Below are 126853 nucleotides of genomic sequence, written 5' to 3'. Positions count from 1 at the left end.
ATAAGAAGATATTTCAACACAGGTGATTGCAATCATAACTTAAGGGGGAAGTCCAGGTAGAGAGCATTTTATCCCTTCTGAAACAGGTCATGTTGGGTGGTATGGATTGTGTATATAAAATTTAAACCAATGGTGTATATTAGTTTTAAACTAATAGTTTAATAATGCCTGAGGCTGTTTATTGTGCCACCTAATTGAAAGACAACTATTTTATCAAATTTTCTTGTAGTGGAACTAAGACAGCTTAACCTTAAGATACACATATCATAATAAAATCTATAATTTATCTTGTCACATGCAAGAATAGCAGCAGCCTTACACACTGGGACAGGACTCAGGGGGACTGTGTGTGTGTGTGTGTGTGTGTGTGTGTGTGTGTCTCTCTCTCTCTCTCTAAACCCTCCTTAGATAACAGGACTCCAGGTGGAGGGGAGGAGTGGCTGGGATCCCTGTGCCACTTACAGCTCTGTCCACCCCCCTATCTGTCCTCTAGTCGGAATGCTCCGTCGGTAGCTCATGAAACATGATACTCCTGTGTATCTGCCAGCACTGCATACTGTACATACTGTCCTGCTAGCATTCTGGCTGCTGCCGCATAAAAGGGAGAGCTAGTGATGTCAGTGTGCTCTGGCTGGGGGACCCCCTGACAAAGGGGGGCCTGGGGTACAGTATGCCCTGCATCACCCCCTTAATCTGGCTATGAGCTAATTCTGAGTTGGGAGCAAAGTAAAAACAAGCAAGTAACTGTGTAGTGGAGAAAATTCATGCTGCACTGTAGGTGGGGCAGATGTAACGTGTGCAGAGCAGTGACATACAGTCAGGGTATGCAGCAGAGGCAGATCCTCCGCTGTCATACTCCAGTATACTCCAGAATTTTGATTATAAAATGATTAGAATAATACAAAGATATTTATAACATATAAATATATTTGTATTATTCTAATCATTTTTATAGTCAAAATGTACACAAATGCAGTGCTCTGCTGGCAAAACATGGACTGTCTGGAAAGGACCAGAGGTGAGGTAGCTATAAGCTCATCTTCCCTCCTATAACAACTGCCTGTAGCTAGGGAGTGGGGTGGAGGAGGAGCACAATGGGGCCAATAATACTGCAACATAAAGCACACGTGGAGGCAGTTATCAGATCTGAGTCAATGAAGCGGGCGTGGCTTGAAGCAGTGTCAGGTGACCTATCCAGCAAGTATCACAGCACCCAACCAGGAGCAGCCAACATGAAGGAGAAGCTGATGATCAAGAAGCCTCAAATGCAGGGGAAAGTGCTGGTGAGTGGCTGCTAGTGTTGGGTAAGGGGAGCACTGGGCTGCCCACTCCACTCCTGTGGGCAACATGACCTCACTGCATGTCACTGGTGCAGAGATTTCAAACTGAGAGAGCAGTATCCAAGCTCAAATCTAAATTTCAGTGTTAAAAAAAAAAAAAAGAAGCTGTCCAGCATTTGTGGACTGAAAGCAAAAGCAGACAGTAATTACCCTAAATGTCATTATAATTAATGCATCTGCACCCCTTGCATTGCAGCATGGTTTTCCCAGGTGCACAGGTTGCATTTTCTTCTTTAAGTTGGGCATACACACTACACAGATATATCGTTCCTTCAAGTGATGAATGCTATATCTGTAGCGGGTCAGTGGGTGTGTACACCCGATATGTCTGTAGCACACCCAATACCGATATATCTTGCAGATATATCTTCATGTCTGGCTGTATATGCGAGCGACCTGCCAACAACCCATACACTGGCTGCAGGGACTGACATCAAAACTGGTTGGACAAATTAAAACAGCCTGCCCAGTTGTGATGAGTGGCCCGACATATCGAGCGACCCATTGGTAAGTGCGTATGCTTACCTAATCAGCCGCTCTGTCAATGTGATGGCAGATTTGGTGCTTTGTCTCCCAGGTGTGCACCGTTCCTTACTCAGAATCAGGCCCTATATGTGCATTGTGGTTAGTTGCTAGTGTAATGGTCAGTGTTTTATCAGTATATCACAACCCAGTGGGGTGTGGGTGATGTTATGGTATTGTGTGATATACTGGAGGAAAGAGAAGGGAGCATAATGGGAGTGCGTCAGTGGCATCATAATGGGGGTGCAGGCCGCACTTGGGTGTCACCTGCCGAGGGCTAACACCAAAATGGTGGCTCCTGCTCAGTGACAGGAGGTGGGTGCTGCTCTTTAACTGTACGTGCAGCACCTGGCTCCTGTCACTTTGTAGGAGCCAGCACTGCTCTCCCTTGGGAAAGCCTGCACCTCCTGAACCCCCTGAAATGGCGAAAATGGGGGTTCGGACCATGAGGCCACACCCCGTCTGCTAAGCCATGCCCCTCCCATGAGGCCACCCCCCGTTTCGCAGCCACATGCACGGGGTGTCCTAATGGGCAGTGACGCCCCCTGGAGTGCGTATTAAGTGTGGTGGAGATCTAAATGTAGTGTGATACAATGAGATACAACATACAGTTTGATTTCAAACAATATCAATATACTCTATGCTTGCTCGAGTGCGGCATGTTGCATTGATGGAGTATATCACTAGATTGCGTCATAACAGCAATAACAACATCTACAAATGTCACTTTGTCTGGGTACCCCTTCCATAATCCCCCTCTCCCTGGTACTTCTTAATGCTGTAGGTTCTATTTGCTCTATTTATCCATGTGTCCTGTTTGGCAGGTCACTTGAGCCTGGAGAACATCACCTCCCTCAGGTGACCTTTCCCACCCTCACCTTCTTTTAAACATAATAAAAAAAATAACAACACAGTTCCCTACAGTCTTCTCACATATTATTGTTCTCCTATGTTATTGTTGTGCATTTTGTTGATTATTTTTCATAGATAGATAGATAGATAGATAGATAGATAGATAGATAGATAGATAGATAGATAGATAGATAGATAGATCTGCATTGACCATTGACTGTATTGATTGTACACCGGTGATTAGTTATTTCTTTGATGTATGCTCTTTCTTTAGTTTTGTATCTCTGATAGAGATATTACAAAAATGTATATATTGATGCCAATTTTGATATTATCCATGAACACATGACAATATATAACATTTAAGGATGTTTAATTAGCCTATTCTTGGCTAGTCAATGACCTATAGAAATCATGGTGCAGGAATTAGTAAGTTTATTGCTAACATGCCAGATATGATAAATGTCATTAATTCATGGCTAACTTTAAAATACAGGAAATACAAGAAATATTCATATACTGTCAAGTGATACACAGCCCAGTGGTACCCAAACTTTTCTGAATCGAGGCACCCTAGATTATAATTTTTTTCTTGGCACCCTAAGGCCAGAATTTTATTATTGAAAATTTCAGAATAATTATTAAATTAAGTAACTTGTGCTTACCTGTCATCCTTAAGTTAAGGTATGTGCTGGTGGACAGGGTTGTGCTTTGCTTCTGTTTGCCCACATATTTTATGATTGGCAGCCACCAGCGCTGGTTTTGCCTATCATATTGACCATAAACAATTTTATTTTGTCCTGGACCACCAACCTCTGGCATCACTGCAAATGCTCTGTGGCAACCTTACATGTGCCCCATGGTGTCCAGTTTGGAAACCGCTGGTCTAGCCCATGCCTAAAATTCAGTAATTTGTTACTATTACATATAGGACATTTTAAATAAAAGGATACACAATTAAATTGCACAGCTTGCTGTAAGTCTGTAAGTACATTAGTTATTAATTAAATGGTTTTCAGATTATTTATTTAATGCCATTTTCAATACCCAGATGGTAACGAATGAATGATACTCATTTTCTTCCCTTATGAAAACGTATAATTAGGTTTACCTTTTGAAATGGAGACATGGAAGTTACAAATACTGCATTTGAAAGCAGTTCCAAAACCAAGAGAACTGCCTGTTTAACGAGATGGAAAGGAATGTAACATCCTACCACGTATTTCCATATAGATAATTTGAATAGTTTCTGTAATGTTAGATACAACTGGTAATTTCATATGAGTCTGTTTGGCTTTGAGTTTAAAGATAGGCCTCAGGTGTGTTGGAACTTGTATATAAAAGGCGATCTTGATAGATCACATTTCTGCTACTCAGGGAGATTGGATCAGGAAAACTGCCACTTTGCATTTTCATTCACTGATTTTTTTTCTCTGAAGAGTACTTAACTCTTCAATCTTAAAGAATGTATGTATACCTGAGCTATTTTTTATTTCCTAATATTAGAGAGCAACGGCGTAGCTACTATAGTTGCAGAGAGTGCAGCTGCTAAGGGGCCCAGAGCTGAGAGGGGCCCACCTTCCCTGTCAAAGTTATATGTTTTACTAAATTTTTCACCATTGGGTGGTACATAGGGGCCCTTACAAACTTTTGCCTTTGGTTCTGCAGTATATCTGCTTATGCTATAAAATTAGCTGGAAAGTACTGTATTATAATGTGGCATAATATGAACTGGGGACACTGTATATCATAATGTGTATATCATAATGTGAATTGGGGGCACTGTGTTACATAATGTGTACTGGCAGCCCTACAATGTGACATAACGTGAACTAGGGCACTACTATGGTTCTGAAAATAAACTAGGGTACTACTATGGGGCATAACATTAACTAAGGCACTACTATAGCTCAGAAAATGAGCTAGGGCTCTATTATGGAACATAAAATTAACAACTTCGGAGAGGTGTCTCTGTAGAATAATTGGGACAGGGGCCCCTTCAAATGTTGCTATGGGGACCACAAAGTTCTGGCTACGCCCCTGTTAGAGAGTGATACTTGCATACACAAAGTGATGGTAGCTATTTTGTTACCTGAATCAATGTTCATGGATAGGCTTGCCATACTAACCCTTTAATCGGGGACAAATATGATTATTACTGTGGCTGATTAAAAGCAAGTGAAATGCAGGCTTGAAATTAGCCAGCCACAGAGCCTGTGTAAATCATAGGAGAAATGATGTCAAGCCTAATTATGAAAATGCAGTCTGTCAATCAACTAGAAACCATTACCATAATATTTGTCATGAAATGCATTGTTATTCATTTTGTATCATGAATATTGGTCTCTTCATAATGACAATGTACCATTTCTATTTTGCTGTGTGTAACTAGCAAGTGCTCTTATACAATATTGGAAGGGTATATTATTTCTGTTGAAATACACCCAATGTAGTGTATACACCAAAAGTGAGCAAACCATATTATAAATCCAATATTGATAGTGTCATTTCAATCCTTTTTGAGGGGTTGAATTTGTAATGCAAATAAATTCCTGATTAGCAGCGCTAACTAACAAAAATAAAGATTCATATCATAGTTCACACTCTTTTGTATTGTGGTTATAGAATGCATTGAAGCTGACTCAAATGACTAGCAATAAATGTTATTTCTATAGATGGCGCATGGAGAAGCTAGTCTTGATGTCTGTGGAAACAGGTTTGATGACGGTTGCCAAGGTCATAATGAATAGCAATAAATAATTGAAATCTTCTCTCCACAAGCCCTCTCCAGTGAACCTGACACTGACCATTTTTATTATAGAAGGCTGACTGAGCGCTAGGTCCTAAATCAATAACCAGTTGGTCCATCGGTAAGGATTCCCATTTGCACTATCAGGGTCTCATCCATTGGTACACTTACTGCAGAACAGAAATATAAACCTTATTGATGTGTGAGGATTTCATTTATTTTATTTGCTTGATTGATGGTCAGAAAAATGTTATGGCATAAATAACTCCTTACAACAGTTCTTCATTCTCTGCATGTTCAGTTGTATGGATACTGCATGAGTACTTATTGGGTACTGATTTAGTATTGGAACTGAGTCTGACATTTGTTATTGGACTGTTCACACTTTTGAAAATGATCCCAAACATAGTGGAAAGAATCAAAACCCGAAGGAGATTTATCTGAATTAGCAAACGGTTTAATTACTTAGCTCACTTTTAGTAAATAGCACCTCAAACAGAAAGAAACCAAAATATGTGCCGTGGAAGAGCATGGCGACTCTGCCACAAAGGAATTGTTTTTAGAAAGATTGATTATTGGGGAGTGAAATAAATTCATCCTCTTTTACAGAAACATGAATAGAAATAAAAGCAAGGATTTGGCATACTATATGCTGACAAGTGGCCACATATTATATGTAACTATAATCTTATAAGGCCCTGCATTCAAATTCAGATTGGCATATTTGACCAACTACAGTATTCAGTTGCTTTAGGGATAGATGCTGAATTTAGTGTTTGTGTGATGACGTAGGTTAATGACGTTTCATGTAACAACCTTTTCCTGTTGAACTTTATGTATAAGTGCATTCTAATTGCAAAAAAGTGGTATAGTTTGTGTACAAATGTCTTTATCATAATTCCTGTGTAATTAAATGTATTGTAACTTGAGAAACACATATCAGCAGATTACCAATTATGTCTTATCCTGGACATGATTTTGCTTTGTCTGTCATAGTTTTACTTCCTTCCTCCGTAGTTATAAGAGGAATTCAATTTGGACACAATGGACAGTTCCAGAATTGCATATCGCATCCACAGACATTGCAAGTTTTCCCGCACAGCCAATAGAGGCAGTGCTCGGAGGCACATCATCAGCAATTAAATTCCCCCTAAATAATATACTATGGGGATCCCTTCTGTGGCAGAGATTGTTATGCGCTTAGTCCAAACAAAAGAGCAAAATTGTTTTCTTTCTTCAACATCTTAATTATCTGATTAGTGTAGAAATGAAAATGACAGTTCTTCTGTCATTCTACTAGGAACCTTTGCCTAATTTGAGGATATAAAATACCTCTGGAGCAATAAACCTGCCCGATGGTGAGGGGAGCTAGCTGATTCTGGTTCAACCGGCTTTTTCAAACACTGAAAGCAAAAATGGGGCTTCTCTTTGCATGCTCCGACCCTATGTGTGCTTAGAAAGACAGAATGGTGACCTCCCTAATTAAAGGCCAGAGCAAATGGTATCTTTCTAGATTGTTTTGGGGAGGTCTGGCAATTGAGTGTTAAACCCCTGCTCAATATGAAAGGTACAGTAATACTAAAGAGTATTGGACACAAAGTAGTCCCATTCCGTAAGGGGAGTGTGTAGTCCTGTGACAGTAATAACTGATTGCTGCTGTTGATAGAGATTTTCACAGAATTCTAAAAAGAGAGGGATCACTTGTTTGAGACTATATCCCGTTTTGGATTACCAAAAAATTTTATAGCCTTACTAAAAACTTTATATGAAAAACCTCAAACTCAAGTCTCCAGTAATGGATATATATCTTCTCCTTTCATGGTTCAGAAAGTCACACGACAATGTTGTCCATTGTCACCATTATTATTCGCCTTGGCATTTGCCATACGTAAACATGTAGGTATTAGTGGTATTCAGGTAGGAACATTAACACCAAAAATTAGTCTTTTTGCTGATGATATGCTACCATATATCTCGGATCTTGACAATTCAATCGTAACAGATCTGGAGGGTCTGGACCACAGATACAGCGCTCAATAAAGCGCTATCATCCCACTCCAACACACTATGGGCCCTCTGTTTTAGACTTACCTTATCCAACTGTGGAATGGTTATATCTACCCACTAAAGGTTGTTGTATCTGTATAAGCAATTTCTTTATTTTATATTTATTAAAAAGCCCATTTTTATCTACAAACGTTTTTCTGCCCTTTTGGAATTCTACTACATATGCGGGGAGGAAAAGAAATCATTATAGGAATTTACAATGCATGCCTCAAGTAAGCATACATGTAAGATTTGATCACCTGATGATAATATGTCAGAAAGTGTTTAAAAGATACCTTTATGAGCACGGACTTCCTATTTGAATGTAAGCTTGAAAATGAGCATCGTTCTGTGGTCATTGTGAACTTTAGGTGACCACATACTACGACCTTTGATGTCACACAGAGGAGGATTTAATTACCTTCTTTAACACTAACCCTTAACTTTTATCGATTAAGATAGTACTACACAATGGAGCGAATTTATGTTTTCTTTCTTACATGTACATTGCTTTGGAGGAGCGCATACAGATTTTTGCCAGATGGCAATATGCTAGAGAGTATTTAAAAATAAAATAAAAATACCTTTATGAGCATGGACTTCATATATTAATGTAAGCTTGAAAGTGAGCATCATCTTTCTTGGTCGTTGTGCACTCTGGGTTATCCCATACTACGTTCTTTGATGTCACCAAGTGGAGGATCTACTTACCTTCTTTAACCACTTGCCTGGCATGGTCGCATCAGATGCGACCATGCCTGCAAGTGCTCTATCTGACCTGGTCACACAGGATGTGACCAGTCATATAGAAAGTGTTAGCAGTGGCAGGGAAGAGAAACTTCCCTCCGCTGCTGCTGTCTGAGGGCCATCTGCCTCCCTGCACTCTCCCCCTGTGTCTGCCGCGCTGCCGATCATTGCTGATTGGTCAGCACGGCAGGATCCCCCCCTCCAGCAGCTGCAGACAATGGCAGCCGCTGGGGAGAGTAACTGAACCCTTCCAAGCCACTCCCTGACCCCCCCTGCATACCTGCAGGCTGTCCCGGCTTTCAAAATGAAAGCCGCGATGGTCACAATGTTCCCGATGTTCCAATGGTCGCAATGTTCCTGCTCGATGTTTCGATGTTTGGGGGGAAAAACTTTTTTTTTTTTAAACCAAAAATATAATTTGGGATAGGGTTAAAGTCATGTTTCTCACCTAATTCACTCATGTAAAAAAAAAAAAAACATTTCGTAGCGGTTTTCAGCTAAATAAATTGTCAGTTATGTGGTTAATTCCCATACCCTTTGACTTTTTTGACCAAGACAGTACTACACATTGGATCAAATTTGTGTTTTCTCTCTTACATGTACATTCGTTTGGAGGAGCTCGCATATCTTTGCAGATTAAGGGAATAGAGACTACAATTGTGAACTCGGTATATTTGTCACTAGATCTTCTTCGAATGTATGATCTGTTACCCTTCATTATTTAGCGCATGTGGATATCACTTTTTTACATTGCATTATTGTCTATTACTGTTTGATAACACTGGAAGATATCTATTTTGCTGCTTTACATTTCCAGCGCAGGGTTGTACATTTGTTTGCTTCACTCCTGATAAATTGCATTCCATACTTCAGTTGTGTGGTACTCAACCTTATAAAATAAGATATTTATACACAGATTTGTTACCTTCTACTCCTGAGAAATTGTGGTCTAAATGTGTATGGAAATGGATAGAAGATATACCTCAAATTACATCATCTTCTATTCTTCTTAAATATACAGAAAAAAACAAAAACATATTATATTCAACCTTGTTACAAGAGGTACATTTACGAACACTACATAGGTCATATATTTCTCAGAGCCAGATAAAACACATTATCCCGGGAATATCGGGTAACTGTTTAAAATGTAAAGGTTGACAAGCGTCTTTTTATCATTATATGTGGGAAGATTAGGAAGTTCTGGGATAAAATAATAATATTTATTAATAAGATATGTAAGATTTCTCTGGTAAAAGACCCTTTGGCGATACTTTGCGCAAATTTTGATAACTGGGATTTACAAGGTCGAAAAAAGGAACTTCAGCCCTTGATTACTATAATCGTAACGGTAGCCAAAAAGACTATACTATGTAATTGTTCTGTCTCCTCTCCTACCTTCCTACAATAATTTAAATCTATGTTGCCACAGTTACTATATTTTGATAGAAGAGCCACTATTCCTGTCATTGAGAAAGGAATAATTAAATACTATGAAAAATGGAGTGTGTATATATATATATATATATATATATATATATATATAAAATCTCTGGATCCACCCACTCAATCTCATGTATTAAAATTATTTGAAACTACTGACCGGAATATATATATCGAAACATGATCTAAGGATTATCATTTGTATTTTTCCTTATTATTTAAGAGTATTTATCCAGCTGTATCGGGAAACTGGGTGGGGGGTGGAATGGGAGGTATTTAATTTGTCTGATCCCCTGTTAAATGTATGTATTCATATTTTTTCTTACATGATGTTACATTTTATTACATCTCTATAGTACATAATGTAAATTACTACTATGTTTTACAACATTTGAAAATTTATGCTATATTAAGTCAGATTATTATACTGTCACAAATCTGTTCTAAAGCATCTTTAATAAAATGTTTTAAACACTAAAAAGAGAGTCTGTATGTGACCCAAATCATCTTTAACTCAAAGCCAATCACATATACTGTATCCATTTTAGAATATTATCTAAGCAAACGTCCTAGTCAAACATCTGTTAACATTTGATAATGTCATAGTACATATGATGAAAATATGCTGCTTCTTTTTATCTGTAATGCCTTAAACCATGGAGTAAATAATACTACACAATTCTAGTGAAAATATCTTAGCTCTTGATGCTATACCTCTCCCAAATTGAAAACCTTTGTAAAATGTATTCACTGTTAAAGCAATCAGTGTGCAATAAAGTTACTGTACTTCAAGTTCTTCTCTATCTCCAAGGTCAAATCAAACCGCTATACTCCGCTCCATTGAGAAAAAATACTCACTACTGTAGGCATTTGCTACAAATGTAGCAATTTGACACAGATGCCTGAAATACATATTCATATGTTTTCTAATAACCCCAATGCCTGTTATGAGTAGTTGGTGAGCATGCCAAGTTTATTTCCCTATAGAAAGTTGTGCACTACAACATTTTATATCCATGTACTATTTCAGAGGAACTTGGAATTAGTTTGTGGCAGACATCTCACAGAAATGCTCTATGCATTATACAAAGATTTTATCCATTGGAACATCTGTTATTATGTGATCCGTGTTGTTGATATTGTGTGGTTCATGAAAATACATAGACATCCATTTCTCTGTAACCATTCCCCCCTTGTCCATGTAATGCTTTCTGAGATTTAGAGAACCAGCTGTGATAGAGAATTAACCTTATCTACTAAGCAGAAAAACATATTATCTTGCATGGAAATAACTGTGTCTCTTGGAGATGGAATTATTGATATCTATAATACATTTTGTATTTATGTGATTACTAAGCTATTAATCATTATCCACTTATTTGATGCAGATCACCAGCCAGAACTGCACTAAAGATTAGAAATGTAATTTACTTCTTTTGAAAATATCACTTCTGTTCCCTTAAAAATTAGGTATTTTAAAAGATAAATCAGCAATTTAACAATAAATAATAAGTTCACTCCCTATTCAACAGTTGAATTGCTACAAAATGCCACCCAATATGAGATGTTGTCATAGGTGGTAATTTGGGAGAACTAAGGGGGCCATTCCGTCCAATTCGCATGCAGCGGTTCTTTGCTGCGATGCAAATGGGTCAGAACTGCACATGTGCAGCAGACACAATGCGCACGTGCGTCATTGCTCGACGATGGCTGTCGCCGGGCAGCGGCCAGAACAAAGAAGAAAGTGATCGCAAGAAGATTGACAGCGAGGAGGCGTTCCGGGGTGTCTACTCACCATTTTCTGGGCGTGGAGATCCGAACACAGGCGTGTCCAGGCATTTGGAGGGCGGATGTCTGATGTCAATCTCGGGAACTTCGTCGCTGGATCCGTCGCACAGGGTAAGTAGGTCTGACCCTGGTCTTGTTTTGCAGGAAACATTTTTAGCTTAGCAGGGCTGCACAAGCGATCACAGCCTTACTATGCTAAAATACACTCCCCCATAGGCGGTGACAAGTTGATCGCACGAGCAGCAAAAAGTTGCTACGTGCGATCAACTCGGAATGACCCCCTAAGACAATAGGGCAGATGTATTAAGCTTGGAGAAGTGATAAGGGAATGATAAGTGGAAGGTGATAACGCATCAGCCAGTCATTACAGGTTTGAAAAATGACAGGAGCTGATTGGCTGGTGCGTTATCACCTTCCATTTATCACTTCTCCAGACTTAATTCATCTTTTTTTCAACAATATTTTATTGGAGAAATGAACACAAAAGTACAAAAATACTGTAGCATAGCATGATGAATAAAAAACAGGTTGAGAAAGCACATTGTATCAGCAGCACATTAAACAATTAAGGAAACATGCGAAACACATATCCAGATGTCTAATAAGCAGGAAACATACAGACGCTAGTAATTCAAGCAGTATACAAAAAAGTGCAGAGGAAGAGACACAATATAATCTGAATAGTCAGAATGGAGGATGACCTGCTGTAAGTATTGCTAGGTTATACCACGAGGTTAGAGACACCGCTTTCCGCAGGGAATCCCGAAGAGGGGGTGACAAAGATTTAACATGAGGTAACCATATATCAAAAAAAGATTCTGCCCATTTTTCAGTGTTAAGGGACATCTCTACCCAATCCATTTGGAACAGATAGGAAACTCTAGGTAAAAATGAAGGTAAGGCCAACGTGTCAGAGGAGATCCATTGAGATAAAATGGTTTTCCTAACTGCTACCGGTAATTTAGCTAACAATGGGGTCATTCCGACCCGTTCACGCGCAACGATTATTCGCTAGAGTGCAAACGGGTCTGGAATGCACATACGTGGCGGGCGCATTGCGCATCATTGCCCGGTGACAGAGGGATGCTGACAGAGAAGAAAGCGATCGCAGCGGCGACTGCAAGAAGATGGGCAGCAAGAGGGCATTCCGGGGCATCAACTTACCGTTTGCTGCCGTTTTCGGGGAGTGGTAAGTAAAACGCAGGCGTGTCCAGGCGAATGGAGGGTGGAGGTATGACATCAAAGCCAGCCCCATCATCGCTGGGTCCGTCGCACAGGGTAAGTATGTCCAGGGCTGGTCTTGTTTTGCAGGAAACTTTTTTAGCATAGCAGGGCTGCCCGAGCGAACGCAGCCCTGCTATGCTAAAATACACTCCATAGGCGGAGATTAGTTGATCGCACCAGCAGCAAAAAGTTGCTTGGTGCGATCAACTCGGAATGAGGGCCAATATTCGTTGGCCACCTTGGGGTCTGGCCTGTACCGGGGTCAAGTATATGTCCCAAAGGGCCCATTCCAGTGTGAGAGTGACAGGAATATTATAAGTGTCTTTTATGTACAGACACACAGTTGTACAATATATTTACCTCTGGGCAGCTCCACAGACAATGGAGTAAGTCTGCATCCGGGGCAGCACACTTAAAACACTGTGAGTCAGAGGAAGTGCCCACTAGCATCCGCAATTTCAGGGTGTAATAATCTCTCTCTATGTAATAACTTGTACTGCATCTCCACGTAGGAGGCAGACACTAGTATTTTATTGGGCCGGGTGAATGTAGTTAGAAGTGAAGTGAGGGAAACATTAGGTAAATCTGTGCTCCATTTTTCCATTCCCGTTTGTAAAGTATCTAAATCAAGTCATTTTCTAAGACAGGAATACAATAATGAGGTAGAGCACATCCTACCACCCAAATTTCTTACCAAGGGGTCCAATTCATTAAGAACATCGGTATTAACCAAATGAGAGATTGCGCTAGAAACATAACTCCTTAGTTGGTAATATGTAAATAACGGTATAGTAAGTTCAGGGTATTTTTCTTGCAACTGTGAAAAGGATAACATTTTGGAACAATCCTCAGTAAGAGTATGAGAAATCAGCCGAGGACCTCCCCTAAGCCACATAGTGTAGTCGGAGGAGTTCTGGGACAAGAAAAGAGGGGTGCGGGAAGAATGATAAAGAGGGAGAAAGACAGAGTAATATGCAGAAATACCCAACTGTGAACGAGAGAGCTGCCAGGCTGTGCAGGTAGTAGTTATTAGTAAATTATTAGAGACAATGGGGGGAGGTCAGAGGGTTTCATATGCAATAAACCAGGTAAGGCTACACATCTGTATGTTTTATTAGCGAGACAAACTGTTTATCATAAACATTGTCAGGTGCATGATGTCAGTGTAACCAAGGGATGAGATTTCTGGTTTGGCATTGCAGCTTTTATTTTAGTATTTCAAAGTACTAAATGGTGCAGTTGTAGTTTTCCCCAGACTAACAATGGTGCAGCTGGAACAACTGTACATCTTTAGGCCTCCACATAAAAATAGTCCCACCGTCATGACAACATGATGACAATCATCTGCCTAACTGACTACACAGTCGGACTTAAAACATGTATAAAAATAGTTTTTATCGTTTCTCACAAAATTATGCTATTTTTCTATTTTTCTATATTTGAGGAGACATTGGGCTGAGTGCAAGGGGTATACACATCCATGTTGCTCCAGTCACATCCACACAGCACTGGTCACAGCTTCTCTTATAATAGGCTCTTGAACATTTTCAGCCCCAGGGCCATTTTCTCTTTAAACCATCCCCGGTTTTTCCTGAGACAAATACTAAATAGTCCTAGGTAGGTTAACATAGTAACTATAGTTTTTTTTGCTAGCAATATCTAGATGAATCTCTCGTGCAGGACTTTGCTGTGACACTACCCTTCAATTACAGAACTGCATGCACATGCAGAATCATCAAGTAATAGAACTTTATGGAATTATGTGGATTTTCTCTTCTCTGCCTTCAGCTACAATAAACAAGTGCCTATAACCCCAAAGCTCTGTTTTCCAGTATATGATATTTAGTTGATCAGGAACATATATGTAAAACAATGGGGTTTATATACTAAGTGGAGAAAAGGGTGAAAAATATTAAATGCAGAGAGAATCCATGTACATATCGCTTCTTAGTACATATAGGTTCCCTTGAGTACGGATTTGTCTTTAAGGAAAAGAAAAAAGTCACACGATACTTGATCTGGTGAGCAGGGCCGGCGCTACACGCTAAGCAAAGGTATACAAAGCAAGGAGGTGCCAGGCTGGAGAGGTGCTCTCCCCGCTCTACTACCTTGCTAATGTCCCCTGCTGAAGCCGGCAGCCATTGTACCTGTGAAAAGTGTGAAGAGCGGCAGCGTGAAGAGTGGCTCCTGCTCTCTGCCTCCTCCATCCTTGCTAATGTGTGTTACCTGTTGCTGTCGGTTGACACATATTAGGGTTATTCTCCTTCAGTCCACCCACTGATCATGTCAGATTCCACCCCTTTCCTCCCTACCCGTCCCCGCAATATCTGTCAAACTGTATGACAGGCATCTATGCCACACCCCATCCCTTCCCTCCCCTGTCACTGATGACACTGAAGTTTTCAGTATTGCACCCCTCTCTTACCTCCCCTTCCCTCTCCTCCCTCTCTTCCCCTCCCCTCCCTTCTCCTGAAGAGGAGCCTGAGTGTGTAATGCCAAGTGCGAAGAGCTGTCAGACAGTGGTGGGTGCAGGAGCGGGGCTTCAGGTAAGTACAGTGCTGTGTGTGTGTGGCATAATGTGTAAGCGTTATTACTGTTGGCATTATGTATAAGCTGCACTACTACTGTGGGCATTATGTGTAAGGGGCACTACTACTACTGTGGGCACTGTATAGGGACACATACTGTCGGCATTATGTGTATAAGGGGCACTTAAACTGTGGGCATTATGTGTAAGGGGCACTACTGTTGGCACTGTGTATAGGGGGCACTACTACTATGGGCATTAAGTGTAAGCGACACTACTACTGTGGGCATTATGTGTATAAGCAGCACTATTACTCTGGGCATCATGTGTAAGGGGCACTACTACAGTGGGCACTGTGTATAGGGGACGCGTCTACTGTGGGCATTGTGTATAGATGAACTACTATGCAGTGTAATGTGAATAAGGGACATAATATGTGGTGCAATTTGAACGAGGGGCACAATGTGTGGTGTAATGTGAATAAGGTTGTGCTACTGTATGGAATAATTTTAAATGTGGGTACTAATGTGTGGCCATGCCCCATCCGTGAGGCCACACACCCTTTTATGGTGCATGCTGTCCCTTTGTATATTATTGAAGAGAGTGCTCAAGTTTATAGTTTGCAGGGGGGCGCTGAATACCCTAGCACTGGCCCTTGTCAAAGTCAGAAAAATATCTCTATGCACACTGCCATATTTGCACCTCACACAGGTCTGCGCTGCGCATGCGTGCGCTCTCCCGTGCGTGCGCATACTCGCTGTTGCGGGCACCCGCGGGCGCGCGGTATGTGCATTTACGGTAGAGTTCATGTGTTCGTAGCGTGCGACTCTTTCGTTACATATTTCCACTATATAATGTATTTTGTAGATCATGGTCCCTTTGATAGATTCTGAAAGTTTGGTTAATATAGAATGTTCATGAACAGAGAAATCCCCCTTTGTTTGATACGAAGGGTCAGACAGGAGTAATACAGTGGTGTTTAGTACCCATCGGAAGAGTATTTAATTAGCAATATTCCGGTGTTGGTTTGAAGCGGATTAATCGCTTGTGCGAATAGTTATGGACATAAGAAGTTTATGAACATTTACTGTATTTGCACTTACTTATCCATGCGGCGGGAAACCCAGTTTCCCTCCCACCTGAGCTGTTGGAAATAGTCACAGCCCACCTGTATGAATCAACCTATGACCTTTTGTTATAATGCGAGGAGGAATTCCTGTGTCCAATGAACAATGAGATTGTAGGGACCATTGAAGTGTATTGTGTGTGGGGCATAAATAGACAAGCCGATCACATCCAGCTCTCACTCTTCAACGGTTATCATTGCTGAAAATCGGGAGCTGGATGTCCACATGCGCATGCGATCGTTTCCTTTGTGCGTAAGTTTTCTCCGCAATCATATTGTCTTTCTTGATGTTATGGGCCATATCTCTCTCTCTCTCTCTTCTTCTCTTTCTCTCGTACTCTCTTAAACGTAATAGTATTGTATTGTATTTCCTGTGTAGTTATCTGGTTAGGTAGTCTATGTTATATTGTAGTGTATGACTTGTATTGTATTAATTCTTTTGCAAGTATAACATTCATAATATATATATTAGGCGTTGGACCCTAAGCACGGTATCTGTGTAATTCTTATAGTGTTAAGTATTCACAGAGCGTCGGTGACGCTCAAACAGCTTTTAAGTTAATAAGGTTACACTGTGTTGCATCTACACCCTATCTCTACACTAAGGTTTTACAGCATATTACATTGTTTTTGGTTTAGATTTAAAGGTTTAACATTGTGAGCGTCAGCGCCGCTGGTGATCTCCTCGTGGTCCCGAGCGTCCGCTACGCTATAGCGAATCATTACGTTAGCCGGCAGCCAATAGCGTGCCTGCCTGTGATCTCTCGGCCGTGAGCGAACGTGACGCTTGAGCGTCTCGACCACGGCTAAGCGATCGTTACGCAACGAGCGTACCCTTACGGTACTCCATACGTCAATAGCGTACAGTGTTCTTAGACCTCATAAAGGGTTTTATATAAGATAAATATTTAGCTTTATCAATTGGCGGCTCGTCCTGTCCTTCACATATCTCTGCTAGGTAATTTCAGCAGACATTATCCAGCAGCAAAGGGCGGGAGGTCATATTCCTCGTAGTGCTGTTTGGATAAGCGTCTGCTTCGCTTAGTAAAGGGTGCTGAAGGAATCCGGAACCGGAGGTAAGAACAACACGCTAGTGTCTTTTAAAACTGTTTATTTCTGTCTTGCGTACACACGCACATATCTGCATTTCTTTTTCATTCGTGTATTTTCATATATCACTCTCCTGTTTGCCATTTTATAATTGATAAAACGTGCTAAGAGAGATTTGTCGCTATTTCATAGTTAAAGTGTAAAACCCACATGCAACTCTACCTAAGGTAAAAGGAGAGATTGGTGTGTTGCGCGGTAGACGATCGAGGATCATCTACATTGATAAAAGTGTTAGTTGTGTTGCGGTGGACATTGGTTTTGTGTACACGTGTCTCTAACAAAGGGCTGAGACTCGCGTACGCCAAGGCCGACGCACACAGCGTAAATTACGCAACGGAGCGTCTGGGTACGCCCACGTAACTCAAGTCACACGACAGTTGATTTTTAAGTAGCGCAACAGGCGATAAGTAGCGCATCAGGCGATAAATAGCGCAAAATCTATTTTTAGTGTCCGAAATTTAGATTAACAGATCCTTCTCCAAATTCACAACATATCTGGTCTAAAGAAAATTTCTGCGCAGAAATAGAAATAGAAGCAAAAGTGTACGTGTGGTGAGTGAGTGTTTTGTATATATAAGTTTATACAATTTTACAGGTTGAACCACAAGAAGTCGAGTTCTCGCAGAGGTACATACATGTAAGTGACGTGCATGGTGGCTAGGGAGGCATCTCTGGTTAAACATAAAATTTGAGCAGTAGAGAATAGTAGACCAGGAGGTCATACTACAGACCGGGAGGTCCAGGTACAGCAGACTAAGAAGTCTGCCATAAAAGAGAAAAGGGCACAACCCAGGGGGTTGGTGCAAAAAAAACCCATATAGGCCAATAAAGCTCTGGCTGAAGGAATTCGCAGCCGAAATTTTCGATTCCACTGGTCGCTCAGTACATAAGATTAGTTGCTTATGTGCTGAACGATTGTACCGCACGTAATTGTGTACATTAGTTAATCTGACCAGTACCATTTGTGTACAAACCCGGTCGTAAAACTATTTGTACACTCTGATGTGATTTGTGTAATTTTTTATTTTCTGAAGGGAAGTTCGCTGGTCACTCAGGAATTGTCCAACAACCAATAGTTACTGGAAAGAGTAAGTGTTCTGCGGATATCCCTCGCATGTTCCAGTAAATAGAGGTTCATAGGGGCCCTGGGTCGAGTACGCCAGCACTAAGGCAGTGTGTGGGTCGTATTGGTCGGCGTGGGCGAGTGAGTGGGGTACTCGGTAAACCGCCACCGTCAGCCTATCGTGAACATTTTGGTTTTTGTAAGGGTTCGCTGAAGACCCTGAAATAAGGTCAGAGGTGGTGAAAGCAACGCCTGCAAGTTATGGGGGCCAATTGTTCAGGAAGGGGGCGATCAACCTCGGTTCGGGTTGATTCAGTAAACCGACCAGTCGGGTCGGCAAGGTACGTAATGTGTGAAAAATATGGCTCACATACAGAGGTTTTATGTGATGAATGGGAGAGAATGACAGTGCATGACTGGGAGAAATTCCCAAGAGTAGGTAGCTTTAGATCAGAAGTGTTGCAAAATTTAAGGAGGAGGATATGTCTCATTAAATCAACAAAGAGACGAATCCAACATTATGATTATTTGCAGTTATGGCAACAGGAGGGTGAAATACAGAGAGGATTGGCTCTGGCGGCAGGATCTAATCCTATCAAGAAATTGATAGCGACAGCCCCGCCGCCACCATACATATCGGGAGAGAAATTGGTTGCGGAGAATGACGCATTAGGGTGTAACAAACAAACACTTAGCAACTGTGTAAATGTTAATAAGTTAACTAATGCAAGTATTAACCCGTGCAAGTTGTACCCTGTTTTGAACTTTCCCCAGGAGTGTGATCAAGAAGACGAATCGGCAACAATATCGGCGCTCTCTCTAGCAGCCACCATAACAGAGACAACAGTAGGCACGGCTCCACCCACGAGATTAGTAACAAAAGCCCCTAGCGGAGGGATAGGTGAGGTCGTATCTACAGGTAAGTACGGCACCATACACTACGCTGAAACCATTTCACCACAGGCTGTAGAACCTACACAGAGTGATGTTAGTAAACTTAATCCTGTTAGGGTAATAGCAGTGCCAAATGGGAAAACTGACACAACAGGAATCACACCTGTTAGGAACATTGCCATGTACAGCCCATTTTCCCGAATGGAATTAAGAACCATAGTGTCTGAGTTCCCTGACCCTAGAAAAGACTTAGTTGCCAGCCAGAAATACATCAGAGACCTAGGGAACACTTTAGAGCCCAATAACAAAGACTGGCAGGTATTGCTGAGGGCATGTTTACCCTCAAATGTCGACGCAGCTCAATTTTTGGCTGACTGTGGATTAGATCAGGATGTACCTCTTACAGATGTGTACAACAAAGATAACGTAAAAAGAATAAGTTTACAGTTAAAAGAGTATTTCCCAGCGGTAGTTAAGTGGAACAAGATTTTCTCCATTAAACAGAAAGAGTCAGAAACTGCTGCAGAATATTTTCACAGGGCATTACTAGAAATGGCAAAGTACACAGGTATAGAGGACATTAAAACAAACATAAACCATCGAGAAGTAGCAGTATCTGTACTAATGGATGGGTTAAAAGAGACATTAAAGACAAGAGTACAGACCACGCAACCATGTTGGCGAGGTCTGTCGGTGGCTACTTTGAGAGAGGCTGCTATTGATCACGACCGGAATATCACCCGACACAGGGAGTCGCAAGGTGATAAGTTAATGGCCGTAAGTATACAGGCCCTGACCACAAGGCAGCCTTTGTATAAATCACCAAACCCTGTGGGTAAGTCAAATGTGGTAACTTGTTTTTCTTGTCATAAACAGGGACACATGGCACGAGACTGTAGAGTGAAAAATTCACAAAACTCATATCAACCCCCTAGACAACGACACGACACACGACATTGGGAGCAGGGTCCGCAAAGACGGAGTTATGAGCCACATACAGGGGAAACAAAAAGATACCCCCCGAACAGAGACTGGCAAGCCACTGGTAGTTCCCATTTAACCCCTTCACAAGCAGTTGCTGCCAGCGGGATTCAGGGAGGTCACCATACCCAATAGGGGTGTGGCCATACCTGTAATCTGCAGCCAGTAAAATTGATTGCAAATCTTGGAAGTGAACCAGAAATTGCAATCAATGTAGCTGGTAAATCATTAAACTTTCTTGTAGATACAGGGGCGGCCAAATCAGTGATAAATTCGACAGTGGGCATGAGAACCACTGGTAAGACAATTCCAGCCATAGGGGTAACGGGAGTAGTCCAGCACTACCCTGTTAGCAAACCAGCCGAGATTACAGTAGGGCCGTTACATACCAAGCATTCCTTTTTGCTAGCTGCATCGGCACCGACTAATCTCCTGGGAAGAGACTTAATGTGCAAAATGGGGTGCGTCATTTATTGTACTCCTGAAGGTGTATTCTTGGACATACCTGAGAATCACGCTCAGGAAGTGCAAGACATGTTAGACTCCCCATCAAAATTAATGTCACATACCATTATGACAAATAGGACTCCATCCCAAGTAGAAGAAATGACATCCCAGATACCAGAGTCACTTTGGACTAAAGATGGACAGGACACTGGATTAATGGCAAACGTAGCTCCGGTAGTTGTACAAGTAAAAGATGGTAGGATAGCTCCAAAAATCCCACAGTACCCTCTGAAGCCAGAGGTGGAGTTAGGAGTATACCCCGTAATAGAGCGCTTGCTACAACAGGGCATTCTGGTAAGAACGTCCAGCACTGCCAATAGTCCCATCTTCCCTGTGAAAAAGAGTGGGGGGAGGGGTTACCGGCTAGTGCAGGATCTAAGGGGGATTAACAAAATAGTTGAGAGTCAGTTCCCCGTAGTGCCAAATCCAGCTGTCATCCTTATGCAAATCCCTCCCACTGCGAAATTTTTCACTGTTATTGACCTCTGCTCCGCTTTCTTTTCGGTACCTCTGCACCCTGACAGCCAATATTTGTTTGCATTCACATACAGAGGAGTCCAATACACATGGACTCGATTACCACAAGGTTTCATAGACAGTCCAAGTATCTTTTCCCAGGCTTTGCATGATTGTTTACAGTCTTTCCAACCAGAGAGTGGATCAGTATTAATACAGTACGTGGATGATCTACTACTGTGTTCTGATTCATTGGAAGCATCCCTGAAGGATACGAAACAGCTCCTGTTTCATCTTTCAGACACAGGACACAAGGTTTCCAAAGACAAGTTGCAATTATGCCAAACTAAGGTAAAGTATTTGGGACACTGTCTAACACAAGGACTGAGACACCTGACCGCTGATAGAATTCAAGCAATTAGAGACATGACTCTGCCACAAACCCAGCAACAGATCAGAACATTTTTAGGAATGTGTGGGTATTGCCGTAACTGGATCCCAGGGTTTTCCATTCTAGCGTTACCTTTGCAGGAGATGGTCTCCTCAAACAAACCCGAGCGGATTTTGCATACAGACGAGTCCGAGATGGCATTTGAGAGACTTAAACAGTGCCTAACGCAAGCACCAGCATTAGGTATGCCAGACTATGGGAAACCCTTTGAGCTGTACGGAACAGAAAGTGCTGGTTGCGCGGCAGGCGTCTTAACCCAAAAGCACGGTGATGCCAGCAGGCCGGTAGCATACTACAGCGCTCAGCTAGACACGGTAGCGCAATCCCTCCCCACATGCTTGCGAAGCGTTGCTGCGATAGCAGTGCTAGTAACGAAAAGCGAAGATGTAGTGCTGGGTCACAATCTCACAATTCATACACCACATGCAGTGTCAGCCTTGCTAAATTCTGCCCAAACCAGGCACGTCTCATCAGCGCGGTTACAAAATGGGAATTGGCACTAATGGCCCCCGTAAACATCACCATAAGGAGATGCAGTGCATTAAATCCTGCAACATATCTCCCAGGTGTGCCTGGACAGGCACAAAGGGTGGAGGATGAGAGTGGTGGGGAAGGAGAATTTAACACAAAGGAAGACACACATGATTGTATGGAATATTTGACCCAAAATTTTACCGCAAGGCCTGACATCAGTGACAATCCACTGGAAGATGTAGATCTAACTTTCTACACGGATGGTAGTTGTCACAGACAGTCAGACTCGGGAGACTTGTGTACTGGATACGCAGTCGTAGATGACCAAGGCACCATAGAAGCGGAACCACTAGGCCCACCTCACTCAGCCCAGGTTGCTGAACTGGTCGCCCTAACCAGAGCATGTGAATTGGCTAAGGGCAAATCAGCCAATATCTACACCGACTCTAGATACGCATTCGGGGTAGTCCATGATTTCGGAGCCCTATGGCGCCTCAGAAATTTCATGACGGCAGCTGGTACACCGGTAGCGCATGCAGCTCACATCAAAAGGCTTCTAACAGCGATACAGGAACCCGACAGAGTGGCTGTTATCAAGTGTAAAGCACACACATATAGCCAAGACCCAGTATCACTTGGTAACAGCCGAGCAGACGAAGCAGCTAAGTTAGCAGCTGGTATCCCCAGACAGACAGACACCACGCAACTGATGGTATTTAATACCATCAACACACAGAAGTTGTGTGAAATGCAAAATTTGTGTTCCACACAGGAAAAGGCAGTCTGGAAGGCAAAAGGATATGGCCAGGAGTCCTCAGGACTCTGGACGGATGGACAAGGTAAACCGGTGGCCCCCAGAGCATATCTCCCATGTTTAGCTGAGGCAGCTCACGGGCTGACTCATCTGGGCAGGGAAGGAATGTGCAAGTTGGTAAGAGCATATTGGTGCGCCCCAGGATTTTCATCTCATGCAAGTAAGAGACCAATGTCATGCCTTACCTGTTTGAGAAAGAACATCGGAAAAGCAATACCAACAGAACCATCTCATATCCCACCTGCAGGCGGCCCTTTCCAGGTAATACAGATTGACTTCATTCAATTACCCCCTTGTCGAAATTTGAAATATGTACTTGTTTGTATAGATGTTTTCTCAAATTGGGTCGAAGCATTTCCTGCGGCCACAAATACCGCTATGTTTACTGCTAAGAAAATTGTGCAGGAATTTGTATGTAGATATGGTATCCCTAGAATAATTGAAAGTGATAGGGGTACCCATTTTACAGGTGATGTCTTTCAAGGAATGTGTAAGTTGATGGGAATTGATAGCAAGCTGCACACTCCATACCGTCCACAGGCGAGTGCGAAGGTAGAAAGAGTGAACAGCACTATTAAAAATAAACTGAGCAAAGTTATGGCAGAGACAGGATTGACATGGCCAGAAGCTCTACCCATTGTACTGTACAGCATCAGAACCACTCCCAGGTCCCCTCTTAATCTGTCCCCTTTTGAAATCTTGTTTGGTCGACAACCGCATGTTATGATTAACCCTCAGGATGATTTGAAGTGTAACAATGAAGTGACTGTAAAGTACCTGGTTAATATGAGTAAACAGCTAAGGAATCAAAATGATAATTTGAAGTTAGTGATTCCTGATTTACCAGATAGTAATTGTCATGACATTGAACCTGGGGATTATGTAATGATACGGAATTTTCTACGCTCAGGTTGCCTTATTGACAGATGGGAAGGACCATACCAAGTCTTATTGACTAGCACTACAGCATTGAAAGTTGCCGAGAGAGAGACTTGGGTTCATTCGTCCCATTGTAAGAATGTTGCTGATCCAGAGAGGTCCCGTGATAAGGAACAGACGGTAGAGGACGTTGTATCACTGGAGTGTCTGTTCCAGGAGGACTGAGGCGGCACCTGAGCATCGAGAATCACAAGATCAAAAGCAGTTGTCGATCCCCGTTTCCCTTTTATTGTTTTTCTCCACTTCCCATCCCCTCTCCCTCAAATTATTTTTTCCCCCTTCTCATTCTTCTTCGTTTCCTCCTAAGATGGACTTGCCTCAAGAGACTGTGATCCGGAGTTTCCTGTTGACCATGATGTTGACCAGAGCAGTCTGTTCCGGCGAGAGTACCATGGAGGTCGAGAGAGGTTCTGGAATGGGTTCTGATGACAGAGATGGAGGCGTAGTTTCCCAAGAACAACATAATCAACAAGCAAAGGCGAGTATCAGAAAACGATCCGATAGCATTGACCATAGAAGGAATTGTGAAGGATTGTTAGCTAAAGAAAACTGTATCTGTAGGCTCTGTGACAACGTAGTTGAGGATGGGTGCATTAAGAAATGCCAATCCAGTTTTAATATCCACATGGACCGGCATCCCTTGAGTGACTATCACTCTTTAGTGGGTAGTGTGTTAAATCAAACAGATTGTTGGGTATGCTCTCAAGTACCTCAAGGTCATAGCAAATCAGGACTAGTACCATTTCCTTTAACGATAGGGGAGGTACTTGAGCTAAGTGGTGGGAGGCCGGTGGACAGGAGGTTTAATATCTCCAGTCCTCCTAGTTTGAAGCTCCACCAATATCATGTGGATAGATCCCTCATATGTTTTAACATTTCCAATCCCCGAAAGCCGGGAAATTGGGAAGTGTCATGGAGTAACCAAACCATGACCTTTTCATATAGAGCAGATAGAATGCCGACAGATACAGAGCTTGTACGCCACATAGCCAGTAGAGGAAAATCTTTCCGATATAGGTATACCCTAGGAAATAGGATTACGAGAGTTGGAGAGGTATCACCAGGATACTGTGCACATATCGTACAAACTGATACGTGTACTAGACAGATGGGAGAATTAGGGTTAGGAGATTTCACATGGAAGATGTGTAATATGGTTATGTCCTACTCCGTCCCATATGTTCTCCCCGATGATGCATATTTCATATGCGGGAGGAAGGCGTATAAGTGGCTTGCCCCAAACTCTGAAGGATTGTGTTATATTGGAAAAGTACTGCCTGAAGTAATGACTGTATCACATGCCAAAATGAAGGATATACACCGTGTTGCCCAAGCTCCTTATACTCACACCCATTACGAGCACGTAGTTAAACGGCACCTGATAGAAAGAACAGAGCATCCGGCCTCTGACATGATCCATGAATCCACCGGGATTCAGGTTCTAATCGCGTTAGATTTCACTCGCACCGCCAGAGGAGTGTTGAATTATAAATACATATCTGCGCTCGCAAATTTGTTAGACAATATCACAGAAATGTATGATGACACGTTTAGGTATACTGGAAGAGAACTTCAAGCTTATAAAACAGAACTGGTTCAGCATAGAATGATTCTCAATTATCTCACGGCAGTAACAGGTGGATATTGTGTCACACTGGCAACGCAGTACGGCGTGAAATGTTGCACATATATTACAAATAGTACCGAGGACCCGGTCGAGGTCATAGACCAAAAGATGGACGATATTCTCCAACTGAAGTGTGAATTTCGCAGGAGACACAATCTCACCCTTGCTGCTGTGAGTAATGAGCTGACTGGTTGGGTGTCATAGTTGAACCCGCGAAATTGGTTCTCCGGTTTAGGAGAATGGGCTCAAGGAGTCATAATGGATGTTGGGAAGTTTCTCCTATGTATCTTAGGTGTTATCATAACGATTGGCTTGATATTTAGATGCGGTCAGGCTTTAACGAAGTGCAAACGAAGTACCAGGGTGATGAGTTTAAGGAGTGAGGAAACTGTAATTCCAATGGATTTGATTTATGACCCAAATGTAGAAACAATGATGTGATGAAAATGCGATTTCTACGGTCCGTTTCTTTCACCTGTTTTTCCGTTTTCCTCCAAGGTAAAAAGACCCACTTGGACGAGGAATTTGATGAGCCGATATACAGACAACAGATGGATTAAAGAAGAAGTTTTGACAACCTGATACGCAGATTTTTGATGAACTTTGCCATAGATCCCCAGTTTCCCTAGAAATTTAAAAATTACGCTAGCCCAACACTTTTGTAAATCTATGGACATTGACAAAGCTTTTGCTCGCACCTTATGGGCAAAAGCACAAAGAAGACTGCATTCAACAGACACCGAACAAGACTTCAACCGACAAATGTTCATTTACCTGACATAGAATACCACTGCATTTACCGTAATTATGTCTTCTCTTCATCTCTACAACCTTCAGGTAATTACACACATAGTATAAGGAATACAGGCACAGATATCAGCAATCACATATTCCCCCATTCATGTATCATCAACTAAAATGTGCTCCCCATTTTGTTCAAAATCCGAAAAGAGCTCGGTAAAGTTTGACAGCCCATCCACAGACCCGTACCACGGGATAAGAAGGAATTCAAATGTATACTTCGCAATACCTCGAAGCTTGATTTAAAACACGTACGGCACGATGATACATGACCCCCAAGCACGGATTCATACACACATGCTTCTGCTATCACACTAGGTCATACCCTTTTCCTACCTTCTCCTCTCCTCCCCTACCCAACCATGTAAATGTATTAACCCCTGACATATATTTTTCTCTTTTTGAAATGTTTTAGGAAGTGGCAGTTATTGTTGACTGCCAAAGGGTGGACTGTCAAAGTCAGAAAAATATCTCTATGCACACTGCCATATTTGCACCTCACACAGGTCTGCGCTGCGCATGCATGCGCTCTCCCGTGCGTGCGCATACTCGCTGTTGCGGGCACCCGCGGGCGCGCGGTATGTGCATTTACGGTAGAGTTCATGTGTTCGTAGCGTGCGACTCTTTCGTTACATATTTCCACTATATAATGTATTTTGTAGATCATGGTCCCTTTGATAGATTCTGAAAGTTTGGTTAATATAGAATGTTCATGAACAGAGAAATCCCCCTTTGTTTGATACGAAGGGTTAGACAGGAGTAATACAGTGGTGTTTAGTACCCATCGGAAGAGTATTTAATTAGCAATATTCCGGTGTTGGTTTGAAGCGGATTAATCGCTCGTGCGAATAGTTATGGACATAAGAAGTTTATGAACATTTACTGTATTTGCACTTACTTATCCATGCGGCGGGAAACCCAGTTTCCCTCCCACCTGAGCTGTTGGAAATAGTCACAGCCCACCTGTATGAATCAACCTATGACCTTTTGTTATAATGCGAGGAGGAATTCCTGTGTCCAATGAACAATGAGATTGTAGGGACCATTGAATTGTATTGTGTGTGGGGCATAAATAGACAAGCCGATCACATCCAGCTCTCACTCTTCAACGGTTATCATTGCTGAAAATCGGGAGCTGGATGTCCAGAGGCGCATGCGATCGTTTCCTTTGTGCGTAAGTTTTCTCCGCAATCATATTGTCTTTCTTGATGTTATGGGCCATATCTCTCTCTCTCTCTCTTCTTCTCTTTCTCTCGTACTCTCTTAAACGTAATAGTATTGTATTGTATTTCCTGTGTAGTTATCTGGTTAGGTAGTCTATGTTATATTGTAGTGTATGACTTGTATTGTATTAATTCTTTTGCAAGTATAACATTCATAATATATATATTAGGCGTTGGACCCTAAGCACGGTATCTGTGTAATTCTTATAGTGTTAAGTATTCACAGAGCGTCGGTGACGCTCAAACAGCTTTTAAGTTAATAAGGTTACACTGTGTTGCATCTACACCCTATCTCTACACTAAGGTTTTACAGCATATTACATTGTTTTTGGTTTAGATTTAAAGGTTTAACATTGTGAGCGTCAGCGCCGCTGGTGATCTCCTCGTGGTCCCGAGCGTCCGCTACGCTATAGCGAATCATTACGTTAGCCGGCAGCCAATAGCGTGCCTGCCTGTGATCTCTCGGCCGTGAGCGAACGTGACGCTTGAGCGTCTCGACCACGGCTAAGCGATCGTTACGCAACGAGCGTACCCTTACGGTACTCCATACGTAAATAGCGTACAGTGTTCTTAGACCTCATAAAGGGTTTTATATAAGATAAATATTTAGCTTTATCACCCTGCTGGTGGGTATGGAGGGTATTCTAGCAGTGCAACCTGTTTCAAAGCCAAAAACTGCTTCACAGAGAAAGCTGGGTGGGCTGGTGTGTTGTCCTAATAGAGGATAAAACCATTTTTCCACAACTCTGGCCTCTTTCTTCTGATTCTTTCCTGCAAAGTTTCTAGAACATTTTTGTAGTAATGCTGATTCACCATTACACCTTCTGTTATCCAGTCTGTTGAAGTAACACCCTTGATATCAAAGAAAACAATTAACATGGCTTTGAATTTGCTTTGACGTTCTTTCTTCATTCTTGGTGATGATGGTGTTTTTTCAGTGCATGGACTGGAGCTTTGTCTCAGGATCGTACTGACAGATCCATGTCTCATCACAGTTACTAACATTATCTAAAAAAATGCAAATCTGCTTGAATTTCTTCCAAAATGTCTGTACAAATTTGCTTGCAAGTGAGAAGCCTTGGAACTATGTTAGCACAAACCTTTGTAATATTAAGATCTTGATGCAAAACTTGGCTAACAACAGTTTCTTTGTCAATGTTAAATTTTTTGCTGTCATTTGGATGCTGAGTTGACGGCCAATTCAAACAACTTTCTCCATTTTTTTCCAAATTTCCATTTGTTTTTGATGTGTAAGGCCTCCAGGACATTCATCATCTTCATCATCCTCATGACCGTCACTAAATCTTATGCGCAACTGAAATACACGTGCATGCTACATACAATCTGCCCAGTAAGCCTCGGTAAGCATACTGAAAGCTTCAGTGGGAGTTTTGTAATTTAACAAAAAAATGTACATTAGCACGATGCTCTACTTTTGAACGAAGCATTTTTATGACGCACAGGTAAAACACAACCTCTCCTAACGCTGTGTGACAGCAAACTATCTGTGCGGGAGGGGTGAAACTTGCAAAACTGTTTTGGGAGAGTCCAAGGTCAATGTTCCCCCACTCCCTTTGATCTCACGCAGTATGGTTTATTTTTATACAAGTACAGTATGGTTATTTAACAGTCACACCATACAGTACCAGGGACAGTTATATAATACAGTTCTGTATGGAGACCACAGCTAGCTGCATTCTGTCAGGCCAACCTTAAACTAATACAAGCCAAATATATTTAATTTAAATTAGGATGATAATTCATGAAGTCTTCATTCTGTATCTCACTTAGATATACTGTATATGAACATTTATTTGCCTTTTTCTTAATGGCCTCACAACCAGGGCCGTCTTTTTTTATGGGCTCAGTGGGCAGTTGCCCAAGGGCCCTAGGAGTATAAGGGCCCAAGGCTGATAGCTGAGGGTGCCCTTTTTTGCCAGGAGTACCACATTTTTTTAAACTGGAACTACTGTACATCTTCAGGCCGGGTATGGGTCGTTGGATAGACACAACTTAGGTAGACAGTCATTAGGTCGACCATGGAAGGTCGACATGCATTAGGTCGACAGGGACAATAGGTCAACATTGTCATTAGGTCGACATGTACTAGGCCTGACAGCTGCATTCTGTCAGGCCTACCTTAAACCAAGACAAGCCAAATATATTTAATTTAAATTGACTTGTACAGGATGATAATTCATGAAGTCTTCACTCTGCCTCTTTCTTAATGGCCTCACAACCAGGGCCCTCTTTTTGTATGGGCTCAGTGGGCAGTTGCCCAAGGGCCCCTGGAGTATAAGGGCCCAAGGCTGATAGCTGAGCGTCCCCCTTTTTTTCCAAGGGTACCAAATTTATTTAAACTGGCCCTGGGGAACCGGAGATATCCGACTTCAAAGCAGTGGTCTCCATCCAAGCCTGTTAATTGCTCTTCCTAGCCAGATATCTCAGGTTCTGTCTCCCCTTTCGGTAGACACTGGCAGTTTGTCTCTATTATGCCCAGAACCAGAGATATCAGCCTTCCAGTCCCTGCTTCAGCTCCACACACCTGGTATACAGTTTTACATTTTCATTAGTGGATTGCTCTGGCTCCTGAACTCTGATCCCCAAGTCCCCTGTACTTCACATCAAAAGCTAAGAAATCTATTTCCAGGAACTAGAGATATCTGCAGTCAAGCAAGCTGCCCTCCCACCAGAAAATTATGAATATTAAGCCCACTCCACTATCCACCCCTCCCCAGTGCATTAAACACCCCCTACCACCCTGGAAGTCTTGTACCGGCACTCCTATATTCAGCCCATTGCCCCCTTCTACAGTTTAGGGTTCTCCCTCCAGCCCCATCTCCCACCATCTATGCAGAAAGGAGCAATTAGCAGAAATTACTGCTCCAGGTCCTACTTGTTGAGCGGAAGATAGAACACCCCCTACTGCCCGCGGGACATCAAAGCTGCCACTGATAGCAACCCCGACCCCTACCGCTGGAGGATGGGTAGGGGCCCCAGTGCATTGCTTTGCCTGGGGGCCTACACTGCTGTTAAGATGGCCCTGCTCACAACTGTACAGTATTCTTTATACCTCATAGATGCGGTAAACAATGTAACTTATAAAGCCACCTGCGCTGGTTTCATCTCTTAGCATTTCTTGACATCACTATCTCTGGCTTTTATTTCTCTTTATTTCTTTCTCTCTGATATATTGTTTTAACTTCTACACTTTTCTCCCTAAATCAATCTTAGCTTCCCTGTGGCGAGTGGTCACAAGGATTTTCCACAGCACCTCAGCGCTGCAAGGCCAGCATCACACACACATTATTGACTGTAACTGTATCCACAGACACTACATGACACCCCTATACAGGCATAGTATATAATAAAAAAAATATTTTCAATAATCCTACTTCTTTTTAAGAACAAGAACTGCTTTACAGCTCTTACCCAATAGCATTGTGCACAGTAGGACTCATTAAGAGTAGATACATATTCACCAGGAACATATGCAGGAAAGGATGCATGGACGAAAAGGAGTATCTACGTACACTTGGGCAGTGGAACATACATCAGGATGCATACATGTCACACACAGTACTATATACTAGGCAGGTGTAAATCAAACTCTAAATTCTCCCCAGTATGCCAAGCACCCACTACTTTTAGCGATGTGACTTAGGGGGTCATTCTGACCCAATCGCAGCGTGCTTTTGTTCGCACAGCTGCGACCGGGTCACTACTGCGCATGTGCGGGCCGTAACTGCCCGGCGACAGACGTCTCTGGGTGACGATGAAGGGAAAGAAGAAAGCGATTGCTTAAAGATTGACTGGTGGTGGGCGTTCTCGGGCGGCAACACAGCGTCCGGAGCCATTTTCAGGGAGTGGTAAGAAAAATGCAGGCGTGTTCGAAGAAACGCAGGCGTGTCCAGGGCGGGTGTTTGACGTCAGAGCCAGGACCGAACAGGCTGAAAACATCGCAGCTGGTAAGTATGTCTAGCCCTACTTACAAACTGCACAAATGTATTCCCCATAGCAGGGCTGCACAAGCGAACGCAGCCTTGCTATGGGAAAAAACCCACCCCCATAGTCGGAGTATAGTTGATCGCACGGGTTGCGAAAAGCAGCTTTGTGCGATCAACTCGGAATGAGGGCCCTAGTCAATACAATTGTGACTTGGTACAAAGGTTATCCTACCTACCGGCATTCAAGTCTTCAAATCAGGAATCGACCACACAACACCCTCTCCCATAATATGTAAGAGGTATAGTTGAAATCGCAATGGGTATGGCTACAACTCCTGCTTCTGAAGCACTGGACCACCCTTAACACCCCTCCCAGGAAACATCACATCATTATGCCGGAAACTGCAGGCATCCATCCAGAGAGGTGGAGAGTGGGTAAAGCTCCAGCATTTCCAGCAAATGGGACAAATGTTTCGTACTGCCAGGACAACAGGACAGTCCGCCAGGTTTGGAGGTATGTGTGATTAATACGGCATAAACATAACAGAGATAAGTCAGTTTGTTCCCAAACACAAACCTTCCCGTGTATGTTTACTGTTCCCGTCAATTGTATTACTCTATTAACCAACTGGCTGGCTGCTTGATCATACATAGCTAGTGGTTAGATGCAATCTCTACCTGCCTACTAAGCACAATAATTCTTTTGTAATTGATCAACTTCTGAATTAACAATACAAACAATGATAAGAACTTTTGATTATTTCAAAGAAATGTAAGTTCTTTCTTTTGTAAATAGAATTAATTTATTACATTTTAAGAAGACGATAGATCAGACACTCGTACTCAAACATACTGTACACCAATTCCCCTAAACCACAAATCTTAATAACAGTAACTGGGCAGCTTATGGAGCCATATATGAGTTTATAGACTTGTGGCCTAATCTCACCCCGGAGTAGTAAATTTTTGTACGTAGCCCTTTGGGCTGCAAACAAAAATCAGTGAATCTATAGGTACAGTGAGGCATATAGCCCTTATGCTGCGAGCAGACTTTTGGCTAGTAGGATCTACCCCTTAAAGAGAAATTAGTCCAAAATTGATATTAAACTGTTGATAGGGATTCTAGCAGAACAGGGGTATTCAGCTGCTGATGTCTTCGCACTAGAATTGCTGCAGCACAGGGGTATTCAGCTGCTGTGGTCTTCACACTAGAATTGCTGCAACACGGGTATTCAGCTGCTGTGGTCTTCACACTAGAATTGCTGCAACACAGGTATTCAGCTGCTGATGTCTTCACACTAGAATTGCTGCAGCACAGGGGTATTCAGCTGCTGATGTCTTCACACTAGAATTGCTGCAGCACAGGGGTATTCAGCTGCTGTGATCTTCACACTAGAATTGCTGCAGCACAGGGGTATACAGCTGCTCTGGTTTTCCCACTATAATTGCTGTAGCACAGGGGTATTCAGCTTCTGTGGTCTTCCCACTAGAATTACTGTAGCGCAGGGGTATGAAGCTGCTGTGGTCCTCACACCTGAATTGCTGCAGCACAGGGGTATTTAGCTGCTGTGGTCTTCACACTAGAATTGCTGCAGCACAGGGGTATACAGCTGCTCTGGTTTTCCCACTATAATTGCTGTAGCACAGGGGTATTCAGCTTCTGTGGTCTTCCCACTGGAATTGCTGTAGCACACGGGTATTTATTCAGCTGCTGTGGCCTTCACATCCAAGCAAGCTCTGCCAAAGTTTATTTTAGTATTCCATAATAGCAAAACTGTGGCAGGGCAGGCTGGGATGTATAGTTCCACAGCTCCTGGTAGGCTGCATGTTGAATACCTGCAACTGTAGCATATCACCCATCTCCAGAAATATTGTATTGATATTTCTAAACTGATGATCAAACCTCGGTATGAAATTATCAATACAGGTTGACTATTTGATATCCAAATATTCAGAAATACGGAATATTCCAAAACACGTAATTGTTTGAGTGAGACTGAGATAGTGAAACCTTTGTTTTCTGATGGCTTAATGTACACAAACTTTGTTTAATGCACAAAGTTATTAAAAATATTGGCTAAAGTTACCTTAAGGCTGTGTGTACAGGGCTGTGTGTACAATAATTGCATACCATCTCATTATGGTATGCAATTATTCCAATATATACGGAAAAATCCGATATCCAAAATACTTCTGGTCCCAAGCATTTTGGATATGGGACACTCAACCTGTATGACACTAATCCTCTCTCTATATTAATCTATCACAAGCCCTAATTAGTAGTAGCAGAAGTAGCAGCAGCAGTAGTAGTAGTAGTAGTAGTAGTAGTAGTAGTAGTAGCAGCAGTAGTAGTAGAATTATTTATTTTTTATTTTAGGGAGATCCATAACTGAATACTTATTCTGGTCATACACGCTACAATTATCTGGCCGATCCGCCCAATATCAGCGGATCAGCCAGATAATTGCAGCATGCATGTGGCCGACCAATCTTAAAATATCGATCGGTTGGGCATGCCGGATCGTCCAGTGTGTCTCTCCGATGCATTATTTTTTAAGTGTTTGGTCGGCAGCATTGGGCAGTGTATGCCCTGTCATGGCCGACCAGCAGACATTCCCTTGTTCCTTCACATGGGAAGGAGTGGGGAAATGTCTCCTGCTAAGGGGTGGCGCACCAATATCATATGACCTACAGGGCTGTCTTAACAGCAGTGTAGGCCCCTGGGCATAGCAATGCACTGGGCCCCCTACCCATCCTCCAGCGGTAGGGGTGGGGGGTGCTATCAGCGGGAGCCTTGATGTCCCGCGGGCAGTAGGGGGTGCTCTATCTTCCACTCAGCATGTATGACCTGGAGCAGTAATTTCTGCTAATTACTCCTTTACTGCACAGATGGGGCTAAACTGTAGAAGGGGGATTGGGCTAAATGAAGAAGCCATGGTACATGACTTCCAGGGTGGTAGGGAAGGGGTGGATAGTGGAGTGGGCTTAATATTTATCATTTTCCAGTGGGAGCCCAGCTTGCTTGACTGCAGACATCTCCAGTTCCTGAAAATATATTTCTTAGCTTTGAATGTGACAAAACAACTATAGAGTCCCACCTTTCAGAAGTTTCTGGGGACTTGGGGATCAGAGTTTAGGAGCCAGAGCAATACACCAACGAAATTCTAATACTGCATATTAAGCGTGTGGTGCTGGAGCAGGGACCAGCTACTTGAAGGCTGATATCGCTGGTTCTGGGCATAGTAGATACAAGCTGCCTATGTCCACCAAAAGGGGAGAGTCACATCTTTAGTATTATATCCTCTGAAAAACTCTAAGTTAGACAGAACCCGAGATATCTGGCTTGGAAGAGCAATTAAAAGGCTTGGATGGGGACCACTGCTTTCAAGACATATATCTCCGGTTCCCCTGGGCCGATTTTCAAAAATCTGGTACCCCTGGAAAGAGGGGACCCTCAGCTATCAGCCTAGGGCCTTTATAGTCCTGGGCCCCTTGGGCAAGAGCCCATTGAGCCCATACGAAAAGACGGCCCTGGTGACCTACACTGTCAGAGATCTCACAATGTATGTTCCGGATATCGGCAGTGTATGCCCGACATTAGCTGTGAAAAAATAAATAAAAAGATCTTTGTGTAAATTAGGATGATTGTTCAAATACATTTTTTAAATTGTATATATTTTTTAATAGACTGTTACAAAGGGTGAAAGAAACATACATCCATTGTACAGTGCTTTGGAATATATTGGTACATCATAAATAACTGTCAATAACACATCCAGGTGTGTGAAAGTATGTTGCTTCTTTTGCATTTGTCACTACATCAGGTAAGAAATAGTGACATCTACTGGTTAATGTTATAAACATTTATTTATTAATATTTATATAGTGCACACATACACAGAGTTTAAAACGAGTATTTCAGCATTCACAGTAAGCTCTGCCCCAGTGGAATTACAATATATATTCCCTGTCACAGGGAGACACACATGCATATTAGGATTAAATTAATTGGCAGCAGACAACTAATTTACTAATATGTTTTTGGATTGTGGGAGGAAACCCACTCAAGCACAGGGAGAACTAACAACACACAGTTATGGCACTGGTTGGAATGGAGCCAATGATCTCAGAGCTGTGAGTTGGCAAAGCTAACCACTGCACCACTGCAGGGCCGTAATTAGGGGTTTGTGAGTTGTGCCATCGCACAGACTGCTGGGCTCTGGTGCTGGCAACAGCGCCCCCTCTGCACACCACCATAACATCATGCGCTCAGGTAGCGGGGTTGGCACAGGACGCCCTGCCACCCTGTTACGTCATACTGCCCTACATTAATTATGTGTGCAGATATGCAAATCAATAAACTGCAGAGAAGACAGAGAGAGATCATGGATGTAAATTTTCACGTTAAATATTCAAATCCAAAATCTTTCACCTGCCAATGTCATGGCAGAATTACCCAACTATATCATCTGCAAGGCCATCTACCACTGGGTGTATGTTATAGCCTAGTACCACAGGATTGGTGCACTGTATATTATTACAGTTATTTTTAGTTTATTAGCTGTGTCCAATCATCTGAATCATAATAATAATAATAATTATTATTATTATTATTATTATTATTATTATTATACTTTATAGTTTATACTGTTAACAGTTTTTTCCAGTAGGAATGCTATGTAAATTAAACAATAATTATCAACAATGGAAATGTACTGTATTCAGATTTTTTTTTTTACTTTATATGATAATAAAAATTTTCTCTAGATGCTATGCCCTTGTATACCTTTACATACAATATATTGTCAGCAATAAAATTACACAATATATGTTAAATAATGTAATATAAATTATTTTAAAAAAAGGTCAAGAAGGTAAAATATCATGTTTGAACCTTTAAAATATGATCATTATAATAACATAATAGCCTAGCCATTGTTATTTCCTTTTGGACACTTACGATACTTATGGTAGCTCTGTTCATGTAAAACACATTTTGCATACTTATGTCATGTTTGATACCAGCTTATAAAACGGTGGGCATTGGAGGGGTTAAACAGGGCAGGGCTTCGGATCCAGAGAGTGGATCCAATGCTCGGAGAAGCAGGCAGCTGAAACAGTAAAGTACGCTCTAATTATTTTTCATGCCGATGGAATTGCATTAAATCCTTCCTCTGTCTTTTCAAGGATTAATCTGTGGTGTGACAGAATTCTGCTCCATGACAGCACATGACTGAAACTGACAGAGAAGGGAGCTCCTGATGAACATGATCCTGTGGGCTCAATTTCTAATTGTACTCATTAATGCCTTTTCCTTCAACTCTGGTGAGTAGATTGTAAGCATTGCACTTCTGTTCCTTGTTTTAAATGAACGTTCAATTATCTTGCTCATCACTAGTGGATTTGTGGCTTTTTAACAGTAACTTTAATTGTGTGTAGCTGAAATTGCATATTGATTACCAGACCAAAGTACAATTTATGTCTGAAAAGTGTTAAAGTGAGGAAAAGATACTGCCCATGAATGACTACAACATGTAGTAACATGAAGATAGGAAAAAAGAGAATAATAGACAGACACAACTGGAGTATCATGGGCTACGTAACAATTTCCAGCGATAACAAATAAAATACATCCTGATCTTGCTGTACACTTTACTTGAAAGCATGCGAAGGTTTCATTAAATGATTTATCATTATAGCTCTGAAGGGTTACTTAGCATATATAAAATATTACAAAGTGACTAATATATAGTAGATGTATGCACACAGTAAATAATACTGTCCGTAAAATATATGTTAGATCTATTAATCACGGCTAAAAGATGAATGTCTTGGTGGCATGTGTGTGCCGGAATAGTGGCTATAGAGCAACACACCAGTTCTGCAGCTGAAGGTGTCGCACCTGGCTCTGTCCTATCTCAGTGCAGCAGCACTGCCTTTTTTAAGCAGTCCCAAATTGTGTGCCAATGTTCTAAGACCCCATAATAACAAGTGATGTCAATACAATGCATTATCTGTTATCAGCAGTACTAAAAATAGGTTCCATACCGATTACTGGCTTATGTATCATTATTACCATCTTGCGTATCATTAAAATTGAGCATTGTGCTTATTGAAAATGATTTATTGTGTGTATGTTCTTTATAACCTTGTTTTATTTTCCATTTATCAGTGTATTTAAAAATTTACATTGGCTATTCATTCATTTTTCGTAACTGAAATGTGAGAAGGTAATACACTTCTTATTAATTCTAAATTAGAGTTTCACTGAGCAAGCCGTCTTGCGCCTTTACACAATTACTGAGCTGGTGACTTCTAATATGCCTATAATGTATTGTAGGGATGCAGTATTCTCTATCATTTGTTTCTTATTGGAAAAACTCTAAACTGTATTTCTGAACAAATATATAGGGAACCATCTATGTACACTTCTGAGCTGCACATGTGAATATGTATATGTCCAGTCAATCATATGCTGAGTATAGTAAGGACATGCTTAAATAATAGTGTCACAATTAGATATGGATGCTTCCTCAGATACACCTAGCTGCTGCCAGTATGTTGACTGCACATTAACACTTCCAGCTGATAGTACTTAAATCTGTGTCTTAAGACCCCATACATCAGCAATCAATTGGGGCAAGATGGCGTTTTGCAGATGATTGTGCAAATAAATCTGCAATGTATGGGGTTTCACAGATCACAGATTCACTGGGATTGTTAAATCAGGTTTTCAAGCATACTGGATTTCACAGATCAATTGGGGCTGTAGATTGCTAGTGTATGGTAACAATCAGCAGATTTGCAGACAATTTCTACTAAACTGATGAGCCTTTCAAGATTGGCAGAGCTGTATTTGCTGAGAATGATCTGCAAATCACTGTAAAATATCTGTAATGTATGGGCGCAGATTGGTGGATTGGAAAATCTTCAGATCCGGGAAAAAATCTCGGAATGAGTAAATAGTTTTTTTGTGTGTGATTGCTTATTAGGAGTTAAAGTGGGCCGGAATGAGGCGGAACTGCGTTCCGTCACTTATAATTCAGTTCCGCTGGCATGGTAGGGCAACAGAGAGCTGGTTCTTACCATTGTAACTGCTGAATGTTTCCCCACCATATTGGTTATTATGCATTGGGAGTGCGGTGCTGGCCTATGATGCTCACTCTCCCAAGAAAAGAAGAGGAGAGGTGCAACAGTGTCTGAGGGTCTAGGACTAGGTCCTAGGATGTCATTCAGATTTGGTCGCTGCTCTGCGTTTTCGCACAGCGGGCGATCTGATCTGAACTGCGCCTGCGTATGCACCGCACTGCACCCGCGCAACAGACGGCTGCAACGGGGATCGCCGGTCAGCGACGGGATGGTGCGAAGAATATATTCGCATCGGCATTTGCAAGGAGATTGTCAGGAAGAGGCCATTTGTGGGTGGCAACTGATCGTTTTCGGGGAGTGTCTTGAAAAACGCAGGGGGGCTCAGGCAGAGGGTGTCTGATGTCAGCTCCGGTCCCGATCATGCTGTTCTCATCGCACCGAAAGAGTAAGTCCTGGGCTGCGCAGAGACTGCACAAAATCAGTATGTGCAGCTCTGCTACACATGCGATGGCAAACTTGCACGGTGAAAATACACTCCCCCTGCAGGTGGCGTCTATCTGATCGCAGGGCAGCAAAAATCGCTGCCAAGTGAATGACCCCCTCTAGTGTGTTCAGAGCTGACCCTTTAAACCTAATATTTACAGGCCTTGGTAGCTGACTTTTTTTTGTAGTCCTTTGTCTCAATTCTGCCATGAAATTCACTTCACTGCATTTTACAGTGCAGTCGGAGCTAGATTGCGCGATTTGCATTGAATCGCATCAATGATGGCACCAAGGCATTATTTCCTTCCTGGAGAGTGGAAATGTACTGTATGCCTTAGTGCCAAAAAAAAAAAAGTAACATATACTAGAGTAAATCAGGAAATGCACTGACATTCACAAATAATTGTAAAGCGCAACGGAATATGCTGCGCTATATAAGAAACTGTTAGTAAATAAATAAATTAAATTATGATTTACTGATTTATCACACTAAAGTCAGGATTTACTTAGCATGAACAGGGCCGCTGACAGTTCTGACGGGCCCTGGTACAAGGAGGAGGTGTGACCAAATGGAGGCGGCATGACCAGACACCCTCCATGAAAAAAAACTATCCATATCGTGCGGCTGCTAAGTGGGCACGCGCATCACAAAGGGGGTCACCAGGGTCCAGGGCGGCAGGGAGTGGTATGCGATCTGTCGCTCCTACACCCACGCAGTGAGAGAGAGGGAGGACAGGCTGCCACTGCATCTGCCTCTCTCCCCAGCTCAGCACACAGTATTGAGCAGCCGCTCAGTTCTCCCTCTCCCTGCCAGCTCTCTGCATCAGGGAACGGGGGGCAGCGGAACCCAGGCCCCTCGAACAGGCATGGGTTCTGCATACGCAGAAGGACTCCAGGGTCCGTAACACAGAAGTTCTTCTATTTGTTAAATTAATTTAGCATTATTTTGGAGGGGTATCCGCAAAATTAGAGGTTCACTACATCACAGCATATTTATGAGCTACAAATTTTGATACTATGGGCGGTGATCAATTGTTTGAAAAGTCAGTTGTGTGTCTTGTTTTTTCCTATCTAACAGACAGGAAAAAACAGACACACAACCAACTTTTCAAACAATTGAATATCTCCCTATATTAGAAAATTATATTATCTGATTGTATGCTGTGACTTTAGCACATTTGTAGCACAGTTACTTGTACACCAGTTTTGTTTTCCATAAATGGCCTCCAATGAGTGCAGTGCTATAATATGGTATCTATATGTTTTCTATAATCAGTGCTGCACTATACACATAGCTCCACTCTGGCTTAGAGCACTAGTGACATTATACATAAAATCAATTAGATTAGCTTGACGTGACCTTCTACCAGTAATCCCACATTTCCCTCAGGGTGAGCTTAACTAACCTATAAAATTAGTTTTTCCTTTACTATTATTTATAGGAAATGGTACATTATTGCAATAACAATCTCCGATCATCAGGACAATTCATGTCAAGAGAGATTGGTTACATAAGATGTCAAACTACGTCATTTGTTTAGTACTTTAGAATGAATATAGAAGATGTTTGCTTACTGTCTGTTTCTAAAGTAATTGCGACCATTCACAAAGCAATTCCAGCAGCAAAAATAGTTTTACACCTAAATACCCCCAAAAATAACAGTGTTACTGGGGCTGAAATGGCTGCCAAGCCGATATCAGTTATTATTCAGGACTGGCTGAAAATGAAGACTGTACAGTGCAGTACAGTCTGCTGCCATCATCCAACCACACTTAAGGGGTCTATTCATGAAGCAGTGAAAAGAGTGGAGAAGTGAGCCAGTGGAGAAGTTGCCCATGGCAACCAATCAGCTGCTCTGTATAATTTTATTGTATGCAAATTATAAATGTTACCTCAATGCTGATTGGTTGCCATGGGCAACTTCTTCACTGGCTCACTTCTCCTCTCTTTTTGCACCTACTTGAATAGACCCCTAACTTTGCCTTGAAGCTTATGGACATTCAGTCTGAGTGTTGAACAACAAGAACACTGAGCTCTATTGCTATGGGTGCGGCCAATTTTAGAACCCTCACAAATTTGCCTCAATAAAACTATTGTTGCAATAGGAAATTATTTTTGGGGGAATTTATGGAGAATCTCTTGTAAGGACAAAGAAGGTCATTCCGACCTGCTCGCTCGCTGCAGTTTGTTGCAGCGCAGCGATCGGGTCGGAACTGCGCATGCGCCGGTGTCGCAGTGCGCCGGCGCATGGCAACCGTCGTTACCTAGCGATCACTTCTGAGACAGAGGCGGTCGCTAGTCGGGTGGGGGCTGAACGGCGGCATTAAGCCGCCGTTTAGGGGGAACGGTCCGGCCAATGCAAGCATGGCCAGACCGTTCGGGGGGCGGGCCGCGGCGGCTGCGTGACGTGTCACGCAGCCGCTGCGGCCAGCAGGAGCGACGAGTAACTCCCGGCCAGCCGCAGAAGCTGCGCTGGCTGGGAGTTACTCCTCAAATACAAAGGCATCACCTCTGTGCAATACTTTTGTATTTGTGCTGGGGGGGCCAGCACTGACATGCGGGGCGGACTAGCCCTGTGCTGGGCGTCCCCCCCGCATGTCTGAGTTTATGATCGTAGCTGTGCTAAATTTAGCACAGCTACGATCAACTCGGAATGACCCCCAAAGGCACAGATAAAAGCCTATCCAAGCACAGAGTAAATAGTAGAGACAGCTTACTCTATCACTTCACTGATTATTTTATCACCTGCTTGCCTAGTGCGCCTGTGTTATTAATATTATTATTTTTTTATTAATTATGCGCCTCATGCAGCTCAGTAAATGGTTAAGATAAAAACTAATAACATTAAATACAATAAACAACCGTGAACCATCGCAAAAGTATAAGCATAAATAAGAACTTTGTAGAAAAACCACAGGCAATTTAAACATCCTTGAGATAGATAAGGGTATCCTTACAAAGATCTAAAGTTGGGTACACACTACACCATGTGTGTCCCAGCCGAGGTGCGACACAGTGTAACGAAACATCGAGAGCGCTGTACATGCAGCACAACCCTGTGTACGACGGTGCACTGTATAATTACACCATTCATGTAACTACATGCTGTCGTTCATTACATCCTCCCATCTGACATGTATCACATCAAATGGGACGATGCACTGAATGACTGATGTGTACACACGAGGGGTAAACACTATACGATCCGTACGATATAGCATTATAATCTGCATTGGAACTATATAATGCACAATATTACTTAGGGCAGTGGTCGGGAACAGGGGTAAATTACCCCAAATTAAATTCCTGGGGGTAATGGACGGTCGCGCTGCCGAGACACAGCTCCGTCCAGCTTGTGATGTGATGTGCTGATGTCACACCGCGCTCCCTCCTGTCCGCCCTGCGCTGTGCTCCTGGCCGCCCTGTGCTGTGTTCCTGGCTGCGGTGTGACGTGGTGACGTCACACCGCGCTCCCTCACGCCCGCCCGTTCTGCGCTGTCCTGTCCTCCCACCAGCGGCCCGCCAACCCACACACAGAACTTGAAGTGTTCTGTGGCTGACGGAGTTCCGCAGGATCACACAGTGGCCCACATAACAGTGGAAAATTCCCACTGACATTACTGAGGTGAGGATGTGACCACCTATCTCATAGCAACATAGTAACATAGTATCTAAGGTTGAAAAAAGACAATTTGTCCATCGAGTTCAACCTATTTGTGATCTCCTATGCAGGATTATTTGGTATAAAATTTTGACTGATGCTGATGTCTTCCGTTACGTTTTATCCCTCTTTTTTATAATAACTATAGTGTGTGACTATGCACCATAACCCTGGATATCTTTATCCATTAGGAATTTATCTAATCCATTCTTAAAGGTGTTGACTGAGTCAGCCATTACAACTCCCTCAGGCAGGGAATTCCAAACACGTATCGTCCTTACCATGAAAAAGCCTTTACGGCGTATTGTGCGGAATCTCCTCTCCTCTAACCTGAGCGAGTGTCCACGAGTTCTCTGTGTTGATCTAACCAAAAACAGGTCCTGCGCAAGATCTGTGTATTGTCCCCTTATATATTTGTAGATGTTGATCATGTCCCCTCTTAGTCTCCTCTTTTCCAATGTAAACATGCCTAGCTTTGCAAGCCTTTCCTTGTATTCCAGCGTCTCCATGCCCTTAATTAGTTTGGTCGCCCGCCTCTGAACCTTTTCTAGCTCCAGGATATCCTTTTTGTAGTATGGTGCCCAGAATTGTACACAGTATTCAAGGTGTGGCCTCACTAGTGATTTATACAACGGGAGTATAACACTCTCGTCCCTAGCATCAATTCCCCGTTTTATGCATGCTAATATCTTATTAGCCTTCTTTGCTGCAATCCTACTTTGGGTACTACTGCTTAGTTTGCTATCTATGAGGACACCTAAGTCCTTTTCCAGTACAGAATCCCCTAATTTTACCCCATTTAATATGTAGGTGTTATTTTTGTTCTTGTTACCACAGTGCATTACCTTACACTTGTCTGTATTGAAGCGCATTCTCCATTTCGCTGCCCATGCTTCTAATTTAACTAAGTCGTTCTGAAGCGACTCAGCATCCCCCTCCATATTTATAACTCTACACAATTTGGTATCATCTGCAAAAATTGACACCATGCTCTCTAGACCTTCTGTTAGGTCGTTAATGAAAATATTGAACAATAGCGGTCCTAATACTGAGCCTTGTGGCACACCACTTAACACTTCAGTCCAATTTGAAAAGGATCCATTAACCCCAACGCGCTGCTCCCTATTATCTAACCAATTTTTGATCCAAGTGCATTTTGTGCTTCCTAGCCCTATCTCTTGTAGCTTGTAGATAAGTCTCATGTGTGGTACAGTATCGAAAGCTTTCGCAAAGTCTAAAAAGATTACATCCACCTCTTTACCCTGATCTAAGTTTGCACTTACTGTTTCATAAAAGCAAGTTGGTTTGACAAGATCTGTCCTTCACAAATCCATGTTGATTCCTTTTAATGACCTTATTGACTTCAAGGAACTTCTGAATACTATCTCTTAGAATACCTTCCAATACTTTCCCCACTACAGATGACTAACTGGTCTATAATTACCTGGTTCAGCTTTACTTCCCTTTTTGAATATAGGCACTACTTCCGCTATACGCCAGTCTTTGGGAACCATACCTGATATTACTGAATCCTTAAAGATCAAAAATAGCGGTTTTGCAAGTTCAGAGTGAAGCTCCATTAGAACCCTTGGGTGAATTCCATCGGGACCCGGTGACTTATTAATCTTTAAATGTTTTAATCGGTCACAGACTACCTCCTCGCTTAAATAAGTACCTATCATTATTATTATTCCTTTTTTTGTTGCTCATAGGAATAAATTTGAGCGTATTTTTAGAGTATTTTTCTATCTTTCTTACATTCATTCTGGTGTTTTGGGGAGAAAGTGTTAATTAACCCATTCATTGTCAAAAAATAATTGGCGAAAATAACAAATAAATAAATAAAAATCATTTTTATATATATATATATATATATATAAAGTCCAGAAATGGATCGCACACACTTGAGGAAGCTCCAGGGGTGCCGTGTCAATTCATTAAGATACACTCAAATCCCTGTGTTTACCAGAATGGTCAGACATAAGGAGACCAGCCCACCACCATATAGCAAATATGAAAAACGTTTAATGTGATAGCAGCATTATTAGGCCTTTAGAAAACAAATCCAATACTCATCAGAGATATGTGGAAGAAGTCCACAGATGAGAGTTTTGGTGGCATCTGATGTGAGGAAGGGACGTATCCTGGAGTCTGGAGATATTATGGACATGGAAGCTGCAGGACTGACAGATGGCCTGAATGTGAGGAGTGAAGGGAAGAGTAGTATAGAGGATGTCACAGAGGCTGCAGACATGGAGCACAGAAGAGAGGGTGCTGTAATCAATGTAGGAGAGATGAGAGAAAGGTAGTTTATAGGCTGTAGATACAGATATCTCCAGTGCTATTTTTCAGCAGGAACCAGTAGGAATTAATTTCTTGAACCTCTCATTAAATATAATATAGGGGGTAATTCCAAGTTGATCGCAGCAGGAATTCTGTTAGCAGTTGGGCAAAACCATGTGCACTGCAGGGGAGTCAGATATAACATGTGCAGAGAGAGTTAGATTTGGGTGTGGCGAGTTCAATCTGCAATCTAAATTGCAGTGTAAAAATAAAGCAGCCAGTATTTACCCTGCACAGAAACAAAATAACCCACCCAAATCTAACTCTCTGCAAATGTTATATCTGCCCTCCCTGCAGTGCACATGGTTTTGCCCAACTGCTAAAAATTTTCCTGCTGCGATCAACTTGGAATTACCCCCATAATCAGGAACTGGGCTCCTGAACCTCTCCAGGGCTAAAATTTAATTTCCATACGATAAATTTTATTTTAAAGTCCATTTTGAGTGCCTTATCTTCTAAAAACCATCTATCGAGATAGATGTACTAAGCTCTGCCACCGCGCTAATTGCTGTCTCAGCGCTCCCTTGACATCTCCCCAGTAATGCTTTCTGGTATGAACTTACATAAGCAACGCCTCTTCTACGCCACGGCCATTCAGGACTCAGGAGGAGAGTCCCACACACCAATGTGCATCCCACACACCAGTGTGCACCCCACACACCAGTGTGAGCATCACGGGATGCTAAGGCATGTACGCACGTGCAGGAGGATTTCATGTTGAGCACAGCATCCACAATGCTGAGCCCTGGCCACGGCGGCGAAGAGGCGGTGCTTATGTAAGTTCATACTGCCAGCGATTGCAAGAGAAAACAACGGAAGCAAATAGCTATAACTTTTTTTAATAGCTCCACCCCCAGATCCATAGTTCCTGAACCTATTTTTCCAGAAAAATAGTACTGGATATCGCTGATATAAGTTGCGGTACTCCCTTGTTTAATAGCCCCCATGCTTAACATTGCAAAATCCTCTGAAAACTTCAGTTATCCAGTGCTTAGAGCTGCAGCACATGTTGGCTCTTGGATTCCGAGTTCCTGGCGTGGAGGACTAGGGAAACGGTGGCCAATCAATGGATATTTAGCCACATGTGGCTCTTTCCTTCATCTGATGTGGCTCCCGCACTCGCTGCCAGCACTGCTTCCTGCCTCCCAGTGTTAGCTTGCCTCCTCTGACAGTCGCACAACTGTTCAGAGGAGGCTTGAGAGGTGCCAGCACCTCTCCGCTCCGTGTGTCATGACGTCACATCGCATAATAAGGTGGAGCCGCTGCCATGAGGAGAGCCTGGAGACTAGAACAGAACGCGGTCGCTGAACTCGCGCCGCAGTAAGTGCTGCATAGGGGGAGGGGAGACTGAGATCTGGTGTGGGGGGACTGCCTGGGATTTGAATCTGAAAGAATGTGTACCCCTGGAATAGTGAGCCAGGCGCACCCACTGACCACCACTGAGGGAAAGGAGTAGTCAGAGGCACAGAGTGCAGGGGGAGCAGGCTGAGAGGCACAGAGTGCAGGGGGAGCAGGCTCAGAGGCACAGAGTGCAGGGGGAGCAGGCTGAGAGGCACAGAGTGAGGGGGGAGCAGGCTGAGAGGCACAGAGTGAGGGGGGAGCAGGCTGAGAGGCACAGAGTGAGGGGGAGCAGGCTGAGAGGCACAGAGTGAGAGGGAGCAGGCTGAGAGGCACAGAGTGATGGGGAAGCAGGCTGAGAGGCACAGAGTGAGGGGGGAGCAGGCTGAGAGGCACAGAGTGAGGGGGGAGCAGGCTAAGAGGCACAGAGTGAGGGGGGAAGCAGGATGAGAGGCTCAGAGTGAAGGGAGGGCAGGATGAGAGGTACAGAGTGAAGGGAGGGCAGGATGAGAGGTACAGAGTGAGGGGGGAGCAGGCTGAGAGGCACAGAGTGAGGGGGGAGCAGGCTGAGAGGCACAGAGTGAGGGGGAGCAGGCTGAGAGGCACGGAGTGAGGGGGAGCAGGCTGAGAGGCACAGAGTGAGGGGGGAGCAGGCTAAGAGGCACAGAGTGAGGGGGGAGCAGGCTGAGAGGCTCAGAGTGAAGGGAGGGCAGGATGAGAGGTACAGAGTGAAGGGAGGGCAGGATGAGAGGTACAGAGTGAGGGGGGAAGCAGGCTGAGAGGTACAGAGTGAAGGGAGGGCAGGCTGAGAGGTACAGAGTGAGGGGGGATGCAGGCTGAGAGGTACAGAGTGAAGGGAGGGCAGGCTGAGAGGTACATAGTGAAGGGAGGGCAGGGTGAGAGTCACAGAGTGAAGGGGGGAGAAGGCTGAGAGGTACAGAGTGAAAGGAGGGCAGGCTGAGAGGTACAGAGTGAAAGGAGGGCAGGCTGAGAGGTACAGAGTGAAGGAGGGCAGGGTGAGAGGTACAGAGTGAAGGAGGGCAGGCTGAGAGGTACAGAGTGAAAGGAGGGCAGGCTGAGAGGTACAGAGTGAAGGGAGGGCAGGCTGAGAGGTACATAGTGAAGGGAGGGCAGGCTGAGAGGTACAGAGTGAAGGGGGGAGAAGGCTGAGAGGTACAGAGTGAAGGGAGGGCAGGCTGAGAGGTACAGAGTGAAGGAGGGCAGGCTGAGAGGTACAGAGTGAAAGGAGGGCAGGCTGAGAGGTACAGAGTGAAGGAGGGCAGGGTGAGAGGTACAGAGTGAAGGAGGGCAGGCTGAGAGGTACAGAGTGAAGGAGGGCAGGCTGAGAGACACAGAATGAAGGGGGGATGCTGGCTTGTTTCAGTATATTTTATGTGGTTCTGGATTGTTTCAGTGTTTCTCGCCCCCAGTGTAACAAAAAATGGGAGTGTGACACATGGTCATGCTCCTACGAACATCATACTGAAGGCGGACGGACAAAAATGGGGTGTGGCATTGTGCCAGTTAGTCCACGCACTATTTTTTTTCCACGCACATATTCGGCGCGTGCATGATACCGGCTCTTTAACTTGACAGCAGATAATTTTGGTCTCTTTGCCTCTGACTGGTTGGCCACCCCTGGACGGGTATGGGTCGTTGGGTCGACCCAACTTAGGTCGACACTCATTAGGTCGACCACTGAAGGTCGACATTGCCATTAGGTCAAAATACATTAGGTCGACATGGACGTTAGGTCGACATATACTAGGGCGACTGGTTAAAAGGTCGACATGAGATTTTTGGTGTCGTTCTCTCTGTAAAGTGACGGGGAACCCCAATTAGTGCACCGGGTCCCCACGCATGGCTCGCTTCACTAGCCATGCTTCGGGCAAGGTGCCTCGCTTCGCTCGCCACAGATTACCTTTCCAATTGTAGTCCACGTGGATCGTTAAGTATTAAAAAATCCAAAATACGGGAAAAAAATTGAAAAACTCATGTCGACTTTTGACCTGTCGACCTAGTACATGTCGACCTAACTGCCATGTTGACCTAATGCATGTCGACCTAATGGCATTGTCGACCTTCAGGGGTCGATCTAATGAGTGTCGACCTAAATTATGGCGACCTAACGACCGTAACCCCCCTGGATTATTCATGAAGCAGTGAAAAGTGTGGAGAGGTGAGCCAGTGGAGAAGTTGCCCATGGCAACCAATCAGTGTTGTGGTAACATTTATAAAGTTCAGTCTATAAAATTATACGTAGCAGCTGATTTGTTGCCATGGGCAACTTCTCCGCTGGCTCACTTCTCCACACTTTTTTCACTGCTTTATGAACAGATCTATAGATTTCTTCAGAACAAATGCATCTGATGTTTCTATCAGAGCACTGCAAGTAACAGGATATACAGGTTGAGTATGCCATATCCAAATATTCCGAAATACGGACTTTTTTGAGTGAGAGTGAGATAGTGAAACCTTTGTTTTCTGATGTACACAAACTTTGTTTAATACACAAAGTTATTAAAAATATTGTATTAAATGACCTTCAGGCTGTGTGTAGAAGGTGTATATGAAACATAAATGAATTGTGTGAATGTAGACACACTTTGTTTAATGCACAAAGTTATAAAAAAAAAATTGTATTAAATGCTTAGACTTACCGTATATACTCGAGTATAAAGCCGACTTTTTCAGCACTTTTTTTTATGCTGAAAAAGCCCCCTCGGCTTATACTCGAGTCAGTGCCTGGGAAGGAGGGACACGGAGGGCACAGCGCGCGCCTCTCCTGTGTCCCTCCTGCGTCTCCGGCGGCAGCGGCGGGTCTATTAAATGAAGTACCCGTTCATGAGCTCTGATTGGCTCATGAACCGGCACTTCATTTAACAGACCCGCCGCCGGAGGGACACAGGAGAGGCGCGCGCTGTGCCCTCGGTGTCCCTCCTTCACAAAACAGCAGGGGGAGCAGGGAGGGTAAGTTGTACCTGGCACTGGGGGAGCATATTTGGCACGGGGAGGGGGGGCATATGTGGCACTGAGGGGGCATATCTGGCACTGTGGGGGCATATCTGGCACCGTGGGGGAATATCTGGCACTATGAGGGCATATCTGGCACTGTGGGGGAATATCTGGCAGTATGAGGGCATATCTGGCAGTATGGGGACATATCTGGCACTGTGGGGGCATATCTGGCAGTCTGAGGGCATATCTGCCACTGTGGGGGCATATCTGGCACTGTCAGGGCATATCTGGCACTGTGAGGGCATATCTGGCAGTATGAGGGCTGTGTACGGCTAGAGCTGCATTTCCCACCCTAGGCTTATACTCGAGTCAATAAGTTTTCCCAGGTTTTTGTGGTAAAATTAGGTGCCTCGGCTTATTTTCGGGTCGACTTATACTCGAGTATATACGGTAGGTCCCATCGCCATGATATATCATTATGGTATGCAATTATTCCAAAATATGGAAAAATCCGATATCCAAAATACCTCTGGTCCCAAGCATTTTGGATAAGGGATACTCAACCTGTACTGTATATTCCCCTTTGCACTTAGGTTTGCATTTAAAATACGATGAAAATTATGAAAAAGTGTAAGAAACTACTTCCCATAAGACAAACTAGTAAGTGTATGAAATAGTGTGACCCAGTAATCCAAATTGAATTTCATAGCGAGAATGTCTGACAGCACTTCATGTTTCATCTGTTACTAAACACTATGAATAAATAATAGAAAAAAGCTACTTTCTGTAATGCTGTAGTGTGCAGAACAAAAGCACTTTGCTTGCTGTATGCTGTTATATGGCCTAAAGAGGAAAAAAACCAAAATAAGATCAACAGAGAGACAGACATATTCACAAACAAAAGGGTACATGGTATTTACTTGCAAAATCTATTGAAATCTTCAACAAAACTAAGACTTAATATACTCAGATTATTTTATACTAAGAACTAATATTCTTACATTATTTTATACTAAGAACTAATATACTTACATTATTTTATACTAAAAACTAATATACGTAAAAAAAAATTATACTAGAACTAATATTCTTACGTTATTTAATACGAAGACCTAATATACTTTATTTTAAACTAAGAACATTATTTTGCAATGAGAATGTAGCATGCAAAGATTCAGCCCACATCCATTAAAGACATCATCGCCTGGGGTGTGTCAAATTGCTACTCTCCAAAGATGTCCAGGAGACTCCTGAATGTTAGTGGAGTGACTTCCCGAAGAGTAGGTAATGCTCCAACATCCTGTCCATTGCCTTGTGAACAGGGCAGAACATGGCGTATAATGCAGCAAATGAGGGTTCAGTTGGAGAAGGGGAACCAACATGGCACATTGTTACACGCTAGACTGGGTACATTACCGTTGCCGGTGCTTACAGTTTATGGCTTTACCTGTGCCTCCCAAGTTGCCTGGATTTGTCCCACTCTGTGTTACTGCAAAAATTGATCTGTCTTCAAGTGAAACCCACCAGCGCTGGGACATAAGCGCCGCTATCTTGCCTTTAGTCAGTTGATTGCGTCTCAGCCAATCCTGATTGCTGCAGATGACTCCAATGGCCTAACAGCAGCCAGGGAGCCCTATATAAATCTCTTCCTGACCATTGCTCCTGGCCAGAACAGCTTCCTGAGTGTTGTTGTTTCAGAGTTGGCTCCACAGTTCCAGTGTGCTCCTACTACTGCTGTGTTACTTTCAGCACAAGTCACCATTGCTGGCACTCGCCACAGTTTCCAGTGTGCTACTTGTGATACTCTCAGAGCCAGTTCTCATTTCTGAGCGCACTTCATAGTTTCCAGTGTGTACACCTGGGTTAGTCTCAGCATCAGTCATCATTGCTGGGTGCTCTCTATAGTTTCCAGTGTGCTTCTGTGTTACCCTCAGCGCCAGTCACTATTGCTGGATGCTGTCCACACTTTCCAGTGTGCTACTCTGTTACTCCCAGCGCCAGTGACCATTGTTGGGTGCTCTCCACAGTTTCCAGTGTGTTCCTGTGTTACTGTCAGTACCAGGCACCATTACTGGGTACTCTTCACAGATTCCAGAGTACTCCTGTCCCAACAGAGACTCTCTGTACTAGTCCTGTACTGGACACTCTCCACAGTCCATTTTCCTAATTATATATTCATCAGCCTCTACTGGTAATCAGTGACTGTAATATTGTGCATTCCAAGATCTTTACCTATATCCATGTTAGCATCTATTATAGATCTACTACACCTTTGAGGAGAAACCCCATTAAACCTCCAAATCTCTTATACTCGGCCTCCAACCATACACAACCCTCGGATCTTGCACTGAGTCCGGACAACACACTGATTCTGACACACATTTCTATGAGAATTGATCATTTTGGCCTTGTCCCTTGTTCACAGACCCGCAATACATTGTATTGACGCAAAGCTCCCTTCCCCGCCCACAAGGGTGTAACCAGAACTTTGTTGGCCCCATACCAACATATTGAAGGGGTCCCTGTCCCAGTGCTTCTTGAGAGACACCTATCTCTGCAGCAGTTATTCATTTTATGCCCCATAGTGGTGCCTTAGTTTATTTTATGAACCATCGTAGTTACCAAGTTTTCATGATGTCACATTGTAGGACTTCCATTACACATTATACCACACAGTATCCCCAGGTCACATTATGACATACAGTGTCCCTAGCAGGGCTGTATTTACCCATGGCCAGGCCTCTAGGCTTTCAGGTATTTTGGGCCCCTTCCGGCACTTCAATCTTTCCCCGCACTACAGCTATTCAGATGGACACCGATACCAACTTGAAATAAAATCTGCTGACCTCTTTTCTCACAGCACAATCATTCTCTCTTTTTATTTTCTCTTTTGAAATAGCGCTAGAGCCCTTTTGGTCCACTGTGTCTTCCTCCTAATGTCTTAAAACAAACCTCAGCTCACTATGAGTGTACTTTGCTACGGTGAAAAGTGCCTTTAACCATTGGAGCCCTAGGGTGCAGGTAATAGAGCACCATAAAAAAAATGACTGCCTCTAGTTCCTGCGGGGTCCCTAGGCTTCAGCCTAATCAGCCTAATGGATAATACGGGCCTGGTCCCCAGTTCATATTATGCCACATTACAGAGCCCTTTGGTCATACTTTACCACATTAGAGTGCCCTCCAGTTTGCTTACTCCATCATACACGCGTCTTCCATACTGTTAGTCAATGAAGAAGGGCAGTATGTTGATCTTATATCAATGGCCGGCCTGTGGGCAAGAAAAAAACATGCCAAGGGAAATGATAGAGAGAGCAAGAGAGACATTAGTAAATTATATCATTTACCGGTATATTCAAAACATCTTGGGTTTGCAGATTCCTAAATCTATATCCCCTGTGTGCCAGTGCCGGACTGGCCCACTGGGCTAACCCCCCGGTGGGTTTTACTGCCCGAGGGCCCACCCCCTCCTCTATGGATTAGGTTCCAGACTCTGCAGTTTAATTATACATTATATATATGTTACATTATTCAGCACAGGACTATGGTATATTTTTTACAGTACATTAATCTGGTAAATTATCATGCATAGAATATATATATATATATATATATATATAGGACGCAGACCATACTCTCTCCAATGGCTAGCCAACCCTCTGTGTTGGCTGGCCACACTCCCTCTAGAGGCTGGCAACACCTCTAATCATGGGCCCCTATTGCATATCCATGATCAGGGCCGGACTGCCCATCTGTGCCAGAAGGGCCGATGGGCCGGGCCGGTCATTCAGAGAGCCGGGAACGCCGCACGCAGTACAGCCTCCGGCTCTCTGTTGTGGACGCTCCCCTGCTGCCCTGCTTATCTCCATGGAAATAAAGGCGTGCCACAAGTCCACGCCTCCTGACTTGTGGCCCACCCCCGCCCATTTTTATGGAAATGGGAGCCTACCACGAGTCCACGCCCCCTTGACTCGCGCGCCCCCCCCCCACGTTGCTAGTGTCTGTGCACCCCTGTCAAGTGCATGTCTATGATGATTTACAGCATAATGACAAGATATGCCTTGTCTTGTTTTATTCAGAATATAGTGTCTATATTCATAAAATCTAATTTTAAAGGTTATGATAGTTTCACCCACTTACATCACAGCTACACTGCAACTTACATCACAGCTACACTGCAACAAATATCTCACTAAATTAGTGCTACAATTAATGAAGCCTTTGATATAAAAATGTTTCTTGTTAGGATTCTCCCAGTACTACGAATACATTTTACTGTAACTGTAATCCTAATAGTTTTACAGGAAATGTAATGTGTTTTACCATCTCTGTCCCTGAATGTGTAATATAATATAAACATATAGATACACATACACATATCTTAATTGTGCTTCAGTGCCTTTAATCCAGTATGTCCCTGCGTGTACAAATGTATCTTCTTAAACTATCTTTCTCATACGTCCTAGAGGATGCTGGGGTCCACTTCAGTACCATGGGGTATAGACGGTTCTGCAGGTGCCATGGGCACTTTAAGACTTTTCAAGGGTGTGAACTGGCTCCTCCCTCTATGTCCCTCCTCCAGACCTCAGTTTTAGAAATGTGCCCAGGCAGACTGGATGCACTCCAGAGGAGCTCTACTGAGTTTCTCTGAAAAGACTTATGTTAGGTTTTTTATTTTCAGGGACAACTGCTGGCAACAGTCTCCCTGCTTCGTGGGACTGAGGGGGCAGAAGTAGGAACCAACTTCCTAAAGAGTTTCATGGCTCTGCTTCTGGCTGACAGGAAACCATTAGCTCCTGAAGGGAACTGAACGCTAGCCGTGCCTAGATGCTCACTCCCACAGCACGCTGTCACCCCCCTCACAGAGTCACAGAGCCAGAAGTCAGAAGACAGGTGAGTGTTAAAAGACAGATCTTCAATCAAGAAAGTGACGGCTAAAAGTACGGCGCGGCTGGCGGGAGCGCAGCGCGCCATGTTGCCCACACATACACAGGCACTGCAGGAAGCAGGGCGTGGGGGGGGAGGGGTGCCCTGGGCAGCATGAAACCTATGGAAACTGGCATAAATAAGGAGCATAAGTTGCTGAGGCACAGTCCTACCCCTGCCAGTATAAAAAAATTACCTCATAAAAGCTGAGGAGAAATGCGCCATTGAAGAGTGGAGCTTCCTCCTCAGTCAGCCAGCACACTGCTCAGCGCCATTTTCTCTCTTACAGACTGCAGAGAAGAACGCTGGTCCTCCACTGCTGAACAAGTATCAGGGTGCAAAACAGGGGGGGCCACAGTGAATTTGGTGCTATATAATTGTGATTAACAGTATAAAAGCGCTGCATGTCAGTGGGCATTTTGTGTTCACAGACATTGTGTTACTGGTGCTGGGTTGTGAACTGGCAAATCCTATCTGTGTCCCTCTGACAGATTTTACTGTGGGACTGTCCCCTATAAGTCCCGGAGTGTCTGTGGTGTGGTTGTGCATGTGTGTGACATGTCTGTGGCAGGGAACTCTTCCTCTGTGGGAGACATGTTAGGGACACAGAGGTGTAATATGACACCAAGAGCCTGACTGGGTGAAAGGTTACATGATAGTGTGAATCATATCAGTAAGAGGTTGGACTGAATCTCATACAGAAAACTGAAAATAATCTGTTGAAGATGTGATTTTTAATAGTTCTGCCTTTCATCCACAGGGACCCCTCTGGGTCACATACAAATTTGCACAAGTAGTACAAACTGATACCGACACAGACTCTGATTCCTGTGTCGACACTAGTGATTCCAGGGGAATAGGTCCTAAGTTAGCAAAAAAGCATTCAAAACATGTTTTAGCTATAAAGGTGGTGTTAAAAGTTACGAAGCCCCTCTTTTACCACAAGGAGAGGGTTTACTTTAGTAAAGAAGTAATGTAATTTTCCCTCCACCTTAGGAATTGAACAGTCTCTTGGAGGGAGTCTGATTTAACCTGAAAATAAATTTCAGATTCCCAAAAGGAATTAAGGCAGCTTACCTTTTCCCAAAAGGTGGGAGTCACCCCGCATTTTAGACAGGGCCCTGTCATAAAAGAGAAAAGGTGTTGCTCCCTGCGCCTGGAATGGCTTCACTTAAGGAGCCGACAGGCGCAAGTGAGTGAGGTGATCTATTGATGTGGCCAATGGGACACTACTCAGGCCTACCATTGTCTGTGCGTGGGTGAGTAGTGCTATTGAGAAGTGGTCAGAAAACTTGTCATTAGACATTGACACAATAGATGGAGACGAGACACTCCTAACGTTAGGTCATATCAAAGACGCTGCTGCGTACGTACTAGAAACCATGAAATATATTGGTCTCTTGGGATCAAGAACCGCTACCATGGCAGTATCGGCTCGGAGGGCATTGTGGATTCGCCAGTGGAATACTGATGCAGATTCCAAAAGAAATATGGAGGCTCTCCCGTATAAAGGTGAGGCCTTGTTTGGTGATGGGCTGGATGCGTTAGTCTGGGCGGCTACCGCAGGTAAATCGACATTCTTGCCTTATGCTCCTACACCGGCGAAAAAGACACATCACTCTCACATGCAGTCCTTTCGGCCCAACGAATACAAAAAGGCCAAAGGTTCCCCCTTTTTTGCTAGGGGAGGGGAGGTAGGGGAAGGGGAATAGGAAAGAAATCCGCAGAGTCTCCCGGATCGCAGGAGCAGAAGTCCACCCCTGCTTCTGCCAAATCTGCAGCATGACGCTGGGGCTCCCTTGCGGGAGTTCGCTCGGGCGGGAGCACGTCTGAAACTTTTCAGTCAAATCTGGATTCAATCTGGCCTTGACCCATGGGTCTTACAAATAGTGTCCCATGGGTACAAACTAGAGTTTCAAGACATCCCCCCATGACGATTTTTCAAATCGACCCTGCCAGCTTCTCTTCCAGAAAGAGAGGCAGTAACAACGGCAATTAAAAAATTATGTCAGGATCAGGTCATTGTCCTGGTACCCTTGTCACAGCAAGGAGAAGGTTTTTATTTAATCCTCTTCGTAGTTCCGAAGCCGGACGGCTCGGTCAGACTGATTTTAAACCTGAAAAGTCTGAATCTCGACCTGAAAAGGTTCAAGTTCAAGATGGAATCCCTGAAGGTAGTGATTTCCAGTCTGGAGGAGGGGGACTTCATGGAGTCAGTAGACATAAAGGATGCTTACTTGCATGTTCCCATTTATCCTCCTCACCAAGCTTATCTGAGATTCGCAGTACAGGATTGCCATTACCAGTTCCAGACGTTGCCGTTCGGACTCTCCACGGCACCGAGGGTATTCACCAAGGTGATGGCGGAGCTGATGGTCCTCCTTCGTCAAAAAAAGAGTCAGTGGGGGTCATTTTGAGTTGTTCGCTCATTATTTTTTTCGCTACGGAGCGATTAGTCGCAAACTGCGCATGCGCAATGTTCGCAGTGCGCCTGCGCCAAGTAAATTTGCACAAAAGTTTGGTATTTTACTCACGGCCTAACAAGGTTTTTTCATCGTTCTGCTGATCGTAGTGTGATTGACAGGAAGTGGGTGTTTCTGGGCGGAAACTGACCGTTTTCTGGGAGTGTGCGGAAAAACGCAGGTGTTTCAGGGAAAAACGCGGGAGTGTCTGGAGAAACGGGGAAGTGGCTGGGCGAACGCTGGGTGTGTTTGTGACGTCAAACCAGGAACGAAACTGACTGAACTGATCGCAGTGTAGGAGTAAGTCTCGAGCTACTCAGAAACTGCTAAGAAATTTCTATTCGCAATTCTGCTAATCTTTCGTTCGCAATTCTGCTATGCTAAGATACACTCCCAGAGGGCGGCGGCTTAGCGTGTGCAATGCTGCTAAAAGCAGCTAACGAGCGAACAACTCGGAATGAGTGCCAACATAAATTCCTTATCTGGACGATCTCGTGATAAAAGCGAGATCCAGGGAACAGTTGGTGCAGAACATCGCACTCTCCCTGTCAATACTCCAACAACACGGTCGGATCATGAATTTTCCAAAGTCGCAGTTGGAACCGACGACAAGATTGTCCTTTTTTACGGATGATTCTGGACACAGAAGTACGGAGAGTATTTCTTCCAGTGGAAAAGGCTCTGGAAATCCAGAAAATGGTCAAACAAACATTGAAACCAACAAGCGTGTCAATCCATCAATGCATTCGGTTGTTGGGGGAAATGGTAGCGGCCTATGAGGCCATACAGTTTGGCCGATTTCATGCCAGAGTATTCCAGTGGGACCTGTTGGACAAGTGGTCCGGATCCCACCTACACATGCACAGGAATAATCCTGACCCCAAAGCCAGGATTTCGCTCCTGTGGTGGCTACACAGTTCTCACCTACTAGAGGGACGCAGGTTTGGGATTCACGACTGGGTCCTAATAACCACGGATGCAAGTCTCCGAGGCTGTGGAGCTGTCACACAGGGGGAAAGCTTCCAAGGAAAATGGTCAAGTTAGGAAGCCTGCCTTCACATAAACGTTCTGGAATTGAGAGCCATTTACAATGGCCTTCTACAAGCGGTACATCTTCTTCAAGATCATCCCGTGCAGATCCAGTCGGACAATGCAACAGCAGTCACGTACATAAACAGGCAAGGCGGAACGAAAAGCAGAGCGGCAATGGCAGAGGTGATAAGGATTCTCCTCTGGGCAGAAAGACATGTAAGAGCACTGTCAGCAATTTTCATTCCGGGAGTGGACAACTGGGAAGCAGACTTCCTCAGCAGACATGATCTCCATCCAGGAGAGTGGGGCCTCCACCAAGAAGTCTTCGCAGAGGTGGCAAGTCTTTGGGGAGTTCCTCAAGTAGACATGATGGCATCTCGTCTAAACAAGAAGCTTCAGAGATATTGTTCCAGGTCGAGAGACCCTCAAGCAATAGCAGTGGATGCACTGGTGACCCAGTGGGTGTTTCGGTCGGTATATGTTTTCCCTCCACTTCCACTGATTCCAAAAGTTCTCAAAATAATAAGAAGAACAAGAGTTCGAGCAATCTTCATTGCCTCCGACTGGCAAAGGAGGGCTTGGTATCCAGATGTTCAGGAGTTGCTCATAGAAGATCCTCGGCCTCTTCCTCATCGAGAGGACCTACTACAGCAGGGGCCGTGTGTGTATCAAGACCTACCGTGGCTACGTTTGACGGCATGACTGTTGAGCGCCGGATCCTAGCCCGAAAGGGTATTCCCAAGGAAGTCATCCCCACTCTTATTCAGACCAGGAAAGGAGTAACATCTAAACATTACCACCGTATTTGGAGAAAATATGTGTCTTGGTGTGAATCCAAGAAGGCTCCTACGGAAGAGTTTGAGTTGGGACGTTTTCTCCATTTTCTGCAGGCTGGTGTGGATGTGGGCCTTAGATTGGGGTCAATCAAGGTCCAGATTTCGGCCTTATCAGTTTTCTTTCAAAAACAATTGGCCTCCTTTCCAGAAGTTCAGACGTTCGTGAAAGGGGTTCTGCACATTTAGCCTCCATTTGTGCCTCCAGTGGCACCATGGGACCTTGATGTGGTGTTGCAGATCCTTCAATCAGATTGGTTTGAACCTCTGCAGGAGATAGAATTGAAGTTTCTCACTTGGAAAGTGGTGATGCTTTTGGCCTTGGCATCCACAAGGCGGGTGTCTGAGTTGGGGGCCTTGTCTCACAAGAGCCCTTACCTGATCTTCCATGAAGATAGGGCAGAGTTAAGAACTTGTCAACAATTTCTTCCAAAGGTGGTTTCGTACTTCCACATAAACCAACCTATTGTGGTGCCAGTAGCTACTGACACTTTCACTGAGTCACAGTCTCTAGATGTGGTTAGAGCTTTGAAGATTTATGTCGCAAGAACAGCTCGGTTACGGAAAACAGAGGCTCTGTTTGTCCTGTATGCTCCCAGCAAGATTGGGTGTCCTGCTTCTAAGCAGACTATTGCTCGCTGGATCAGAGGGACAATTCAGCACGCTCATTCTACGGCAGGCTTGCCGGTACCGAAGTCGGTGAAGGCCCATTCTACTAGGAAAGTGGGCTCATCCTGGGTGGCTGCCCGGGGCGTCTCGGCTTCCCAACTTTGCCGAGCAGCTACTTGGTCAGGGTCAAACACATTTGCTAAATTTTATAAGTTTGACACTTTGGCTGATGAGGACCTAAAGTTTGGTCAATCGGTGCTGCAGGGTCATCCGCACTCTCCCGCCCGTACTGGAGCTTTGGTATAACCCCATGTTACTGAAGTGGACCCCAGCATCCTCTAGGACGTATGAGAAAATAGGATTTTAATACCTATCGGTAAATCCTTTTCTCCTAGTCCGTAGAGGATGCTGGGCACCCGACCCAGTGCGTACTTTACTTGCAGTTTATTCTTTATAGTTACACAAGTTGTATTTCATTTGTTTTCAGCATGTTGCTGTAAATGGTTCATGCCTGTTGGCGTGTCTCATGTTGAATGCCATGTTGTGCGGCATGGTTGAGGTGTGAGCTGGTATGAATCTCACCATTAGTATAAAAATAAATCCTTTCCTCGAAATGTCCGTCTCCCTGGGCACAGTTCCCATAACTGAAGTCTGGAGGAGGGGCATAGAGGGAGGAGCCAGTTCACACCCTTGAAAAGTCTTAAAGTGCCCATGGCTTCTGCGGAACCGTCTATACCCCATGGTACTGAAGTGGACCCCAGCATACTCTATGGACTAGGAGAAAAGGATTTACCGGTAGGTATTAAAATCCTAATTTTTCTGAGCTTCTCACTGAGGTGTCCAGCCATTGGAAGCCCCTCTTTAGTAGTGTTATCTCCCCAGAACGCACAGGCAGCATCCGAGTATCAGTAAGCATAGCCGTAAGTGAAAGGCGGTTGCTAGAGGTGAAGGCACATTCAGGCATTTTTATTTAAAATAGTGTACCCAAGGGTGCTTTGGTAGAAATATTACATGATCCGAATACATGACACTACTCTGTTAGTGTGTACTGAAGTTCTGTATGGTTTTTCCAAATTTAGAATTAAGGGGGACATTTACTAAGCAGTGATAAGAGCGGACAAGTGAGCCAGTGGAGAAATTGTCCCATCAGCCAATCAGCATCTCTGTATAATTCTATAGCATGAAAACTATAGATGTTACTTCAGTGCTGATTGGTTGCCATGGGCACTTCTCCGCTCTTATCATTGCTTAGTAATATCCCTTTTTCATCTACGATGCGGGTCGCAGCCGGAAGCCTGACACGGGTGCTACCCGGCTGCGACCCGCATCGATGGCCCCTTTCCCATCAGCAGTCACCATCCCGGCATATTTCCGGGTTGGTGACGCTGCTGGTGACGTGGCAGGGGTGGCGCTAGGAGATCACATGATCTCCCAGCGCCGCCCTTCCATACAGTGTAAACGTGAGACGTGTCGCATCGACACGGCTTCCGTTTACACTACAACGTTACCCGGATCATTCCCATGTCCTACCCGGGTAGGATTCCCGGGTCACTTGATCCGGGTTTTTACAGAGGGACCCTTTTCCACTACCAAAAAACATGGGTAAATGCGTGCCCCTGTGCATTTACCCGTGTTTTTTGAGCTAGTGGAAAAGAGGTATAAATGTCCCCCCTAGGGTTGATAAATAGATATTCATCTAATCAGTAATTGATTACTGTACACAACACCCGTTACATCAATGTTTCCATTGGGAAACCAGGTGGGTGGTAAGGCTCAAAGGATAAAAGAAGAAAAACGTACATGAAATAAACTCCATTTCTATGCTGCCCTCTGAACAGTGCGGCTCTAGCCATGTGCCTAGTTTGCCTGTATGGTAGATACACCTCTTTCTGCCATTCTGGCTATTAAAAGAAGATAAATAATGAGCACTGTCTATTTAGGATAAAACTTACAATGTATGTACACTCGGAAATTGATGTATTTTAATGAAGCCATTAATGAATGGGTTTAATATCTTTTCTTTCTGTGGCCATACAGCCTTCTGCAGCAGTTCACATCCTTTGGCAGAAATAGAAGACTCACTCCTGCGGAACCTCTTTATTGGATACCAAAAGTGGGTGAGGCCGGTGCAGAATCCCAATAAGACTATAAAAGTCAATTTTGGCTTGAAAATATCACAGCTTGTGGATGTGGTAAGAAGTCATTAACATTATATAGTTATATTGTGGAAACATAGAATTTGCCAGCACATAAGAACCACTTGGCCTATCTAGTCTGCCCTATATGTACACGCACACAATTAAGGTCCATTTTTGTCAGGAGCCAGTTAACCTTCCAGTATATGTTTGGATTGTGGGAGGAAACCGGAGTACCTGGAGGAAACCCACACAAGCATGGCCATTGTGGGAATCAAACCCATGACCTCAGCGCATGAAAACCAACTGTAAAGCGGAAAGATGTGTATAAGTCATTAAAAAAGTAAAAAATAGGGACTTTGGGAGATATCTATCAAAGTTAGAGAACAGCATATATACAGTAGGACAGACCAATTTTCTTTTCTTTATGCACAGAAATGGACAGCTATAAATGTGTCACTGTCAGTGCCGTAACAGAACAGCAGTGCATCCTGTGCCGCCCAGTCCTCTAAACCTGTGACATCATGACATTATACCTAGGGGGCAATGCTGCCAGTTCTGGGAAGAAGCGCTTTGTAAAAAGCATCCTAAGGCAGCTCCACAACTGGCATAGATGCTTTGGGAGACATTGCAGTAGAACTACTGTCTGCAGGGCGCCACTTCAGGCAACCTGAAAGCCATGTGCAGATGCAGTGGGGCAGTGATGCTGCCACGCACAGGAGCCTGCGCCCTAAATAAATCGAATGTTAGTAAATACGGGGATTCAATATTCGTTCATGTAAAAGTACCGATGTTTTGCTGATATTCAATTTTTAATGGGATTCGGTTTTATATATGATCTTACATCCCATTTTGCATCCAAAATTTAATGAAAATTTAATACATATGCCCCCCCCAAACCCCCCTCCCCCCAAAAAAAATATCGACCAAAATATAACATTAGTAAATATACCTCTACATGTATATTTCTGACAGTTTGGTATATGTTTTGGTATAATATTTAAATAAATGCATATTTTATTTAAAAATGTACATTATGGTATAATGGGGTGATTCCGAGTTGATCGCTCGCTAGCTGCTTTTAGCAGCATTGCACACGCTAAGCCGCCGCCCTCTGGGAGTGTATCTTAGCTTAGCAGAATTGCGAACGAAAGATTAGCAGAATTGCGAATAGAAATTTCTTAGCAGTTTCTGAGTAGCTCCAGACTTACTCCTACACTGCGATCAGTTCAGTCAGTTTCGTTCCTGGTTTGACGTCATACACACGCCCAGCGTTCGCCCAGCCACTCCCCCGTTTCTCCAGACACTCCCACGCTTTTCCCTGAAACGCTTGCATTTTTCCGCACACTCCCAGAAAACGGTCAGTTTCCGCCCAGAAACACCTACTTCCTGTCAATCACACTACGATCAGCAGAACGATGGCAAAACTTCGTTACGCCGTGAGTAAAAAACCAAACTTTTGTGCAAATTTACTTGGCGCAGGCTCGCTGCGTACATTGCGCATGCGCATTTTGCGACTAGTCGCTCTGTAGCGGAAAAAAATAACGAGCGAACAACTCGGAATGACCCCCTATATGTACAATGAAACCCCTACTCCTTCCAATAATTTCCTTAATTACTTTCAAATACCTGCCATCTGGGAGGGAGGTGCTGCAAATAAATCACTTGATAAATATGGTGGGTTTTACTCTTTACAGGAAAAATCATTACAACAAGTGTAGGGTTTTGAAAAATTGTGGTTTGGCGGTGGGTTTGCCTTTAGTAAATTAAGGGATTTCAACATTATCAGAAAACAGACCAAAAACTGGACAAACCTCCCTTTTAATAATTTTTCCACCAAATATACCCTTAAGTAATTCTTACAGTGTTTTTAAGAATACCAAACACATAAATACACTTTTTGAATTGTTTGTTTCTTAAGCTGGGTATACATTAGACAACATTTTAACAGATTTGGATGATTCCGATGGATCGGAACGATAAATCATTTAAATCGTCCAGTATCTACGATCTATCACAATGCCGATGCGTGTACCCGCTGGTCATTCCTCGCTTCTTCTGATCTTTTGAATATGCAGGAAGATTTGTAAATATTGTTAACTACAGCATACTCCTGGATGTGGCCACGGATTATATCTTTTGTAAGATTGCACAGTGTGTATGCACTAAGGGCATAATTCAGCTTCAGTTGTAGGGGGTCAATCCGAGTTGATCGCTCGCTAGCAGTTTTTAGCAGCCGTGCAAACGCATTGTTGCCGCCCACCGGGGAGTGTATTTTTGCTTTGCAGGAGTGCTATCGCTTGTGCAGCAGAGCACCTGCAAAAACAATTTGTGCAAAACAAGACCAGCCCTGGTGCGTTGATTCTAACGTTGGAGGGTTGGCTTTTGACGTCACACACCCGCCCAGCGTTCGCCGAGCCACGCCTGTGTTTTTCCAAACACTCCCTGAAAACGGTCAGTTGCCACTCATAAACGCCCCCTTCCTGTCAATCTTCTTGCGGCCGCCTGTGCGACTGAAAACGTCGCTAGAACCTGTGCAAAACCACAAAGCTCTTTGTACCCGTATGTCGTGCGTGCGCATTGTGGTGCATACACATGCGCAGATTAGCCGTTTTTTACACTGATCGCTATGCAGCGAACAACGGCAGCTAGCGATCGACTCGGAATGACTACTGTAGTTCAAGGGCCCAGCACAGCCCCCCCCCCCTTTCCCCGCTGAAATGTGAGCGCATCACTAAATAGCAATGCACTTGCATCTGAAGGGTAGCTTACCTTCAGCTGACCTTCAACTGTGTGCAAGTGTAACTAGAAGAATTGATGCTGTTTTGAAGGTAAAGGATGGTCACACCTAATATTGATTTGATTTAGATTTCTCTTCTGTTCATTCACTTTGCATTTGGTTACTTGATAAAGACTATTATCTCTACTATTTTTGAAAGCATTCTTACTTTAAAACAATTTTCCACAACTGCCTGAAACTGTTGCACAGTACTGTACATAGGGGCTAATTTAGACCTGATCGCTGCTGTGCATGTTCGCACAGAAGCGATCAGGTCTACGTGCGATTGCGCCGGCACCGCAGTGTGCCGGCGCATGGCCAGGCAGAGTCGGTCGCTGGGCGGGAGGGGGCGGGCCGGCTGCGTTTGGACGCAGTTTAGGGGGCGCGGGCCGGGCAACGCAGGCGTGCCCGGACCATTGGGGGGGACGGGCCGCAGCAGCTGCGTGACGTCACTTGCAGCCGCTGTGACCCGGACAGTGACGAGTAGCTCCCTGCCAGCGCGCAGGAGCTGCGCTGGCTGGGAGCTACTCCTGCAGTACAAAAGCATCGCTGCTGTGCGATGCTTTTGTACTTGTACGACGGGGTAGGGCCTGACATGCGTGGCGAACTAGCCCTGTGCTGGGCGTCCCCCCGCATGTCAGGGAAGCTGATCATAGATGTGCTAAATTTAGCACATCTACGATCAGGTCTGAATTACCCTCCTATATAGTACTGTGCAAACATTTTAGGCAGGTGTGGAAATGTATTGTGTGTGTGTGTGTGTGTGTGTGTGTGTGTGTGTGTGTGTGTGTGTGTGTGTGTATATACACTGCTCAAAAAAATAAAGGGAACACTAAAATAACACATCCTAGATCTGAATGAATGAAATATTCTTATTAAATACTTTGTTCCTTACATAGCTGAATGTGCTGACAACAAAATCACACAAAAATTATCAATGGAAATCAAATTTATTAACCCATGGAGGTCTGAATTTGGAGTCACCCTCAAAATTAAAGTGGAAAAACACACTACAGGCTGATCCAACTTTGATGTAATGTCCTTAAAACAAGTCAAAATGAGGCTCAGTAGTGTGTGTGGCCTCCACGTGCCTGTATGACCTCCCTACAATGCCTGGGAATGCTCCTGATGAGGTGGCGGATGGTCTCCTGAGGGATCTCCTCCCAGGCCTGGACTAAAGCTTCCGCCAACTCCTGGACAGTCTGTGGCCCTGTGGATGGAGCAAGATATGATGTCCCAGATGTGCTCAATTGGATTCAGGTCTGGGGAAAGGGCGGGCCAGTCCATAGCATCAATGCCTTCGTCTTGCAGGAACTGCTGACACACTCCTGCCACATGAGGTCTAGCATTGTCTTGCATTAGGAGGAACCCAGGGCCAACCGCACCAGCATATGGTCTCACAAGGGGTCTGAGGATATCATCTCGGTACCTAATGGCAGTCAGGCTACCTCTGGCAAGCACATGGAGGGCTGTGCGGCCCCCCAAAGAAATGCCACCCCACACCATTACTGACCCACTGCCAAACTGGTCATGCTGGAGGATGTTGCAGGCAGCAGAACGTTCTCCTTGGCGTCTCCAGACTCTGTCACGTCTGTCACATGTGCTCAGTGAGAACCTGCTTTCATCTGTGAAGAGCACAGGGCGCCAGTGGCGAATTTGCCAATCTTGGTGTTCTCTGGCAAATGCCAAACGTCCTGCACGGTGTTGGGCTGTAAGCACAACCTCCACCTGTGGACGTCGGGCCCTCATACCACCCTCATGGAGTCTGTTTCTGATCGTTTGAGTAGACACATGCACATTTGTGGCTTGCTGGAGGTCATTTTGCAGGGCTCTGGCAGTGCTCCTCCTGTTCCTCCTTGCACAAAGCCGTAGGTAGCGGTCCTGCTGCTAGGTTGTTGCCCTCCTACGGCCTCCTCCACGTCTCCTAATGTACTGGCCTGTCTCCTGGTAGCGCCTCCATGCTCTGGACGCTATGCTGACAGACACAGCAAACCTTCTTGCCACAGCTAGCATTGATGTGCCATCCTGGATGAGCTGCACTACCTGAGCCACTTGTGTGGGTTGTAGACTCCGTCTCATGCTACCACTAGAGTGAAAGCACCGCCAGCTTTCAAAAGTGACCAAAACATTAGCCAGAAAGCATAAGAGCTGAGAAGTGGTCTGTGGTCACCACCTGCAGAACAACTCCTTTATTGGGGGTGTCTTGCTAATTGCCTATAATGTCCACCTGTTGTCTATTCCATTTGCACAACAGCATGTGAAATTGATTGTCAATCAGTGTTGCTTCCTACAGTTACATTGTGTTGTTTAAGTGTTCCCTTTATTTGTTTGAGCAGTGTATATATAATGAGGTCTCTTTCTCCCTCCCAGCAACTCATCACTTCCCTTCCACCCCTTATATAATATATACTTACTGACCCCCTTCACCCACACCCACAACTGTACAATATAGTTAATGATCTTCAAACCCCTAATATATTTAATGATACCACTCTCACCCCCACACCTTATATTTTTATTCACTCTCCCCCACCCTTTATGTAGTTCATTAATCTCCCACCTCCACCTTATCAAATATATTTAATTATTTTCTCACCCCCATCTGGTCTCAGAGCTGACTTGCGAGTCCCAGCACAGTGAGTCAGGCAGTTTCAGAGTCCAACAGTAACTCCAGCCTCCCACCACCACTCGTTTCATTCTTGGGGGATGAGACAACATATACATAGTTATAGTTACGTCTCCGCCGTCTCCAGAGTCTCACATTCCGCTGTAGAGCAGCAGAAGTCACAGGAAGAATGGCATGGCAGACATTTTCCTGGTGACTTGTGCATGCATAGTAGAGAGCTCCCTCAGAACAAATCACTGGTGCCATGTTCCCAGAGACCTGCGCATTTGCAGTAATCTCTGGCACAAGTCTACAGCATTGTCAGAGAGAAGGAAGCCCAAACAGAGCTGGCACACATGCCCCCTATTTAGTGTCGGACTGGGGCATGAAGGGCCCACCGGGGTGATGCTATGGTGGGGCCCATGCACATGGGTGTGGCTAGCTACCACAGAGGCCTTATACTGCACAGGGCTATGATGCATATTCTACAGTACATTGCTGTTGTTAACCATTAGAGAGTATATGGTCTGGGCCCATTTATAAATATATATATAGTGAATACTGCTAGTGCAGTCATGATAATATGCCAGATTAACAACAGTAATGCACTCTAGAAAGTAGACCATAGTCCTGTGCAGTATCATGTAACATAAATATAATGTATTTCTAGTGGGTATCCGTTCAGATGGTCGACAATGTTAAGGTCGACACTCATTAGGTCGACCACTATTGGTCGACATTGACATGGTCGACATGGACAAATGGTCAACACATGAAAATGGTCAACACATGAAAAGGTCGACATGGATTTAAAAAAAATATTGGATTTTTAACTTTTTAATACTTTACCATTCACGTGGACTACGATTGGGAATAGTAACCTGTGCCGAGCGCAGCGGCAGCGGAGTGAGGCACCTTGCCCGCAGCATGGTGAATGAAGCGAGCCATGCAAGGGGACGCGGTACACTCATTGGGGTTCCTGGTCATGTTACGGAAAAAATGACACCAAAAACTGTTAAAAGAAAACAATGTTGACCTGTTAATGTGTCGACCTGTCATGTGTCGACCATTTTCATCTGACAACAATTTATCCATGTTGACCATGTAAATGTCGACCAATATTGGTCGATCTAATGAGTGTCGACCTTAACATTGTCGACCATTCATACCGGAACCTTTCCAGTGCACAGTCTGGAATCTGATCACTAGAGGAGGAGGTGGGCCTACACGCGGTGGGGCCCACCAGGGTTTTCCCCTGTACCACTGTGGCCCAGTACGGCCCTGCCCCTATTTTCTTAAACTGCCCCTGCATGGCACAGGGCTAATTTTACATTTTACAGTTTGTACAAAAAAGTAGGAAATGCAAATACTTCAGTTTGAACATATCTCCAACCAACTGCAACCAATTTATAATAGAATGTACATATGTTTGTGCGAATCAGTATTCCTGTGCGTTCATGGTAATCCTCGGCTAATGCTGTCACTGGTGAGAAAGTGTTGACATTTATGTAAAATAGGTCATAAAATAAAAACAGCTGAGTGAGCAGAGCTGCAGACCTAATTTCTGCAGATCCTGGTGTACTAAGGTGGATGAAGGAGGTAACGTCATCGTATCCATGGTTTCCCTGGGATGCTCAATATATTGTATATCAGTATTATATTCTATGCAGGCAATGTGGGTTTCTAGCATGTTCAAATCATGGTTGCAAAGCACAAACAGATTTATTAAAAATGAAAAATAAGAAACATATGTTACAGTAGTAGATAGAGAACCGCTTTTCATCAAACTTTTGACAGGTGCCCCGCCCCCTTAAAGCCCCACCCCCTTTTAATTGTGTTTAATATAAAACTGAGATCAAATGATATAAAACTGATATCAAATGATTATTGATTGGCTATTAAGAACAGAATCTGACCCTTAGACAAGCAGCATTTATATTAAATGACTAACCAAAAAAAGCTTATGAAAAAGGCGTATTATACGGTATTAAAGCCAGGCAGTTATTGCGGTGTCGATAAATATTATAAGGCTAATAAAGGCAAGTTCAAAAGGGCGGAAATTAAAAAATGGTTTCAAGAACAAGACGCTTACACGTTACATAAGCCGGCACGAAAAACCTATAAAAGGAACATGATTTGCGTATCGGATATAAATCAGCAATGGCAATGTGATCTGGTTTCGCTCATAGACATTGCAAAGTACAATGATGGTTTTATATATATATTAACCATCATCGATATATTCAGTAAGAAAGCGTGGGCGGCCGGTCTAGCATCCAAGAATGCGACAACAGTCGCTAATGCTTTTGAAAAAATATTCCAACAGGGTTGCGTGCCAAAGAAGTTGCAAACCGATAATGGTAAAGAGTTTTTAAACAAAATCTTTAAAAAAGTGTTAGAAAAATATGGCATACATCATTTCACAACCAATAATGAAGTAAAAGCGGCCGTTATAGAACGCTTCGATAGGACTTTAAAGACAAGGATGTGGCGTTATTTCACAGCGCGGAACACGTACAGATATACAGATGTTTTACAAGATTTCATAAACAGCTATAATAACACATACCATAGAACGATTAAGTGTACACCGTGCGATGTGGGGCCCTCTAACGCTTTGAGAATTTTCAAGACGACGTACGGCGATTACTTTAGAACTGAAAAAATGACACCGCGTATAGCCGTTGGTGAACATGTACGTATTTCCAAATATAAGGATGTATTTCAGAAAGGCTATGAACTGACTTTTTCTGAGGAAATATTTGTAATACGCGGCGTGAACACTAAAGGTCTTAAGCCGCTTTATACGCTGGTGGATCTCTACGGCGAAGAAATTATTGGCTGTTTTTACCCCGATGAGTTACAAAGCGTACCCAAAAACTATAATAGAATATACAAGGTGGAAAAGATTTTAAAACATAAGACGGTCACCGGTTGGAAATACGCGTTAGTCAAGTGGCGCGGGTACCCCGCAAAATTTAACAGTTGGGTTGACGCAACAGAGATAAAAGATATATAAAACGTGCCAAGCTCTAAACAAGACGAGCGATGGATGACAAATCGTTTTACATAACCTTACCCAGCAATGCCTCAGCGGATACTTTCCCGCAAAATAAGATTTCTAACTATACAACAAAACTTGCAAAGTCGATACACTTAAGCGGTGAGTGGGAAGTCGCTCTTACAGAAATACAATATCCGCACACGTGGAATACCTTGGATATACAAGATTGTAAGTTACAAATAACACAGGATGTTATGTTTTCCAATCCAGTTGTGGAATTCGCAGCCGTGTGCGTTAAACCCGGATTTTATAAAACAATTGACGCGCTACTGGACGTAATCAACGCGGAAATAGGGTGACATAAACTGGATGGCGGATTAAGACTAGTGTACGATCCGCTTGAACGCGTTGCGTTGTAACATGCGACAGTAAGCGGCTGTATCATCTTACAGCCGGTGATAAACTGACGATGATCCTTGGTTTACAACCTAAAACTAAGATTTCTAAACCATGCGCCGACATCAAAGGCGGCCAGTATACGCTGTACGTGTATACTGACATTATCGAACAACAGAGGGACGGTGATAGCTACGTACCGCTACTACGCACAGTTGAAATTAAGGGATATAACAACGAGGTGATCACAATACGATATGAGAAACCCGATTACGTACCATTGTGCAAAGCGCATTTTGACACTGTAGCCATAGAGATAAAGAACGACCAGAACAAGAACATCTAGTTTAAGTTTGGTAAAGTGATCGTGAAACTACACTTTAGTTAATAAATATTGTGTTTGCAACGTCTAAACAGAATGGTCGCTGTTAAAAATTTATGGCGATCCGGATCTCTACGCACAGTATTATAAAACGCAAGCCGGTAATGGATTACCAGGTTTTCACGGCAGCGCATACATGTACGGCTGCGGTTTAGGCTGTATTTTTCTAAGTATTTTCAGAAAAGCTGTTCCTCTTTTCCGGAGAGGTTTAGAGTTAGCTAAACCGCATATGAAGACCGTGGCACGTAATATAGCAAAAGACATTATCGGACATGACACAACGGCCGTGATGAATAAGATACACGATGCGAACCAAGCAAAACAAGATGGTTCAGGACTAATATATACAAGAAAAGGCGTGTCTAAAAGAAAACGGAAGCATATGATAGCGCTTCCACCTTGGGACATACCCTTTTTAAATAAAAAACTGAGATGACGCAACTCAAAGAAGACGAGAAAGCCGAAGTGCTCCGTTGGTGATATTTTTTAAACATGTCTTTCATACACCACGAGTCCGCTGAATGCGCAAAAACAGAGCTGGATCTTTTTGACGTGCCCCCGACACAAACTAGCATAGAGAAAAGTCTATACATCGAAGTTCAACCTTTAGCGGCATTATCCGACAGCGCCGCTTGAATTTTATATAAGTCCAGTGGCGAACACTACTACAATCTGAACAACATGCTGCTGTACGTGACGTGCAAGATCGTACGAACCGATAACACACCGAATACCGCAAGGTGCGCGGGTCGCACTTATTAATTACCCCATAGCGACTTTATTCAACCAAGTGGATGTAACTTTGGGCGACAGGCTCATATCACAATCCAACAATCTTTACGCATACCGCGCATACATTGAGACTATATCGAATTACAGCTCGGACGCTTTGTCAACAAAGCACACAACAGGATTATTTTACAAAGATTCGGATGGAGAATTTAACAACACGGTGCTGGACGGACTGAATACGGGGTTCACAAAACGAGCAGGAGCGACAGAGCAGAGTCGCACTGTTGAATCGCTAGGACCGCTTCACTGCGACCTTTTCCATCAACATAAACTAATTTTAAACGCCGTTGACCTGAAGATTAAACATCCAGAAACAAAGACGCATTCTGCTTAATGTCGGCTGAGGCGGATGCCTTTAAAATACAGATCACAGCAGCGTCCCTGTTCGTGAAAAGAGTGCAGGTCTCACCGGCCATGCGGATTGGGCACGCGCAGGCCCTGCTAAACGGCAATGCGAAATATGCGATTGACCGCGTTGGGATGAAAATGTACAGCGTACCAGCAGGCAGTAGAGTATTTAATCTAGAAAATCTATTTTTAGGTCAAGTGCCGAAAACCGTCATAGTCGGCTATGTGGATAACGAAGCATTTTCAGGAATCCATAACCGGAATCCCCTTTTGCTGCAAAACCATTTCAACCAGACTTTGAACACGGTAATGCTGTAAGAGAGTATATGTCACTCATACAGATCACAAATAAGCAGAAATCTGACAATGGTATACTGATTGACCGCGAACAGTACCTCAGAGGTTACGCACTATTTGCTTTTGATCTGTCGCCAGAGCAGGAATGTGGAGAACACCTCTCCCTGATAAGAACAGGCAATCTACGCGCAGAATTTCGCTTTGCAGAAGCGTTGGACCGGACAGTCAATGTGATAATATATGCTCTATTTGATAACATCATCGAGATTAATCAAAGGCGCGATGTGCTGTACGATTATCTATAAATGAAATAAACTAACACTACGCTGCTGAAAAATGAACACATTACAGATAAACTGTATTCTGTACGCTGCGCAAAGCACACGGCATATTTTTAAAGGAACGTATCCGTGTGATCTGTTGCCTACCGATAAACTGACGCATTACCCATACGCATTTGTGATCAACACGCATAGCAGCGGGCAGCCTGGTGAACACTGGTTGGCTGTTTATTTTAATGAACATGGCATTTATTTCTTTGATTCCTACGGTCTCTCGCCGGACAGTGACATTTTCCCAAAGAATATCATAAAGTATTTACATTTTAATTCAAAAAGTATTTGTCACCAAAACTGTCGGTTACAAGATTTTTCAAGCGATGTATGCGATCAATACTGTATTTAATTTATATTTTTTATGTGTAAAAACTACAAATATGATGATTTCTTGACACACCAAAAAAGGGTTTTTGTTGGGGTTTACTTGGCGCTTCAATAGACTATGTGGCAGCCTCGTAACTTCTATAGGACTTATCCCAGGTAGTCCAAATGCATACGAAAAAAAGTGGAGTGAAGAAGAAGATGGCGCTACTGTGTCTACGGGAAAGAATAGGTAGAAGGGCCAAAACAGATACTTATCCTATGGATATCCCTTGGGTCCTTACATGGAGTCCTGGAACAGACAGCCACCAGTGGAGCCTTGAGCAGACAATGGACAACAAAGCACTGTCAAGGACCCAAGGATATCAGTTTCTCTCACTGACTCTAAGCTGTGTTCCAGTTATTCTGCTACCCTGATCTGCAGTTCACCAGTTCTTAAGTATTCAGCTGTGCTCTAGCTGTTCCAGTTATTCTGCTTCCCTGATCTGCGGTTCACCAGTGACAAGAAAAAATAAATATGATCATACCTGTTGTTCTCCAGAAGACTGCAGCTCCAGCAATGGAATGAAAAGGTGTTTGTATTCAGCAGTTTTCATAGATCCCTTGAATTTGAGAACATCTGTAAAAAGAAGATCCATCTTGGGAAGAAAGAACCATATTCATAGGATAAGTATCTGTTTTGGCCCTTCCACCTATTCTTCCCCGTAGACACAGTAGCGCCATCTTCTTCTTCACTTTTTTTTTATTTCTTGACACAGTTTAGTAATGATACAAAACGTAATGACCGTTTAGTTTCAAACTTTGTAAGATGTATGCCAAGAAGCCATTGTTTGAGTCATTATACAGATAAATATATTCAGAATTGTGTAACTTGTTGTAATTACCAATTTGTTTGATGCATTTTATGTACAATGCATCATAACTATGATTATTTTAAAATAAACATCAATGTTTTTAATCTTTATGCTGTTGTGTGTTTGTAAGTTTCTCTCAAAGACAACTGATTAGAATAAAGAAAAAACGGGTCTTTCTAAATCATGAATATATTTTATTAGATCATAAAGTTTATTTACAGATACACTGCCGATGCATTATAATAATATGTCATTTATTACAGTTCTACGCGTAAAAACTACAAATATGGTGATTTCTTGACATAATTTAGTAAAAATACAAAACATACATCATGGTACAAAATAATCACACAAATTTACAAAAATAAATAAATAAACAAACAAACAGTAGTTACACATTAGAATGTCAACCACGGTGATTCCTGAAACAGATCTACGGCTCTTTTCCTAGGTAGTAAGTAGCCGTGCGGCATTGTTAGGCCGGGTGAACTTAAAACATTTATACGTTTTTTTTTTTTAAGGTTTTGCGGTGGTGCGGGCGATGATACAGCAACAACAGAGTCATCGTACACCTCTGCTTTGAAACGGTCTAGGTACATTCTAGTTGACGCATTACTAACAAATGTGGATGGCACATTTAATTCAGACAAAGCACGCATAAATTCAGGCCAGCCATTCGGCATCTTAAGACTCGTCACGCTATGGCTTTGTGTGATGCTTCTTATTAAATCCAGCATGTTGGACCCCTGTACAGCTGTGCCTTTATACAGAAACTTGCCTTTAGCATTCCAGTTTGTGATGTGCTTAGAGCGTGTCATTTTATTCAATAGTATTTCACAGTTTTTTTTATACCTCGCATTAACACCGCTCAGTATTTCATGATAAACATCATCGGCAGCATCCAGATGTGCAGGGTTAATTGTTTCATCAAAGACATTTGTACCAGGTGATAAAAGAGTTAAAGTTGACATTTCACCATCAGTCTGTTTACTCAGGACCAGATACCTCTGCAAAGTGGCCGTGTAACGTTTTGCCTTTTCATATTCTGATAAATTGTTATTCTGTAGTATGTTTATGATCTCTACATCTAGACCTTGTGTAGCTGTTTTACGTATGTCATCAGAATTGGGTTTGTTTTGTAAACGCTCTATCTGTAGCTGGGGCACCAGATACATTTTCTCAGCGTATTCCATCAGCGGTTAGTCAGAAGCCCTGTTATTAATGGAATAGCAAAACCAAGCAACGACCCAATAAATCCCACGGATTGTTTCACCAAACGTTTCTTTTTACCAATGGTGCATTTCTTATTACAAAGAGATTTTATAAGATCCCGCTTCTTTTTAAAGTACTTCAACTGTCTTTGTGGCAATGGTATTTTACCTTTAAGTATGTTGAGGGCTATCTCACAAATGGCAGTCACCAAATCGTTTAAAGCGTTGAATAAAATACCACTTCTTTGGGTCAGTGTCGCCTTTATTAGCGTCTTTAAAAGCGACCAATTACGGCTTATCCGGGCTGACATGTTCACGGCTGATAGGACTATGACAAATGACTAAAAGTTGTGCGTTTATAGCTTTTTAGAGCTTCTCTTTTTAATGACATAAGCCACCGGTTCATCCGGTGTAAATAAACCGCTTCGTAAACGGTATTTGTCAAACGTATTAGTTCTTAAATCAACCAGTAAATAGCCATACGATGTGGATGTCGCATTTTGGAATGCATCCAGAAAGAACCGACTATTAGTGGGGTACATTTGTCTAGCCAGCGTCGTCACCTGCAATTTATCCCGTGGGTTTTTGAAAAGGACCATATATTTTGTGTTTAGATGTATCGTCCTGCTCTTTTTACCTTGGCAGAAGACATTTTGCACTAGGTACATGATACTGAGGTTTCTGTGGTATACATACTTTGTGAATGCTTTCTCAATCTCAGAATTATTACTAGCTGACTCCATCAGATCATCAACAACCGCTAAATTAATCCTATCAAGGGGAAAAAATTGGTCGTTGTTAAAAGTCTCATGTAGACCCTCTATAAAATGCATGCTTGGGTAATCACACAAAAGCTGATCGTACATAGGTTGCCAACAGCCATAAAACCAAACAATATTATCAGGCACATGTGATATGTGCGTAGGTGCATTTCCAGCAACATTTTCACAAAATAACTTTTACCCGAATTGGGGGGGCCTGCTAAAATACATGAGAAGGGGTGTTGTAACCGGACATCCATTCTAATACCCGAACGGGACTGTTGTTAAGTTATCTGTAAGTTTCTGTTTAGGGTAAACACACTTTTGCGTTTTCTGCAGCATGCGCGTTTCTATCTGCCAGTATTTTTTAAATCGTACTATACCGGGTTGACTGAGCACAATTTTTTTCTGATAGTCGCCTTTGGGGTTTAAAGGATAATCTAAGACCAGGTCTTTCAGACTTTCAAAGTTAATGTGTTGAGCGTTATACCTTTAACTTTTAAACAAGTCTTTCCATTGTTTAGACCATAGCCATATGATTTGGGGCCTGATGAGAAAAACTCGGTTATATGGGCACCCGCTGGCAGCTCGCTAGTCAGCTCGCCTATATAATCACCCAATGGTGGATTCCAATCACCGGGCCTGCTGACAAAAATCACAGAATCTTTATCATGGTAAAGACAACGTTCTTGTAATCTATCCAATAGTTTGTACAATTCAATCCCAGCATGCGCTGTTGTAATCGCAGCTATGAATATATTTGTATTGAAAGCTTTGATCTTTTGCATATCTCCAATTAAGCATTGCGGTACTATCATCTATAAAGTCTAAAGCAGACACCTCATAGTGCGGTAAAAACGCACATTCAAAAAGCTTGTCGGGGTCAGACACTAGACAAGTGTTGGGCATGTTATTACGTTGACGAAACTTTCCCCATAAGGAGATTAAAAACAATTTTGAAATTTGTCTTTTTGCGGGGTTGATTTCTATGTGATCGGGTCGTAAAGACACACCTTCATTTTTTTGATAGGCGTCTATATACGCCTGGCGTTTCTCAGAGTCTGTACACCAATCGGGATAACCAGAAGCCTTTTGTTTATCCCTAAGATGCATTTTAATGTAACCTGAAAACAAATCGTCAGATCGTTCATCAAATTGCCACACCTCATAGATTTTACACACTTTGTAACCCTTGTCTACAGCCAGTTTTAACTCAGGAGTACACCACGTACCCGTGATTGCCCTGCATTCATCGCTATGGACACAAGGCTCTGTCTGTCCAGACTCAGCACATGTGCGACATCAGTTTTCCACGCATTTTAACAGGTAGAACAGGAAAAAAAAGACCTCGTGGTGGATACACTTTTACTTTCGCAATACCAAAATACTTAGTAACATCCCCAAAATTTCGATAGATTATATGTGGGTTTTTTATTGGGTACATTTTGGTTTTGTTGACAAAAGGATACAGACTGGTAAAATCATAGCAGTGAATGTGTTCAATGTTCATCCGGCTGTGCTTTGTGATACAGCTTTATGGCGTTTGTACGACCACCATAAAGCGCTGCTCGGGGGTCCAATGGTTCGGGTAATTCTTTACCCTTCAGAAAAGATTGTAGACTCTCATCAGACTATACTATTTTTTTCCATTCGCATTCCCAAATGACACGTGCCTGAAAACCGCATAGTTTAAGAAAGTTAATTCTCACTTGCGTCTTGTGTTGCAGTTGACCGTAGGTCGTTTTAGTCAGTTTGTTTTTATCATCGCCGTTGTAACATGTGCCACAGCCGTAGTAAAAACAACCTTGGAATTCAAACGCCCTTGGTACGCCGTTAATCACGGCGTAACCATCAAGGTGATAGTTACCAACTTTCTTTTCACCCCCTTGTAAAGCTTGTCTTATTTCTATACCTTCTCTGTGTTCTATGTACATCAACCATTGTATGGCCGGTGTTGAATATCGCTTCTGAGTTTTGTGATAGTTATCCCCCGGTACAAGCGCCAAGGTATTTTCTGGTAAAAACTTGCATCGGTACATCGCCATGCAGACCACCGCCAGGGCCGTCAGTTGAAAGGGGTCAATGTGTCTCTTAACAACAACGTCACCTTTCTTCTTAGTTATTACATATCCTTGTTCCGTCATAGCTATAACAGCGTCTCTAAAAGAGCTACATGCTTTTTGTAAAATTTTGACATCCTCCTTACAGTAGCATGCAAGTTCATCCTGAAGGTTGAATGGGACTTGTTTGGCGTTTTTATACCATTCTGTAAACTCTGCTTGATCTTCAGCTAACATGTATTGTACACCAAAATACTCTATTGAGGGCATAGAACCTATGTAATTTTGGTTAGCGGCAGTGTTAAAAAAATGTGGAAAATGGCCTTTGGCCCTTCTTAAGTCTTTGAAAGAAGCAAGGGAGGTGGTGAATGTCTTCTATCTAGCGGAGGTTCAACGCAACCTTCATAGACTGAACCAAAAATTTTATGTTTATGGTAATAGGGCTGGTAGACTGCTGGCGAGGAAGCTGAGAAGTAAGAAGGCTAAAGAAAAAATTCACTTTGTCCATTCGGACAGGGGTAACAGAGTCTACGATCCAGACGGAATCGCAGATGCCTTTGCATCCTATTACTCCAAACTATACAATCTGAAGGGGGACTCTTCTACCTTCCAACCTACAGGCGTAGATATTCAGAATTTTCTGAGCAACTTGCCTCTCCCCTCGCTGTTGCCGGAGTCTTGTAGCTCTCTAAGTGAGCCTTGGACTTTAGCTGAAGTCGAAAAAGCTATTGACTCCCTCCCAGCAGATAAGGCCTGTCACAACTGAGGGCTGTAGACCGTGACTGGGAGCCTCAGTTGTAGGGGCTGACGGGTATTTGAACTTAGGAGGAGATATGTGACTCCTGGACATGCGTAATGCGTAATGACCGTAGCAATGAATGCCCGAGGGCATGACCACGACAACTGGAAATGCCTTAAGTGCTTTTATTAAATAAAAAGTCAAATAACGTGCAAAAGAATAATAGAAAGTCACACGTGATAATTAGGTGCACAATTGGTAAAGACCAGTAACCTGGAATATGGAGGAAAGTTCTGTAAACAATAAATGAAGCTGGGGTTCGCTGGAAGATCAGTAAAGAAGCTGGGGTTCGTTGGAAGATGAGAAAAGAAGCTGGAGTGTGCTGGAACTTAGGAATGAAGGATGATTACTGAAAAGCAAAAGTTCAAACACAGGAATCCAAAGTAGACTGTAGAGGGTTAACACTGGAGAGTCGGGTTACACTGCAGAGTGTAAACACCAGGGAAGTCAGGCTGAACTGCAGAATGGAATTGCAGGAGAAAGTCTGTAGTGAAGCTTGTAGGCTGGAATCACAGATGACAATGGAAGCACTGACAATCTTTTGGGAGCTGGGACAGGATATTTATACCTGCTGCATAGCAGGGATTGGTCTGGCAATTATGACAAGGCTCCAGCACCGTGGATAGGAGGAATAATGTCATGTGACTGGAGTCTAACATGGCTGCGCCCATGAACACACAAAGAAGGGGAATTAAGTACTATAGGACAGGTGTAACAATGGCGATGAAGGCCGCAGTAGCAGAATCACATGCGCCCAGCGGCGCGCGGCGGTCAGCGAGACAGGAGCGGCAGCAGAGGCCCATGGAGGATGTACATCCAGAAGGCAGAATGGTGTCTCAGTACCCGGATCGTGACAAGGCCCCAGGTCCCGACGGTTATCCTGCCGGTTTCTATAAATTCTTTGGGGAATGCTTGGCCCCGGTGCTTTTGTCGGTGTTCAATGAAGCCTCAGAGGCAGGCCACTTCCCTAAAGAGATGCTGGAAGCTCAAATCATTACCATTCCCAAACCGGGAAAAAACCCCACCTCTGTCCAAAATTTTAAACCGATCGCTTTATTAAATACGGATTTAAAAATTTACGCCAAATTAATTGCCAACCGTATCAGCCCTCTGCTCCCCTCTCTTATCAACCCTGATCAAGTGGGCTTCGTACTGAACAGACAGGCACCAGATAATACCCGCAGGGTGATTAACGTGATTGAGCATTCAGCCAGTAGAAGAGAACCCCTCCTAGTCTTGTCTCTTGACGCCGAAAAGGCTTTTGATAGATTGAATTGGAATTTTATGAGATTAACTATGGACAAATTTGGCTTCTCTGGAAGGATCTTGGACTCTATTTTGGCTCTTTATTCCTCCCCTAGTGCACGGGTCTTTGTAAATGGATGCCTTTCCTCACCCTTTAATATCTCAAATGGCACGCGTCAGGGATGTCCGCTATCCCCTCTTATCTTTGCGCTGGCAATAGAACCCTTGGCTGCTTCCATTAGATCTCGGGATGCGATTAGTGGCCCTGTTATAGGGGGCATTTCTCACAAAATTAGCTTGTTTGCGGACGATATTCTGCTATGTCTCACTGATCCCGAAGCTTCCTTGCCAGTTTTGCATGAGGTCCTTCAAAGCTATTCAGATATTTCTTTTTATAAGTTAAACACAAATAAAACTGAAGCCCTCCCACTCCATATACCCCCGGCTGTGGTCTCTAAGTTGAAGGATAGATATAACTATGCTTGGAAGTCCTGCTCCCTGAGATACCTGGGGATAAACTTAACCAGTGAAGATAACTTGATTGAGTGTAATTATGCCTCGTTACTAAAAGCATTCACTGAGCTGACTGGGGAGTGGATGTTGCAGGAGGTGTCTTGGTTGGGTAGGATTGCTGCTGCTAAGATGGTTCTATTGCCGAAATTAATGTATCTGTTTCGCGCTATACCAAGGCCCCTTCCCAGACACTTCTATAATAAATTTAACCAGGTCCTGACCAGATATGTGTGGGGAGGGTCTAGACCAAAAATTGCTAAGAAGACTCTTGTTCGGCCTAAACTGTCTGGTGGGGTAGCTTTCCCAGGTATAGAAAAGTACAATGTGGCATGTCTGATAAGTCAGTCTAGGGACTGGTTTGACACCACAAGTCTGAAGCCTTGGGTTATTCTGGAAGCCTCATGCTTAGATGCTGTTTCTCTCCCTGATATGTTTTGGTTACCACTGCCCGCTGCTCGGAGTAGGGCCGAATCCTGCAAGTCTATTAAAACGACCATAGACTCCTGGCATAAATTAGTACTCTCTTCAGAAGAGCTTAATTTACCCGCTCCCTGCCTGTCGTTAACTGCTCTTATGTAATTGATCCCAAATGTTTCCCTAGTGGAGTGGACTAGGAAGGGACTCACTACCGTGGGCGAATTATTTGAAGGGGACGTCTTGATGTCCTTCTCTCAATTAGAAGAGAGATTTGGGATTCGGACTCAGGATTTCTTTAAATACCTGCAGGTGAGAAGTTGGCTGCACTCATGTACTCCCTCACATCTCCACAAACTGTCTCTTCCGGCTTACATTGTCAGCCGACTGGAGACACTCTCGCATAAATATGGGATTACGTGATGGTATCAATTTCAAATGACAAACGGCCCCCAGATGAAATTGAAACCTCAGATTTTATGGGAAAGAGATTTGAACAGGTCCTTTACTGAGGCTGAATGGGATGGTATATTTGGGTCTTGTTTTAAAGTCTCCAAGTGTGTTAACCACTCAGAAATGTTTTACAAGCTTATACAGAGGGCCTACTTAACCCCCGCCAAACAGCACAGAATCTGGCCCTCCCAATCTAAATCATGTTGGAGGAAATGCGGCTCCACAGGGGATATCTTTCATGTCTTTTGGGCATGTCCTTGTATACAACCACTTTGGAGAGAAGTTTTAAATATGGCCGGCATGGTGTTGGGGCTCAGCATCCCAATGGACCCAGCTCTGGTGCTATTTCACTTATACGTAGATCGCCTCTCCGCAGGTGAACGTTATGTCTTGGGGCATATTCTGATAGCCGCTAAAGCTGCTATTGCACAGTTATGGAAATCTGAGAGTGTTCCCACCTTGGAGCTCATCCAAAATAAGATCCACAAACATTTCATTTTTGAAACTGCGGAGGCTAAGTACTCCTCATCGGCTAACTCTATCCACATGAAATGGTTGGGATGGTCTGATTATAGAAGTAGAGTAGGTAGGCAGACAGTATATAGCTCTCCAATTGACATGTCCGTGCTCGACCTCTCCTAGAATGATCTCTACGAGTATGCAGTGAAACTAGTTATGTCCTCTTCATGTCTTCTTTTAGAGCTTTCTCCTTTTCTTGTGTCTGTACGTTCGATGTAACCAATTGTATACCCTTAGACTGTGCGTTATTTAAGTTTGTTTAAGGTAATCATTCCGGACTTCCCCTGTGTTTCCCTATCTGTTTATTCTGTTCCCTATTTATGTGTGTAAACTCTTCAATAAAAAATGTAATGTTTAAAAAAAAATGGCCTTTGGAACCTCAAAACCCATCGCTTTTGGTAATCGACTGAGTCGCAAAGGCAAAAAATTTAAAGAGTCGATAAATCTTATCTTTAAATCTGTTACTGTTACACACAACAGTTTACCACCCTGAGCCAGCACATCGATCTTAAATTTCTCCTTAATCAGCTGTTGCATAACAAAAGTACGCATCATAACGACCAGCATTATTGGCTATGAATATGTACCCCTCAAATTTTGCTCTCATGAATGTTTTTACAAAATCCTCAATACAAATAACACCCTTAAATTCGCATGATTCATCATCCGCTAGTGTTACAGCGTACCAGTAATTTGGCACGTGAATATTGCTTTCTTGGCTGCACTCAAAATCATAAAAAATTTAATTCTAAGTGGGTTTCGCGGGTTTTATGTTTTGTATGTAACACAAATGACCTGCAAAACCTGCAACTACTGTCTTGCAAATGGGGCAAATCATTCCTTCACATTTGTGTTTGGGGGTCATAAACTTGCCACATTTATCACAATAGATTTTGTTTAGACACTGTATCTTGTGAGACAAGGCTAGAGATTTGTGCGCCTCTAAACATACAGTTGACCTGCAGAACACTCTACACATGGAACACCTTAGAGCAGCATCTCCTGTATCAACACAATCCTGCCTGAGGCATGCTTTACAAAAGAAAAGGCAAGTGTGATTATTTCTGTGGTGATACGCTGTGTGGCAATATGCACAGAAAAAACGGGCTCCTACAAATGCCTTAATATCTAATATACCATAGAAATGGTCATTATGCCATAATATGAAAATAATTTCATCGTACTGGCTGTCTGCGCAAAAATAATGCCAAGAATTATTGTTGTGATAAAGTATTTTAACTTTCACGCTTAAGTGTTTTTCGAAAAAAGCAATGTCACTAAATCCGAGCGCTTTATCAAGAGGTAGCTTCAAAGCTTTATGAAGCTCTAGAGCCCTTTTATGGATCATGTGGTCCGTGGCATTATCTTTGTCCAGAAGTTTGCAGAGGCTAGCGGCCAGACACAGGTTGTTACCGATGTTATTGAAATCATATAACCAGCATCTGCGTTTCTCAATAATAAGGCTGTGGGGTATTCTACGTAGTCGCCTGCCTGTAAGAGCGCCCCCTACACGATTCTTGAAAACGGAGATTACGAATTTCAACTCATCACCGCCAAATAAGCATTCAGCATTACTTTGCAGCATATTTGTTATCTGATTCAAAAAACTGACAGAGTCCAATGCCTCGTGCGGTTTACGGTGTGAATAGATGGCGTTATGTAGTCCACCACCCTCAAGCCTTAACTGTAAGCGGTCGTTAGGATCCAATTTACGCATATAATCATCGAGCATTGCCTGTATAGCTTTGTGTATTGACCGCACAGCGTCTACAAACGATGTTACCCTGTCCAGATTGACAAACCTGAAATGATGATGGTATTCAGATGCCCTGAAATTGGGGTAATGTCTTTCAAATCTATCAATAGATTCTAAAAAAAACAGGGTGTGTCTCATTGTTATTAACGGGTGTTGGTGGCCTGGGTACTATGGGTGATCCCGGATGTTCATGTTAGTAATGCGTCAACTAGAATGTACCTAGACCGTTTAAAAGCAGAGGCGTACAATGACTCTGTTGTTGCTGTATTATCGCCTGCGCCACCGCAAAACCTTAAGAAAAGACGTATAAATGTTTTAAGTTCACCCGGCCTGACAACGCCACACGGCTACTTACTACCTAGAAAAAGAGCCGTAGATCTGTTTCAGGAATCACCGTGGTCGAAACCACTGGTGTGAAAATCAGTGCTGAAAGATGTAACCAGTTATTAACTGATTGTCAGTCAGTATACAGAGGGTCTACAGCCAGGATGATGTGGGATTAACTATATGTATTTACCAACGGCGGCTCCTATCCTCTTGGATGAGGGGGCTGCCTGTGCTGCTGTCCATACACAGTCCTGGCACCTGCACAGTAAATCTGGCAGGCTCCAGGATTGGTGCATGCGCAATAGGGACTGCATCGGCTGCAGGGTAGAGGTGACGGTAAGGCAGTCCCATGGGGGAGAAAATGGGAAGCCACTGCCAGTAAAGCCCAGACTCACTGACTCACTGGGAAGGCAGTGCCTAGGTAAAATCCATCACTGGACTAGTGGACAATGGCCACTGCTGGAATTAAAATCACCAGAAAACAGTCACTTCCTGATGAACGTCTTCCTAATAATATAATTAGACAGGCAGCTCCTTCTAGGCTGCAAAATGGTGTACATAGCTCTTTAAATTAATCTACAATATAAGCACTGAAAAACTACTCACAAATGAATGTTCTGAACAAAAGACCCCCCCCCCTCCCCTCCCCACACACTTCTCAGGAGGGGGTAGTGTGCATCCAGGAGACTTGTCCATTCCTCCAGAAGGCCAGAAGCGCTGCCCTCTTTTCGGGAGCCTCCTGGCCGCTCTGGGAGAGTAAGCAAGTGTGGAGGAAGTGGCCTTGAAAGTAAGGCTCGAATGTACAATATAGCAAACAATTGCATCACAAACATGGGACAGATTCTGAGATGGACGCAGTTCACAGCGCTGATGCATCTTTGTAAGCAGCAGCGGTATGGAAACATGCTAATGCTGCAGCAGGTGTCTAAGGAAAAAAAGACGTCTCCTGACTGCCTCACCGATCAGAGTCCTGTATCGGATCATTTGTCAGCCCATCGGCCATCTGAGTAACTCAAACTGGCACTCGCAGTTCCGTAGCCAAGACAAGGAAGTCTGCATTTGAATAAGCAGACATAGGCTTTAGCACTCCCAGAAAAGAGGAGTGACTCATCCCTGTTTTCTGGAATGGAGTCCAGAACCGCCCCCACCATGCCCCCAAACGGCTGCAGTCTTTAAATCAGGCTGCAACTCATGGGGCACTCTGTGCGATGACGCAGGACCTGTTCTGCACATGCGTGGGCTCCTCACTATCAGAGAAGTATGCACAACATCAGTGGCGGCTGCTGCCCATGGGTTGCAGCGCCGACCACACATTGCATTTCACAGCTACCGCTGCACACAGAACTCAACATTTGGCTTCACTGCTCCTTCTTCTATAAGCCCGCCTCTGTCATTGGCTAGTTTCACAGGAGTCTGGGGGCAGACTTATAGAGGAAGGAGAAGTGAAGCCGAATTCTGAGCCCCGGATGTAGCGGAGGCTAGGATTCCCGGGGTAAGGCAGCCAGCAGATATAGGGGTGATTCCGAATTGATCATAGCCCTGCTAAATTTTGCTGGGCTACGATCATGACCATAGACATGCGGGGGGATGCCCAGCACAGGGCTATCCCACCCCGCATGTCAGTGCCGGCCTCCCCCCCACCTCTGCATCGCACAGTGGCGATGCTTTTGCACTTTAGGAGTAGCTCCCGGCCAGCGCAGCTTTAGCGTGCTGGCCGGGAGTTACTTGTTGCTCACGGGCCCGCAGCGGCTGCGTATGACGTCACGCTGTGGCCCGCCCCCCCGCACGATCTGGCCACACCTGCGTTGGCCGGACCACACCCACGAAGCGGTGGCCAAACTCTGCGGTTCCGCCCCCCCCCCCCCGCCCGGCGACCACCTCTGCCTGTCAATCAGAGGCGATCGTAGTGTAGCAACGGCCTTTGGCCGTCTGGCATTCGCCGGTGCACTTCGGCGCATGCGCAGTTCTGACCCGATCACAACGCTGCGATAAACTACAGCGTGCGATCGGGTCAGAATGACCTCCAAAATACATACATTACATGTATGTTGATATTTGTCAACTGCCTGCCCCCCTCCCCCGCACTGCGTAGTCAGCCCACGGGCAGCAGCCACCACTGCACACTATAAAGCTGTAAATGAAGCCTCATGGTCATTAATAGCAACAAATCCTTGTTGCTCTGTTTCATATTCTATAAGAAATGAATGGAAAAAATGCTGTTACTTGTTGTTTCCACAATTTCCGATTAACAACTGAGTTTATTTACAATAAGTGGCAGCTTTAAAGGCATGCAAGTATCACTCACATAGTTATGTAATGTATGCTCACTTTCCAGTATCCCTCCTGAGCTAATTCCACTTCTCATTTATCTTCCTGACAGGATGAAAAAAAACAACTGATGACCACAAATGTGTGGCTTAGACAGGTAATAAAATTTTTATCTTTTTATATATTCATTAACCCATTTAGCACAATAGACTTTTGAAAGTGAGCACTTTGGAAAAATATTTGTTTATTGATTTATAGATATGTTGCAACATACTATATTTCATATTATCATAGTACTTGTTTTACATTGTACAAATTGTTTTCAATTACCTGATTGCAATCTATTCATTGCTGTCCTGCCCCACAATGATTACATAGCATTTTTGCTTGCATGCTACTGCCACTTCCCAGCTCCGCCAATGACCTCACATGTATGCCAATGGGATCTCCATTTCCTTTCTATTGCATACCTCCCAAACATCCTGAATTTCTATAAGCACTGTCCCTCGGCGGTGGATACTAAAACACCTGAATAATTCAACATTGCTCAGGTGCTGGGGCAGATGATCCAAAAATCATCTGTCCAGACTCCTACGCCATCTCTAACACTTTGGTAGCAGTGAAAGTTACCTCTACCATGTCTGACTTGACAGTGGGTTGCAAAAAGGGATCCGAAAAGGATCCCTTTTTGCAACCCAGACCTCCTGTCCACAGGGCAGTCGAGAGCCTGGCTGGGCCCAGGTAATTTTAAGGGGGTGTGGCATAATCACACAAGGCGTGGCCATGCATCCTTAGAAAAAATACAGAAAATTTGTATTTTAACTGCCACCGTGGCCACACACTAGCTCAGCACCCAGCAGCGTGGGCCCCTCTATTAGACCTGGGCCCGGGTAATTTGTACCCTATGCCCTCTCTCAGCACCACTGCCTGTCCATAGGGAAGGAGCACGGTACAGGAATGAGTGCAATCAGATAATAGCATAGATTCCTGCATGTCATGCTCTGAAAATGTAGTATTTTCAGTGCTTGATGGATTTTAATCCCCCCACTATCATTTGGCGATTCCGGACCATATAGGGACTAAAAGGTAATACAGGAGTTATCCGTGATATCTCCTGTATTACCTTTAGAATTAATGGCCCTGATACTTAATTTTCACCTACTTATGTAGAAATGAAGGGATAATGAATAGACACTGAAGTCTATACAATGTACCTTTACTACGACAATATTTGTCATCTGTAAAAATATGGAGAAAATAAATTGAAAACAGACATTTAACCTCAATGAAATCCAGCCCCTAGGGCTTTTAGATATAATCTCAGAAATAATGGGGAGAATTCAATTGTTTTGTCACGTCCGATCTCTCGTCTAAAGTGACGGAAGATCGCTGGGCTATACGCAATTGTCCCCCATTATCTCGCTGATCGCGCCCATTAGAGACTAATTTAGGCACGCAAAGCACCTAAAACAGACTAAACTAATGGGCGCGATCCAAAAAGTGCCGTTTGGGCACCCAAACGGGTCACTTTTTGCACATTTCAGCTCGCTAGCCCCAGGGGTAGTGAGCTGAAATGACAGTCTCGCACCCGTCGGCAGCAACATTTAAATAGCTGCCGGACGGTGCAATTGCGGGCGGGAGGGAGGTTGAACATTTGAATTCAGACTGTTATCTCTGTAAATATACAAAGAGAAAATTATTTTCTTTATCAAGTGTGACAGGACGATACCGTACGAAAGCACTCGCAGCTTCCGCGTCCCGTTGAATGGAAGGTCAAGCCGCACGAGGCCTGACCACATAGGGGATTCCCGCTTACCGTCAGTAACCGCCTGTTACTGACTCCACCCACTGCGCTGTGGGCGGGTTCTCGCTGCCACCACCAAACTCCTAACCTGCCGTGGCGTTTGGAACCACGGTTCTGCTCTGTATGTGCCGACGCACTGCTTTACCACACCTGCGTGGTGTCGACGAATCCCCACTAGCCACTTGCTAGGCCTCTACCGGTAGCTGGCGGAAGGCGGAGCTTGGAGACGTCAGGTGCTTCCCTGGACAGCCGGAGAACGGGGCTAGGTTTGGCCTAACCCTGTTGGTCACAAGATGAAGCAGTCTTGAGGCAAAGATGTTTATTTGCTCAAATATAGTTCTAAAGAGAACTCTTCCCTATTGCTAGGGGCAACAGCATACAGCAAGATGTTCCAGCAGAATAAGATGGTATAACTACACAATCCTATGGGCCAACTGCCCTCCTTTTATCCCTCTCCAAGACCCTCTACCACAGGGGGTAAGCCCGCCCTGTGGTGTACAACCAATCAATGTTTACCCATGAGCTGTGCATGCTCTGGACTCATGCACACCTAACATTGTCCCCAATGGACAGTGGGGAGTGGCCGGTCTCCTTTGTCTCTCCCATCTGGGAGAGCAGGCTACTCCCACGGTGCCGTTCAGTCTGGCTGGGGGGAAGTTTTTCCCTCCTAAACTGACTTCCAGAAACCTGCCCGGGACCCCTCTCACTGCCTGCAGCCTGGATTTGGGCTCCAGAGCTGGGCAGCCTGGCTCCCCGGTCCAGGTCTCTGGTTCACTACGGCTGATCTCCATGGAGCTCCAAGAAACCCCTCAGCTTGTTCTATAGCTGAGCTGCTTCTCTTTCTCCCTGTCCCTATTGGAACTGTGAGGCTGGATGGGAATGCATTCCGTTTTTAGGGAAAAGGTCTGGGAGAATCCATCAGCCTGCACAGCTATGGATTCCCCCCTCCTGGGACACACAATCAAGTAAGTGCATTTTATCTTTAAATACATTACATTTTTGAATCACACTGTACATTTCCCTTTGTTAAATATACCCTGCACAGGCTCTACATACTCAGGCACTGCAGTGCCTTCCCTAGCCCTGCAGCCTGGCTGCGAGGGCTCTCTGTGTGCTGGAGGTATGGGGCTGGCTTCCCCCATCCTCCAGCCTGCTTTTCTGCCTCTGGGGTTCCAGGGAGCTGGCTCTCCCTGTCCCCCCAGGGTGGCACTAATCAGTGGCCTCGCCGCACGCAGCGGCGCACCCCCCTGTACCATAAGCCCGGCGGACCGGGACACTTGTCCCGGCCGCCGTGACCCTGGCTTGTTTCAGCGCTGAGGCGCCGGGAGCGTAGCTCCCGGACCCCAGCGCTCACCATCCTGCTGGCCCGCCTAATGTGCCCACGCCGCTAGGGAGCCGGCTAGCCCGGTCCCCCATGAGCGGCGCCTGTCTGTTGGCCTCGCTGCAGCGTCCGGCGGGGAGCCGGGCTGCAGCGCACCCCCCTCGCCGCCTAGCAGCCCGGGACGTCCGTCCCGGCTGCTGCGGCTGGCCACCCGTGCTGTGCTGAGGCGCTGGGAGCAGAGCTCCCGGCCCCCAGCGGCGGCTCTCACATAGAGCACTGCAGCGGGAGCCGAGCTCCCAGCCGCAGCGCTCACCCTTCTCCCCGGCGCGCACACTCCAGGGCGCCCGGGGCTACACTGACCGCTGCCGGGAGCGGAGCTCCCGGACTCCGGCGGTCAGAGGCTGCCTCCTCTCCCCCGGCGCGCACACTCTGCTGAGCGCGCCGGGGGCTGTCCTCCCTGCCGTGGTCTCCGGAGGGGTCCGGGACCACGGCACATTTAAAAATACATAAAAATACATTTTATACATTTATAAAACACGGCGCCTAGCGCCCGCAATGCAAATTTGGCGCCAAGAGCCCCTTTGTCTTGGCAAATGGCGCCGGGCACTAAGGATTAACCCCTTCAGTGCCAGGGCGGCCATTTGCCTCGTGGCTGGGGGCTCTCCGGCCACACTAAGTATTTGGTGGTTACCGTCTATATGTTTGCAATAAACTAAATAGGATTTTAAGAGAGGAAACAAAGGCTGGCTATCGCTTTTTCTGTGCTTAATCTATGGCGTATTAGCTATCACAAGGGTATGAGTAAATTGTCCTTTATTTCAAAACTAATTAAACATAACAGGCAGTGTTCATCCCATGTCCTGTAATCATCAGATGCTGGGGATGGTGAATGTTTGTCATTCCTATCACAGCCCCAGCAATATACAGTACAACCTAAACCATACCTCCCAACTGTCCCGATTTTCGCGGGACAGTCCCGTTTTTGGGGGACCGTCCCGCTGTCCCACCCGCGGGCCGCAGTGTCCCGCGGTGGGGGGGGGGGGCAGTTGGGAGTCTCTGTGTCTCGCTGCCCTGCTTAGCAGAGCAGCGGTGAATAGACGCTGTGCGCATGCGCACAGCGTCTATTCACTGGAGACAGAGGGAGAGGGGGCATGCCAGCGGCTCACAGAGCGCTGGGCATGCCCCCTCAGTGACGAAAACGGGGCGTGGCTCGCGACCGCGGGTCCTCCCGTGAAGCCACGCCCCCTTTTTGTAGGTCATGCCCCATTTTTGGGAGCGCGCGCGGCTTCGCCGCGCGTGTGTCCCTCCTTGGGGAACTCTAAAGTTGGGAGGTATGCCTAAACTGGTTTCCACTATAAGAGAGTGGGGATGAGTTTGGTGTTACCATGAGAGTGGAAACCAGCCCCTGGCTAGACAGTTTGGGCTGGTTCCTATTACAAACAAAGAACACACAGCCAAAATGGTCAGAATCAGGTCATTGTAAGGCATATACTGTATGCAGTCATTTTGTGGACTTATTCATTGTTAATAATAATCTATATATTTAATCATCTAAGCAATTTTTTGTGAGAGCAGCTACTCTGCAATGACGACACCGATTTTGATAGTTCAGGTGTCATTTGATAGGATGTGTGAAGTAGTAGTGCAGAATTTTGATAATACCCCTTTCACACCAGAAATGCAGGGGCAAAACCCGGGAATTCTGCCATGGGCTCATGCAGGGACATTCCTGGGTTGGCACCTTTCACACCAGCATTTTTTGCCAGAACATCCCGGGTCTGCACCTTTCATACTGAACCCGGGATGGCCCTGCATTTTCTGAAAATGGGCGTCTCAGAAAAGACACAAGACCAGGAAGTGCCCTGAATAGCCAATCAGCATCAGTATAGGCAACCCGGGAAGGTGGGACATGTCCCTGCACCATTCACACTGTCCAGGGTCCAGGGACGATCCCAGGACCAACCCTGGTCGATTGCAGGGTTGAAATGCGGGGACAGAAAACCCGGGTTTTTGTCCCTGTACCCTTTCACACCAAGAAATTTCCTGGGTTGATGCGCGTTCATGTGTTTTAACCCAGGGAATTTATGGCTGTGTGAAAGGGGTATAAGTGGTCAGGTTGTTGAGGAATAACTTGTCATTATTTCCCCCTCCCCAAAAAAAAGCACTGAGTGGGGTGCGAAAGCAAATTGCAGCGAATCCCTTGTCAATTTTTGTCTGCCCTAAATTCAGATGATAGAATTAGTTCTTTTTCTTACGTCCTAGAGGATGCTGGGGACTCCAAAAGGACCATGGGGTATAGACGGGATCCGCAGGAGACATGGGCACACTAAAAGACTTTGACTGGGTGTGAACTGGCTCCTCCCTCTATGCCCCTCCTCCAGACCTCAGTTAGATTCTGTGGCCAGAGAGACTGGACACACACTAGGGGAGCTCTCCTGAGTTTCTCTGAAATACTTTAGGTTAGGTTTTTATTTTCGGGAAGACCTGCTGGCTACAGGCTCCCTGCATCGTGGGAGTGAGGGGAGAGAAGTCAGACCTACTTCTTCTTAGTTCAAAGGCTCTGCTTCTTAGGCTACTGGACACCATTAGCTCCAGAGGGTTCGATCACTTGGTGCGCCTAGCTGCTTGTACCCGGAGCAGCGCCGTCACCCCCCTCACAGAAGACAGAAGCCGGGTGAGTATTAGAAGAACAGAAGACTTCAGTGACGGCAGAAGACTTCAGTAACGGAGGTACAGCGCAGCGGTCGCGCTGCGCTCCATGCTCCCACACACAAACCAACGGCACTCACAGGGTGCAGGGCGCTGGGGGGAGCGCCCTGGGCAGCAGTTACTGAGGATCTTTTTCACTGGCAAGAGGCATATTCGGTGCCCGGGCACCATATACGATACCCCCGCCAGTATAAATAAATTCAAATTTGAGCGGGACTACAGTGCACCGGGAAGGGGCGGGGCTTAGCAGCACAGCTTACCAGCACCATTTTATCTCTCCACAGCCGCTGCAGAGACGCTGGCCTGGACCTCCAAGCTCCTTACAAGTAACAACGGAGCAAAACGGGGGGGGGGGGGGGGGCACAGGCAATTTGGTGCTTTATATGTTATATTTTACAGCGCAAACAACATATATTATTTGTTTTGTAGTATATGGGCGCTGGGGTGTGAGCTGGCATACTCCCTCTGTGTTCTTTCTACAGGCTTCCCTGTGGGTCTGTCCCCTTTCTTTGGCCGGTGTGAGTGTGGGTGTGTCTGTACTGCGTGTCGACATGTCTGAGGCTGAGTGTTCCTCCCCGGAGGAACTTACTGGGGGCGCAGAAAAAGATTTGGGAATGACTCTGTCGGCACAGCTGACTGCTGATTGGGTGAATATGTTGAGAACACTGAATGCAAATGTGGCTTTATTGTCTACAAACATGGAGGAAATCCATGGAGGACGCTTTGTCTCAGGTACAGACCCCCTCAGGGTCACAAAAACGTTCATTTACCCAGATGGCAGATACAGATACCGACACAGACTCTGATTCCAGTGTCGATTTCAATGAGGCTACTTTAGCGAGCGGTGGGCCCAGGTGCGACAAAATGCTTTGGGCCCCCCCATCCCATCCAAGTCCACTCCCTCACCCCTGGAGAGGATCTGGTGAGGGGGACCTGCTCAGGGCAAGAGAAATGGATACCTAGCAACAGTGCCGTCACTGTGTGCAAGAAACGGCATAGAAGCCCCCCCACCTCCATGTAAAACGGGCAGTGCGCGCGGTAGGCGCTCCAAAAAATATTGGGGCATGGCTTTGTGGGGAAGGGGTGTGGCCACAAAATAGTACCACAGCGTCCCCTTTTTACACATTACGGCAGACAGCGTCCCATTTTTTACACATTACGGCAGACAGCGTCCCCTTTAAACACATAACGACAGACAGCGTGCCCTTTTTACACATTACGGCAGACAGCGTCCCCTTTTTACACAGTACGGCAGACAGCGTCCTCTTTTTACACAGTATGGCAGACAGCGTCCTCTTTTTACACAGTACGGCAGACAGCGTCCTCTTTTTACACAGTACGGGAGACAGCATCCCATTTTTTACACATTACGGTAGACAGCGTCCTCTTTTTACACAGTACGGCAGACAGCGCCCCCCTTTTTATACATTACAGCAGACAGCGTCCCCTTTTTACACATTACGGCAGACAGCGTCCCCCTTTTTACACATAACAGCAGACAGTGACCCCCTTTTTACACATAACGGCAGACAGAAAAGAAAGAAAGAAAGAAAGAAAGAGAGAGAGAGAGAGAGAGAGAGAGAGAGAGAGAGAGAGAGAGAGAGAGAGAGAGAGAGAGAGAGAGAGAAAGAAAGAAAGAAAGAAAGAAAGAAAGAAAGAAAGAAAGAAAGAAAGAAAGAAAGAAAGAAAAATATACTTACAGTCTCCGCTGGCTCAGGCTCCTCGTGCAGCAGATGATGATCCCGAGCAGGAGAGGAGGTGGAGGAGGGAGCCGCAGCAGCGCTGTGTTATTGGTGGAGGCGCTGCTGCTGCTGTCCCTTTCCTTCCCCATTGGCTGTCCTCCGCCGCTATGAATGCTGGGATGCGCTTCCCAGCATTCACAGCGGCGGAGGACAGCCTATGGGGAAGGAAAGGGACAGCAGCAGCGCCTTTACCAATTACAGTGCGCTGCTGCGGCTCCCTCCTCCACCTCCCTCCTCCTCCTTCACCCCCATAGCCGCTGCTCCTCTCCTGTCCACGGCGGCGGCTGTGTGCTGCGGGCAGCGGTTGCGGCATGTAATGAGCCAGTTTGACTCATTACATGCCGCGCTGCTTTGGGCCCCTAGACAGTGGCGGGCCCCAGTGCAACGCGCTGGTTGCACTGGCGGTAGTTCCGCCTGTTTACATCCAAAGGTAGTTAAGAGTATTCAGTACATGATTGTGGCTATTAAATATGTTTTGCATATTTCTGAAGAGCCCCCTGTTCCAGATAAGAGGGTTTGTTTGTATAAGGGAAAAAAGCCTGAGGTGACGTTTCCCCCCTCTCATGAACTGAACGCTCTTTGTGAAAAGGCTTGGGAGTCGCCTGACAAAAGGTGGCAGATTCCCAAGAGTATTTTTATGGCATATCCTTTCCCCTCTGACGACAGGGAGAAATGGGAGTCGTCTCCCAATGTGGACAAGGCTCTATCCCGATTGTCCAAAAAGGTGGCACTTCCGTCTCCTGACACGGCTGCCCTCAAGGATCCGGCGGATCGCAAGCAGGAGACGACATTGAAGGCCATTTTCGTTACTACTGGTGCATTACTCAGACCTGCTGTGGCGTCGGCGTGGGTGAGTAGTGCTATTGCTAAGTGGGCTGATAATTTAGCTTCTGATATGGATACCCTTGATAAGGATTACATTCTTTTGACTCTTGGTTATATCAAGGACGCTGCAGATTACCTAAAGGATGCGGCGAGGGATATTGGCCTCTTGGGATCAAGAGCCAATGCCATGGCGGTCTCGGCCAGGAGGGCGCTGTGGATTCATCAATGGAATGCTGATGCCGACTCCAAGAAAGCTATGGAAGCTCTTCCTTTTAAAGGTAGTGTCTTGTTTGGTGATGGCCTTGCGGACCTGGTGTCTACCGCTACTGCGGGTAAGTCATCTTTTCTTCCTTATGTTCCCGCACAACAGAAAAAGGTGCCCCATTATCAGATGCAGTCCTTTCGGCCTAATTAATACAAAAAAGGAAAGGGTTCATCCTTCCTCGCTTCAAAGGGTAGAGGAAGGGGAAAGAGGTCACCTGCCGTGTCTGGCACCCAGGACCAAAAGTCCTCCCCCGCCTCTACCAAGTCCACCGCATGATGCTGGGGCTCCCCTACAGGAGTCCGTACCAGTGGGGGGCCGTCTCCGATTCTTCAGTCAGGTCTGGTTTCAATCAGCCCTGGATCCCGGGGTCTTAGACATAGTGTCCCAGGGGTACAAACTGGAGTTTCAGGAGATGCCCCCCCTGCCGCTTTTTCAAATCGGCCTTACCAGTCTCTCTTCCAGAAAGGGAAGTAGTAAATGCTGCGATACAAAAGCTGTGTCAACAGAGGGTAATTGTACCGGTTCCCCCATCCCAACGGGGGGAAGGGTTCTATTCGAGCCTCTTTGTCGTGCCGAAGCTGGACGGCTCGGCCAGACCGATTCTGAACCTAAAATCCCTCAATCCATACTTGAAAACTTTCAAGTTCAAGATGGAATCTCTTCGAACTGTGAACTTCAGCCTAGAAGGGGGGGATTTTATGGCGTCAGTCGACATAAAGGATGCCTACTTACACGTCCCGATAAATCCTCCTCATCAGGCCTTCCTAAGATTTGCGGTGCAGGATTGTCATTACCAATTTCAGACGTTGCCGTTTGGGCTTTCCACGGCCCCGAGGGTTTTCACCAAAGTAATGGTGGAAATAATGGTTCTCCTTCGCAAGCAGGGGGTCACAATTATCCCGTACTTGGACGATCTCTTGATAAAGGCGAGATCAAAGGAACAATTGCTAAGAAATGTGGAACTCTCCCTGTCGGTGCTGCAACATCACGGTTGGATTCTAAATTTGCCAGAGTCTCAGTTGGTCCCGACAACTCGGCTGCCCTTCTTGGGCATGATCCTAGACATGGAACTACAGAGAGTGTTTCTTCCGGCGGACAAGGCTCTGGAAATACAGACCATGGTCAAGGAGCTTCTGAGACCGGCAAGAGTATCGATTCATCAATGCACTCATGTGCTAGGGAAGATGGTTGCGGCTTACGAAGCCATTCCGTTTGGCAGGTTTCATGCCCGAGTGTTTCAGTGGGATCTGCTGAACAAATGGTCCGGGTCTCACCTGCTCATGCACCGGAAAATAAGACTATCTTCCAGGGCCAGGATTTCTCTCCTGTGGTGGCTGCAAAGTTCTCACCTTCTAGAGGGACGCCGATTCGGAATCCAGGACTGGGTCCTGCTGACCACAGATGCAAGTTTCCGAGGCTGGGGTGCAGTCACACAAGGAAGAAGTTTCCAGGGAAAATGGTCAAGCCAGGAATCTTGTCTCCACATAAATGTTCTCGAGTTAAGAGCCATTTACAACGGCCTCCTGCAAGCGAAGAACCTTCTTCAGGGTCTTCCTGTCCTGATCCAGTCGGACAACATAACAGCGGCGGCGTACGTAAACTGCCAAGGCGGAACAAAGAGCAGGGCGGCAATGGCGGAGGCCACAAGAATTCTCCGCTGGGCGGAACAACACGTGAGCGCTCTGTCAGCAGTCTTCCTTCCGGGCGTGGACAACTGGGAAGCAGACTTCCTCAGCAGACACGATCTCCATCCAGGAGAGTGGGCTCTTCATCAAGTTGTGTTTGCAGATGTGACAAGGAGTTGGGGAATTCCTCAAATAGACATGATGGCGTCTCGCCTCAACAAGAAGCTTCCGAAGTATTGTTCCAGGTCAAGGGACCCCCAAGCTAGTGCAGTGGATGCCCTGGTAACTCCGTGGGTGTTTCAGTCGGTGTATGTGTTCCCTTCTCTTCCTCTCATTCCAAGAGTGTTGAAGATTATAAGACGAACAAGGGTTCAGGCAATACTCGTCGTTCCAGATTGGCCACGGAGGGCCTGGTATCCGGATCTTCAGGAATTACTAGTATTTATTTATTTATTTATTAACAGTTTCTTATATAGCGCAGCAAATTCCGTTGCACTTTACAATTTGAAATAACAATAACAAACTGGGTGATAACAGTCATAGAGGTAGGAAGGCCCTGCTCGCAAGCTTACAATCTATAGGGAAATAGGCATATGTACACAAGGAAAGGTGCTATCTATTGCATAGAATGAGAAGACATGTGAGAATATGTGTGGACTGTACAGAGTGGATGCAATTTGATAGGAAGGTTTAGGAAAGTTATCTGGGTGGTTCTGGAATTTGATACGCTTGCCTAAAGAGATGAGTTTTCAGGGAACGCTTGAAGGTTTGGAGACTAGAGGAGAGTCTTATTGTGCGTGGTAGGGCATTCCACAGAGTGGGTGCAGCCCGATGAAAGTCCTGCAGTCGTGAGTGGGAGCGAGTAATGAGTGTGGATGAGAGACGCAGGTCTTGTGAAGAGCGAAGAGGTCGGGTTGGGAGATATTTTGTGATAAGCAAAGTGATGTACGTTGGTGTAGTTTGGTTAATGGCCTTGTGTGTGAGTAAAAGTATTTTATATTGAATGCGGTAGAGTACAGGTAACCAATGGAGGGACTGACAGAGTGGATCTGCAGACAATGAACGTCTAGCGAGGAAGATAAGCCTCGCCGCTGCATTCAGAATGGATTGTAGTGGTGAGAGTCTCGTTTTGGGAAGACCAGTTAGGAGACTATTGCAATAATCAATGCGGGAGATAATGAGAGCGTGGATTAGAGTTTTAGCAGTGTCTTGTGTAAGGTATGGTTGTATTTTGGATATGTTTTTTAGATGCATGTAACATGATCTTGAGACAGATTGAATGTGGGGAACAAAGGACAGATCAGAGTCAAGGATGATACCTAGGCAGCGAGCTTGTGGGGTAGGGTAGATAGTCGAGTTTTCAACAGTGATAGAGATATCAGGTTGGTACCTACTATTGGCCGGTGGAAATATAATTAACTCTGTCTTTGAAATATTCAGTTTGAGGTGGCGAGATGTCATCCAGGATGAAATGGCAGAAAGGCATTCAGTGACACGGTCCTGTACAGATAGGGACAAGTCAGGGGAGGATAGGTAGATTTTAGTATCATCTGCGTACAGATGATACTGAAAACCAAAAGAGCTGATTAGTTTACCAAGAGATGAGGTATAGATAGAGAAAAGCAGAGGACCCAAGACTGAGCCTTGCGGTACTCCAACTGAAAGAGGTAGCGAAGAGGAGGTAGATTCAGAGAAGCGAACACTGAAGGAGCGATTAGATAGGTACGATAGGAACCAAGAAAGGGCTGTGTCTTTAAGACCTAGGGATTGTAGTGTCTGTATGAGAAGAGAGTGGTCTACAGTGTCAAAAGCAGCAGATAGATCTAGAAGAATAAGTAGTGAGTAGTGGCCTTTAGACTTCGTAGTGACCAAATCATTAACCACTTTAGTCAGTGCTGTCTCTGTGGAATGTTGGGAACGGAAGCCTGACTGAAGTGGGTCCAACAAAGTGTATGAGTTAAGAAAGTGTGTGAGTCGAGAGTAGGCAAGTCTCTCAAGTAGCTTAGAGAGACAAGGGAGCTGAGAGATAGGGCGGTAGTTTGAGAGAGCATTAGGGTCAGAATTTTCTTTTTTTTAAATGGGAGTAATCACTGCATGCTTGAAGAGTGAAGGAAAAATACCAGTAGAGAGAGAGAGAGATTACAGATGTTAGTTAAGGTAGGGATGAGCACCAGAGACAGAGCTTTACTTATTTGTGAGGGTAAAGGATCAAGAGGAGAGGTAGTAGAGAAGTAGGATTAGTAGAAGATCCTTGGCCGCTTCCTCTAAGAGAGGACCTGTTACTGCAGGGGCTCTGCGTGTTTCTGGACTTACCGCGGCTGCGTTTGACGGCGTGGAGGTTGAACGCCAGATCCTAACTCGGAAAGGTATTCCCGGGGAGGTCATCCCCACTCTCCTTAAGGCTAGGAAGGAGGTCACGGCAAAACATATCACCGTATTTGGAGAAAATATGTGTCGTGGTGTGAAACCAAAGCAGCTCCTGCGGAGGAGTTTCACTTGGGTCGTTTCCTCCATTTTTTGCAGGCAGGCGTGGATGCAGGCCTGAAATCGGGTTCCATCAAAGTGCAGATTTCGGCTTTATCTATTTTCTTTCAAAAAGAATTGTCCGCCCTTCCTGAGGTTCAGACTTTCATGAAGTGAGTGCTGCATATCCATCCTCCATTTGTGCCACCCGTGGCACCGTGGGATCTTGAAGTGGTGTTACAGTTTCTTATGTCTCACTGGTTTGAACCTTTGCGAAAAGGTTGAGTTAAAGTTCCTCACTTGGAAAGTGGTCATGCTTTTGGCTTTGGCGTCTGCCAGACGAGTGTCAGAATTGGCGGCTTTGTCTCATAAGAGCCCATATTTGATTTTTCATGTGGATAGAGCAGAATTGAGGACTTGTCAACAATTTCTGCCGAAGGTGGTGTCTTCGTTTCACATAAATCAATCTATTGTGGTACCTGTGGCTACGGATGCTGTGGCAGTCCCAAAATCTCTTGATGTCGTAAGAGCTTTGAAAATTTATGTCGCCAGAACGGTTCTTGTTAGGAAAACGGAAGCTCTGTTTGTCCTGTATGCTTCCAATAGGATTGGAAATCCTGTTTCCAAGCAGACTATTGCACGCTGGATTTGTAATACGATTCAGCACGCTCATTCTTCGGCTGGGTTGCCGTTGCCGAAGTCAGTAAAGGCCCATTCTACCAGGAAGGTGGGCTCTTCTTGGGCGGCTGCCCGAGGGGTCTCGGCACTTCAACTTTGCTGAGCAGCTACGTGGTCGGGTTCAAACACTTTTGCTAAGTTCTATAAGTTTGATACCCTGGCTGAGGAGGACCTCATGTTTGCTCAATCGGTGCTGCAGAGTCGTCTGCACTCTCCCGCCCGGTCTGGAGCTTTGGTATAGACCCCATAGTCCTTTTGGAGTCCCCAGCATCCTCTAGGACGTAAGAGAAAATAGGATTTTAATACCAACCAGTAAATCCTTTTCTCCTAGTCCGTAGAGGATGCTGGGCGCCCATCCCAGTGCGGACTGTTCCTTGCAGTTGTATTGATACTTGTTGTTTTCAGTTACACAAAGGTTGTGTATCAGTTATATTCAGCTTGTTGCTGTTGTTAGTACATACTGTTATCTGGTATTCCTGCTAATCCAGTTGTACGGTGTGTTTGTGGTGTGAGCTGGTATGTCTCTCGCCCTTAGTTTAACAAAAATCCTTTCCTCGAAATGTCCGTCTCCCCTGGGCACAGTTCCTATAACTGAGGTCTGGAGGAGGGGCATAGAGGGAGGAGCCAGTTCACACCCAGTCAAAGTATTTTAGTGTGCCCATGTCTCCTGCGGATCCCGTCTATACCCCATGGTCCTTTTGGAGTCCCCAGCATCCTCTACGGACTAGGAGAAAAGGATTTACCGGTAGGTATTAAAATCCTATTTTCTTTCACTTTCAGTATACAGTAAAATTTTGGGATACAGTAAACTTTAGATGAACGCAATGTTGAACAGCCAATACTTTTTTTTGCTCGATTTCGAGCAACACAGTTGACTAGTGTAAGTTATCAATTTAGACCCTTCACGACTAGGATTTATAATCATGAACATTGTTTCGGCTACCAAAATGGTGCCCTCCACTGCATGTAGTTAACAGCATAGCTGCCATCAGTATACCGATGCCGGAATCCCGACCACTAAAAATGCAGACAGTCGGCATGCTGACTAACAGGAACTATTCCCACTCGTTGGTGTCCATGACAACCATAGAGTGGGAACAGAACCTGAGGCGAGCACAAGGGGATTCATTGCGCTCGCCCCCGCCAGAATCCCAGCCGCCGGCAAAGCATACGCAACCCGTCATCACAACAGGTTAGTTTACAATAATACTTTGGTAAAGTAGCAGTAGACTCATGTCTCCACTACACAGTCAGGAGTGTTAGCATGTATGCGAAAGGTTCTCTTTTTAAAATTACCCAATATCCTTTTAGAGATCCCAAAACCACTGTAATGAAAGAGCAACAGCACAAACTTCATTTTCTAAAAAAGCAAAAAAATGTTTCATGTTTAGTGACAGAATGTTAGTTATTTGAGTTATGCTAGTTGTATTTGTTGGCCAAAGTTGTAATTGCTATACAGGAAGTACTTTCAGGTTAAGCTTTTACTATTCCTTCAGTAGACTTCTATACCTGAGAAAAAACAAACCGGTGCTGTCAGTGCTCTGTCACATACTGGCAGTTTGTACATGTTGTGTAAGTAAATAACAATATTATTTATTACTATTCTCATTTTTTTGCTTCATCCCTTAGGAATGGGTGGATTTAAAATTGCACTGGAATCCTAAAGACTATGGTGGAATTACTTATATTAGAGTACCTTCTGAGACCTTGTGGCTACCTGACATTGTCCTCTTTGAAAAGTAATGTTTCCTCATTTTCTTACAATTAGGTATCTGCATTGCATATGTTAGCTAAAAAAAACTGCAACTTGTCCACAGGGAAGTGATGAATTTGCAGGCCAGGATATAGATATCTGAGAAGTTGTAAAACGAAAGTTGGACTTGTTACGGGTACACCTTTAGCTAGTACAGAATAGGTATATGACTATGCCTAGGGATGGCCATTGACCATTGATGATTCAAAATCATTGATGGTCAGGCCCAGCAACAGGGGGGTCAAAGGGGACAGTCGTATGGGGCCCCGAGGGTCAGAAGGGCCCGGCCGGGGGTCAGGGCAGGGCAGGACCGGCCCTACACATACGCACAGTACGTGATTTACACTGACATCACTGTCTGTCATTGACAGTGATAATCAATGCTCAGTGCTGCGCTGCTGCTGACATGTGCTCCCCTCTCCCCTCCTCCGTAGTGCCACATGATAACAATCTTGTAAATGTAATGAGCGGCGGAGCGGAATGACGTCATGCCACTCATTACATATGCACAAACTGGTCTGGGGCGAGAGGGATAGATGGCACTGCCGCATGGTGCCGGCCGGCGCGGGAGCAGACACAGTGGCCAGCCGGGTGCCGCATGATGAGTCTGTCTCTAGCAGCCCTGAGCAAACAGCCCTTCCCCCATGCCACAGAGCAGGGGGAGAGACTGGAACACACACTGCAAGTTTAGCAGCATCTAAACGAGGGGGAGCTGGAGCTGCCCTCAGTGGCGGATCTAGACTTAACTTTTAGGGTGGGTGGGTTTAAGAATGATGACTCCTCCCCCTAATCATAGCTCCTCCCACTTAGAAATGCCCCTCCCGTTCGCTTCTAAAATTTCCTATTGTTGCCAGTTATTGGAGAGAAACCTGCGCACTGGTGATACAGACTGGCGAATTGCCATTCCTGCATGCATCTGCACATTCGTAGATCACACATGCACAATCATGCAGCATAGAGTTGGGCTACCAGTCCACTTTCAGAGAAAAAAAAAAAAAGTTAAATAAATTTACTTTAGCAGGAAAAAATGCTTTATATAAATACTCATTTCTTTTAATAGATCCTGTGATGGCATAAGTAATAGGACAACAATGGTACACATTATAGCACACAGTATGAGCTGAAATTCACATTATAGCACACAGAATGAGACGAAATTCACATATATAGCACACAGAATGAGCCGAAATTCACATTTTAGCACAATGAATAAGCCGAAATTCACATTATAGCACACTGAATGAGCCGAAATTCACATTGTAGCACACTGAATGAGCCGAAATTCACATTGTAGCACACTGAATGAGCCGAAATTCACATTGTAGCACACTGAATGAGCCGAAACTCACGTTACAGCACACTGAATGAGCCGAAAATTCACGTTGTAGCACACTAAATGAGCCAAAATTCACATTATAGCACACAGAATGAGCCGAAATTCACATTGTAGCACACTGAATGAGCCGAAATTCACGTTATAGCACACTGAATGAGCTGAAATTCACGTTATAGCACACTGAATGAGCCGAAAATTCACGTTGTAGCACACTGAATGAGCCGAAATTCACATTATAGCACACTGAATGAGCCGAAATTCACGGTATGGCACACTGAATGAGACGAAATTCACATTGTAGCACACTGAATGAGCCGAAATTTACATTGTAGCACACTGAATGAGCCGAAATTCACATATATAGCACACTGAATGAGCCGAAATTCACATTGTAGCACACTGAATGAGCCGAAATTCACATTGTAGCACACAGAATGAGACGAAATTCACATTGTAGCACACTGAATGAGCCGAAATTCACATTGTAGCACACTGAATGAGCCGAAATTCACATTTTGGCACACAGAATGAGCCGAAATTCACATTGTACCACACTGAATGAGCCGAAAATTCACCTTGTAGCACACTGAATGAGCCGAAATTCACATATATAGCACACAGAATGAGCCGAAATTCACATATATAGCACACAGAATGAGCCGAAATTCACATTTTAGCACAATGAATGAGCCAAAATTCACAATATAGCACAATGAATGAGCCAAAATTCACATTGTAGCACACTGAATGAGTCGAAATTCACATTATAGCACACTGAATGAGCCGAAATTCACATTGTAGCACACTGAATGAGCCGAAACTCACGTTACAGCACACTGAATGAGCCGAAAATTTATGTTGTAGCACACTGAATGAGCCGAAATTCACATATTGGGGGTCATTCCGAGTTGATCGCTCGTTGCCGATTTTCGCAACGGAGCGATTAAGGCTAAAATGCGCATGCGCATGGTACGCAGTGCGCATGCGGTAAGTATTTTAGCACTTTACTCACGTCCGAACAAAGAATTTTCATCGGTGAAGTGATCGTAGTGTGATTGACAGGAAGTGGGTGTTTCTGGGCGGAAACTGGCCGTTTTCTGGGAGTGTGCGGAAAAACGCAGGGCGTGTCAGGGAAAAACGCAGGAGTGTCTGGGGAAACGGGGGAGTGGCTGGCCGAATGCAGGGTGTGTTTGTGACGTCAAACCAGGAACTAAACGGACTGAGCTGATCGCAATCTGTGAGTAGGTCTGGAGCTACTCAGAAACTGCAAAGAATTATTTAGTAGCAGTTCTGCTAATCTTTTGTTCGCTATTCTGCTAAGCTAAGCTAAGATACACTCCCAGAGGGCGGCGGCCTAGCGTGTGCAATGCTGCTAAAATCTGCTAGCGAGCGAACAACTCGGAATGACCCCCTATAGCACATTGAATGAGCCGAAATTCACATTGTAGCACCCTGAATGACACGAAATTCACGTTATAGCACACTGAATGAGCCGAAATTCACGTTATAGCACACTGAATGAGCCGAAAATTCACGTTGTAGCACACTGAATGAGCCAAAATTCACATTATAGCACACTGAATGAGCCGAAATTCACGTCATAGCACACTGAATGAGCCAAAATTCACATTGTAGCACACTGAATGAGCCGAAATTTACATTGTAGCACACTGAATGAGCCAAAATTCACATTGTAGCACACTGAATGAGCCGAAATTCACATTGTAGCACACTGAATGAGCCGAAATTCACATTGTAGCACACTGAATGAGCCGAAATTCACATTGTAGCACACAGAATGAGCCGAAATTCACATTGTAGCACACTTAATGAGCCGAAATTCACATTGTAGCACACAGAATGAGCCGAAATTCACATTGTAGCACACTGAATGAGCCGAAATTCACATTGTAGCACACTGAATGAGCCGAAATTCGGAATGAGCCGAAATTCACATTATAGCACACTGAATGAGCCGAAATTCACATTATAGCACACTGAATGAGCCGAAATTCAAATTATAGCACACTGTATGAGCAGAAATTCACATTACAGCACACAGAATGAGCTGAAATTCACATCATGCCACATGGAATGAGACAGCAGGGACATAGGGACAGGGAGAGTGATAAAGGGACAGGGAAAGTGACAGATCTACACAACTCACCTACACACACAACGAGGCAATGACAGATTTTAGCTCCTCTCTCCGTGCCCGCTCCTCTGCTGCTGTAAAAATGGCGCCAGCCTGCCCCTGAATGAAACCTTGGCATCCACAAATGCCTACTGCGCATGACAGTGTTTGTCATTGTGCAGAGGCATCATATCACTGAGGAGGAGCCGGAGCAGCTGAGACAGGGTTGTGTCTATGCTCCCTTCATGATCAGGACCTGGAAGGTCCTCTCCATGAAGGGAAACTAGACGCTACCGCTGGGACTAGGGAGGGGAGTCAGACTCCGTAATGTTACACACTTGTAGTTGCAGCAGCAGCTTGCTCCGTCTCCGCCTCCTCCAGCCCCTGCACTTACGCTGACTGACACTGTCACACACTGACAGTGACTCAGACTCAGCGGCGGCAGCTGCGGGCGCACCGCGACGGGCAGTGTTGTTAGTGAGTGCTGCCTGCCGCTGGCGCCGGGCGGAAGTATTGAAAAACCGGACCCGGCGGCCGGCCATTTATCCCGGCACAGTACAGTGTAGGGGAGGCGTTGACCCTTTTCGCCCCTGTCTGCATCCGCCACTGGCTGCCCTGTGGCAGAGAGAGGAGATTTGGAAGGTAGGTTTATCTGCCTGGCAGACAGCTCCCCCTGTACAATATGTTTGTGTGTGTGTGTGTGTATATGTGTATATATCAGTGTGCCCATATACAATCTGTGTGACAGTGTGCATCTGGTCCCTACACAGTGTGTATATATATGTGTGTGTGTGTGTGTGTGTGTGTGTGTGTGTGTGTGTCAATGTGCTCATATACAATCTGTTTTTGTTTCAGTGTGCTCCTGGTCTGTGTGTGGGTTTCAGTGTTCCCCTGGGACCTACACCATATCACCATGTCAGTGTGCCCTCTATACAATCTATTTAACATGTATAAGCAACTCCTCACTGGTGTAATGTGTATAAGAGTCTCCTCTGTGGTGTTACGAGTATAAGTGACTCTACTGTGGTGTAACGTGTATAAGCGGCTCTACTGTGGTGTAACGTGTATAAGCGGCTCTACTGTGGTGTAACGTGTATAAGCGGCTATACTGTGGTGTAACGTGTATAAGAGACTACTGTGGTGTAACGTGTATAAGCGGCTATACTGTGGTGTACCGTGTATAAGCGGCTCTACTGTGGTGTAACGTGTATAAGCGGCTATACTGTGGTGTAACGTGTATAAGCGACTACTGTGGTGTAACGTGTATAAGCAGCTCTACTGTGGTGTAACGTGTATTAGCGGCTCTACTGTGGTGTAACGTGTATAAGCGGCTATACTGTGGTGTACCGTGTATAAGCGGCTCTACTGTGGTGTAACGTGTATAAGCGGCTATACTGTGGTGTAACGTGTATAAGCGACTACTGTGGTGTAACGTGTATAAGCAGCTCTACTGTGGTGTAACGTGTATTAGCGGCTATACTGTGGTGTAACGTGTATAAGCGGCTATACTGTGGTGTAACGTGTATAAGCGGCTATACTGTGGTGCAACGTGTATAAGCAACTCTACTGTGGTGTAACGTGTATAAGCAGCTCTACTGTGGTGTAACGTGTATAAGCGGCTATACTGTGGTGTAACGTGTATAAGCAGCTATACTGTGGTGTAACGTGTATAAGTGGCTCTACTGTGGTGTAATGTGTATAAGCGACTCTACTGTCTCTCACGAGCAGGGCCCTCTTCCCTCATGTGCTTATCCTTTCTTACTTTAATAATCTTCAACTGCATCAACTCCAGCAGTCTTCTGCCACCTGATACTTATTCCAGTGTCATCTGCTGATGTAACTATGTTTATTTACCCTGTACTTGTCCTATACTGTCATCAACTGTAAGTTTCTGTTTTCCTGTTTGATTATTTATGTACTCTGTAATTGGGTGCTGCGGAACCCTTGTGGCGCCATATAAATAAAGGATAATAATAATAATACTGTGGTGTAACGTGTATAAGCGGCTATACTGTAGTGTGGCGCAGCATGTATATTGGGCTGCACTGTGCGGTGTATATATTTTACTAGGGGCGCCAAAATATATATTTGCATACCAAAAAAATTAGGCTAGGGCCGGCCCTGGATCAAGGACACCTAATACAGAACTGCAGCTCCTATAACTACTTTTTAAACTGCTCTCCTGTCCGGTGCCAATTTAGTAAAAGAAGCTAATTAAAAGACTTTGGCAGCACCAACCTCCCCCCCCTTCCCCCTGCCTGTCACTTGGTCCAGTCCGTCCCAGTGGTGCGTGCTGGTGTCGCAACGCCATGACGATGATGCTGCACCAGCCGTTCTCTTGCCACCAAAGAACATCACAGCTTCTTGCTGGCGCCGGACACAAGCATGTGATGGTGCCATTTACAGACTGCAGCAGCCACCCGTAGCCCCGCAGCTGTGCTGCCAACAGACAAGAGAGCTGTAGTGACGGTGAGTCCCTCCTGGGTCCTGTCACCCTCCCAAACTATTGTAACAGTCTGTGTCTGGTCACATGTATGTATGAATGTAGTGTGTGTGTGTGTGTATGTATGTATATATATATATATATATATATATATATATATATATGCGTGTGTGTGTATATGTATCTATGTGTATGTAATGGGCACAGCGCGCTTACAGGTTGTGTTCAGACATTGGGGTCGTGGAGGGGCGAAGAGTTAAAGGGCACCCCAAAGATATCGATGTACAGGGCCCCATGATTTCTGTTGCTGGCCCTGTTGGTCTATGGCTGATGTTGAATATTTTAGCTATCGATGGGGAGAACCAGATGGTTTCCTGCCATCGATGGGAAAGACCAACCTGATAGTTTTTTTCCCCCTCTACATTGTGTCGGGACAGAGCTCCACCCCCTGACAACCACAAAGCCCCTCCCTCAGTAACTGATTGGCCGCCAGCCCACTCCATGGTAGGAAAGGATGACCATCGGTGGGTGAAAAGATTGATGGCTCCCTGGCATATGGTTACATACCATCGATGTTAGCCACATTTTTGCAGTCACATTATTTAAATGAGATAAAGGGTTCAGAGGGACAGTTAAGGGCAAAATCAAGTTCTGGTACAGTAATGACCTCTCCTGGCCAAAATTAAATTGTCCAAAACTATTACTAAAAGAGTAAAAAAAATAATCTATAAGCCCACAATCGGCGGGATGTAATGGAGTCTGAGTTTGCTGGAGGTGCAGGATGCTGGCTGATCTCGGACGTTTTTTTAAAGGGGACAATCACTTACAAGGCATGGTTTTGCCTTGTAAGTAATTACCCCTTTAAAAAACCCAATAGATTGTTATTTACAAACAGCTATTCTAAAAATGGCACAATATAATATAGACAGCTCTAATGACAGCTCCAATGTCGCCTCATTTGTTACTTAAGCTATGAATTTAGTGGAAGGAAAATATTTAAAGTGAAAACTACCAATTCATCATATCCAAAATATAATGTTGTAGGCTACATACAAGAATCATTCAATGATGTCACTAAGCATTTACAGAATATATGTACACAACAAAGCATTCACAATAGTTGTATAGAAAACCCCCAAAACAAAACAAATGTAAATTAAGAAGAGTTGGAGTGCATATTTATTCCCTCAGGTGGCTGAGGATGAGCTCTCCAGGCAAGGTTTGTAGTCTTGTGATCTGGGTGTTGGCACAGCAGTAATGTAAACACACTCTACTGGCATATAGTGAAATGGAACTATGGTGTTTGTGGGATCATTTTCCAGTAAATTTACTATCTGCTTACTGTATAATCTGTACAGTGCACTACATGTTTTTTTCCGTGGTTAGTGTAGCTCATTTCTAGCCAAGTGCCTAATTCAGACCTGATCACAAAAGCAAAATCTTCCTCTAATGGCCAAAACCATGTGCACTGCAGGTGGGGCAGACGTAACATGTGCAGAGAGCGTAAATGGGGGGTACACACGGATAGATGTATGCTTCGTTTCTAAACACTCGACTAGATTGTTTAGAAATTAAGCACGTATCTCTCCGTGTGTATGCCCCCCATAGCGATAGCAATGTGCGGACCCACACGCCGCTATCGCTGGTTCTAGATCGTCCAAATCTAGTTAGATCGCTCACTTCACCGCTGTGTGAAGTGAGCGTTCCTCTCCCCCCCCCCCCCCCCCCAGCCTCGCTCGCCACACATCGCTCTGTGCGCTGAGCGGGGGAGATATGTGTGCCGTGCGTTCTGTGTTAGATCGCTCAGCACACATCAGTACATGTATACACACCTTTAGATTTGGCCGGATTATATTGTTTCTGTCAAGGGTAGATACTGGCTGCTTTATTTTTTACACTGCAATTTACAATTTACAATTATCTGTCAGATTTAGCTGGTTGGAATGAAAATCTGGTAATGGATGAGAGCAAAAGGCAATCGACTATTTGCTCCCAAAAACGGCAAAATGGACAAAAACAGTCGTTCATCCAAGTTGGTTAAATTTGTGTTTAACCAATTTGTTTGAATGACAGGTTGTGTTAGTTTTCCAGTGTTTGGGATCAAATTGTCGATTGCCATTTGCTCTCATCCATTACCAAATTTTAATTCCAACCAGCTAAATCTGACATATAATTGTATAATATAATTGTATAGTGTGTACCTATCTTAACTCTCTCTGCACATGTTACATCTGCCCCACCTGCAGTGCACATGGTTTTGTCCATTAGAGAAAAATGTTGCTGCTGCAGTTAAATCAGCCCCCATGTTTGTGCAGCTGTCGGGATCCCGGCGCTCAGCATACCAGATACCGACAACTCTTCTCCCTCTTGGGGTGTCCATAACACCCCTGGAGGGAGAATAAATAATGTGGCATGTGTAGCACCCCACCGTGCCCACAGCGAGCCCGCAAGGGGCTCTTTTGCACTCACCCCACTGTCGGCACTCCGGCGGTTGGGATCCTGGCGCTGGTATACTGGGCGCCGGAATCCAGACAGCCAGGATATCGTAGTAGATCCGTATAGCACATTGTGTTGAATTTACAATTATTCTACTTATTTGCAGAAGATTCTCCATATGTTGCAGAGCATGCAGAATTGTATCACCCATGCTACCCTTGTCTTTATTGGACCCTGTGAGCTTTATTCAGAGTCAATAACAAAATGCATTTTTTTTTTTAAAGTCTCATCTCTGCAAACTATTCATTCATTAGCATTTAAAAACTCAATCTATGACCCCCTCCCCCTGCCTGGGATGAAACTGGATTGTGAATGGAGGCATGGTTTCAAGGACAGTACAGAAATGCTAAATATCGCAGTACACAACAGAAATACATTGAAGTAAATGGACGGAGAGTGCAGGTAATAAGTTCCCAAGTGATATGGAGCATCTGAATTGCTCCGCTAAGCAGATGCAAATATAATTAGCAAAAAATCTATTTCAACACTTAAATATAGTTGCAGTTTTCCCCCTCCCCAATTGTGCTTGGAATCAGTCTTTCTATCTGAAAAATGAAGGTTACTTGCAGTTGCAGTGTAAAACATTGCTCCTGCTGTTTCACTACATTTGATCAAATGGGTGTGTTTTTCACAGTTTCAACCAATCAGACGCAGTTATAACTAGCAGCTGTGCAGTTACCATTTTTAACTTTAACACTTACACCAGGAGTTGAATCAAGCCAGACCCTTTGGGAGGTTGTGCTTGAGACTCTTCTGAGCTATGTTTGCCTCAATTTATGAATACATGCCCACTCATAGCCACTTTGTTGTACTTTGTTACAACTGCCCAGCCACTGCAGTTATAGTCACACTTCCTGTGATGCCCATTCCAGCCCGTCTCAGCCCCCTAGTGAGAGATCACCTCAAGTCAGACTTGAGACAAAAAGAAAGTTCCAAAAGTCACATGCGCACTCTGAAAAATTGCAATTTAAAAAAAAGACTGACTGAATAAAGACTGTGTCTTGTATAAAACTGCAGGTCATGGTGTACAGAATTCTTACAGCTGTCCTTTAGAAGCATCAAACGTATGTATTTTGGGTCAGCTGCTTACAAACATGCTTTGTCTTTTCTCCATTCCTGGCTGGTATAGTTATAAGAGGAAGTAAGAGCACTAGGTTCTACCTGTGCATGACATGTTGCTATCACATGTTCCCTGTACTGTAATAACATATCCAAATGGTTATGGAAAATATATGTATAAAAATACATAGATGTTTGTTTGACTTTCACTTGTCTTTCAGTGCCGATGGCCGTTTTGAGGGATCTCTTATGACTAAAGCAATAGTAAAATATGATGGTACAGTAATATGGACTCCACCAGCCAGTTATAAAAGCTCTTGCACTATGGATGTCACGTATTTCCCATTTGACCGTCAAAACTGCTCAATGAAATTCGGATCATGGACTTATGATGGGAACATGGTTGACCTCATTCTTTTAGATGCAAATGTTGATAGAAAAGACTTCTTCGACAATGGAGAATGGGATATTCTAAATGCCACAGGCCTGAAAGGAATGAGGAAAGATGGACTTTATTCTTATCCTTACATTACATATTCCTTTGTTTTGAGGCGCCTTCCTTTATTTTATACTCTTTTCCTAATAGTCCCCTGCCTTGGGTTGTCGTTCTTAACAGTCCTTGTGTTTTACCTACCATCTGATGAAGGAGAAAAGCTCTCTCTGTCTACTTCTGTCCTAGTTTCCCTTACAGTTTTCCTTCTTGTCATTGAAGAAATTATTCCATCTTCATCGAAGGTAATTCCCTTGATCGGAGAATATCTTTTATTCATCATGATATTTGTAACCTTGTCGATCATAGTGACTGTATTTGTCATTAATGTCCACCACCGATCTTCCGCAACATACCATCCTATGGCACCATGGGTGAAAGGACTTTTCTTGCAGAAGCTTCCCAAACTGTTATGTATGAAGGGACATGTTGATCAATTCTCCTTTTTGGATACAGAAAATACTGCCCCAGCTACAAAATCAAAGATATCTGGCAAAAGGAAACACATTCAAGCAAATGATGGAGAAAAGATTCTAATTGCATTTCTGGAAAAGGCAGCTGATTCTATAAAGTACATCTCAACTCATGTCAAAAAGGAACATTTTATTAGACAAGTAAGTAACATTAATGAGATCTGTATGTACCATCATAGTTCAAGTTCAGCTGAACAACATGTAAAATAGCAAAGACTCTAAACTTGTGAGTTGCAATCCAAAATGTGATTCCACATGCCTTTAATAATGGGTAATTATGATTCATCCTCATTTGCAAACTTACTATTTACAAAACGTTAATAAACAAATTATTTCTAAAATCCTATCATTCAACAAACAATTATGTATAGTAAAAAAGAGCAATCATTAACTTGAAATTGTCATCCACAATTAGTGGTCCACAAACAAAAAGAGGTCAAAAGCTCTTGGGCATTGCTGTCAAATAGGTTAAGGGTTAATTTTGTTTATCTCATTATTATTATTACTATTATTATTATTATTATTAGAGGTAAATTGTGTTGTTAGATTCACTCTCTAGCACAGTGATGTAAATATACTCACCTTTGGCAGGCTTGTGGTTGTATGCGTGCTTGACATTAGTGGGCTTAAATTTAGCAACAAGAACTATTCAAGTCACAATTTAAAATTGGGTGATAGTGGGTAGTTAACAAGGCAGTGGGGATCAGACACATGCAGAGAACACATGATCCCTTAATATCACTTTTACACCAAAAACCCAGATTCAACCCTATTTACACTAAACCCAGGTCTGCCCTGCATGTCACTCATAGACAGACCCTCCCTTGAGTTAGACCTCTGCATACACAGCCAGTCAGCAGCTTTTAAGCATAACCCGGGTCAGATAATCTGTCTCGAGCTGTTTACACTGCACCATTACCTGGGTCCAACCCTGGTGGCTAGGTTGGTTCTATATCGGAGGGGCTGAAGGGACCTTGTGACGTATTGAGGGGAGGAGCTACGTCACCAGGGGGAGGAGCTACGGGCGAACAGGGTACCCGAAAAGTTCGCTCGCCACGCTTCGGGCACGGTGGCTCGCTCCGCTCCGCTCACCACCTAATTACTAAAGGTAATAGTTGGTGGCGTGGATAGTAGAGGAACTATCCCGCTGGCCTAGCTCCTCCCCCTTGCATCGTAACTCCTCCCCCTTACGGAAAAGGTCCCTTAGCCCACTTGATTCTAGCATCTACCCTGGTGGCTACCAGGGTCAGATTCCCTGGTCACTTGACCTGGGTTATTTTTCAAAGGACCCTTTTACACCAAGCTGTAACCCGGGTCAAAAGCTCGGTGAAAAAGGGGTATTATACCCTTTTTACACCACCTGAAATTTCCCGGGATTTTGCACGGGAGCGCGCAAAACCCCAGGACTGCAGGCGGTGTAAAAAGGTCCTTCTCCTAAACCCCGGGTCCACTTTCCTGGCTTGTACGCAGGGTTGGACACGGGTAAGACCCGGGTAGGAGGCGGTGTAAATGGGTAAGCCAGGTGGGCCGACCTGGCACTCATTTACAGCATGGCAAACATTCCCGTACCGCAGTGTCCGGCGGGCGGTCGGGAGGCTGGGGATCACGGCACACACTGTCTATGCAGACATCGGCGCCGTGCTTGTTGCCATGCAGCGGTTGGGGACATGGCAGATGCTGTCTATGCAGACAGCAGCACCATGTCTGGTGCCTGGAAGCGCCGGAGGTCAGGGGCAGCACAGCAGCTTCCAGATTGCTAGGCTTGCCACCAGCGAGATGCTCTGGAGCACCGGTCTGCAGGATTTCACGGCGCTTGGAGATGACATCATCTCTAAGCGCCAGCCCACAAGACACTGCACCCGGGTGCAGTGTAAACGGTGCCGATCCGGGAATATCCCGGATTGGCACTGCAGTATAAATGGGGTGAGTCCCGGGTTTGGCCCGGCTTGGAACAGTGTTCCAAATCCTGGGTCAGACCCAGGATTTTGGTGTAAAAGTGGTATTAGTTATAAAGAGGATCATTCTCAGGTGCAGGTAACATTATAGGCAGTTGGGAATAAAAATGAGAGAGTATTGTATAGCCCCAGGGTATCTATAATAGGTGCAAGCTGTGCTGTGAACACAGGCCCCGAGTCCAGGGGGGCTCACACCGCTCACCCTGCACCAAATAATTACATTTACCTTTTCAGAGTCACATGTTGACCAGCAAGGCATAAAGAAATCCCCGGGAAAATGGAGATCTGCTTATGTGCAGTAGAAATGTCTCTGAGAACATAGTGGGCACCATGTTCCTGGAGACCAGCGCATGCACAGTACACTCTTGCACAAAGTCAGAGTCTACTGCACTGTCAGAAAGGAGGTAGCATGCGTGGAGCCTGCTCACAGGCTCTCTCCTCTGCTAAACCGCACCTGCTACACACACTCTAAATAATGCTCAGACTGTTTAAGGGGCAGAATGTAGGCACTTTTGTATAAAATAAATAATGGGTGGCATATTTTGCAGTTTGTAAATTACCAATTGGCCTTGATTCTGCGTTGGACCCTGCCGTGGCCTTCCGTGCATCTTTTGCCGCAGTTGTGCCTGTTACTTTATGCTAATGCTGCTACAAAGCCCTTCCCTAGTGTATATCCATGCATCCAAAAGTTGAAGGACTGAGGCGCCAAATATCAGCGTTCATACGTGCTGAAATACCTCTTGGTGCATTTAGACACCATTGGTCGCACCACTGAAACTTAACCCTATGGTTGGTACAGTTTATCTGTCAGAGTATGGCCTCCTATATGAGTAATGGAGTGGCTGTGTCAGCATATTCTCTCAGGGGTATGCCCACTACACCCCTTCAGCACTCTCATAAGACACAGCTCCATGTTTAGGCACGTCGACAATCAGTAACACCCAATATATTTCAGAAACAGTGTTCACATCTGTATTGCATCTCTGCATGAACACCATCGGGACGCATGTGCAGTGCCACTCAGACACATGCAGTTACAAAAATTTCTCTGTCAGTGTCCACAGGTTATCCAAAGGATAACATTGGGATATGATGAAGTGACAGCGGATTTGCACCAATCGGTCAAAGCTTTTCCGGCCTCTCAGCATGCATCTGGCCCGTCCATATATCCCCGCCTCCTTGCTCAGGCAAATCAGTTTTTTGTTTGGTGAGGCAGGAGCCGGACCATGGTCAGCGGGCTGCGGTTATTTAGCAGCCCTAAGCTTTCTTATTTTATTTTTATAGTCTTACTATTTTTCTGAGTGATCTTTCTAAACAGCGTCTTATACGTACCTTAGAAAGAGTCGCTCCAACAACTCTCTGCCGGGTCGCGACAACACTTACCCACGAGTACAGTGCTGTTTCGTCGGGCGTCTGTGTCGGATATAGTAGCAGGTCCAGCAGACGTTACCAGGCTGTGGCTGGAGCACGGGGAGAAGGTATATCTTTCACTATATCCTACATCAGTTCTGCATCCAACTCAAATTCAGGCCCTTTGTTTCTATTTAAATATTTCCATCTGCTGATTGGCTAAGAGTCGGATGCTCTCAGACAATCAGTGCTTCCTTATTAAATCCTATGGCAGTGACTCGCAGGAACGGTCATATTGGGAATAGCGCTGTACATACTGTACAGCATGTCCATTCTGGTACAGGTCACAGTGTTTTATCATTTTACCAAGACTCGTGGACTACTACATGGAGCAAAGGACCGAGCACATCCAAGGAGTAGGTCAATATGAAGTGTGAGTGTGTTTAATAAAGGGTTAACACACTTTACAGTGGGACTATAGGTGCCAGCGGGTCCTTAATGTCCAGGCATGTTGGCACTTGTGGTTTGCCAAGTGACTGCATACCGGGGCATGCTTGCTGGGACATGTCCATTGTAAAGAACTTTAATCCTATTTTTTTTACACCATTAACACCTCATCGGCCACCACCAGGAATGTGGGAAATAATGCCAGGCTGTCAACCCAGGCCTGAAGGGGGACCCATTTTTCGGGGTGTCCCCATTTCCTGATGAATTCCAGTACTGAGCTGACCAGTTTGGGGCTGGTTATAAGTGATGGTAGGATGACCTTATAATCTGTGTCAATCTGCTCCGGCGTAAGCCCTACATCTGGTTCAGCCCACTTCTGGTTACTGGAAAAACGGGGGGACCTCACACTGGTCTTATAAAAGCGTTTCCACTACCAGACCAGGCACAGAGGTCAGGGTAGCTGCTTGTAGATCTATTTTTTAATTTCCAAAAACTATTTCATTTACTTTTGTCCCCAAGAAGCACTGTACAGATAATAATGATTTACATCTGCAAAACCCGACTGACATCAACATCGGGTTTCGATTGAAGTTGAAACCCAACGGATGATAAATATATGGATTTTGGTTTGGAAATCCTGTCAATGTTGGGTGATTTTAGATCAGTTTTAAAATCAATCGATCTAAAAATCAACCTTTAGTAAATTTACCCCTTTGCCTCAATTTATGTTACTCATTTTAGATATAAATGCTGTGCTGCCTGATCTGTGTATCCATGTTGGCTATTTAAAAAATAGACAATTTAAATAGTCATTTTAAATATAAAGATGTGAACGTTTTATTGAATATATTGTAGCATAATTCTATATGTTCTTACAGTATTAATTAACAATTCTATCTAACAATTTATTCTAGGTAGTTCAAGACTGGAAATTCGTGGCTCAGGTTCTGGATCGTATTTTCCTATGGTTGTTCCTCTCTGTCTCCATTACAGGATCTGTTCTGATCTTCACCCCTGCACTAAGGATGTGGCTAAACAGCTATAATGTCTAATCTTCAATCACTGCTGAATTAACAGTTGAACTTATGTCATGTCAGCCTCACTCTGTAGCCATAAACATTTTATGACATTGATGTTATAGAGGTCTATTTACGAAGCCTTGCATGGATATAAAGCGGACGGAGATAAATTACCAGCCAATCCGCTCCTAACTGCCATGTCACAGACTGGGTTTGAAAAATGACAGCAGCTGATTGGCTGGTACTTTACCTACGTCCACTTTATCTCCATCCAAGGCTTAGTAAATAGACCCCATATTACAGTCAGCCTTTTATTTTTCAGATAACCAGTGTAAAACTAAAAATGTGCCTTTCAGTGCAGCACAACTACTGTCACATATTTCAGTCTGTTATAATACTGTTCTTTGTGTTTTGCATGTACATAAAACCAGTGCTACATATATAGTTTATAAATTACAATAGATGGAAAGAGTTAAAATACAACAAAATGAAATGTGTGTGTGTATACTGCCACTTTATTATGTACACCTGCTTGTTAAGGCAAATACATAATCATCCAATAACATGCCTGGAAGTCAAAGTATAATTAAAACATGCATATATGATCAAGAGGTTCAGTTGTTGTTCAGACCAAACACCAGACATGTTGAAGAAGTGTGATCTAAGTGCAATGATTGATGGTGTCGGACTGGGTGGTTTTGAGAATCACAGACACTACTGATGTTGTGGGATTTTCACAGTGTTTTTCAGTTTACAAGCTGAAAAGAAAGTTACAGTAATACAAATAGCCATGAACTGTATTACAACAATGGTATGCTATAGCAGAAGAACACTACACTGGGTACCACCTCTGTCCGTTAAAATAGGGGAGGCAGAGAAACAGAGAGGGATGAGAAGGGAGAGAATATAGCAAAGAAAATATGGCACTCAGGATTGTTCAAAGAAAAGGTTATTCCAACTATTCAGTTTAAATACAAAACTATCTCCAGGGTAAACATAAAAAGAAAGTTTCGCACTTAGAGGCATGTTTATTACAGAATCAGAATTATAATGCAGATGTAATAAATATTTTTATGCAATTTACTATTTATCTCTTGCCAGGAAACGGGCTCAGATAAGATTCCACCCTGGAAAAAAAGCGGGAAGCAGTGTGATAGCGTAATGCTATCACACTGCTTCCTGGTTTGGGTTCCATGCAGCCAATATGCATGCACGGCAGTCGCTCATCCCTTTCAGGAAGAATTTTCAAAAAAGTATGTCATAGGTCAACGCTACCTGGAAATGGCATAAGCTATTGGGGAGAAGATCCAGAGGCAAAATGTCTCATAGGAGACACACAAACCTACAATAGACTGAACGACGGCTCAACACAACAATACACACAAGCGCTACAACTCACTCCTAAAACAAGTTTTATCTTTAGGGATCATAAAAAAGAAAGAATTCGACTTCCTCAAATTTGCAAATCCAATCATTCTAGTTTTCTACTACCTCATAGAGGGCCACAAAAACACAGTACACCCACCAGGGAGAACGATTATCTCCGGCATTTACTCTCTTACATCCAATCTGCCCAAATACATTGATTTTATTTCTTCAAGTATATGTCATTATACAAAAATCCTCAGAGATACAACACACATTCTCCAACTATTACAGGACCTGACATGGACAGACGATATGCTGTTGGTAACTAGTGATGTTACCTCCCTCTATACAATAATAGAACACACACACACACACACACACACACACACACACACACACACACACACACGGGACAGACAGCACCAAACATTTCCTCCTACAGGACAACACACTACACTCTGAACAAACAAACTTCACCATTACCGCCATCACATTTATATTAGAACACAACTACACTGGTTTGACAAGGACTTTTGCATACAGAAGACAGGGACAGCAATGGGGACCAGGTGTGAGTTACGCCAACCTGTAAGTGGGAGGAGGATAAGATCTGGTAAGGGCAAGATTTCGGAGAGATCCTGGTCCTCTGGCGAAGGTTCATTGATGATATTATTCATCTAGAAAGTGACTGAACAATGACTACAGGACTGAACAATGACTACAGGAACTCACTGCATACATGAACAATGACAGAAACCTACAGTTCATGACAAACTACAGTAAGGAGAGAGTAGAGTAATGAACAAACTTGAGATAAAAGCATTTCACAAGAAGGTGAATGTGAACAGTTATATCCTATCCACAAGCAGCCACCATCCCAGACTCAGATGCAACTGCACACAGGTAGAATGCTACACAGAACATGGACAAGAACTGAAAAAAAAAAATTCATGGAGAAAAAATACAACACACACTGAGTAGACCAAGCATTCAAGAAAGTAGAGACGACTGACAGGAATTACTCAAATACAAATCTAAAGGGATACGGTCATTAGGTCGACCACTATTGGTCGACATGGTCACTAGGTCAACATGTGTTTTTCAATTTTTTTAAAACTTTTTCATAGTTTACGATCCACGTGGACTACGATTGGGAATAGTAACCTGTGCAGAGCGCAGCGAGGCACCACGGGACACGGTGCACTCATTTAGGTTCCCTATCACTTTACGAAGGAAGTGACACAAAAAAAGAAAACAAAAGTCTCATGTTGACCTTTTTATATATTTTTTAATTAAATATTTAAAAAACACTGTTAAAAACTTTAATAAGTAATAAAAAACAAACAATTTTAGAGCAGTTTTGTGGGGGGGGGAAATATAGTCTGTTAAGTGGTTAAACTAAAATGTGAAATAAAAATAATTAGAATAATACAAAGAAGATATATTTCTAACTTATAAAAGTGTTGGAGTTGGGATGCCGATGGCTGGTATCCCGGCGGACAGCATACCAATGCTGGGATCCAGGCCGCTAGAATGCCAGCAGGGGGGCGAGCGCAACGAATCCTATTTAGGGATCGGTGGCTCGCTGCGCTTGCCACAGGTTCTATTCCCACTCTATGGGTGTTGTGGTAATAACCCGTTAGCCGGGATTAGTGCTGGCAGCATTGTCAGTGGTCAGGATTCCGGCGTCTGTATCCTGACCTCCGAGATACCGACTGCCGGCAACATAACTACATTCCCTTATAAATATCATCTTTGTATTATTCTTATAATTTTTATACTCAAAACTCACCAAATTTGCAGTGCTCCGTGAAAATACAGGAACTGTCAGGGTGAGACCAGACGTGTGGCAGGTATGAGTTCAGTCTTTCCTCTGTGACAGACACTGCCTAAAGCTGGGGGCAGGGCCATGCGGCCACCAACAACAGGGCCACCATCAGGGGGGTACTGCCGGTACTGCTGTCCTGGGCTCGGATAGAGGGCCCGCCAGTGCAAGATTAACGGCGGGGCCCCCACATAGGGTCCTCAATTACTGTGAACGGGGACAGGGCTGCCGCGGCGGTGCTGCCGAGTGCATGCTGCAGCATACCCTTCCTCTGCCTCCTGCCATGATCCTGTGCCGCTGCAGCCGGACCACACTGCACTGGCTTTCTCCCGGACATGTCATCTTGCGAGACCTCAGCCTAACTGATTCTCTTCAGGGTCTGGGCACTGGATAGGCCTTGGTCCCTGTGGTTCCAGATCCCCGGTCCATACGACATGTCCTGGCGCTGGCAGTACAGTTTGGTCAGGTGTAACCTGAAACACTAGCATATGAAGGGGGAGGTTTCTAAGTAATCAGAAACACCCCCTCCTTCTCAACAGGTCGATGCTCTTCAAACTAGCTGCCCGCGGCTCTTTGATCTAAACCCCACCCCTCGCGTATAATGCAGTCATGTAGAAGGTCTATGGTGAGGGGGAGAGTGAGAGGCTAATATATGTCATTTGGTCCCCTCACATAGACCCGCAGTTTGCGGCATTTTCCGTGAGTGGGTGGAGCCTAATTAATGCATCGCAGAAGCAGAGTGCCCAGCAGCAGCCCCATCCTCATCAACCCCTATACTGCAGCAAAATATAAAGTGAGTGTGTTTATGCCACATACAGTAGTGTGTGTGTCATTACTTTGTGATGTGCTGGTCAGGTGGCTTTTAGATGCACAGTATAGAAACCCTCCTCAGCAAATCCTGCATTTGTCCCTGGGAGGTGGGCTCACTGGGACAATATTTATATAGGGAAACTCTGTGTGGCATACTGAGCTTCTGTGTGGCATATTGGGGCCACTGAGTCATAATTAATATGCCATGTGGCATACTGGGGTGCACTTGGACATAATTTGGGGGTCTCTGTGTGACATACTGGGGGGTAATCTCCCATTTCCTCTTCTCTCATCTGCCCTATTCCTCCATTGACAATTTGCCCTATAACTCCCCTCTCTCTCTCCCCCTCCCATTTTTTCCTATTCCTCTTTTCTCTCCCCATCTCCTCCTTTTCCACCTCTCTCCCCATCTATCCGTTCCTTTCTTTTTCCCCCGTCTCCCCCTATTCCTTCTCTCTCTGTCCAGTCTGCCCCTATTCCTCTTCTCTCTCTTGCGCCGGACCCTATTCCTTACCCTCTCCTATTTCCGCATATTCCAGGAGGGGACCCTGCCTATTTTGTCAGTCCCGGGCCCCACAAGTTCTGATGGCAGCCCTGACCAACAATACTGCAAAAGAAAAAGCACAAGGGAAGGTAGCTATCAGATCTGCCTCACTAGCAGTGGTGTAGCTTGATACAGTGTCAGGTGACCTACCCAAGAAGTTCCCCAGCACTTGACCATAAGCAGCCAACATGAAGGAGAAACCAATAATCAAGACTGATAAAATGCAAGGGAACGTGCTGGTAAGTGGCTGCTGGGGCTGATCAATGTGGGTGGCACACTCCCCTCCTGTGGGAAACATACCTCTCTGCCACTGGGAGAAAGCAGACAGTGCCCAACAAGTTTTAGGTTGCTACTGGAGAGGTTCTGCAACACATTTTAATGTTGTTGTTTTTTTTGTTTGTTTTTTTAAGGTGAGCAACTCTTCCCTGTGGCACAATCTTGGGCAGCAACATACATGGCCCCAGCTAGTGATAAGCATTAGTAGTAGCTCACAATCATAATTAGTTTTAATATAGTCAAAGTTCCTGTGCATAACTATAGTCCAGTGGTTCTCGGGACACCCAACAGTTCACGTTTTCCAGGTCATCTAACAGGTACACAGTATTTATTACTCACCGACACATTGAAACAGATTTACAGGTAGAGAAAATTATTTCACTTGTTATTCTGTGGAGACCTGGAAAACATGAACTGTTGGGGGTCCTTGAGGACAAAGTTTGGGAACCACTGCTATAGGCTATATATTGGGTTTTCAAAATATAGCAACAATTGGGGTGGACTGACGTATTCAAGCATAAGATCTGTTGTTGCATTGACTTGTTTTGGTTCGTTAGCAGAGGGTTTAAGTTATGGGTCTGGTGAGCTAGAAAATTGAGATTTGCTCTCTAGGGCAAGTGTGAGATTTAAATGTTTGGACTAGGAATAAGAATTTAGAGGACAAAAGGGTCTTAGTGCAGTATAGTGGGTTTTAAAAACTTTAGTGCTGTCTGTCTGACCTTTTGTGGAAATTCTTTTTTTCTCTTCAACTGCAAGTTAACTTGAATGTTATTCTGTAGAGTTTTTCTATAATGCAATATAATCTTGAAAAAACACTTTTTATTCAAGTAATTGAATATCATTTGTTTTGTATATTCAGGCGTGTTGCATATTTGTGTATTAATAAGGAGATTTATGGTAAGAACTTACCTTTGTTAAATCTCTTTCTGAGAGGTACACTGGATTCCACAGGGAATAACATCGGGGTGTAGAGTAAGCCTTGATCCGAGCCACCAACAGGCTCAAAGCTTTAACTGCTCCCAAGATGCACAGCACTGCCTCCTCTATAACCCCGCCTCCGTGCACAGGAGCTCAGTTTTGTTAACCAGTCCAATGCAGTAGCAGGTAGAAAAGAGAAGACAACATGAGAACAACATTCTCATGACAGGAGAAGGTACCAGTGGCTAATGCCATACAAACCCAAAGAAGCTAAGTGCGTCAGGGTGGGCGCCCTGTGGAATCCAGTGTACCTCGCAGAAAGAGATTTAACAAAGGTAAGTTCTTACCAAAAAAATCCTTTTCTGCAGCGGGGTACACTGTATTCTACAGGGAATAACATCGGGGATGTCATAAAGCAGTTCCTCATGGGAGGGGGATGCACTGGAGCGGGCACAAGAAACCGGCGTCCAAAGGAAGTATCCTGGGAGGCGGAAGTATTAAAGGCATAGAACCTTATGAATGTGTTCACCGAGGACCACGTAGCCGCCTTGCACAATTGTTCAAGGGTCACACCACGGTGGGCCGCCCAAGAACGTCCAACCGACCGAGTAGAATGGGTTTTAAAGGTATCAGGAGCTGGAAGGCCAGTCTGAACATAAGCATGTGCAATCACCATTCTAATCCATCTGGCCAAGGTCTGCTTATTAGCAGGCCAGCCACGTTTGTGAAAACCAAAAAGAACAAACAAACAGAGTCAGATTTCCGAACTGACTTCGTTCTTTTCACATGAATACGGAGAGCCCGTACCACATCCAAAGACTTCTCTTTGGATGACAAACCTGGAGAGGTAAATGCCAGAACCACAATTTCTTGGTTAAGGTGGAAAGAAGACACCACCTTAGGCAGGCAACCAGGGTGGGCCCTAAGAACCACCCGGTCAAGGTGAAAAATCAGGTAAGGTGACAGACAAGATAAAGCACCCAAATCTGAAACCCGTCTAGCAGAGGCAATAGCCAGCAAAAACAAGACCTTAAGAGTAAGCCATTTAAAGTCCACCGACACTAGGGGTTCTAAAGGAGCCTCTTGTAAGGCGTCCAGAACAACCGACAAATCCCAAAGAGCCACAGGAGGCATGTAGGGAGGTTGAATTTGCAAAGTCGCAATTTTTCTCTGAAACTAAAATTGACAAGGCCGAAATATGAACCTTGAAAGAGGCCAGACGCAAGCCTAAGTCCAGGCCCTGTTGGACAAAGGCCAACAGATTGGCAGTACTGAATTTAAATACGTCAACATTCTTAGCAGCACACCATGTGAAATAAGAATTCCAGACCCTATAATAAATCCGAGCCAAAGCCGGTTTACGGGCCTTCAACATATAGTTTGAATGACCGCCTCAGAAAAACCTTTGGCCCTTAGGACGGAAGCTTCAAGAGCCATGCTGTCAAATCCTGGTCGACACAGGGGCCCTGAACGAGAAGGTCTGAGCGTTGAAGTAGAAAAGGACGCTCTATCGAGAGACCCTGTAGGTCTGAGAACCAGTGCTGACTGGGCCATGCTGGAGCGAGCAGAAGTAGGATTCCTCATTCTTGCTTGAACTTCCTTATTACCCTGGGCAGGAGTGACACCGAAGGGAACACGTACGGCAGCCGAAAGTTCAATGGAATAGCCAGTGCGTCCACGAACGCTGCTTGAGGATCCCTTGTTCTTGCTCCGAAGACCGGAACCTTGTGATTGTGCAGAGACGCCATCAGGTCTACATCTGGTAGGCCCCACTTGTCCACTAGGAGTTGAAATACTTCTGGATAAAGGCTTCACTCTCTGGTGTGTACGTCCTGACAACTGCGGAAGTCCGCTTCCCAGTTGAGGACTCCTGGAATGAACACTGCCGATATGGCTGGCAGATGGCCTTCTGCCCACTGAAGTATCCTTGACACTTCCCTCATTGCCATGCGGCTTCGAGTGCCGCCTTGATGATTTATGTATGCCATCGTGGTGGTGTTGTCTGACTGTACTTGAACAGGCCTGATCTGTATCCAAGGCAGGGCTAGTTTCAGTGCATTGAACACTGCCCGCAGTTCCAGAATGTTAATCGGGAGGAGAGACTCTTCCCTGGTCCACCGACCCTGAAAAGAGTGTTGCTCCAATACTGCACCCCAACCTCTCAGACTGGCATCCGTCGTCAGCAGGACCCAGTTGGAGATCCAGAAGGGACGACCCCTGTCCTATCGCTGACCCTGGAGCCACCAGGACCGAGACAGGCGAACCTCCGGAGTTAGGGAGATCATGAGAGTCCTGATCCGGTGGGGTAAGCCATCCCATTTGGAGAGAATCAACTTCTGGAGAGGGCGGGAGTGAAATTGAGCGTTCTTTACCATGTCGAAAGTCGACACCATGAGGCCCAGTACTTGCATAGCCGAGTGTATCGACACACATGGGCGAGATAGGAAGGGTCTTATTTTGTCCTGAAGTTTCAGGACCTTGTCCGGAGACAAAAACAACTGCTGCTTGTGTGTGTCCAACAACGCTCCCAGGTGCAGCATGCTCTGAGCAGGGACCAGGGAGGATTTCTTCCAGCTGATGAGCCACCCGTGAGCTTGCAGGAATTGGACCGTCAGTTCCAGATGACGAAGGAGAACCTCTGGTGAGGTTGCCAGGATCAACAGATCACCCAGATACAGTAGGATCCTGATGCCCCGAAGGTGAAGGAGAGCAGTCATAACCGCCATGACCTTGGTGAAAATTCGTGGAGCAGTGGTTAGACCAAAAGGTAAGGCCTGAAATTGGTAATGTAGGTTGCCAATAGCAAACCGCAGGAATTGCTGATGCGAAATGGCAATAGGGATATGTAGGTACGCATCCTGTATGTCCATATAGTCCATGGGCTCCAAGGCCAGAACAATAGAACAAAGAGTTTCCATTCAGAACTTGGAAACCTTCACAAATTTGTTCAAAGACTTGAAGTTGAGAATGTGCCGGGAGGACTCATTCGGTTTCGGGACCAGAAACAGCGTGGAATAGTACCCCCTGCCCCTCTGAGCCAGAGGCACCGGCACTATCACTTCTGCATCCAGGAGACATTGCAGCACTAGATGGATGCTTTCACATGATCCGAAGGGATGTTGGTTGAGCAAAACCGAGGAGGGGGATGTTTCTTGAAAGAGATGGCGTAACCGTGAGCGACAACTTCCCTTACCCAGGCATCCAAAGTGGTCTTTAACCACACCTGAGCAAACCGTAGAAGTCGGCCTCCCACCCTGGGATCCCCCAGGGGGAGGCCCACCCCGTCATGCAGCCGGTTTATCCGTTTTGGAAGCAGGCTGACGGGCAGCCAAGGCACGTTTTGGTTTGGGCTTGGTAGATTTGGAAGAGAGCGTCTTGTTTGGGTACGCCTGACCCTTTGCTTTACCTGGAGGCCGAAAGGAACGAAAGGAAGTACTCTTAGCCTTAGGAGTACTACTAGGTCAGGCCTGGCCAACCTGCGGCTCTCCAGCTGTTGTAAAACTACAAGTTCCATCATGCTTTGCCACAGTTTTGCTATTAGGGAATGCTAAAACTGTGGCCGAGCATGCTGGGATGTGTAGTTTCACAACATCTGGAGAGCCACAGGTTGGCCAGGCCTGTACTAGGTAGACAAGCAGTCTTAGCCGACGCTAAATCAGCAACAATCTTGTTGAGGTCTTCCCCAAAAAGTATGTTCCCCTTAAAGGGTATCACCTCTTTTTAGAGTCCAGGTCAACAGACCAGGAACGCAACCAGAGAATCCTGCGAGCCAGAATGGACGTAGTAGATGCCTTGGCCGCCAGGACACCGGCATCAGAAGCCACCACCTGAATGTAATGAGAGGCCGTAATTATATAGGAAAGACACTGTCTAGCATTATCAGAAAAATTAGAGGGTAGCTCCGCTTCAACTTCCTGAACCCAAGCTTCAATAGCTTTCACCGCCCAGGCAGCCGCTATAGTGGGTCTATGCACAGCCCCTGCAAGAGTGTAAATGGACTTCAAGCACCCCTCCACACGCTCATCCGTCAGTTCCTTCAGGGAGGTGATGGTAGTGACAGGCAGAGCCAAGGACACCACCAGGCGTGCACCCTGAGAGTCCACCGGAGGTGGGGTTTCCCAATGTTTACTGATCTCTGTCACAAGGGGATAACGAGCCAGCATCTTTTTAGACAGTGAAAATTTCGTACCTGGAGCTTCCCAGGATTCCTGACATATGTCAAACAGGTGGTCAGAATGGGGTAGAAGCAATTTAGTCACCTTCTGACGTTTAAACTTATCTGGTTTCTTAGAGGTAATGGGAGGCTCCTCGTCATCCTTTATTTGAAGAATGAGCCTGATGGCCTCAAAGATGTCAGGAACGTCGACTTGTGTCAGAGTTTCCCCATCTGAAGTATCTGGATTAGTGTCAGTAGGGTCAGTGTGAGCGCCATAGGAAGAAGTATCCGGGACATGCGTGGATTGTGAGGAAGTAATGGCCCGTTTAGAGGACCCCTTGGTCTTAGGCGGGCGAGGGTTAACTTTTTGTTTAACCAGAGACTGGTTTAATTGCTGTAACTGAGAAGACAGAGTATCTGCCCATGGCGGATTAACTGCAGGGACAACAAGTGGCTGTAATGGCACAGAAGGTCCCATAGGGGGCATAAGCCTAGTTACCAGCGTAGTCAGTAAATTAGCAAAGGTAGCCCACGGCGGGACTTGATCTGCCCCTGGTGCTGCCGACTGACCCTGGGGTGCAGAGACCCCCGTACCTGAACCCTCTGCTG

At 44.6% G+C, this 126853-nt stretch overlaps 1 protein-coding gene across 1 annotated transcript; it reads left to right on the top strand.

The window, feature by feature from the left end:
• Positions 1 to 36748: 36748 nt before the first annotated feature.
• CHRNB3 (cholinergic receptor nicotinic beta 3 subunit) lies at positions 36749 to 116956 on the top strand. The gene is made up of 6 exons (XM_063919491.1): positions 36749 to 36976; positions 61421 to 61575; positions 86073 to 86117; positions 101022 to 101131; positions 110835 to 111717; positions 116243 to 116956. The coding sequence occupies exons 1-6, from the start codon at positions 36913 to 36915 to the stop codon at positions 116378 to 116380; spliced, it is 1395 nt and encodes a 464-aa protein (XP_063775561.1). The 5' UTR covers positions 36749 to 36912; the 3' UTR covers positions 116381 to 116956.
• The last annotated feature ends 9897 nt before the right edge of the window (positions 116957 to 126853 follow it).

The sequence above is a fragment of the Pseudophryne corroboree genome, chromosome 1 (genome assembly GCF_028390025.1).
Source record: "Pseudophryne corroboree isolate aPseCor3 chromosome 1, aPseCor3.hap2, whole genome shotgun sequence".
Lineage (NCBI taxonomy): Eukaryota > Metazoa > Chordata > Amphibia > Anura > Myobatrachidae > Pseudophryne > Pseudophryne corroboree.
Note: the sequence above shows the minus strand (reverse complement) of the source record. Positions and strands in the feature narration are given on the sequence as shown.

Bases quoted from the DNA above. Each gene is read 5' to 3' on its own strand.
- CHRNB3 (XM_063919491.1), top strand. From the start codon at position 36,913: ATGAACATGATCCTGTGGGCTCAATTTCTAATTGTACTCATTAATGCC. The intron at 61,576-86,072 runs GTAAGAAGTCAT...TCTTCCTGACAG, and splicing joins TATCACAGCTTGTGGATGTG to GATGAAAAAAAACAACTGAT. The intron at 101,132-110,834 runs GTAATGTTTCCT...CTTGTCTTTCAG, and splicing joins GACATTGTCCTCTTTGAAAA to TGCCGATGGCCGTTTTGAGG.